The sequence below is a fragment of the Myotis lucifugus genome, unplaced genomic scaffold (genome assembly GCF_000147115.1).
Source record: "Myotis lucifugus unplaced genomic scaffold, Myoluc2.0 scaffold_61, whole genome shotgun sequence".
NCBI lineage: Eukaryota > Metazoa > Chordata > Mammalia > Chiroptera > Vespertilionidae > Myotis > Myotis lucifugus.
In genome coordinates, this window is record NW_005871109.1 from 4,458,904 (window position 1) to 4,574,404 (window position 115,501).

Here is a 115,501-nt window from a genome sequence, read left to right on the forward strand (position 1 = left end):
CGGGCTGTTTGCTCACAGGGCGCTCGACTCACGTGCGCTCGACTCACGGTGCACACGAAGTTGCACTCTGTCCTGCCGGGCAGCTCCCACAGACAAAATCTCAGGCATTCCTGGTGACTGAACATCTGGCACGCCTGCTCGGACTTCGCCCTCCACCAAGTGCACAGACTGCCCGTCTGCCGTCCCCCAGCGTCCCATGCGAGACTGGAACCGGTGGATGTGCTTGTGTGCCTGTTGGTACAGCGGTTCCACATCGCTGGCCCAGCTGGGCCTGGCCCGGGCCTCCCCCGAACCCGACTCCGCCCCCTGAATGCGTCCCTCCGGGTGCGAGGAGCCGAAATCTGCAGTTTGTTGGGTTGGGCTCTGTATTTGGTGTCTCTGCACATCCTACTCAGTCTCAATGCTCTTCTTTCTTTCCTTCCAGTTGTAGAGCTTCCACTGGGCCAGCTTTCCCATGGTTCCGAATGATAGCTGTTTGTCCTATAGTTGGTAGTTTCAATGTTGTTGTGGGAGGCAGCATGCACAGGTCTGTACCTTACGTGACCATCTTGGTTCTCCTGGGTCTGCTTCTTGAGTGTGTCTCCCATGGGTGCAAGGAGTTGAAGTCTGCAATTTGTTGGGTTATGCTGCAAAAGCGCAGGTGGGTCTTTTTGTGCCCCTGGCACAGCTTGGATGGGGATGTAAATTAAGTAGGGCGGGGTCTCAGGGAGTTGTCAGGGCGGAGCAAATAGCAATGGCGTCTCTGCGGCTCCTCGCCTCTCTGGGACTCCGGGACTTCCTGTCCCCTAGTGCTGGCGAGCAGCTGCGCGCCAGAGCCTCCCTTGCTTTCCGACCACTGCAAGGCCATGCTGCCTCTCCCTGCGGGTCTGGGGCCTCAGAGACCCGCCCCGAGCAAGCCCAGAGGATTTGAGAGTTCGTAACCCCTTCCGATTGAAAAAAACACACGCGCATCCAGTTGCAGCCCGCCTGGCGCGACTCTGTACCTCTGTTTTTGGCGCCTCTGTAGTTCCTACTCAGTCTCACTGCGCTTCTTTCTTTCCTTCCAGTTGTAGAACTTCCACTGGGCCAACTTCCCCATGGTTCTGAATGGTGGTTGTTTGTCTTAAAGTTGGTAGTTTCAATGATGTTGTGGGAGGCAGCACACACAGGTCTACACCCTACGCCGCCATCTTGGTTCTCCCTCCGCTTTTCATTTATCAAATCAACAGTTTTGCTACCTATTAAATTGCCAGTGATTGTTGTTTTGTGAACAATTTCACACCCTTAGCAATATTAGCACTCTTTATGTTTTATAATTGTGCTAATCATCGATTTCATCTGCAACAAAAGCATCTCTTTTTTGTTGCCTGGAGACAACGCTTGTCATGCTGACATATCAACATGAAAAGGTTGTCAGGTCGAAAACAAGTTTTCATTGACAACGGAGACATTTTTTCTGTCAACAACTTGGTCGAGAATGGAATTGTTCTAGGTGGAAAATGTTTGAGAAACCAGGTTTGACTATTTAATTAACAAGAAACTAAGTTTGTACTTAATAAATGTTTGCCGATCTTCCTTCAGTTTTCACTTTAATGGCCTCTATAGCAATTCTTAAGCACTTTGATACAGCCCCTTTGAGATTCTAATGAAAAATATGCTAAAAAGTGTAGTTTCATAGGGCTCCTGGGAGTCCTTGGCCTGTAGACTAAACTCATTCAGTTAATCTCATCCAGCTTCTATACTGAAAGCATTAATCAGGGCTTAATTAAAATTAGGATATATTATGGAAGTGTATGATTAGGTTAAAATGCTCCTTTCCAATCTCAGATAAATGGTTCTCTGTATAGATGATGACAAGCATTGCTATACTACAACTGGTAATGTTTTGTTAGTGGCTAATTGCACGATTCCCCTCATTTCAAGCTGATATAATTCCAGTATGAATGCAAGTTTTCCATTTTACCAACTCTACCCTTGGACCACTTGTTAACCCTCCCATTCATTCTACCTTTGAAAAATCACCCAGTACTGTTCTCCAAGTTTAATTGTGGTTAATGTGTATTGGTTTATTTTAGTGGCAAAATAAGGGAAATATACTCTTAATTTAATTTACAAATTGTAAATCTTGTGAAGCCCCTGAAGATTCCAGGTGTCCCTTTGAAACTGGCTACCTCCACAAAATTCTACCTTCATTTTGGCATCTAATTACATTTATTTAAATCTAAAGTAGAGCATCCAAAACAAGGAAAACCAAGTTTCTACAGTATTTAGGCAGTAGAGTTAAATAGTGCATAATACATAAATGAAGCCACTGTTTTTAACATTTTTCTCATACTCTTGAAACAAAGAACATTTTTGTTTTTGTGCTAAATCTCATGTCTCCAAATAAGCAATAAGACTAATACTGTTTTATAGAAAAACAGTAAGTGCTGTAATTGGGGGGTTTGTAGTACATTGAAAGACTTAATAGGCCAGGCCAGCAGCTCAGTGGTTGAACGTTGACCTATGAACCATGAACCAGGAGGTCACAGTTTGATTCACCGTCAGGGCACATGCCCAATCCCCAGTGTGGGGCTTGCAGGAGGCAGCCTCTATCATTGTTGATGTTTCTATCTCTACCTCTCCTTTTCTCTCTGAAATCAATAAAAATATGTTTGATAGGGTAATGAGAATTAAAAAACAAGACTATTTCCCCCCTAATTTGGTGACAGATACATAAACATGAATAAAACTATTAATTTGTATAAAACAATTCATATTACATTTTAGAGAACTGTAACCAAATTTGAGACTTGTTCTAAACAAAACTAAAAATTGAGATACTCATATATTATAAAATTTACCCTCTTATAAGTGGGCACTTAAGTAGTTTTTAGTATATTTACCAGGCCGTGGAACTAGCCTATCTAATAAAGATGGAATATGCAAATTGATAATCACTTCACGACAAAAATGGCAGCACCCACAGCAAATAAGGAGGGAATATGCAAATTAATGTGACAAAGATGGCAGTGCCCAGCCCTGGAGCTAAGGCGGGAGGTGGTGGCCAGAGAAAACGCCTGGGTCCTTCCTGGGTGCCAGAGGGAAACCGGTGCCAGCAGCCAGGGGAAGGAAGGCCTATTCTTGCACAAATCATCTATAGATGCTTATGGCGTACAAATGGCTAATAATCACTTCATTTCTTCCCCTGGCAACCATTAATCCACTTTTTGCTTCTATGGATTTGCCAATTCTAGACATTTTATATAATGGAATCTTTTGTCTGACTTCTTTCACTTTGTTTTCAAGGCTTATCCACGTTGTATGTAACAGTATTCCATTCCTTTTTATTGCTAAATATCTGATTTTAAAGATACACCACATTTTGTTTATTCAATTGACAGCTACTTGGGTTATATCCACATTTGGCTATAATCTAGTATTAATCATGTACAAGTTCTTATGTGGACATGGCTTCCATTTCTCTTGAATATGTATGTGTAGCTAGGAATGGAATCTTCTGAGGAACTGCCAAACTTCAAACTTTTCCACACCACAACACAACAGGTAACCGTTTTACATATTAGTGGTGTATGAGCTTTCTAGTTTCCCCACATCTTCACCAATACTTGTAAATTACCCACATTCTTGATTGTAGACAAGTTAGGTGTGAAATATTTGTATTCCAATTTGCATTTCTCTGATGACTAGTGATGTTAAGCACCTTTCTAATGTGGCTATCTTTGGAGAAATGTCTACTTGGATTATTTCCCATTTAAGTATTTTGCTATTGAGTTATGTGTTCCTATATACTTAGAATTTGCATCTGCTTTGCTTTGATATCCAAGAAACCATTGCATTGCCTAATTCAGTCACAGACTGTTGCCTACATTTTCCCCTTGAGTTTTATACTTTGAGATCTTATTAAATCTTTGAATCACTTTAATTTTTGTATATAGTGTGAGGTAACCATCCAACTTCAGGCTTTAGCATGTAAATACACAGCTGTCATAGAACCATTTGTTGAAAAGATTCTTATCTTTGTTGAAAATCAATAGACGACAAATTTTAAGTTTATATCTGGACTCAAATTTTATTCCATTGGTCAGCATATCTGTCCTTATGCCAGTACCACTGTCAGTTACTAAATCATGTTCCCATTTAAGATTGTTTTGGCAAAAGAAAAAAAAAAGGATTGTTTGGCTATTCTAAATCCCTTGTATTTCCATATACAAATTTTAGGATCCATTTGTCAATCTTGCAAAAAAGGTAGCTGGAATTTTATAGGAATTACACTGGATTTATAGATGAACTTTGGGAATATTTGAACGTGGGATTTCATTTTTAGGTCTTCTTTCAACGGTTTTGTTAAATATATCCATATGTACATTTTGTTAAATATATCCATATGTACATTTTCATGCTATTATATATGGAGTTTCCTTACTTTATTTCATTGCTATATAGTACAACTGATTAAGATTTTTTTATTTTTAGAGAGGGAAACATTCATGAGTGAAACCTGTATTGGCTGTCTCCTGCAGGCACCCCACTGGGACTCCAGCTCATAACCTGGGCATGTGCCCTGATTAGGAATTAAACGGGCAGCCTTTCCGTGCACAGGACAGCGCTCAACCGAGCCACACTGGCCAGGGCACAACTGATTTTGTGTATTGATCTTGTGTCCTACAACCTTGATGGTCAATTAGTTCTTTTTGCATGGATTTCTTAGGGTCTTCTGTAAGATTTGTTGTCTGTGAACTCACTTCTGCCTTTTCCATCTAGATATCTTATTTCCTCTTCTTGCCTAATTGCCCTGGCTAGAACCTCATGCAAATGTTGAATGAAAGTGGCAACAGGGGGGCATCCTCATCTGGTTCTTTTGTTAATCTTCACTGGGATTTCCCTCCCCTGCCCCCCCCCCCCCATTTGATTTCTAGAGTGGGAGGGGGAGAGACAGAAACATCGATTGGTTGTCTCCTGCACTTGCCCTAACTGGGGATCAAGCAGCAAATGAGGTATGTGTCCTTGACCACAATCAAACCTGAAACCCTTCAGTCCATGAGCTGCTGAAGCTCTAACCACAGAGCAAAACTGGCAAAGTCTGTTTCTTGATCTTAGGGGGAAGGTTTTTAAGTTTGTTTTTTTTATTTTTTATTATTGATTTCAAAGAAGGGAGAGGGAGAGATAGAAACATCAATGATGAGAGAGAATCTTTGATCGGCTGCCTCCTGCGTGCCCCACAATGGGGAGTGAGCCCACAACCTGGGCATGTGCCCTGACCTGGAATCCAACTTCAACCTCCTGGTTCATACATTGAAGCTCAACCACCAGCCACATTGGCCAGGTGGTTTTTCAATCTTTTTAGGTTTGGGGTTGATGCCATTTTTCAGGTTGAGGAAGTTCCCCTGTAATTTTGATTTGAGTTTATTAAAAGGATTTTAAAAGAAATATTAAAAGACTGATAGGAAACATTTCAATACAGAATTCAAATAGAATGTAACTGGTGACTTTAAATCTATACATGTAAGATCTAATATATAAAGGAATTAATGAAATCTGGAGCAGAATTCCCTCAGACAAAAAAATAAAATTACTTAAAAGATATCTATTCCTCCCATAGTGATAAAAATCTAGCTGGGACCTAGTTTCCCTTTGTAAGAAATACATGTACCAAAGCATTATTGCAAGGGCGACTAACTTCATCAAGGTTTTGCAAAAGCTAAAATTCAGATGGGATATTAATAGTCACAGGTAATCATCAACAAACATGTAGAACAGAGCTGACATTTTTATGACTGGTGTTTTAATCTAGTTTTAGGTCATTCATCTTACAAACTTTGGAATGCCTACTATGTGCTTAAGGCATTATGCCAGATCTTCCCAGATTCATATTAATACAATTCTCAATGACTTTTTCTTCATGCTTGCCTCAGGGACTATATCTGAGGGTGAATAGCAGCATATAACCAACTAAAGGCCCGGTGCACTCAGAGCGGGTGTGTGTCCCTTGGCCCGGATTTCGAGGGCACAGGACAGGCTGAGGTACCCCACCAATGCACGATCAGGCCAGGGAGGGACCACAGGAGGGCTCCAGGGCATGTCCGGCCCATCTCTCCCGATCAGCTGACCCCATCAGCAAGCTAACCTACCAGTTGGAGCATCTGCCCCCTTGTGATCAGTGCACATCATAGCAAGCAGTTGACCAGCCTTAGCATATCATTAGCATTTCATGCTTTGGTTGTTCTGCTGTTTTGTCTATTTGCATATTACCCTTTTATTATATAGGATAGGGCTGTTTGATCAATCCTGTTTTTTGTTGTTTTCGAGAGGAGAAACATCGACATGAGAGCAAAATATCAATTGGCTGCCTTCTGCATGTGCCTCAAACGGTGATCAAACCTGAAACCCAGGCATGTGCCCTGACCCAGAAATCCAACCAGCGACCTTTCTGTGCACAGGACAACCCCCAGTGAGCCACACTGGCCAAGGTGGATCAACCCTGCTCTATAGTCTCTTCTGGAGGTGAACATTCAGTCACCATTTGATAACCTGCAGAGAAACAAACTTCCTTTATTTAATACTGATAAATGAATAATTTAAAAAGATGGATAGCTTAAGTTTACAAAATCAAGACTATACACTAATGTCAACCTCTAAAAAAGACAAATACTGAAACTCATACAAAATCAGAATTCTATAAATTAAAAAATGTTATAGGTTAGTGAAATTGTGGCAAAGACTATGTTAAAATCTACATGCAACTAAATACATGTTTGTAAATACTCTAAAAGTCTTCAAAAGTTCTACAACCTTACCTAAAAACATGGATATATTAAGATTCATAATCTATAAGAAAGTATGTTTAAGGAAATACTGAAAAAAATTGAGGTATATATTAGATGCATTAGAAACTACCATTTAAACACTATTTAATATTAAATATAGTTTAATTTTAAGGTCTTTAATTTCAGTTAAAATCCATAAGTGGAAATTAGTTTGGATTGTCTGACAAAGAAAACAATAAAACTTGTTCTCAAAGACATACCAATACATTTCCTTGAAACAAAAGCTCAGCAAATGAGAATTTTCATACTATGCACTGGAATAACTAAAACTTTTATTAGATATGATTTTCCAATAACAATGTGAAAACTGGAACTATCAGTTCAAAGAGCAGTGAAGTCTGAAATTTTAAAAAGTAGACTAAATATTGGGTAGGGGATAAAAGATAAAGGAAGACGAAAATGTTTAATACTATTCAATATCTCCCCTCTGTACACAATGCTTCATATATACAACTACTCCATTTTATTGATTTTATCTAATAGTGAAATCCCCTTAAGTTGCCTAGGGTATACAGATGGTGTCCAACTTGGGGGAAAAAGAAACACACTTGATTAACAGTTTTCACTCACACACTTTAGACAGACAATTCTTTTTTTTTTTTTTTTTGCAAGATTTTCATAGTAAATTCATAAATATAGGAAATACTTTCACTCCTTTCAGTGTTAAAATAGAAAACCAAACAGTGCCAACATTAATGGCTTAATTATTGGCATACAAGAAAAACACAACACCAATGAGTTTTCTTCATTATGCATTTTAAATATCAATAAATTTTCTAATCTGTTATAGATAACAGCATTTAGTAGTTTGAATTCATTGAGATGTTGCTTTCAATTTGAAATATTGTTGTATACATGTATATAAAAAATAACCCAATGTATGACCCATCTGACTGATGTTTAAGATCAATAAAGGCTTATTTTTTAACATGCAGTTAGGAGAGAGGGAAGCAAGCCAACCTCTCTACATTGTCTGTTGCTGGCTTACTTTTGCAGTGGTATCAATAGTGGTTTTGGAGGGAACCGTGTGCCATTTGCCTATCTATTTAAGATCAGATACCACAAAAGGGGTAAGGGGGGAGGATATGTATTGAATGTCAAATTTTAAAAGTGTGCATTTTGCACTCTTTGTAGGTACAGGATAAAAACAGGCCAATGAGGAAAAAGTTCTTATAATGAGGAAAACACTGCAATCAAATCAAGACATAATAGCCGAATTAAGTTCTTTTAATAGATTGCATATATCGATGGTTAGCCATAACTCTTGATAACTCTTTAAGAGTAGAACTTTATATCCAATTTACATGCTTCAAATATCACCTTTCTTATTACAGTAAGGTCTTGTATCCAAATATCCACTTGTACACTGAGAGCTTTAAGAAAAGCAGGACACAGAGGGAATTGCCATTTTTTAGCAGCAATGAAGTATCATTAACCCCTTTTAACATACCGAATTCAAGTCACTATCAGAGGTGAGCGCACCACAAAGTCACCAGGTACAAAATTGCTAGTTCATTTTTAAATTAATAACTTGAAATTACCCATGCCCCCCACCCCATTATATCCCTTCTTTTTATAAACAGCAAACATTTTGCTATTTTATACATAGGCTAGCAGGCTTGTTTCAATATGAAAGTGCTAATTCATTTACAGATTTTTAAAAATCAGTTATGTAGTGCTACAATAAATGTCCAATCTACATAGGAACAATCTTTGATGAGTGAAAAGATGAAGATGGAATAAGGTTGTCAATTACCTTATTTACATATGGAGAATAGATACCCAAAGATGAGGAAGAGACAGAAATCGGAGAAATACTCATAGGCGTAGAAATTACATCTACCTTTGAGCTTACACTGTAAATGAGACAGTTTAAATAGTCCTGTAGCCCATGCCTATTTTTTCCTTAGAAAAAGAAAAGCTGCCTTCATGACATCCCCTCTTGTTTCATATTTCCACAGTGTCACTTGAATTTTCAGTCAGAATCTTACTTTCTTCAAAAAATAAAGGAAATAAACCCCTCCAAGTTGCCTCCCTCCCCCCACAAAATCCCTCTGGTTTCTTTTTCAGTGCCAAGTTCCATGATCAAGTCTGACCTCCTGTTTTTTTGTGTGTGTATTTTTGGGTGTTTTTTTTTTTTTTTTTGTCCATCTATTGATCAATTAGTTTAGAGTGGATAACATGAACCAGTTCTGAAACCGCTACTAGGAGGAACACAAGCTCATCACTACAATCACACAGCAGGAAAGACAGTGGTAACTCAGTTCATCCCTGGTGCCGGGCCTCCAAAGTTGAAAGAACTTGGCACAACTGGAGCACTGAATTTGTATCCTCCATGCTTCTCAATCATTTTGGATTCTAGAAAACAAGTAAGTGGTAGTTTAATAGAACTTACTTACTTTGGAGAACAAAGTTCCAAATCTAGAGTATCCACTAAAATGTTCTTAAAAAAATAGAATAAAAAAATAAAAATATTGATTTCAGAGAGGAAGGGAGAGATAGAAACATCAATGATGAGAGAGAATTATTGATCGACTGCCTCCTGCAAGCCCACACTGGGGATGGAATCCACAACCCAGGCATATGCCCGGCAGTGAATCGAACTGTGACCTGGTTCATAGGTCAATGCTCAACAGATGAGCCTTGATGGCTGGGCAAAAATGTCCTTTTTTGAAATGCATACTGGCTAGAATGTTTAAAGATAAAGAGATAAGGTAATGTCTGAGATTTTCTTAACCATAATTCTAAAGAGTTATTACCATAACTCTTAATTTTTTTTACACTTTTAATAAGATTTTCAACTACCAAGCCATCACCATGTGCTTGAGCAACCTTAAAACTTCTGCACAGCCAAACCGGTTTGGCTCAGTGGATAGAGCGTTGGCCTGCGGACTGAAAGGTCCCAGGTTCGATTCTGGTCAAGGGCATGTACCTTAGTTGCGGGCACATCCCCTGTAGGAGGTGTGCAGGAGGCAGCTGGTCGATGTTTCTCTCTCATCGATGTTTCTAACTCTCTATCCCTCTCCCTTCCTCTCTGTAAAAAAATCAATAAAAAATATATTTTTAAAAAAACAAAAACAAAAAACTTCTGCACAATGAAAGTAGTCTTCAGCTACACTTAGAATCAATAAAGTAGCCAAACACAAAATTCATTTCATTTCATTCCTTCAGGTTAGAGTGGATTCCTATCACCTACAACTGGAACATTTACATAGCTAAAAATAATTTAATATAAAATTTTAAACCTATATCAAATCATGAACTGCATTCAAGAGGGGTTGTGGTCACATTAACATACCATGGGCTGCCCTTCTTTGATCAGCCAGAGTTGCTATATCCTGTAACTGTTTTCTTTGTTCTTCATTAAGACCATGAGTCAGAGTCTGATACCACACAGGATTACGATTTTGTATAGCTATCAAAAAGAAACAAAACGGGGAAATGGAAATAGTGAGAGACCTGGTAGCTCCTTTCTAGTTTGTCCCCTGAAATCCTCCTCCAGTACTAAAATTCTGGTCTATTTTACATTCCCTCAACAGTAATTTTAAATTACTTGTGAAACAAATGATATAGGGAGAAAAAATTCTGGTTTAGCATTAATGCCTTAAAAAACCTAATCATTCTCATAATTCATATCTATAGCAAATAAGGACTCAGAACTTAAACCAGTTCTTATACAATAAGTAACAAACTAGGAAAAGTTTAGAGATAAAATGAACACAACCCACTTAAACAAATTAAGAGTTAAAACAATTTCATAATAATCGAGGTTCTTTGGTTAGAATTTTCAAATCCCTAAATTAAAAAACAAAAACAAGAAACATTAAGTAGATGCATATAAAGGGGTGAATGGTACAAAATAAATAACATTTCTGTGTGTTTCTGCAAAAAACATTTGTGTGTTTCTTGTATCAAAATTACTTTGTCATGGGCTTAGAAAACAAATGCCTTGGTTATGAGAAAACTTATTCTATATCAAAGTTCATAATGCATAGGAATGATAAATAACGCAATAGTTAACTCTGGGAGAAAAGGGTATTTCAAATATGCCAATTTTAATATCTAAGCTGAATGATGGAACACAGATGTTATATTTTGTTGAAGTGCAAGTACATGATGATAAAAAAGGGAATAAAAAGGGCACCAAATAATCTGTAGCCATCCATACTGTGACACAGGAAAATGGATTCCAATGCCATGTCCAATTCTCAGACAGCTAAGTGTGGATTTGGCTGGGAAGATACACAAACACAAGAGTGAATACTTCTGGGGTAAGCTGGGAGGCTAGAAATCAGAAGTGGGAAAGAGGAACTATCATCGTATAAACTTTTTGAATCGCACTATTTTCCTATAATATGCATGATTCAAAATTATAATCTAAATAAAAATAATAAGATAAAGAAAATCCTCTCAAACTATGGCAACAGTAGAAATAACTTTGGTTACTTTGCCTAACAATCCTAAAGCATATTCTATTGGGTATGATATACTCAAATCCCTTTAAGGGACAGATCTAAGAACAGATTGGTTCACGGAAATTGATCATATTAGAAGTATATAAATTACATATGACGTGACTTACTTTGAAATATAGCTTTAAATATTTGATACTCATCAACAGGGTTATCTTCATCATCAATGATTGTGGAATAGCCTTCCAGAGCAGTCTCCTCAGCATCATTTTCTTCCCATTCGTCGTCATCTCCATCTTCACCTGCTTGTTTAGCCAGAATCTCTAAGTATTCTTGACCATCTTCATCAATGTCATCTTCATCACTCCCCAGTTCCTCTGCCAAGCCAAAAAATAGGCCCTTTTGTTAATATTGCAATATTCTGTTATTCAACCAACTGACAGTGATAACAGTAAACTACAAATCCTAATTGAATAAATTCAGGGAAGAGTTCCAGGAATTGGTGTTTAGGTATGTGTTCAGCAATAAATAAGAAAAAAATTCTCGAAGGAATGCAAGAAACCCAACCATAATTCTTAATAATATTAGAGGTTTGAAAAATGACTGCATAATGAGATCAGCACTTGGTGTACCCTGAGCCATATGACAATATACCAAACCAAACACTAATAGTCATGTAGTTTATATTACATCCACAGAACTTGTTTGGCAAGACTTTTTAATGGCTGGCTATTAAAATGTTCACACATTTTAATAAAAGACAAAAATGGCAATTGTTACCTCATTTTGTAACCATTATAATAATTTCTCTTAACCAACATTCTATTAATTTGTACTCTTGTAGTCTATAGTGTCTTGTAGGTGAAATATACTAGGCAACATCCAATTAATTTTATTTTACAGTTAGGACGCTGAGATTTTAGCACTAATATAGCTGAGTTCCTGACTTCTTAGACCTTACCTTAATGGGAAGGTAAGACTGTCTTTCTATGAATAATGGAAATGAAAACATTTGGCTATGATTTCACATTTCTTTAGAACAGTGGTTCTCAACCTTCCTAATGCCGCGACCCTTTAATACAGTTCCTCGTGTTGTGGTGACCCCCAATTTCATTGTTACAAATTGAACATAATTAAAGCATAGTGATTAATCACAAAAACATTCCTAATGCCGCGACCCTTTAATACAGTTCCTCGTGTTGTGGTGACCCCCAATTTCATTGTTACAAATTGAACATAATTAAAGCATAGTGATTAATCACAAAAACAATATGTAATTATATATGTGTTTTCCAATGGTCTTAGGTGACCCCTGTGAAAGGGGTCGCGACCCACAGGTTGAGAACCGCTGCCTTAGAAGAAGGGCTAATAAATAAGTTAAGTCTAGTGATATTTCAAACTAGGTAAGTTTGGCTTTCTCCGTCCCAAATCCCTTACCCGTTTCATCATCATCATCAGCTTCATCATCATCATCACTGTCATTTTCATGTTCTGCATGGCAGGCATATGCTCTTTTTAATCCATTAAATAAAAGGATAAAAGCTGGCAAAATCTGTCCAGAAACCTGATTTAAAACTTGTGGTATCTGTTCCATATCAATAAGAGCACACAGGCCCAGAACACACATCTTTCTGTCATGTAGCCTAAAAAGTAAAATAAAGATATTTTCTTTTTTTCTTAATAAGCAAAGTTCCTTACAAAGTTAAATAAATAAATATCCAATATATGTCACTCACCCCAAGAAACAATCAACATCATTAAGCCACTGTGTGATAAAATGATTTGTAACTGGTTCAACGTTATTAGGGAAGCGAAGATTTTCTAAAGTGTTAAGAAGGAGGTGTGGATTATAATACAAAGCTGCAATGGCAACTTGCAGGCACATTGTTCGAAGTTCACTTGTCTTCACCTCTCTTGTCAGTCTCTCTAATGCTGCTTCCACGAATGAGGGAATGCACTATTAAGAAAAATATTCCAAAATTACAAATTAACAGCAATCTAATTATCCTACCCATATTAACTTACTTGTTCCCTCATTTCACCCCCTTCCCCCATTAAATGATATAATAGCTTTTTGTTGAGGCATTTCACTGGGAAATCTAATTTTAGAGAGAGATAAGTCTTCATCAAGATAGAGCCTCACCCTAACCGGTTTGGCTCAGTGGATAGAGTGTCAGCCTGAGGACTCAAGGGTCCCAGGTTCAATTCCAGTCAAGGGCAAGTACCTTGGTTGCAGGCACATCCCCAGTAGGGAGTGTGTAGGAGGCAGCTGATCGATGTTTCTCTCTCATCGATGTTTCTACCTCTCTATCCCTCTCCCTTTCTCTCTGTAAAAAATCAATAAAATATATTCTAAGAAATAAAAATAAAAATCATCATTCTCCCCTTAAAAAAAAAAAAAAGATAGAGCATTAACAGCAATAGCTATCATGGATTCGCAATACTCCAACTGGCTAACCTTACCATGGCAATAATTTCTGCAATATATACTCATCACACTGTATATCTTCAACTTATACAATGCTCTATTTCAACTAGAGGCCCGGTGCACAAAAATTTGTGCACTGGGGTGGGGGGGGGGCGGGTGTTGTCCCTCAGCCAACCTGTGCCCTCTCGCAGTCTGGGACCCCTCAGGGGATGATCACCTGCTGGCTTAGGCCCGCTCCCTGGGGGATTGGGCCTAAGCTGCCAGTCAGACATCCCTCTGGCAGCAGGCCTAAGCTGCAGTCGGATATCCTTAGTGCTGCTGAGGAGGCGGGAGAGGCTCCCACCACCACTGCTGTACTGGCAGCCGTCAGCCTGGCTTGTGGCTGAGCAGAGCTCCCCCTGTGGGAGTGCACTGACCACCAGGGGGCAACTCCTGCATTGAGTGTCTGCCCCCTGGTGGTCAGTGTGTGTCATAGTGACCAGTCATTCCCAGTCATTCTGCTGTTAGGGTCAATTTGCATATTACCCTTTTATTATATAGGATAGAGGCCTGGTGCATGGGTGGGGGCCAGCTGGTTTGCCCTGAATAGTGTCTCGGATCAGGGTGGGGGTCCCGCTGGGGTGCCTGGCCAGCCTGGGTGAGGGGCTGAGGGCTGTTTTTAGACTGGCCACACCCCCTTCAGGGAGGGGGTTCTTGCTGGGGTGCCTGGCCAGCCTGGGTGAGGGGCTGATGGCTGTTTGCAGGCTGGCCAAGCCCCTCAGTGGGGACCCTCACCCCATGAGAGTGTGGGTCCCTGCTGGGGTGCCTGGCCAGCCTGGGTGAGGGGCTGATGGCTGTTTGCAGGCTGGCCACAGCCCCCAGCCACCCAAGTTCCCAGCAAGGCTGGCTGGAAGCAAGTATCTGGGATTTATTTTTCTTCTATAATTGAAACGTTGTTGCCTTAAGCGGAGGCCACAGCTGGCCAGGGCAGGCAGGAAGCTTGGCTTCCTCCATTGCCCGGGCAACCAAGCCTCCTGCTTGCTCCAGCTCCGTGGCTGCCAGCCGCCATCTTGGTTGGGTTAATTTGTATATAGTTGCTCTGATTGGCTGGTGGGCGTGGCTTTGGATGTAGCGGAGGTGCGATCAATTTGCATGTTACTCTTTTACAGTGGGGCCTTGACTTACAATAGTCCCAACTAACGAGTTTTTCGAGAGATAAGCTGTCTCTCGGCCGATTTTTTGCTTTGAGTTGCGAGCTAAAATTCAGGTTACGAGCCAGCTTCAGATACCCCACCGCTAGTAGGCGCAGCGAACGTCACAGTGAATGCCACATCAGCCCAGCATCACGTGTCTCACTTGTTTACTTTTTGATTTGACATACGAGTAATTTGAGTTACGAGCTCCATCACGGAACCAATTAAACTCGTAAGTCAAGGCCCCACTGTATTAGATTAGATTATATCTCAATAAAGCTGGGAAAAAATTCCTATTGGAACTGACTGGAAATTTAATGACTAAATCTATTTTATTCAAAAGTGATAATAGCAAGCAATACTATCATAACTTACCTTGCATGATAACAAGTAGCCATAAAACTTGCCAGTCATATTGAACACATGTATATTACACATGACTATTATATATTTATTAAATTTTAAACCAATTTAGGTGTCATAATAAACAACAATGTACAGAATATATAACAAATGGCCAAAAAGAAAAAAGTGGAGGGAAAGATTTCCTCTCTGAAGCCTCACATACAAATCATTAATAGTTAGCCTTACTGACCTGGTCAATGCCACGCCCTTTGCATTGTAGAATGATGACCTCTAATAATTTTGCTGCATGACACTCTGCATCTTCTCCTGCAACCCCTGTAAGAACCTGATCAACACAATACAAATTGAAGCGAGTCGTCATGAAACCTTCCAATCTGAGAATTTCTGTCCTGTCTTTAGTCTCTGGAGTATTTAAGATACTCTAACTATGAATGATTACAATATTCAGACTATAATGTAAAGCACCTGGGAGGATGCAGTTGTTTGTCACATTCTAGCAATCTGGATCTTGGTCTACATAATCAAAGCATCTCCCCATAGTGACATTCCAGACAGTAGCACCTTGATAACCATTACTTTTCACAGAAACATGCCAAAGGACCCTACCTTTCTCAGGGATATCTGGCTCTTACGTAAAGAACTACAAAAAAACTAAGCTGATATTGTTTAAATCTTTTCTCTACACAAGTCTCAAAAAATAAAAAATACTGTGTGGGACAGGAGGAAGCAAAAGGCAGACAAGAAATGTCCTGGGACAAGTAATAAAAAAAACATGAAGTAGGTGTGCTAGTTAGTACTAAAGGGCTGAAAATGTTAATGACAATGTTCTGGAATATGATGGTGTAGATATCTATTCCCAGAGTATTAACATGATAATAGTACTGGCAATAAATATTAAATAACAAGTAGATGATTATTTTGTGACTAAGCTGTCAGAAAGGAAATGAGGACAAGCACATCTAAAAACTTCATGGAGCAAAATAATTTTTTAGATGCCTGATGTTAAACAGCCTGCTGCCTCTCAACAAGCACTTTTAGAAAATTAAATGCTATCAATCATAGTGACTTTGATATTGAAGAGCCTCCATTCAAGTACTTTATTCCCTCTAATTGAAGAAAAGCGTTTTTTTAAAAAAGCATTCACCATAAATTTATCTTGTACTTCCCAAGAAATGGCACAGTACTTTTGACTTTATAAGAAACCCTCCCGTTACAATCTTGCTATTTACTAAATAATTAGTGTATAGCCTCCATAAACCCACTGTCTCCAGGAATTTTCTTTATAAAATATCTGTAATGATTCCTGATCCTTTCAAACATATCTCAAGTTTTAGATACTTTCCTTCTTTGGATTCAAAGCCTAGCAAAGAACTAAGCTAAAGTTAAGCTCCAAGCACTCTGAAAATAAAAAACATTTATAACTTTAGTTAAATGTCAGTGGGCAGACACAAGACAAATAATTGTCAAAGCCATTACTGTGGCATCTAAGATATCAAGGTGTTATTTAGTTTACACTTTTAAAGGCCTCATTCTGTTAGACCCATATAATCTGTTTGGCATAATGTGGTTGATGTAACTTAACAATTTTATACTTTTCATAGCACCAGCTTCATGACATACGTTCTTCTATTAATTAAAAATGACCTACCTTTTTGCACATACTGTATATCATTTCAAGATACTTGGTATCAGATAGAAGTGTGTCCGTATCAACTGTCACATAATTATGAAGCAGAGGCATCATATCTGTATTAAAAAGCACCAGTTAATTACCCTTACTAATATAAATACTATGGGTTGGAAAAATCTCCTTAGAAAAAGAAAGCAAATCTGAGGTTGTTTTTTCTGTAACATTTGCTTTTAATTAAGGTATATTTATTTATAATTAGATGAAGGAATGAACCATTATTAAAGTGAATTCCTTTATAGTTAGTAGTTAAAACACAAAGATTATACAAAGACTATGGACAGGGAGCCAGAGGGTAAGAATATGTGTTAAAAGGAAAAACAAAACACTAAATAACTAAATCAAAATATACAATGGAAATCAATGCTATGGATCCTTGAGCATTAACTGGTACTAATAATTTATCCAAACAAATCATGCACTTAGAATATTCAAAAGTACGTGTTCAACTGATATACAGCAAAATGGAAAAAAATCTTCAGTATTTCTATGCTGATTTACCTGTAAAGTAATCAAAGCCATCTTGTTGAAAAACCTCAAATACCAGAGGTAGAAGCTGCCACATCTGTGGAGACACTTGTTGACATGTCAAACTATGTGCTAAAGAGAAGATCTCCTCATAGAATTCTAAAAGAGAACATGGAGACATTAGTATAATGCTTGCTGATGTGAAATAGCAGTAAATTCTTACCACAACTTAGAGGTATATACCTAAGACATGCTGTTGTAAAACAGTTCCAATGACCTGTAAGCAGATTCCCTCAAGCTGCTGAGTTATCTAAAAGAAAAGGGGAAAAAAATTACATGGAGGAATCACAGCACCTGAATGAATTACTAAGCAATGTATAGTGTAATTCAGTGTATTAAAATAAAGTCAGTATTGTTAAGAAATCATTTTAGTTCTCTGCACTGAAATGATTCACTCATAATATTACAATGTTGTGAACCATAACACAAGGAATAACATATGTAGTTTACCCAAAAATTAAAGGGCCACAAACGTTCTGTAGACAGACTTTAAATTTTTTTGTGTGTAAGTATTAACTCAACCCAGATATAACTGAAAAGTCCCTGTCAGTGACTTACAGAACAATTATTTGAAAGAAAACATTATTCTAACCACTTCCAATAATTCTTAAATCACCTCCATTTATATAATTATAGTAGATATAGAAAACGTGGCCCCCAATCATATAAGACAGAAAATACAAGTTCTTTTTATTGTTAGTGTGGTCTTCAATTGGATCCTAAGTACCTGAAATACATCAGAATGTTTATGAAGGCGCAAGGGGAAATAAGATAAAAATTTACTAATCAGATATAAAAAAAGAACATCCATCTCAAATACATATTATGTTTAATACATTTTCTTCAAATATAGTAAACAATTGACTTGCTAATCATAAGTTAGCTTAACTATATGGCTTCTGCCTACCTACTATTATCAAGAATAAAAAATAATTTATTAAAATCTCATATTGCAAAAGGCAATTTGTAGATAATCTGAAAGCACAATTTGTGGATATAAATATCTACATTGGAATTAAAAAAGCAAGTTCAGGACAGTGATTACTTCAAAGAGAAGGAAATAAAGAAATGAGATTAGGAAGTGGTAACCCAAGAACTTTAATGACATAAATCTGAAATTGTTTTTCTTACTGAAAATAAAATCTAAAGGATATACTGTAAAATGTTAAAATCTAATACATTTTGGTAGTGATTAAAGAGTTTTGGGTATAGTTTTTCTCTGTATATTTCTCTTTTCTGTATATATTTTGAATAATTCCATTTTAAAAATTCATTTACAGTTCACACCTTTTTTAAAAGATAATAAAAGAAAACTACAAAGATGATGATGATGGTTGCACAACAATGTGAATGTACTACTGAACTATACGTGTAAAAATAGTTAAGATGGTAATTTTATGTTATGTGTATTCTACCATAGTTAAAAAAAAATTTTTTTTATTGATAAGAAACACCAAGTAGCATATTATTTTCCTAGGAATCACCACACTTTTGGATCTGGAAAAGGTAACCTAAGAGGGAGCCAAAAATCCTCAGCCTTGGGGTAAAGATATGGTAATATAAATATTGTGTTCCTTCTAGTAGTAAGGAACCTAAAACAAGGTACTCTTATCCTTACAATAGGGAACTATTTAAAAGATGGCAGAATCAAGGTGCATGAGAAAATGACCAAAATTTTATGTAAAAGCCATCCAAAAAACAGAATAATTGATAAGGAAATGCTTGAAATAACCTAAAACCTTTACAACACTAGATCAATCCCTTACCTCTTTATGATCTTCAACTACACTAAGAAGTGTGTCGATAGTATTCAAGATTCCCATAGCAGTAACAGCTTTGTCATCACTTCCTTCTTCATCTGGCCCAGTCTGGATTACTTGATTAAATGTCATTGCCTAGATTAAAAAGAATGTAATTTAGGTTTGCCATTAAAACAGCATAAACATTCTTTGGTCTGAAAATTTTAATTTTAAAATGTTCTCACTGAAACAACATAAGCAATGTTTCCAAATTGATCAGTAATAATTAAGAGCTTGGACACTATAATCAAATGGTACTTTTCTGTGAATTTCTGGGGGACCTTAAACAACTTATTTGACCTCTGTTTCCTGACATCTCATTTGGGAACTTCATAGAGAAACTGTGAAAATAAATGAGGCAAGGGACAGAAACTGTTTAATATTATGAATATTTTTCTTTATTGATTAATTTATTACGTATCTGTCCTTATGCTCCCATTGCCCCCCACCCCTACTATGAATATTTTTATTAATATTACTGGCTAATAGCTGATAATGCCCAAATACAGGTATCAGGTATATTAATCATCAAGGTTTTGTTATTGCAATATTCAACTATTTGAAACAAATTTCTGAGTCATAACTAATAATCAGACCAACATATTATAAATGCAATATACATACATAATGAATGATATTACATTTATTCAAATGTCCTCATACATGGCAAAATCAGCTGTTAAGAATATAATTTTCCAACCCTGCCTGAAGTGGCTCAGTTGGTTAAGCATAGTCCATGAACCTGAAAGGTTGCCAGTTTGATTCCCAGTTAGGCCACATACCTAGGTTTCGGACTTGATCCCCAGTAGGGGTGTGCAGGAGGCAACCGATCAATATTTCCCTCTTATATCAATGTTTCTCTCTCTCTCCCTTCCTCTCTATCTAAAAACCAAAAAAGGAGAAAACTTTAAAAGTGTATAATTTTCCAGGAAACTATTTCTAAAATTTTGTTTTTACTGAATTTGTTGGGGTAACATTAGTTAATAAAATTATGTTTCAGGTGTACAGTTCTATAATACACATCTGTATATTGTAGTGTGTTCCCCATCCAACATCAGTCAAGTCTCTTTCCATCACAATTTATCCCCCTTTTACCCTTGCCTACCTTCCCCACCACCCTTTCCCTCTTATAATCACTACTAGAGGCCTGGTGCACAAAAATTTGTGCATTCAGGGGGCAGTCCCTCAGCCCGGCCTGTGCCCTCTTGCAGTCTGGGACCCCTCAGGGGATGACCACCTGCTGGCTTAGCCCGCTCCCCGGGGGATTGGGCCCAAGCTGGCAGTCAGACATCCCTCTGGCAGCAGGCCTAAGCTGCAGTTGGATATCCTTAGTGCTGCTGAGGAGGCGGGAGAGGCTACCACCACCACTGCTGTACTGGCAGCCGGCAGCCTGGCTTGTGGCTGAGCAGAGCTCCCTGTGTGGGAGCGCACTGACCACCAGGGGGCTGCTCCTGCATTAAGCATCTGCCCCCTGGTGGTCAGTGTGTGTCATAGTGACCAGTCATTCCCAGTCATTCTGCTGTTAGGGTCAATTTGCATATTACCCTTTTATTATATAGGAGGATAAGTGTTATCTGTGTTTAATGTGGTTTTTGCTAAATCCCTTTACCCTTTTTTTTTTTTTTTTTTTTTTTTTTTTTTATATATTTTATTGATTTTTTACAGAGAGGAAGGGAGAGGGATAGAGAGTTAGAAACATCGATGAGAGAGAAACATCGACCAGCTGCCTCCTGCACACCCCCTACTGGGGATGTGCATGCAACCTAGGTACATGCCCTTGACCGGAATCGAACCTGGGACCTTTCAGTCCGTAGGCCGATGTTATCTGTGTTTATGTGGTTTTTGCTAAATCCCTTTACCCTTTTTACCTAGACCTCCAACTCCCTCCCTGACAGGTGTGTCAGTCTGTTTTCTGTATCTATGACTCTGTTTCTATTTTGTGTAGTTTGTTCAGTAGATTCTACATTTCTACATAAGTCTTTCTCTGACTGGTTTATTTCACTTAGCATAATCTTCTCCCAGTCCATCCATTTCCTTCTTTTTTACGGCCGAGTAATATTCCACTGTGTAAATGTACCACAGCTTTTTATGCACTCATTTACTGATGGGCACTTGGGCTGCTTACAAATCTTAAGTCTACCAGACCTGAGGCCCTGAACCTAACTGTCCCCTATACCTGGGCTCCTGAGCATTAAAGAGAAAAAACCAACATGATATAGAAAAATGTTAGTTATATGCAAACAAGTGGTTAGAATAAGATGGAACTTGGAGACATTGTAGAAAATAGGTCTACCTTTCATCTAGCGCCAATATTCCACCTTTGTGTGCCAATCCACCCAGCAGGATGAGCCTTGTTTCACACAGAGGTACTTCTTGCAAAGTGAGCACCAGATGTTGCTCTTCACCTTCTTGCATGGATTGTCTTTGTAAGACACTCCAGGATTTTGCTGTTGTACCTGGAGTGCTTTTCCATGCACACAACACAGATATGATTAGACGATGTCCCAGGGGGAATCTCTGGAAAATGATTGCCTGGGGTCATCCGTTGAGGGCAGGGTTCCTTTTGTGGGTGGCGGTGGGCTGATGTCCTGTATCCACCAATAAGTTGCAGGCACAGTTTCTGAATATATCTGGTGAAATAAACTGGCTTTTTTGAAGCAGCTTGCTGCTTTGAAGCATACAAGATATAAGAATTATAACTGGTCCACATAAAAAATTATGAAAAGCCGCCAGGGCCAGCGGTAATGACGACGAGACCGGTGAAGGCAGGTCATCTGGTCATTTTTGTCACAGCCACCCATATATTTATTATAGTCCTTCACCAGCTGTAGCATCTGTATTTCTTGCACACTGCCATCTTTATTTCTTCTGTTTATTACTACATTTTGGGCTGGATCGTGGTAGCTCGAAATAAATGTGATGGGCTTTCTATCCTGCCAAACTAAACATGTTACATTTTCTTGACATAGATAGCGATTGTCACCCCTAGCAAGTTTTTTTTACACATATCAGCGACTTAGGAAACTGCTTCCTGTTTTGCTGCAGGGTTCCCACAATTCCTGTGTGTAATTCTGACAGTGCATATTTAGCAAGGGTTACAGAGTTGTAGAACCGGTCCATAAGCACATGAGATTTATTTTCCATTGCACATGAAGTCAGGAGACGAACAACTGTATTTCCTTCTGCGCCCAAGTCTTTTATAGGCATTGGTGCAGCACCAGTGTAGATTTATGCATTCAAAATGTAGCCAGTCTCACCTTCACAGAGAAGGAAAGACTTGATGCCCCACTTTGTGGGCTTATCCTTGATATACTGCTTGATGGCAAAGCGGTTTTTTGTCAGGATCATCCCCTCATCTAGGCTCAAATGTTGCTTTGGCAGATAGAAGTGGAGAAACTTGGGGAGTAGACTTTCCAAGAAAGGCCTAACTTTATATATTCTATCTGTCTTATTGATATCTGTGTCTTCCTCATCAATTATGTGTAAAAAACTCCAAAGGGCCAAGAATCTGTCTCGAGTCATAACATTTTGAAATCCGGGAGTAAACCCAACAAAGTCAGAGCCCTCATTTGTCCAATAATCCCGACAGCTGGGCTTTATACATAAGTATTCCATATAGGTCCTCAGTCCAAGAAAAGCCTTCATTTCTTCCACTGTGGCATCCTTGAAATTTTTGGCATTGTAGGAGTTGGGCTTTGCTATATGCAATTGGTGGGCCTGGAGGTTGGTTTTCTCTGTCAAATTTTGCCAGAAAGTATCATCCAAAAACAAGGATAAAAAGTCAATCGGTTCACTCTCCTCTGTGATAGATCCAGGAATGTTCACTGGGCCTTTTCCATCTTCAGTTAAATTCAGATCTGTATTTGGTGATACAAAATTCCTTGTCCAACCTTCATCACCACCTAGATCTCCCCTATCAGCTGTTTGAGGGACACGCCCCCCTTCTCTTACTATCGATCTAGCTCTAGATCTATAAGGTTCAAGATTCTCCTCATCACTCGAGCTCTCACTGTCTGTGTCACTTGAACTGGAAACGTATTCTTGATGAAATTCTGACTCCTCAGAGTCTGAATCAACCAAAGTATTGATCACCTGTTGAATTGTGATAAGCCTAGACCTAATTCGCTTTCCTGTTGAAGTGCTTGGTTCATCAGCCGCTCGTTTCATTGTGAATTTTCAGAATTTTTTCACGTCAAACCACACAAAGTCCATTCAAACACATGGGGGCATACATTTGCAAGGGCTAACCATGAGGTTTGACCACGATTGGTTGGTTATGTTTAGTTTGCAACGCATTTTTTTCATGTACTAGGCAAAGTACCGAAAATTAGGTACAGCGGTATAGCGGCAGATTCGGAAATTACTGAAAAATTGGTACAGCCGTCTGGTAGGGTTAACTATTGTAAATAAAGCTGCAATGAACATAGGGGTGCATACATTCTTTCAAATTAGTATTGAGTTTCTTTAGATAAATTCCCAGAAGTGGAATTGCTGGGTCATAGGCAGTTCCATTTTCAATTTTTCAACTCCATACTGCTTTCCACAGAGACTATACTGATCTGCATCCCCACCAACAGTGCACAAGGGTTCACTTTTCTCCATATCCCTGCTAACACTTGTTTATTGACTTGATGATAGCCATTCTGACAGGTGTGAGGTTATATCTCATGGTGGTTTTCATTTGCATTTCTCTGATGATTAGTGACCTTAAGCATCTATACTAATAAAAGGGCAATATGCTAATTAGACAGGACATATTCCAGACATCCATCCAGACAAAGCCACGGTGCGGGGGCTGAGGCAGAGGCACAGGCAGTTAGGGACGGGCCTAAACCGGTAGTCAGACATCCCCCGAGGAGTCCTGGATTGGAGAGGGTGCAGGCCAGGCTGAGGGACACCCCCTGCCCCCCATGCATGAATTTCACGAACTGGGCCTCTAGACTATCTACACTGATAAAAGAGAAACATGCAAACTGACCATCCCTCCGCTATGCGCACCAGCCAATCAGAGCGATATGCAAATCAACCCAACAAAGATGGCTATTAATTTGCATACATAGACGTGGAGCGAAGACTGAAGACAGTGTAGAAGCAGCCAAACGCTGTAGAAGGGAGCGAAGCGGCGGACAAGGGAACGGAGCCGAGGCAGCGGACAGGAGAGGGAGCAAGGCAGGAAAGTGGCGGAGAAAGGAGGGAGCGAGGTGGCAGAGAAGGGAGGGAGCCAAAGTGGTGGAGAAGGGAGCGAAGCCCATCTCAGCGGGCTTCATTCCCTTCTCTGCTTCGCTCTGACCTCAGGAAGCCCTATTCTTGTAGGAATAGCCCGAGGAAGACCTATTCTTGCAGGAATCTTCCTGCAACGGGCCTCTAGCATATGTGTGTGTGTGTGTGTGTGTGTGTGTGTATGTATGTGTGTATGTGTATATATATATATATATAAAAATAAAAGCCTAAGTGACCAAACGACCGGTTGCTATGATGTGCATTGACCACCAGAGGGCAGACTCTCAATGCAACCAGCCGGCTCATGGCTGGCAAGCACAGATGCGGTGGCGTGAGCCTCTCCTGCTTCCGTGATGCGGCAGCAGGCCCCGCAGGGCTGGGATGAGCGGGAAGGCACGGCGCCCAACTCAGGCTCCTCCCCAGGCGCTTCGTGCACTATTACATCTTGGGGGATGCTGAACTGTTGGGGATAGGGCCGAAACTGGCAGTCCGATATCTCCCGAGGGGCCCTGGATTGCAAGAGGGCGCAGGCCAGGCTGAGGGCCTCTAGTCTTTTCATATGTATACTGGCCATCTGTATGTCCTTTTTCAAGAAGTGTCTATTCAAGTCCAATGCCCGTTTTTTAATTGGGTTGTTTCTTTTGTGTTGAGTTGTATAAATTCTTTATAAATTTTGTATATTAACCCCTTATCAGATGTATCATTGACAAATACGTTAACCTTTTCATTTTTTTAAAAATATTTTATTGATTTTTTACAGAGAGGAAGTGAGAGGGATAGAGAGTTAGAAACATCGATGAGAGAGAAACATCGATCAGCCGCCTCTTGCACACCTCCTACTGGGGATGTGCCCGCAACCAAGGTACATGCCCTTGACCAGAATCGAACCTGGGACCCTTCAGTCCGCAGGCTGATGCTCTATCCACGGAGCCAAATCCTTTTCATTTTGTTAATGGTTTCCTTTGTTGTGCAAAAACCTTCTAGCCCAGAAAGCGTGGCTTGGTGATTGAGCATCACCTCATGAACCAGGAGGTCATGATTTGATTCCCAGTCAGGGCACATGCCCAGGTTACAAGCTTAATCCCCAGTGGGGGGCGTGCTGGAAGCAGCCAATCAATGATTCTCATCATTGATGTTTCTCCCCCCCGCCCCACATCCTCTCTGAAATCAATGAAAACATATTAAAAAAAACAATGAACCTTTTGGTTTGACGTAGTCCCATTTTAAAACTTTTCTCCTTGTTTCCTTTGCCCAAAGAAATATATCAGAAAACATATTGCTAAGAGAAATGTCAGAGACTTAACCACTTATGTTTTCTTCTAGTTTTATGGTTTTGAGTCTTACGTTTAAGTTTTTAATTCATTTTGAGTTTATACTTGGTGTGAGAAGGTAGTCAATTTTCATTTTTTTGTATGTATCTGTCCAATTTTGCAAGCACCATTTATTGAATAGGCTTATCTTTACCCTATTGTATGTTCTTGCCTCCTTTGTCATATACTAATTGACCATAAAGATGTGGGTTTATTTCTCGGCTCTCTAGTCTGTTCTATTGCGCTGTATGTGTTTTATGCCAGTACTATGCTATTTTGATTACTATGGCCTTATAGCATAGTTTGATATCAGGTAGCATGATTTCTCCAACGTTGTTCTTTCTCAAGATTGCTGTCACTATTCAGGGTCTTTTGTGGTTCCATATAAAATTTTGGAATATTTGTTCTAGTTCTATAAAATATGCCATTGGTATCTTGATAGGAACTGCATTGAATCTATAGAATGCTTTCAGTAATATGGACATTTTAATGTTAATCCTTCCTACCTATGAACACAGCATATGCTTCCATTTATTCGTATCTTCTACAATTTCTTTTTTTTAATAAGATATATTTTATTGATTTTTTACAGAGAGGAAGGGGAGAGGGAGAGTTAGAAACATCGATGAGAGAGAAACATTGATCAGCTTCCTCCTGCACACCCCCTACTGGGGATGTGCCCGAAACCAAGGTACATGCCCTTGACTGGAATCGAACCTGGGAACACCCTTCAGTCCGAAGCCAATGCTCTTTCCACTGAGCCAAACCGGTTACGGCATCTTCTACAGTTTCTTTCTTCAGTGTCTAATAATTTTCCAAGGACAGGTCCATTTATATCCTTGGTTAAATTAATTCCTAGGTTTGTTTTTTTTTTTTTTAATGCAATTGTAAAATGGGATTGTTTTCTTAACTTCCCTTTCTGATAGTTCATTATTAGTATACAAAAATGAAACTGATTTCCGGACATTTTGTATCCTGCTACTTTACTGAATTCATTTATCAGTTTCCGTTTTTTGGCTGAATATTTAGGCTTCTCAATATGCCGTAACATGTCATCTGTAAATAATGACAATTTTACTTCTTCCTTTCCAAGTTGGATGCCTTTTATTTCTTCTTCTTGTGTGATCACTGTGGCTAGGAATTCTAGTACTATGTTGAATAAGAGTGGTGACAGCAGACATCCCTGCCTTGTTCCTGGGAAAATGGTTTTAATTTTGTCCACTGAGTATGATGTTGGTTGTAGGTTTGTTATATATGGCCTTTATTATGTTGAGGTATGTTCTCTCTATTTCCACATTGCTGAATTTATTTTTGTTTTTTTAAGCATAAATGGGTGCTGGATTCATAAAACTTTTGCCTTTACTTAAATCAACTACAAATATCATGAGTTACATTCTTGAAACCTTAATACTTAGAAATATAAACTGCATTAAATAAACCTTTGTATAGGGAAAAGGGTTGGGTAATTGTTGGGCATATGTTCATACTTATTATTACTACCCCTAAATAATTTACTTACTTCTCAGAAGATTGGGGCTATACAGGCCATGTATAAATTGTTTAAACAAATTTCATTTTAAAAACTAGTATGTCTACTTCATCTTTAAGTTGGTCCAAAATATTCCAGTAAAACAGGCAATCATCATGCAGTGTGAGGTAGCAGTTAAATGTGAATCATGCCCAGCTGGCGTGGCTTAGTGGTTGAGCGTTGACCTATGAACCAGAAGGTCACATGCCTGGGTTTTGGGTTCGATCCCCAGTGTGGGGCATGGAGGATGTAGTCAACAGATGTTTCTATCTTCCTATCCCTCTCGTTTCTCTCCCTCTGAAATCAATAAAAAACATAAAAACAACAACAATAACAAAAAAGCCCTAGCCGATTTGGCTCAGTGGATAGAGCATCAGACTGTGGACTGAAGGGTCCCAGGTTCGATTTCGGTCAAGGGCACATGCCTGAGTTGTGGGACTGATTCCCAGTAGGGGGCAGGAAGCAGCCAATCAATGATTCTCTCTCATCATTGATATTTCTTAATCTCTCTCCCTCTGCTTTCATCTCTGAAATCAATAAAATATTTTTTTTTTTTGAAAAAGGGATGTGCATTGTAAAGACATACAGCAGATGTGAATTCTAGCCCCGCCCATTCTAGCTATGGGCAAGCCCTATCAAGGGCTTACAGTGTTATCTGGCATACAGTAAGCTCTGTGAAAATGCTTTCTATAAGATAAGTAATGCATGAATGATTGGTTCAAATAACATACCAAATGCTGTGTCATTTCTACTGCAATAGGAGTAACTTCTTCACTATACTCGCAGATCATTTTCTGAATTACATTTGTAAGATCATCATTTTCTGTTTCTCTTATAATATGAAGAAGAGCTTGCATTACAGGTCTGATGAATGGTGTGATGTATTCTTTAGCTGTAAAAGTTGGAAAAAGAAAAAAAAATTTAGGATAAAAACCTGATACAACATGCACCAAATGGTAAAAAAGACATACTTTCACATAAAAGAAAGATTAGCCCTAACCGGTTTGACTCAATGGATAGAGCGTCAGCCTGCAGACTCAAGGGTCCCAGGTTCGATTCCGGTCAAGGGCATGTACCTTGGTTGCGGGCACATCCCCAGTGGGGGGTGTGCAGGAGGCAGCTGATCGATGTTTCTCTCTCATCGATGTTTCTAACTCTCTATCCCTCTCCCTTTCTCTCTGTAAAAAATCAATAAAATATATTTAAAAAAAATAAAAGAAAGATTATGTGTCAAGTATCTATGTGCCTTGTGCAGTTATGGAGGGAGGGGGGGTGGGGGAGGGGGGAATGCTGCATTATTTGAGATATAAACCCTTTACCTTTTTCTTGATTGCTGATTAACACTTGAAGTGCAATGGCAGCTTCCACTTTCACAGGCATTTCCCTATCATCAATTAGACATGTTCGTGTCAGCTCTAAGGCTGTTTTCAGGTTCTGGTCACTTTTGAACTTAACTTCACAAAAATAGTGAAGGACCCAGCAAGCCTTTAAAAAAAAAATGCAGTGAGTTATTGTAGAAATCTTAAATTTCCAAAAGCTATACAGTATCTCTATTCCCAAAGTTCTGTATGGGAATTTGGAGGCTGGCCAGTGGTAAATTATGTCCAATGAGACAACACTAGACCAGTACTATGATCCCAACTTACTCTTTGGCTGCATGATGTTTGTGTGGATAGCAAGATCTGAATGCAAAACACAGACAGACACTGCTATCAGACACAGATGAAAACTATGCACACATTACATCAGCCATTTATATAAGCTCTTCCCCAAAGCGGCCAAAGGTGACCTCTGAAAATGGTTTGCTCATCACTTAAATCAGAAAACCCCACAATATCATGCAAATCAAGAGGCTCAAATCTGTGTTCACTTTAAGAACACTCATGAAACCGCCCAGGCCATCAAAGGTATGTATATTTGAAAGCCACCAAATATCTGAAGGATGTCATTTTAAAGAAACAGTGTGTACCATTCCATCATTACAATGGTAGAATTGGTAGGTGTACCCAGGCAAAACAGTGGGGCTGGACACAGGGTTGGTGGCCCAAAAAAAAGGCTGAATTTTTGTTGCACATGCTTACAAATGCAGAGAGCAATGCTGAATTTAAGGGTTTAGATGCGGATTCTCTGGTCATTGAGCACATCCAGGTGAACAAAGCTCCAAGATGCGGTGTAGAACTTACAGAGCTCATGGGTGGATTAACCCATACATGAGCTCTCCCTGCCACATAGAGTGATCCTCACAGAAAAAGAGCAGATTGTTCCCAAACCAGAAGAGGAGTTTGCACAGAAGAACAAATATCCCAGAAGAAACTGAAGAAACAAAAACTCATGGTCCAAGAGTAAATTCAGCATAAAATAAATAAAAAATAAAAGCAGAAAGAAAAAAAAATTTACATAATACAGAGGTAAAATATAAAATATGGCTTTTAAAATGAACATTAAAAAGTTTTCATTTAAAAGTCCACATAGGCAGTCATTCATTATAAGCATTATAAGACATAACTATACAAATTAATACAGCATTAAAACTTACTCTTGCTCTCATGTAGCCTAGTTCACTGCTGAAGAGAGGGAATACATGATTCTGCAACATGTATTCCATCTGATCTTTATATATTTTTTTCTGTAAATATAAACAAAAATTATTTTTAAAGAGTTCCAAATATAATAATCTCAAATGCCTAATAGATACACCCAGTGTTAAAAATGACTATTGATGTTAAAACATATATTTACTCTGGTTCTTTGAACCCAAAAACCCACATCCAATTTTCTTATTTTCAAACTTTACCATAAAAAACACACAGAATACGTTTTTTAACCTTTTTGTATTATTTGTTTAAAGAAAGCAATTGCAACAAGTCTTAGCAGCAATGGTGTTTGAGTAATGGTGTGTGGTTAATTTTATTCCTTACCTTATAAAACTTTTTTCTTATAAAACTAGTATAATTTTTTAAAATCCCTGGAAAGGTTCTAAATGAACATAAAATAAATTGAGAAACATCCTGCTTTCAAGGTAATAATCTGAATATCTAAAAAGATATTTGTATTTTCTAAAGAGTAAGATGTTTTAAAGAAGAGTTCATTGAATTGCATATTAAATTAATAAACTGATAAATACTAATAAACCTAAGAAGACTAATGAGACATGAGAACTAAATGCAATGTGGGATCCTGGAATGAATCATGGACTCAAAAGGACATTAGTGGGAAATCTTATAAAATGTGAAACGGGTCTGTAGATAAGTTTATAATATCAATATTAATTTCCTGGTTTTGAGAATTATGGCATAGCTATCTAAGATGTTAACATTAGGGGAAGCTGGGTGAAGAGTAATGAGAACTATTTTTACAATTTTTTTGTAAATCTAAAATTATCCTATCTATATATATAAAGAGCCAGGGTCCGTAACACAACAACCAAAGGCTCAACTGAACATTGGAAGTCAGTGCTGGGTTGCAGTGGCGACCCAGCACTGACTGCAGCTGGTGCCAGCACAGCGACCAGCACTGACTGCAAAGGGGGCTGCAGATCAGGCCTGCAGAGAGAGAGGCAGGGTCTCATCTGCAGCCTCAGTGGCAGCTGTTGATCAGCCATTGCCTCTCTCTTTCTCTCTGGGCTTCGCCAGCAGCCGAGCCTCTGTTACGCTGGCCTCTGCAGGGGGGCTGCTGATCAGTCCCACCACCTTGATCAGGCCCAGAGATAGGCCTGGAGACCCTGAATGGCATAGAAACCAACCAGTCAGAACCAAATCTGGGTGAAGTGTGAGGAGCCAATGGCTGCTTAAGAGGCGGAGCTTTTGAGGCTGACTGGCATAGAAACTGACCAATCAGAACCAAATCTGGGTGAAGTGTGAGAAGCCAATGGCTGCCTAGGAGGCAGATCTTTTGACGCTGACCGGCATAGAAACCGACCAATCAGAACCTAATGTGGGTGAACTACAAAGACAGAACCTAAGGTGGGGGTTGAGGAGGGGTTTTAAGGGCAACAGCTGTTTGGTATAAGGTGTAAGAAAGCGGTTCAAATTTTAATGACTGGTTTGGCAGTATAGTGTATATGGCTGGCTATCAGTCCAGATATAGGGATTATGTGTTTTTGTCTGCCAAGAGCATCTCCTCCTGCTAAAAAAGCTTCCGCCACCCCACCACCATTTAAGCAATCCTATCGTATATAATCTATCTATACTAAGAAAAGTGTAATATGCTAATTAGACCAGGTCGACCAGCCATCTTCCGGACGTCTGACTTCCTTCTAGACAAAGCCATGGTGGTGGGGGCCCAGGCAGAGGCAGTTAGGGGCAATCAGGCCAGCAGGGGAGGGCAGTTGGGGGTAAGATCAGGTCGGCAGGGGGTTAGGGGCAATTAGGCTGGCAGGGGAGCGCAGTTGGGGGTGAGATCAGGTCGGCAGGGTAGGGCCATTGGGGGCGAGATTAGGCCAGCAGGGGAGGGCACTTGGGGCTGAGATCAGGCTGGCAGGGGAGGTCAGTTAGGGGTGATCAGGCAGTCAGAGGCTGTTGGGGGTGAGATCAGGCCGGCAGGGGAGGGCCGGTAGGGGTGATCAGGCAGGCAGAGGCAGTTAGGGGTGATCAGGCAGGCAGGCAGAGAGGTTAGGGGCAATCAGGCAGGCAAGCAGAGGGGTTAGGGGCAATCAGAGACAGTTAGGGGTGATCAGGCAGGCAGACAGGTAAGCAGTTAGGAGCCAGTGGTCCCAGATTGCGAGAGGGTGCAGGATGGGCTGAGGGAACCCCCTCCCCCTCCATGCACTGGGCCACTAGTATATAATAAAAGCCTAATATGTAAATCAATTGAACAGCAGAACAAACGGTCACTATGATGTGCACTGACCACCAGGGGGTAGATGCTCAATGCAGGAGCTGCCCCCAGCCCACAAGCCCCAGGCCAGCCAAGGCGGGTGCCAGTGGGGGTTTCCCGATCACCCCGCCAGTCGCCCCAAAGATTGCCTCTGATCACCAACCAGGCTTAGGGACCCTACCCATGCACAAATCTCATGCACCAGGCCTCTGGTTTAATAATAAAGTAAAAACAAAAAATCTGATCCGAGAATTCAGCCTTTTATACAAATAATTACTTTATGAACTAAAAGAAGGATGTCTGGACAGGTATAGTAAAGCTGAAAGATATACAAATATACTCACAAATTAACGGTAACCAATTCAATATAGCACCATATGGAACAAGGCTACTAGGAGTTGGGTGTACTATGACCAAGTATTTACTTAAAATTTGAATAGGTGTCATTTATTAACTTTAAAATGAAAACAAATTTCAGATCATATTTATGAAGAAGTCAGACATAATGTGTACAATTAAGTTGAGGATTCTAAAGATAAATCTAATCCAGTCATTCATTCATTCCTAAAAAACTTGTCACAGAAGCATGATGTTCCTCGACTGCAAATGCATTCATGTATATGAATTTCCTTAAAGGTCAATTATTTGAGAAGAAAAAAGCCCACTACTTTACAATTATCTTGCAACAATAAAGAAACCAAAAAACCTCACATTAAAAGAAGTACTTTTAGCTCATGCAACAAAAGAAAATATAAACTGGACATCATTTGAAAATCATATTAAAATGTATACTTCAAAGGACACCATCAAGAAAGTGAAAAAGGTAACCCACAAAATGGCAGAAAATATTTACAAATCACATATATGAAAAAGGTAGAGAACTCTATAATTCAACAACAACCTAATTAAAATCAGACAAAAGATTTACATAGACATTTCTCCAAAGATATACAATGGCCAGTAAGCAAGATTTTCAATTATGCCCTAGCTGGTTTGGTTCAGTGGATAGAGCGTCAGCATGTGGACTGAAGGGTCCTGGGTTCTATTCTGGTCAAGGGCACATGCTCGGGTTGCAGGCTCGATCCCCAATGTGGAGTATGCAGGAAGCAGCCAATCAATGATTCTCTCTCATCATTGATATTTCTATCTCTCTCTCTCTCCCTTCCTCTCTGAAATCAATAAAAATATATTTAAAGATTCTCAATTACCATTCACTAGAGTCTCGATGCACGAAATTCGTGCAAGGGGCTCCAAGGGCCGAGCCCCAGCCCTCGCAGAATCAGCCCCAGCTTCATCCCAAGGACGGTCGGTCCAGTTAGCATATTACGCTTTTATTATTATAAATTAGCCATCAGGGTAATGTAAATTAAAAGCATAATAAGAAAACATCAGACACCAACTGGGATGGCTATAAAAAAAAAAGGACAGATAATAAGTATTGGTGAGGACTTAGCAACTGGGAACCTCATACACTGCTGGTGAAAATACAAAATGATATAGCCAGACACTTTGGAAAAGTGGTAATTTCTCAAAATATGACCTGCAATTTGACTTCTAGGTTTGTATTACCCAAATGAAATAAAAACATACGTCCACACACAAATGTATACACACACACACACACACACGAGTACACAAATGTTTATAGCTCCATTGTTCAGTCAAAAGTGGAAGCAATGTAAAGGTACATCAAACGATAAGCAAGTAAGTAAAATGGGGTATGTCAATACAACTCCTGGGATATTATTTGGCAATAAAAAGGAACAGAAGTACTGTGACCTGTCACAATATGAACTTTGAAAATATTCATGCTAAGTTTAAAAAGCCACTCATAAAGGACCAAATGTTGAATCACTCCATTTACATGAATGTCCAGAGTAGGCAAAATTCATAGAGAAGACATAAAATAGGTTAGCCGTATCTTAGGGTTGGGAGGTCTCAGAGAAAATGGAGAGTAACTGCTAATAAGATTCCTTTTTGGAATTCTGTGAATATAAGAAAAACCACTGAACTGTAAACTTTAAATGGGACAATTTTATGGTATGTGAATTGTATCTCAATAAAACTGTTATTAAACCGTGTGCACACCCACAAAAAGAAATACCTTTAGAAGTATTTCAGCTAAAGAGCCAATCATATGCAGGGCTCCATCTTTTTTTCGAGGATCAGCATTTGGTTCTGTAAGAATCTGGTAGCAAAATCCCATAGTCTTTTGCAGTACCTAGATTAAAAAGAGAAAATCTTAAAAAAACATTAATGACAAAAATGACTTACATAAAGCTAACATTAAAAGCAGGATATCTGGCCCGGCCAGCATGGCTCAGTGTTTGAGCATAAACCTATGAACCAGAATGTCACACAGTTTGATTTCCGGTCAGGGCACATGCTCGGGTTGCTGGCTGAATCCCAGTGTGGAGGGTGCAGGAGGCAGCCAACCAACGATTCTCATCATTGATGTTTCTATCTCTCTCATCCTTCCTCTCTAAAAACCAATTAAACATATTTAAAAAAACCAAACACATTAAAATAAAAAAAGCAGTGTATCTGAACAAATTTTAAATATTAAAATTCATAAAAGCAAAGTATTCCACACATTCAATAACCTACCTCTTTCCTCTTACTACATGCAGTAAACAAAAGTGTCTGGGCAGCAGTGGTAGGAGAAATGAAATCTTCAAACACATCTAGAGAATAAATTTAAATACAGAAAACAGTAATTTCAATTTCTTCAACAAACACTGCCACATAATTTATAAATGATGTTGGTAAAAACAAAACAAAACAAAAACAAAAACCCACAAGAGGAGGGTGGGGGACCTTAAAATTTTGCTATATTTTGACACAGTGAACTTGAAAATGAACCCAATTACCAATATAATTTTGTGAAAGCCTAATTCCATGTCATTTCTGTACAAGATAAATGATAATAATCCATCAATTTATACTAATGATTATTTTCTTTCATACAAAGCACTACTACTATGAGAATTCACAATAGGGTCACAAAAATACAAACTACTAATAGTACATAAGATTCTTTGATTGCAACTTCATAAGAGATCTGGAAGCAGAGAATTCTTCTAAGCCATGCCCAGATTCTTGATTCCCAGAAACAGATAATTAATGTGTTATTTTAAGCCAATAAAAAAAACACAACACAAAAAAATAAGATTTTGCTAGGAAGAAGGACTAATACTCAAATTAGTCAAATTACAATCTTTAGTTCCATCGAGACTTCCTGTGACCCTAGCTTCCAGTACACATCTTCTCAATTTGCACATATATGATTAACTGACATGGGATCCAAAAGTATAGTTTAGACCAGCGGTGGCAAACTTTTCAGACCTCATGGACCACCAGTGGTCTGCAGACCACTGGTTGGCGACCGCTGGTTTAGACACTAAGTGTTAAGGTATAATCTTGAATTTTTAATAGTTTTGGAATGTGCTAGAAGCACATCTAATAATTTAACACTACTGTATTTCTCTGCTAAAAATTATCAAATGCCATAATTAATGCATAGCCCCCCTCTCAAAGGTCTAAAGCAGTTATTTGTAACCGCGGTGCCGCAATAATTTTTAAAATATTAAATACCCGAATTCTTTTCCCTTATATTGTCAAATAAAAAAAATGATAGTAGCCAACACAACAATAGGCATCTGGTGTAAATGAATCAAAATTATACCTGTTTTTTGGGCAGATCGGTAAAAATATATATATTAAGGAGTGCCACAGAATTTTAGTAATTAGTTTATGTGTGCCATGAGATGAGAAAAGCTGAAAATCTCTGGTCTAACCAATGAATAGATTATACTGAAACACCAAAGATTTTTTAGTGCCAAAGGTAAGAGGCCTTGACACCACCTAGGTTTACTATATACAACCTTAACTGACATTTTAATTCTTAAAAAAGTAAAAATTCCTTACCAAACTTCATGCGTATATATTCATAAGGGTCTTCTTGCCAAAGTTCTTCATCAGCATCTGTATAGCACATCAATGGAAAAATAACATCTTGGATAATGCCCTGTAATTTAAAAGTTAAGAAAGTTCATATGTAATACTTCTTTGTAATACTTTAAGCAATAAAAAAAAAAAAGAAAGTAACAACCTTTAGTACTGAAATTTAAACCTTCAAATTTCTGTTAAGTGATAAAAAAAAGTAACCCTATAATCTATAACATGTGTTTTTAAAAGCTTAGTATCAAACTTTACATTCTCAGATCAACTATCAATGTACATATTTTTCCTTCTATGCAACAAGTAATTATGAAATAAAACATGAATATAGATAACAATTAAGTATTCTGAGACAATACAACATTAAATTTTAGTCCATGAAGTCCTACAGTTCTAAAGCAAAAAAAATCATTCATAAAAATACGTAAGCCAACAGAAAGAGAGATTAAAAAAACAATCCCATTTACCATCGCACCAAAAAAATTAAGATACCTAGGAATAAACTTAACTAAAGAGGTAAAAGACCTCCACTCAGAAAACTATAGGACGTTGAAAAAAGAGATAGAGGAAGACATAAACAGATGGAAGAACATACCATGTTCTTGGATTGGTAGAATCAACATCATTAAAATGTCCATACTACCCAAAGCAATCTATAAATTCAACGCACTTCCCATTAAAATACCAACGGCATATTTCACAGACCTAGAACGAACTCTCCAAAAATTCACCTGGAATAAAAAAAGGCCCCGAATAGGTGCAGCGATCTTGAGAAAGAACAAAGTAGGTGGGATCTCAATACCAGATATCAAGCTGTATTACAAAGCCACTGTTCTCAAAACTGCCTGGTACTGGCACAAGAACAGACATATAGATCAATGGAATAGAATAGAGCGCCCAGAAATCGACCCGAACCAATATGCTCAATTAATATTTGACAAAGGAGGCAAGAACATACAATGGAGTCAAGATAGTCTCTTCAATAAATGGTGTTGGGAAAATTGGACAGATACATGCAAAAAAATGAAACTAGACCACCAACTTACACCATACACAAAAATAAACTCAAAATGGATAAAGGACTTAAATGTACGACGGAAAACCATAAAAATACTAAAAGAATTCAAAGGCAACAAAATCTCAGACATATGCTGAAGCAATTTCTTCACTGATACAGCTCCTAGGGCATTGGAAACTAAAGAGAAAATAAAGCCGAAACCGGTTTGGCTCAGTGGATAGAGCGTCGGCCTGCGGACTGAAGGGTCCCAGGTTCGATTCCGGTCAAGGGCATGTACCTGGGTTGCGGGCACATCCCCAGTAGGAGGTGTGCAGGAGGCAGCTGATCGATGTTTCTCTCTCATCGATGTTTCTAACTCTCTATCTCTCTCCCTTCCTCTCTGTAAAAAATCAATAAAATATATTTAAAAAAAAAAAATAAAAAAAATAAAAAAAATAAAGAGAAAATAAAGAAAATAAAAAGTTTCTGCACAGCAAAAGAAACCATCAACAAAACAACAAGAAAGCCCACTGCATGGGAGAACATATTTACCAATGTTATCACCGATAAGGGTTTAATCTCTAACACTTATAGGGAACTCATACAACTTAACAAAAGGAAGATAAACAATCCAATCAAAAAATGGGCAAAGGACCTAAATAGACACTTTTCAAAAGAGGACATTCAGAAAGCCAAGAGACATATGAAAACATGCTCAAAGTCACTAATCATCCGAGAAATGCAAATCAAAACAACAATGAGGTACCATCTCACACCTGTCAGAATGGCTATCATCAACAAATCAACAAACGACAAGTGCTGGAGAGGATGTGGAGAAAAAGGAACACTTGTGCACTGCTGGTGGGAATGCAGACTGGTGCAGCCACTGTGGAAGACAGTATGGAGTTTCCTCAAAAAACTAAAAATGGAACTCTCATTTGACCCTGTGATCCCACTTCTAGGAATATATCCCAAGAAAACAGAAACACCGATCAGAAAGGATATATGCACCCATATGTTCATAGCAGCACAATTCACCATAGCTAAGATCTGGAAACAGCCTAAGTGCCCATCAGTAGATGAATGGATTAGAAAACAGTGGTACATCTACACGATGGAATACTATGCTGCTGTAAAAAAGGAATTCTTACCATTTGCAACAGCATGGATGGAACTGGAGAGCATTATGCTAAGTGAAATAAGCCAGTCAATGAAGGAAAAATACCACATAATCTCACTCATTTATGGATAATAAAGACCATTATAAACTTATGAACAAAAATAGATACAGAGGCAGAGCAGCCTCGAACAGACTGTCAAACTACAGTGGGAAGGCCGGGGAGAGTTGGGGGGCAAGAGGGCGGGGGGGCTAAGAGATCAACCGAAGGACTTGTATGCATGCATATAAGCATAACCAATGGACATAAGACACTGGGGGGTAGGGGAGGCCAGGGGATTGTCAAGGGCGGGAAAAAAAGGAGACATATGTAATACTCTTTGCAATACTTTAAGCAATAAAACAATTAAAAAAAATAAAAATAAAAAATACGTAAGCCAATTATCCTCACAATTAACCTGGCAAAATAGTCCTTTGCTTGTTCCAAATTACATATATAAAATATTAACTAATCATAATCCAACAGTAAGAACAGTTTTAGATGAACAGTTTTAAATATAATATTCATAATATTTATATGAATATTAACAAAATTCCTTTTATAAATTTATGCAAGGTGTTTTTTCTCGTTTTCCTAATCTACTTTAAAAACAATGACCAGAATTACAATAAGCAACACAAGTCAACAAAAAAATGCATGTTAAACCTTTATGGTAATTAATGTTATTTCCATTATATTTTCTAGAAAATATTTCAGATAGAAAATTATTACTTGTATATGAGGCTTCAGGTTCTTCCAGGTGAGAGCATGAGAAACTCCTTGATTAATATAATTTAACGTCTGTTGCAAAACTCGAGGAGCCATATATTGCTTCTCCTTGTACTGATATAATACCTTCAATAAAACCTTTTAACAAAAAACAAAATTTAAATAGAAAATTAACAACTTACAAGACAGCAAAAACACCTGACACTTACCTTAATATCCAGGTAACCATCACAAAATCATCCTAATATATAAAAACCCTGGGTCCCTCACAACCAGAGGCTAGAGACTCTAGACCAGCCGTGGGCAAACTATGGCCCGCTTGAAATGAATAAAACTAAAAAAAAAAAAAAAAAGACCGTACCCTTTTATGTAATGATGTTTACTTTGAATTTATATTAGTTCACACAAACACTCCATCCATGCTTTCGTTCCGGCCCTCCGGTCCAGTTTAAGAACACATTGTGGCCCTCGAGTCAAAAAGTTTGCCCACCCCTGCTCTAGACCAACCAGAAGTGCTACGAATCAGGCCCGGAGAGAGGCCTGAAGAAAGAAGCAGGGTCTGATCCATAGCCTCTGTGGTAGCTGTTAATCAGCACTTGCCTCGCTCTTCTCTCCAGCAGCCGAGCCTTTCTGATCAGGCCCCCTTGATAGGCCCAGAGATGCTGACTGGGATAGAAACTCACCAAACAGAACCAAATCCAGGTGAACTGTGAGGAGCCAATGGCTGCCTAAGAGGCGGAGCTTTTGGCGCTGACTGGCATAGAAACCAACCAATCAGAACCAAATAGGCCAGTAGAGGAGGGCACTTGGGGGGTGAGATCAGACCTGCAGGTGAGAGCAGTTGGGGGTCGAGATCAGGCCTGCGGGTGAGGGTGGTTGGGGTGTGAGATCAGGCCTGCAGGGGTGGGCGGTTGGAGGCGAGATCAGGCCGGCAGAGGAAGTCAATTGGGGGTGAGATTAGGCCAGCAGGGAAGGGCAGTGAGGGCAAGATCAGGCCGGCAGGAGAGCAGTTAGGTGTTAATCAGGCCGGCAGAGGAGCGGTTAGGGGGTGATCAGGCTGGCAGGCAGAAGCGGTTAGGGGCAATCAGGCAGGCGAGCGGTTAGGAGCCAGCAGTCCCTGATTGTGAGAGGGATGTTTGACTGCCAGTTTAGGCCCGATCCCTCTGTGAGATCGGGCCTAAATTGGCAGTCAGACATCCCCCCGAGGGGTCTCAGATTGGAGAGGGTGCAGGCTGGGTGAGGGACATCCTGCAGCCCCCCCACCCCCTGCATGAATTTTGTGCACCGGGCCTCTAGTAAGCATATAATTTAAAGAAGTAAGTAATTCTTATTTTATTTTTTTAACTGATCAAGCAACCTGGGTATGTGCCCTGACCAAGAATCAAACCTGCCACTTTTTGGTGTATGGGATAATGCTCCAAACAACTGAGCCACACCGGCCAAGGTGAATAAAACAATCTTTTAAATTATATATTGGAGAACCACATTTACAGGCATTTAAATAAACAAACTGAAGTAATACTATGTCAAAGGACTAGTTTCTGATTAAATATAAAAAGAAGAGAAAACCATATGCTACTTATTGAACATACCACAATATTCTGAAACATCCCTATATTGTTAAAATCACCCTCTAGAAAAATCTTAACCAAACTAATCACCTACCTATTTAATTTCTGGCAATAGTTTTTATTCTACTTCACATTTCAGAAAAGCAATTGTCAAAATCTGGGTCACAAACCTTTCAAAGGGTAAGAATGCAAGCTCTGATTGATTTGGCTCAGTAGTTGGAGCACTGGCCTGCAGACCCAAGGGTCTCAGGTTCAATCCTCCTCCCACTTTGGGGTCCGTGTGAGAGGCAACTAATTTTTGTGTCATTCTCAAGTCAATGTTTCTCCCTTCCCCCACCTCCTCCTCCTTCTCTTCCACTACATTTGAGAATCAATGGAAAACATATTCTTGAGTGAGGATTTTTTTAAAAAGCTAAATCATTATATGCCTTTTTTACTGTGGAAAAAAGGCATGGATGGTACAAAAGTATTGGCAGCAAAACTTTCTGTACCTAACATGAATAAAGGAAGTGGCACTGAAGTGCATTAGCAGTCATCATATTCTTTACAGCCAAGGGCATGTACCTTGGTTGCGGGCACATCCCCAGTGGGAGGTGTGCAGGAGGCAGCTGATCGATGTTTCTCTCTCATCGATGTTTCTATCTATCCCTCTCCCTTCCTCTCTGTAAAAAATCAATAAAATATATTTTTTTAAAAAAGCATGACTGAAATTAATCTAATAATGACATGTTTCTACTTAGAAAAATTATCTTAGACTTACTTGCTGGACACCAACAGCAAAAGCTTTCAGAAATACTTCAGCAAATTCATTATACTCCTTGGAAACATTGCCAGGGCTTCCATATCTAAAAGAACATTAAAATGTTGATTGTTTCTTTATAATGCTTTATATCAACACTTATAAAACCAAAAGCCTGAAAAAATAAATCATCATGTATCTGGGAGCTTACCTTTCAAAAAGCCGTGCTAAAATATGTAAAGCCCACTTCTTACATTTCCACCATGGTAACTCAGGTCTATCATCTTCTTCAACTTGAAGTGTTTCCTTATTTAAAGAGACATTTATTTAATGATGGCTATAGTAAGAGATGATACATTCTAAGAGAAATAATATGAGGTGAGAACAGAGTCTCAAAAACATGAATGCTCCTCTAATGTTGGCCTTTCATATTAAAAAGGTAGATTTGAAAAAGTACTAACCCTTATTTAAATATAAGAGGCACTTCCAGTGCTTCAACTACCTATTTATGAAGGATATGCTTTTTAAAATTCTGTTAGGTGCCCTCCCTCTTGAGATCATGCCCACCCCTTTCTCCTTCTTTCCCCCCACCCTCCCCACCGCTGCATCACCTTTGCCTTTCCCTCCCTTAAGTTCCAAGAGACCTTCTTTTGTTTCTGTAACTTGTTTCCTGAGCCTACCCAGCCCAGATGGCTCACTTCTACTACCTCCATACTTTCTCTCATAAGTTGGGGGGGGGGGGGATGATAATTTTTTAAAAGCTTAAATCCATTTTAGTCAAGACCCAAATAAAGTCAAGGTCATGACAAGTTGCTTAATCAAAACCTGCATAGTTCAAATCAAAAGGCACAAGAAACTCCATTTCAGACCTCTAATTTCAGAAATATTAGTATAAATACACAAAGATATATACATATATGTCTGTGTGATTGCAAAGACTTGTGTAAGAACATTCATAGCAGCTTTAACTAATACTAAAATTCTGAAACCACTAAGATGTCCATCAACTAGTATATCCAACTTGCATACAAATGATAGTACATCCATATAATGGAATACTACTCAGCAATAAAAAGGAACATGGGGGGGGCATTGGGGAAAAAGGAGACATATATAAAACTTTAGACAATAAATATATTTAAAAAAAAAGGGGGGGGGGGGACAAACTACCACAACACAACATAACACATCTGATAAATAAATTAAGCCAAAGAAGGTACATACAAAACAATTACTTTCAGCTTATAAGTTCTTGCCCATTCACAGATGTCTGCAAATTATTAGGCTAAAAATTTAGCTATGGACTTTAAAAAATATATATAATTTATATGTAATATTGTATTAGTTTAAGGTATATAACATAATGATTTGATATATAGGCTGTTCCAAAAAAAGTATACACCCTTTAACAGCTGATAACTCAATTTTCATTCCTTTTCAGGTATAACTGATTTGAAATAATGGGCAAAGCCAGACGAAGCTTTAAACAAAGAAAATTTATCCTAAAGTCCACTAGACTTTTAAGGGAATACATAAAAGATAATGTTAGGTACAAAACTGTAAACAGTTAAAAAATTAAGGGTGCACAAATGCCTAACTAAAGGATTCTTAAAGTCTGAGATTCCACTGCTTCACAGTATTAGCAGTGCCTGGACCAATGAATGGTCATCAGTTTGAAAAGAGGCACTAACCAAAAAAATTATTCATTTCTGTAGATTCTGTTTGAAGTTTGAAAATGAACTGTATGTCAATAAACACTGATTTTATAATCACTCAGTGTATATACATTTTTTTGGGACACCGTGTATGTATATATTGTGAAACGATTACCACAGTAATCATTAGGAAGGTGGTCAAAAGGCACAAATTTCCAGTTATAAGTTCTGGAAATGTAATGTATAGCATGATGATGATAGTTAACAATACTGTATTATATATTTGAAGGTTGCTAAGAGAAGAGATCTTAAAAGTTTACATAAGAAAAAAATGTATAACTATGTGAGGTGATACATGTTATAAGCTCTTAATTCAAGACTGAGAAGATAAGAAACAGAAGAATTAGGATGAAATTAACAGATATATAAACATTTAAACAATATATAAAATAACCCTTTACAAATTTTTACTTTGTATATTCACATATGTAAACAATTAAATTTTGTCTATCTCAAAAAATCTGCATAGTCAATTATGTAACCTTATAAAGACTGTTACAGGAAATGGCAGTTAAAATTCTCAAAAGATAACTAAATATTTATTTGTAGTAATATAAGAGAATATAGACTTACATTAGGTACATCTCTGTTCACAACAGTCTTTAAAATTTCTATCCAGTCTGTCAGGTTCTGTTGGTTTATCAGCTCCAGCGGTAGTGTATACTAAATTAAAATAAAAATTAATTATATTTAAAATCCTTACAAAAGAGAATTTCACTTCCTTTTATTCTTCACAAAACCTACAAAAAGTATTTCCTTCAATACGTATTTCTTGTTTTTTGTACATAGGCAAATTTGATTAGTTACCTACACTGGGGAATTGTGGCAATGACAGTGGCATCCTTGTCTTATTGGCAAATTACTGGGAATATATTCCATTTTCACCATAAGGTATGATATTTATTGTGGATTTCTAGTGAACATTTTTTTATCAAGTCAAGGAAATTTCGATTCCTTAGAATTTTACTTAAACCAGGAATGACATCCTCTTTCCATATAAGAATTAACCACAAAACTGATTTCTTACTGTTGATCCATTCTTGCATTCCTGGAATAAATCCTATCTCTTAATAGGCTTATAAAATCAATATCCTATTTAGGATTTTAGGACATTTTCACAAGTAAGAAGGGCCTAAACTTTTATACATGGTATGCTAATCTCAAAAAATTCATTGCAATGATAAACATTCTGTCCTATGCCCTAAAATAATTTACAAAAATAACTTATTTTTAATCTAAAAGATGGGGAATAGAAGCAATACTAACATTGTCTATTTAAATCACTTTAAAAAAATTGCATAAGGAGTCAAATGGAATGGTGGTATTAAAGTGCCCTTAGGTTTAGGATATTGTCTTTAAAGATCTAGCAAAGACGTGCAAAATCCAACCAAACAATGGAATGAGACAGTTATAATTTCAGTGAAGGTAAAGTCATAGGTATATTTAAATGCAATTTAAAAAGTAAGAAAGGCATGAATTGAACCAAAAGTCCTGGTAGATGAAATGAATCCTTTTATGGCTATATGGCATAAAAAGAACAAGAATTTTAATCCTGATAAAAAAAAACTCTGTTTCTTAACTAATTACCCGCCACTGAGAATAGAGACACAACCATTTCCTTAGCCTATAACATTGTCCCAAAAAGATTTATTAGGACAAAATACAAAAACAATGAGGCTCATTATGTGCTAGTCAAGCCCACAGTATTTGTATTTTTGTGTAACATAAGCTTAAGAATAGATTTTGTAGTTATTGGGACAATCTATGTATATGTGGATTATCAGAGTACTTGTTAGATGTAAATTATTTTCAAACTTGTAAAAGGTACAAGAAAAATTTACTAATTTTGTAAATAGTGTTGGATGGTTTAAGAGAACTTAAGATTGATCACTTATAATTTAAGATTTATTAGATTTGTTTGTATATTTGAGTAAGTATGCTAGGTTAGAACTTTTAACATATTTCTAATTTTGGCAACTTATATTTGACTAGCAAATCATTCTCTTAATCTAGACACACTGACTTTTTATACTTAAAAACTGCTTTATAAAAATTACCTGAACAAGAGCATAGAAGATCTTAAAAATTTGTTTCTGAATGAGAACAGACTGATCAGACTGATCAGAAAGAAGCTGAATAAAACGGTCCTTTAGCACTGGCAGGAAATGCTGCATTGCTGCTACCAATGGAGTCCGTTCCTCTGGTTTCTTGTACCTTTAGGTAAGAATACAAACTATTTCTATAAGAATTTATTTTACAATTTTATTTAGACAACATATCAATTTAAACTACTGGTCTGTTCACACAAATATAAGCAAATAGAAGAAAAACCTACTATGCAACCAAAAGCAACTTTAGAAAAACTTCAAATAATAATAGGATATCTAAAATTTACTCAGCATTATCATGAGGTCTAATCTTTAAGGCCCCATTAGTATCCTCTTTTCTATAGCTAAAGAAACTGAGGCATAGACAAGTTAGATATCTTTCCCAGTATACACATCTAGGTATGAACCTTAACAGTCAAGAACCAGGGTTTGTACTGTTAACCACTTCACTATGCTATTTCTAATTCTGAATACTGTATAACTGAGGAGGTACAATGGTTTGCTTTTAAACTTAATAGCTGATAGATATAAAAGCAATCATATTATTATCATCCTTAAGTAATTTATATACCAAGAGTATTAACACAGAGTGGCATCTATAACGTAAAAATACTCTAAAAGCAATATAAACCAAAAGTTTTTTTAAAATAACTCATCTGGCAACAAAAACCGACCTCAACAGGCTATTTATGATTTCATTTATTCCATTTGGAGAGACTATTCACATACTTCATTGCTAATACAGTAATAATACTATTGAGTGCTAGTACAGATTTCTAGGAACATTACATAACATTTATTATGTGAATCTTTCTAAAATCCAAAAAAATCCTGAATTCTGAATCACTTTTTGCTCCAAGATTATGTGTAAAGCATTGCTAACCTAACTAAGATATTTTCACATACAGATTCTTTAGCATTTTAACTGTATTATTAAAAAGTTTGATGCTTTATTTCAAAAAAGAAATTTTAAACATCGAATTTTTAAATTAGGTTATTTAAAAGGCTTTAAATAGGCTTTCTTTTACCAGAATCGTTTTATCTACTGGTAGACTTTTTGAAGAAGGGAAATGTATTTAAGAATTGCATATCTGAGCACCTTTTTAAAAGGTAAAGGTAGACACTCTTAAAAGGCTAGATTTTTTTAGCTATTTACTGGGGAAAATGAGAACTGAGGTCAATTGCCAAGAATAAAAAATACCAAGAGAAATGTTCACACAAATAATGACTGAGACTGTTAAACAATGAAACTGACCGATTATCTGCTGAGAACACAATTGAAAAGGTTATCCCTCCATTTCTGAGTCAATATAACTATTTATATAAAAGGAAGCCATTTGCACTTTCCATAAGACCCGAAAGTTCCTGAATATGTGAAAATGTGACACCAATAAAAGCTGACTACAAGGCTACAGTGTGTCCATCTGGTGAGCTATGTTGATAGAAAATACTTAAATACTAGCCCATAACTTTTGTTAAAAAAAATAAAATACAAAAACCTTCAATGGTTCATCAGTATCTAAAATATCACATACAAAATTCCCATCATGACATTCAAAACCCTCTTTAACACAGTTCCAATTTACAAGTCCAAAACTACCCCCAAATTCTCAACAGAAAGTATCCATACCATAGTAGTCTCCTAACTACCCACTAAAGACAGTATCTCATTTCCACCTCTGTACCTTTCTTTTTGTTCACACTATTCCATATAGTATGACATTCCTTCCTCTTCAAATGCTCCTTCTGTGCTCCTTCAACTGACAAGTTTTTCCTGAGGATCTATGCTCCTGAAGGCCACCACAACTTCCAATTTCTCCATGAATTTTCTTAGAACTGCTTCAGTCCACACAGATCCCTTGTGAACACCTTGTGCTCCACAACCAAACACTGGCTGAAAATGAACTGGAAATCCAATATTGCAGCAGCCTCCTGTCTCCCATTGTTAAAAATCCCTGTCAAATTCTCTCCTGCTAATATTATAGGATAGGAGAGACTTGAACTTCCTCAGACAACGACAGCTTATTATTGTAATTCTCTCTCATTTTAGTCACTCACTTACCAGAACTACAACTGGCACTCTGACAGAGGTTGGAGCAACAGCTGGAACATTCCTTAGCAGAAAGATGGGTAGCTGGTGGAAACACAAGAAAACACCAGTACCAATGCTGTAAATGGTATATTTCTCTCCTGCTCAGAACAAAAGCAGCAGTTCATGAGCTACTTTGAATTGGGACCCAAAAGGGTATCATAGGCTAAATAGAAGCCCCAGAATTAAAGGGCTCACAATGGCATCTGTGTAGCTTTTAGGACTGGAAATAAAGCCACCATCATGGTGTAAGTGTTCTTCAATCCTTCCTCATAATTTTCTAATGTCGAAACTTTAATGTGCCTATCAATTTCATTATTTTCACACCACTAGAGAAAACCCCTTTTACATTTGACTTACTACTTTTAGTGCTATATACCTCAACTTCCAAGGTTAGGCTTTTTCTTTCCTGATCCCTAAACCCAGATCTAAGATGATTCCTTGGTCTAAAACAATGTCTTACTGATACTGATAGGAACTATAATTTGCTCAAATATGCAAACACTGAAATAGGTGATTGTGATTCCCTCAAAACACAATAATTAAAACTAGTCATATGAAATTCCAACATATTCTTCTTAAAGAATTAGAGATAGGTTCTTGTAAGTTATCAAGATCCTAAATTAAGATAAAGATTCACAGAAAGCCAGAATAGAGCTCTAATGCTCAATGTACTCTGATTCACTTCACATTTTAAAAAAGCCTTTATTTGCCCATATTGAAGAGTTAGTTAACTCAGTTTTTGAATAGTTACAAGCCCGCCTGGCTTGGCTCAGTGGTTGAGCATCAACCTATGAACTAGGTAGTCCCAGTTCAATTCCTGGCCAGGGCACATGCCCAGGTTGCAGGTTCGATCCCCAGTCGGGGGCATGCAGGAGGCAGCCAATCAATGACTCTCCCTCATTATTTATGTTTATATCTCTCCCTCTCCCTTCTCTGAAATAAAAACATATTTTAAAAAATGAATAGGGAAACATATGATTAAGAAAAAAGGGCACAAGTAGTTTATTAGTTGAATGAACAGAGGATACTACAGAAATAAAATAAGAAAGCTATTTCAAAAAGAAAACACTGAATTCAAATAACATAATTCACTAATTTTAATGTATAAAATTTCCAAACTTGCCCACTTCTCAAAACTATATAGGAATTGAAAGAGACACTTACTCATAATTTTTCACAAGCTGATAAAGGCAAAGAAGAATTCCTAGCCAACAAGCACTGTTATCAGACTGAAGATAAAAGCCAATTTTGTCCACAATGGCAGTCCAGCGGCTTGGGTAATCATGTTTGATGATATGATGAATGCACGTAGTAAGCTGTACCCTAAAAGTCAAAAAATAAACAATAAGAAGGAAGAAATGCTACCTAGATAAAATTTTATTAACTAAAAAAACCCCACAACTTTTTATGTCTGTTTAGACAAAAATTAGTTACTGAGCAAAAACTTCAGTTCCTACTATTTCAAAGATCAAAAGACTATGATATAAATTACATGACAACATTCTATAGTTTTCTTTACCTCCTTTCATCTGATCACAATGTGTTTCACAAGTTTTACATGAAGTTTAAGTTACTGATTTTATAAATGTAAAATTTAATCGCAATACAAAAATAAAACAAATTCTCCTGTAATAGCATTTGTTAAAGTTTTCTGAAATGACTCCCTTACCTCCTTCCCCCTGCCAAAACCCCACAAATTATATACCTGCAAAAATGGATAAGCTTTAAAAAATACAAATGTATGTATATGTATATATATATGTATATATGTAAATACCTGATGAGCTCAGGAGAGTGGATAATGGCCTCTACAATATTTTCTCGAATACAATGTCGATCTTCTTCTGGAATAGTATAAGGGGATATATCCCGTGGTGCTGTCTCGCGATCTGGCCAATACTGCGTTATCATATTCTTCAAATAGATAACACCTAAAATATAGATTAATTTTTTAAAATGATTTGAGCCCTAGCCGGTTTGGCTCAGTGGCTAGAGCACTGCAGACCGAAGGGTCCCGTGTTCGATTCCGGTCAAGGGCATGTACCTGGTTGCAGGCTCCTCCCCAGCCCGGGACCTGGTCAGGGTTTGTGCAGGAGGCAACCAATAGATGTATTTCTCTCACATTGATGTTTCTCTGTCTTTTCCGCTCTCTTCCACTCTTTCTAAAAATTCAATGGAAATCCTTAAGTGAGGATTAACAACAACAACAAAATAATAAAAATTATTTGAGAAAGAAAAAGAGAGAAAAACAATGATTTCTTGTCCCACTTATCTGTGCATTCATTGGTTAATTCTTGTATGTTCCCTGGTCGGGGACTGAACCCACAATCTTGGTGTATCAGGACAATGTTCTAATCAACCGAGTTATCTAGCCAGGGGTAGAGATTAATTTGACAACGGAGTATTTACTATGAAAGCACTGAGAATATCCCTTATAAATGTCCACACTTCCATTTTTTTCTTTCAGACCAACCATTGTTGTAACACTATCCTTTCAAAAATAAAACACATTTATTTTAAAAGTTGATAACAAACACAAATTTAATAATTAGCTACAGTAGTCATCTATAATGTTTTTATTAAACAGAGACTTAAGATAACTTTGCAAGTAAACACAATATAAATTAAACTGTTAAGACCTTTTATATCACATTTATTCATAACAATTTTTATCCTAATTTCTGTAGGAAAGCTATTTAGAGTAATTTTAACAAATTAGTTTTCTAAATGAAGTCTCTAAAGATAAAACCACCTATACACACCAATAGCGCTTCTACAATTAGTATCACTGCTACAGAGTTAATGTTTGTGGCCCCCAAAATTCAGATTGAAATCCTAATCCCCAACGTGATGCCATTAAGGCCTTTGGTACATGACTGGGGACTCTGTCCTCATGAATGAGATTAATGCTCTTAATAATAGAGACCCTAGAGAACTTGCTCCCCCCTCCTACTATCTGAGGTTCTATGAACCAGAAAGTGGATCCTCAGCAGATACCAAATATGCTAGTGCCTTAATCTTGGGACTTCTCAGCCTGCAGAACTGTGAGAAAGAAATTTCCATTTATAAGCCACCCTGTGTATGGTATTCTGTTACAGCAGCCCAACTAAGACACACACAAAGGTTATTTTTATCATAGAAAAATTATAGTATGTAAAGAATCTTAGTCTACAAATCTAAGCACTTCAATCATACACCACAATCACACTGCTTCAAATTCATGTTATTTTTATGGGAGAATTTGCTGTGTTCAAAATTACATATTATGTATAATGTTCATTGCTAATTAACTTGAATAAACTAGACCGCTAACAATGCTTTTTATCCAGCACTCTTTTTATCCGCCCCCCCTCCGAAATGAAGGGAGTAGAGTGGATGAATAGGGAGAGGGAACCCTAAATCACAAATGTATAGGAAAAGGAAATTAAAATACACATTATAATATTTTTAAAAAAGTTTAAGACTACATATTAAAATACCCTTCAACAAAAGTTTTAAGGTAAAATACATCTACAGTAAACACTGACTCAGTATTTGGGACTGATATATTTCAGATCAATACTACTACTAGAATTTTGATTCTTTAGCTCCAAAACAGAACACAGACCAAAATAAGAGTTTGATACAATATTTCCTTCTACTGTTATGCACAAAGGAATGGGGTATAGATACTTATTTGTACAACGTGTTGATTTGGTATATTAAAAGTTGACTGGTCCAACAAGTGAGAACTGCACTGCAGAAAATCTCATGATTCAGTCCACTCCAGCGGTTCTCAACCTGTGGGTCGCGACCCCTTTGGCGGTCGAACGACCCTTTCATAGGGGTCGCCTAAGACCATCCTGCATACCAGATATTTACATAAAGATTCATAACAGTAGCAACATTACAGTTATGAAGTAGCAACGAAAATAATTTTATGGTTGGGTCACAACATGAGGAACTGTATTTAAAGGGCCAGAAGGTTGGGAACCACTGGTCTACTCCATCCAGAATGTAAGAACTCCACTACAACTATAAAGACAGAATCTCTCAAAGTCTAGTAGATGAAACTACAAAGTACTACACACTACAGAGTATCATTTAATTATTACAATGATGTAACTTTTAAAAGAATGACTATGAACAATCCAATAAAAAATGGGCAAAGGACCTAAATAGACACTTTTCGAAAGAGGATATACAGAAGGCCAAGACATATGAAAACGAGCTCAAAGTCACTCATCACCCAAGAGATGCAAATCAAAACAATAATGAGGTACCATCTCACACCTGTCAGAATGGCTATCATCAACAAATCAACAAACGACAAGTGCTGGAGAGGATGCAGAGAAAAAGGAACACTCGTGCACTGCTGGTGGGAATGCAGACTGGTGCAGCCACTGTGGAAGACAGTATGGAGTTTCCTCAAAAAGTTAAAAATGGAACTCCCATTTAACCCAGTGATCCTACTTCTAGGACTATATCCCAAGAAAAAAGAAACACCAATCAGAAAGGACATATGCACCCCTATGATCATAGCAGCATAATTTACAAAAGCTAAGATTTGGAAATAGCCTAATGGCCCATCAGCAGATGAATGGATTAAAAAACTGTGGAAGATCGACACAATGGAATACTACGCTGCTATAAAAAAGAAGGAACTTTTACCATTTGCAACAGCATGGATGGAACTGGAGAGCATTATGCTAAGTGAAATAAGCCAGTCTGAGAAAGATAAATATCACATGATCTTACTCATATGTGGGATATAATGATCAACACAAACTGATGAACAAAAATAGATCCAGAGACAAGGGGCAAGGGAGGGGGGGCGTTTAGAGATCAACCAAAGGACTTGTACACATGCATATTAGCATAACCAATGGACACAGACACTGGGGGCTTGCCCTCGGGGGTAGGAGTGGCTGGGTGGGGCCAATGGGGAAAAATGAGACATATGTAATACTTTAAACAAACAAAAACAACAACAAAGAATGATTATGTATTTTACCAATTCCATAGTTTCGTTGCTTCTGTTTTTGTAATACTAAACAAAAACCTTCCTAGTAACATTTAATTTTATTCTACAGATACCCTGGACTACCAGAAAGACAAGTGAATCCTAGAGCAAATTAAGCCTGAAACATCACTGGAGACAAAAATGACAAAACTGAAGCTGTTCTACTTTTGGCACATCATAAGAGGCATGGTTCATTGGAAAAGATAATAATGCTGGGAAAAATATGAGGCACCAAGAAAAAAGGAAGAATAAATATGAGATGGAGTGACTCCATAAAAGAAGCCATAGGCACACTTCTATATGAACTGTGCAAGGGCTGTTGAGGATGGGATATTGTGTACCTCCCTTGTTCATAGGGTGACCAGGAATCAGAGCCACATAACACACACTAACATAATGAAGTCTCTAAAATGTGTTAAGATCCCCCTAAATGCCAAACACTTCCAACATATTAATAAAAACTGAGATTTAAAGGCAAAGATTCTTATATAAAAAAATAACCAAATGGGGAAAATGTCAACTTTGTTAGCAAAACAAAGAAATGACAGTTAAAATAATCAAAGCAAATTTTTCTATTTAATTAGAAATTTATAAAAAGATTCACTGGCCCAGCTGGTGTTGCTCAATGATTGAGCATCAACCTATGAACCAGGTTTCTGGTTCGATTCCTGGTCAGGACACATGCCCAGGTTGCAGGCTGGATCCCCAGTGGAGAGGTGTGCAGGAGGCAGCCAATCAATGATTCTCTGCCATAATTGATATTTCTATCACTCTCTTCCTCTCTGAAATCAATAAAAAATATTAAACTAAAAAAAAAAGATTCACTGCTGATCAGGGCCCAGTTAATTACTACATTTTCTAGGTACAAAAAAGGTTCCACTGCCCTAGCTGGTTTGGCTCAGTGAATAGAGCGTCGGCCTGCAAACTGAAGGGCCCCAGGTTCGATTCCAGTCAAGGGCACATACCCAGGTTCCAGGCTCGATCTCCAGTAGGGGGCATGCAGGAAGCAGCCAAGCAATGATTCTCTCTCATCATTGATGTTTCTATTTCTCTCTCTCCCTCCCCCTTCCTCTCTGAAATCAATAAAAATATATTTTTAAAAAGGTTCCATTATTGTGTAACTTATATACCAACTTATTTTTTTTTTAACCATGAAGCAATTACATTATATTTATTTACTGAGTATCCTCAATGTGTCAGGCAATATTTTAGGCACTGGAAATTCATCTGTTAATGAACAGACCTGAGATCAAATCCTAACAATTGAGAAATAGTTTACTGCATATGGCACATTACAGTGAATATAACTTTTAAGACAAACATTATGTAAGAAAAGGCAAATGCTTACTATACACTTAAAGCAGGGGTGTGGGATGTCTGGCCATCGAGCCATAAAAGGCCTGCGAAATTACTTGGTCTGGCCCTGTCAAGGCATTAGGGGTGGGTTAATTAAATTTTTGACCAAATATAGCAGGCTAATTTTTAAGTTGGTAATTCTGTATAGCCTGTATGAATGATGTTATAAATATCTAAATGTCCCTTGGCAGAAAAAAGGTTCCACACCCCTGCACTAAAGAAAGAAAAAAAGCACCCTTTTTTTTAAAAAAAAAATCAAAATTGGTGTAATGAAAAAATGGTAAGAAATAACACCAGAATATAAATTATAAACTGTTTTTCTAGAATGACGAAATTATTAGTATTTTATATTTCCTATGAAATTTATATATCTGCAAGTAAATAAAACATGAACATATAAATCCATTATTTTGCAGACTAACAGATAATATCAGAAGTAGTGTGCCACATTTTCAGACTTTGATACTGAAGGAATTGCTTAATATCTCGCTAAAATCTGAACTAAGAAATAGTACTTTTTAAAAATGTAATGAACAGTAAAAGCAAGTAGCTGTAAGGTACAATCACATAAACAAAGAATCTTTTTGTGTTGTTGTTAATCCTCACCTGAGGATATTTTCTCCATTGGTGTTTTTAGAGAGACTGGGAGAAGGGAGACAGAGAGAAATATCAATATGAGAGAGACACATCAATTGGTTGGGGATGGAGCCTGCAACCAAGGTGCCCTTGACCAGAATCGAACCAGGGACCCTTTAGTCCACAGGCTGATGCTCTATCCACTGAGCCAAACCAGCTAGGGCAGCAAAGAGTCTTTTAATAAACCCCATCCATTTCTCTTTCCCACTTCTCTTTTAATGCAATGAAATACTACATTCCTTTAAATTAAACTCTGCCACCAAATATCAAAGCACCTGCAGTTTGCAGAAAACACATAAAGGTAAACCGATTTTCAGGGAAGAAAATCACTGATGGGCCATCCAGGATATTTCTGTTATTCAACCGTAAACCTTTTAAACAAGATATTTACATACACTCAAGAAAATAATTCAGGAAACTTGCCTGCTTGTCTCACAGGTAAATCCAGTTGTTCTGACATAGTAATCTGAAGCAGTGTCGAAACAAAATTCAGAGACTTGTGTGCCTATAAACAAAAACATACATTTTAAATTTCAGCAAATATTCTCAGTACTCTATCCCACGGTTTGGCTGTCACAAAAGGCTCTCTGTAAACTGGTTCCAGTCTTCTTTTCTGTCACTCACCTATAATAACTCAAAAAAAATTTAACATCCTAACTCCTAAAACATTTGGGGTGTTTGCATTTGCCTGCATTCTACTGCATTTCCCATTTACCCCAGTTAGCATTCTTAGCCTACACTGGTGTCAGTAGCTCAAAATCAATATCCTCTGTGACACCTATTTCCCCAATTCAGTAATAATTTCTCCATAGAAACGTTATGTTCAGCTTGTAAAAATCAATCAACTGTATCCTAATGATCACTTTTCTATATGCATGTTATATTTCAATAGAAAAATTAAAAAATAACATTTTGAACATTCAATAAAAGTAGAATACAAACTATGACAATAATTTAATAAATATTTTATAAGCATATGCATTGCAATATATATAGGAAACAAAATACATCGAAAATGTTAATTATCTCTGGGATAGTGGGATTATTGAGGAGCCATTCTTTTTTTAAAAAAACATGTTTTTATTGATTTCAGAAAGAGAAACTGGGGGTTAGAAACATCAATGATGAGAGAGAATCACTGATTGGCTGCTTTCTGCATGGCCCCCACTGGGGATCAAGCCCAAAAACTCAGGCATGTGCCCTGACCAGGAATTGAATCAGGACCTCCTGGTTCATGGGCTGACGCTCAATCACTGAGCCACAAACAGCCGAGCAAGGAGCTATTTTTGATATATTTTGTTTTCCAAATCTTATACTAGGAACCTGGGTCACTTTCATTAACAGTACAAAAAACTTACTTTACGATTCCTAAATCTGTCATATTTGCTCCCAATTTTTTAAAAAAGAACTTAACCTTCAAGTTAAATCCTTTCTTGTGTTTTCTGTTTCACTCCCTCTCCCACGATTTAACTACCACATAGAATTTCATCTCCTCCTTCCAACCCATGTTTTAGTATTCTTCTGCACACGTTTACATGAAGTGATTTTTAAAAAAATATATTTTATTGACTCTTTACAGAGCAGAAGGGAGAGGGATAGAGAGTCAGAAACATTGATGAGAGAGAAACATCAATCAGCTGCCTCCTGCACCCCCCACCCCCACCCCCGGGATGTGCCCGCAACTCAGGTACATGCCATTGACCGGAATTGAACCTGGGACCCTTCAGTCCGCAGGCCGACGCTCTATCCACTGAGCCAAACCAGTCAGGGCATGAACAGTGATTTTTATTTGTTTCCTCTTTCATCCTTATCTCCCACAAATATTCTTCAAAACAAAATGTTCTTTTGGATATAAAAAATTTCTTCCACATTAGAACATAGAATGATACTTTATTCAGTCACTCCAAAATTTATTTATTTTTTTAAAATATTTTTATTGATTTCAGAGATGAAGGGAGAGGGAGAGATAGAAATATTAATGATAAGAGAGCATCATTGATCGGCTGCATGCCCCACACTGGGGATTGAGTCGGCAATCTGGGCATGTGCTCTGACCAGGAATCAAACCGTGACCTTCTGGTTCACAGGTCGACACTCAACCACTGAGCCACGCTGGTCGGGCCAAAATTTATTTATGTAGGTGTTCTTGGTGCAAGACACCATTGCCAGGAGCTGTAAATATAGGTTTGAACAGAACCAATGAGGCTCCATGACCTCATGGAAATTTAAGAGTTTAATGAAGAAAAACAAGGTAAACAGGCAATTGCAGTAAAGTACAATGAAGAAGTTGAGGACATAATGGTATAATCAAAAGGAGAATCTCCTAATTCAGAGAAGTAATGCTTAAATTCAAGAACTGAACAGGAGTAATTAAGTGGATGAAGGTGAGGTATTTGCCCCTTTCAGTGCTCTAAATAGATCTGAACACAGTTAACGACTGTTAGTTTCTTGAAACCCTTTAATCTATGCAATTCCTACACAACTTTTCTTGGCCCTTTCTCAGACGCTTTTGCTAGTTTCTCATTCTATTTAATATAAATGCTAGAACTTGGTGCCAGGACTCAGTCATAGGAAGTCTTTTCCACTCCCAGGCGATTTCATCCAACCCATCTTTAAACAAAATGTCAAATATGTTATATCCAGTTCAAATCATTCTAACAGATCTATTTAATAATACCCTATCTTCATTCTCCCAAGTTGCTCACATTTATTATGTTCAAACTATCTTTTCCCCTAAAGCTGTGACTCTATTTCCTTACACTACCTCATCACTATCCTCAGTCATTCCTGTCTGAAACCTGAATGTCATCTTTAATACTTCCCTCTTCAATGCATCAGGCCCTATCAACCCAATACCCAAAATGCTTATATAATTAATATATCCATATTAATTATCCATTCCCATCAACACCAACCTAGTTCTGGCTTTACACCTCCCTTTCCTATTAATTAGAGTTTAAGCTTCAGTGACAGTAGGGACTATACTGTTTGTATGCCCAGTACCTCATGAGGGTTGGCATTTAAAATATTTTTTTAAATTATTGAATGAAACAACAAACAAAAAACGCCTTGGAAGCAGTTGTGATCATCCAGAGGCATTGTAGAGTGAAAAAGGGTATTTATATTTAAGGGGTAGACAGATTAGCCCCCAAAGGACACTACTATCCATATTATGACTATAGCACTTTTAAGGCCACTTATATTACAGAATATATCTTATCTGCTGCATCAAATTATGAACATCTGGAATGGACTGCTGGGATCAGATAGTCTTGCTATAAATACAGGATGGGGCAAAAGACTTACATTTGTGAGAACCTGGAAGTTTATTCCTGTATTATTATTTATTAATTATTGTATTATTTTTCATATAAACAATTATAAATCTACTTTTACCCCACCCTGTACAGGTGATGTCACTTTCTACATTTTTAACTCTTGAACAAGTTAATTCAGTAAATCTAAGTCCTTTTAAATTTTTTTACATTATTTTTATTGATTGCAGAGAGGAATGGAGAGGGGAAGAGAGATAGAAACAACAATGGTGAAAGAGAATTATTGATCAGCTGCCTTCTACACGCCACCAATGGGGACTGAGCTCGCAACCTAGGCATGTGCCCTGACCAGAATCGAACCATGACCTCCTGGTTCATAGGATGACGTCAACCACTGAGCCATGCCGGCTGTGCTAAGTCTTAAATATGGAAAACATTTAGCGAATATCAAAACATAACAAATGTTGTTTCTATATCCATATACAGTACAATCTCATCTTTTTAAGAGTGTGTGTACTAAAGCAAAAACTAAATATTGCCAAATTAATCTTTAGCTCTTTAAATCACCCATAAAATACAGCATATATATATGGTTTTGTATATACAACACTCTCTTGAGGTCCCGATTTTGCAGTTTTTCCTTCTGAGTTGAAAAAGACTGCTTTCTATGATTGGAACCCCAAATGAAGTTATTGGTTTATGCTTAGGAGTCATGCTAAAAGAACAAAACCACCACTGTTTTTGTTGGGTGGATAGCTACGCATAAGTGAGCATATTCCACTCACTATGTCTTCCTACAGCACAACAGGTACTCCGTAAGTGTTACATTAACAAAGGACCTCTACCAATTTCTAATTTCAAGTTTAAGTATAAAAAAATAAAACTGCAAGAGTAATTAAAGGGAACCACGGTATCTATCTTTTTTAAAATGTATTGATTTGAGAGAGAGAGAGAGAGAGAGAGAGAGAGAGAGAAACATCAACTTGTTCTACTTATTTATGCATTCATTGGTTGGTTCTTGTATGTGCCCTGATTGGAGATTAAACCCCACAACCTTGGTGTATCGGGAGGATGCTCTAACCAACTGAGCTACCCAGCCATGGTCATGGTATCTATTTTTTATCATCATCTTAGTGGGGAAAACCTAACCATGATGAAAGCTGAAAGCCATAGAAGAGTTTTAGTATCAAGTAAATGTATTGATTTGAGAGAGAGAGAGAGAGAGAGAGAGACAGACAGACAGACATCGATCCACTGCCTCCCATATGTGCCCCAACCAGGGACTGAACCCACAACCTTTTGGTGTAAGGGACAATGCCACCCACTGAGCCATATGCCCCTCCCCCATGAGTATAAACAATGTAAAAGGAAACGAAAACATCAGGAACACCAAAGCAAGAGTTAATCACTCCAAAAAGAAAAAAAAGATTAAGCAAATATATACAAGCAAATTACAAAAGATTTAGTATAAGTGGACAGGAAAGCCCTACCTCAAAACAATATATGCAATACACCAAAGTGCTGATGAGGATGTAAAAAAAATGGAACTCATAGTGTTGGTAGATATATAAAACTAGAAGCCCAGTGCACGAAATTCATGCAAAGGGCGGGGGGGGGGGGGTCCCTCAGCCTGGCCCGCACCTTCTCTAATCTGGGACCCCTTGGGGGATGTCCGACTGCCTCTAGCAATCTGGGACCGCTGGCTTCTAACCGCTTGCTTGCCTGCCTGCCTGATCACCCCTAACTCTTTTGCCTGCCTGCCTGATCGCCCCTAACTGCTCCCCTGCTGGCCTAACCGCCTCTGCCTCACCCCGCACCTGGGACCCAGGATTCCCTCCCTCTGGCCGGCTGCAGCCGCAGGGGACCATGGGCGGGAGGCTTCGTCCCAGCCACAGCTGCCCAGGACTGCAGGGCAGGTGGCTTGTCCTTCTCCTGGGCCACAGCCTGGCTGGTCCCCATTCCTCTCTCCCTAACGTTGTGTCTGAGCCATTACAGCGTGACGACCATTTGCATATTAGCTCTTTATTATATAGGACCAGGGGCCCGATGCACAAAGATTCGTGCAATAAAAAGCCTTCCTTCCCCTGGCTGCCAGCACCAGCTTCCCTCCAGCACCTGGGCTGCTTCACTCCAGCTGCCACTGTCACCCACCAGAACTCAGGCTGCTTTGCTCCAGCTGCTGCCAGGCACCTGGGACTGGGGCTGCTTCGCTCCGGCCGCTGCCGCCACCCACCGGGGGAGTGCTCTGAGTCGCACTGCGGCCGCTCGGAGCGCGCTCCCACCCCTGGTGTGTCTCTGCTGGGACTGGGGGCGGCATGCAGCTCCTCCTGAGCGGTCGTGATGCAGCCTCTCCCTGAGCCAGTCATGACGCCCAGCTAATTTGCATATTATATATAAATAAAAAATATATATATATGGTATAACCATACTGGAAAACTGGCAGTTTCTAACACGCATCTACTTTATAACCAAGCAATTTCAATTTTATGTATCCAAGAGAAATAAGTGCTTATGCCCACAATAATACCAGTCCATTGACAGGTGAATTTATAAACAAACTGTGGCACAATCCATACAAGGAAATACTATACAACTTAAAAAAATAAAACCAACCTACAGAATTAAGCAATACAGTTCTAAAACAAAAAACATATTATGAAGTCAATCTACCTGGGTACAATGGGAATCTCTTATATGTACATGAAGTTCAATGACAGGCAAATCTAATCTATAGCTAACAAAAGTCAGAATAATGGTAACCTAAAGGAGGAAAGGTATTGATTGAGAAGAGTCTAAAGGAAATAGAAATCTCTCTCTCACACACACACACACACACATCTTTTTCTTTTCATTTTCTTTTTTATTTTAATATTTTTATATATATATATGTTTATATATATCTTGATCTGGATGGTGGTTATCTAGGTAAAAATTGACAGAGCTGTATATATTTTTGAGCTTTGTACTACATGTAAATTATCCTTCAATTAAAAAAATTTCAACAGAACTGCATTTGCCTGAACATTCACAGCAATATTATTAATAGCCCAAAAATGGAAACAACCCACATGTTCATCAACTGATGAATAAGTAAGCAAGATATGGCATACATGTGTATAGAATGGAATATCATTTGGCAGTAAAAAGAATAAATGAGATACTGATACATGAAACATGTATGAACCTTAAAACCATTATGCTATATGAAGGAAGCCAGTCACAAAAGACGTATCATATGATTTCATTTATATGAAATATATAGAAAAGACAAATCTATATAGACAGAAAATAGCCAAGAACAGGAGGTATAGGGAAAAACAGTTTGAAGTTTGTGGTGATGACTGCATAACTCTGAATATATTAAAACCCACTAAACTGGATCCTTTATGTGGCTGAACTCAATAAAATTATTTTTTACAACTAAACTATGAAAATAATTTAATAATTTAATTACTTTATTTTTGTCACTTTGCCTTCAAAATACAGGATAAATCTAAAAGTGAAACTGACAAAAAGTATTTCTTTCAGACAACTGAGCTTAGATAGACTAAGGTTAAGAAAGAAAGGATTATTTCAGTCAGCGAGAATGGCACAATTTAACAAACTCAACCTGGGACATCTACTTACCTGTCCCATATTCATTTCCATGCTGTTGAAATGCCTAATGCAGGAAGTCTTGTAATTTTCCCAAAGAAGGTAACAAGTGTACTTAATGTAATACTGAATATCAGACACCAGATTTCTAAGAAAATTGAGACAGAAAATAGATAGCAACTGTCTGGGACTGGGATAGGGAATTAAGTAATTATTGGGGTAATGAAAATGTTCCAAAACTGGATTGTGGTTAATAGTTGTAAGTCTACTAAAATCACTAATTTTCAACATTTAAAACAGGTGAATTTTATGAAATGTAAATTATACCTCAATAAAACTTAAAAAATAAAAAGACTATTATAAAACACAAATCAAGTAAGTCATACATTAAATGTTTAAATTTAGAAAAATTATTTTTCTAGTCATTGGATGATCAACAACTTTCTGGCATTATTAGGTATAGCAAACTATCACATATTTAAAATAATTTCTATCACATATTAACTATTATTATATTTATTATCATATATTAAAAGATCTTTATTTTTATGGTAATTTAAAAAAATAAGTAAAATATCACTAGCATCAATATCACAAAAAACTCTTTAAAATTTGAATAATTATGGTATTATTCTCAACTGCTTGGCAAACTTTGATATAGTCCTCAGAAAATGCTACAATAAACATATTGTGTCAATGTATAAATGTAACTTCTGAGTGCTGCACTAATTACAGACTCCAGAACTATAGAAATAAATTGGCCATTAAACATCATTAAATAGAGCTAAAACTACCAACACTCAAGCTTAAAAGCTACTAATCATAACACAAAAACCTTTCTAGATAATTTCTTATCTTGTCATTATTTTTCATCAGCCCAGATAATTCAACATTCACCCTCAATTCATCTAATCAAAATTCTTCAAGGGTTCCAACTCCATCTCTTTTAACTCCACTCCATTTACTTGTACTTAAGTGCAAGACACCACAGAGATAAAAGATCACTATAAGGTAGGTTGGGAAATAAATTCCAATTGGACTACCAGGTAAAATTTTGAGTTAGACCCTAAAGGACTTAAACCCATAGAAACAGGCAAAAGGATTTTTAAAAGGAAAAGAAGTATGGGTTGTGTTAAAGTGCCAGAAACTATTTATTGTCTTCACTAGCTGAGCATAGAGTAGAGACCCCCCAAAGCTAGTGACCTTTGAAGCCCTAGCAAAGGTCGGGGCTGTGCACCACCCAGTTAATCTAGATAATGGTAGCTGAAGAATCATCCCCACCTTAGTTCACTTAATTCCTTAGATACTTATGTAAATCCTTGTTGATATTGTTGATTAGATATTCTGCCTATTTCTGGAAATTGTCTGCTGATGAGCTAATCTGTGTCCTTGAAACTTCCTTACCCTAGGGCTACCCCAGATCAAATAAAAGGTTGGAGCGGCCTGAGCATCAGTGGAAGTCCCTCTCCTTGTGTTGGACTTGCCCACCTGGTCCCCCAATATTTCCAAATTGTCTCTTGTCTCTTTTCTCTCTCATTTGTGTGCGGCTCCTCTTTTCAGATCCCAAACCCTAATCCACGCGGGACGTGGAAGGAAACACACACGACATTAAAGAGATTATTAGGAGAACGAAAGAGAATAGTGAAAGGCAAAAATGAATAGGCAAATTATACCCACATCAAGATCTAATAAGTGTGAACTTTTTTGGGAAAGTTTTTACATGATCAGATCTATGCTGTAGGAAGATAAGGTCTTGAAGCAGTATAAAGGATGTAATAGGATAGGTGACTATAAAACATTACAGGTAGGACACTATTATTGTTATAACAGGCCATCATAGGCCTGAAAAACTACTCCACTGGCAGCTATCCCTGCTCCCCCTCCCCAAATAAAGTCTAACTTTACAAAAGAAAAAAATATATGGAAAAACACATCTATCCACATAATCACTCCCTGACCCTACAACCCTTTTAACCTACAATCTTTTCCCTACTCCCTTGCTAACATTCTACTCAGTAACCCTGTAATCAGGGTTACTTGCTTTTTCCAAGTTTACAATACGTATTTTAAAAGCTTTCTCCCTCAAAAGTCATTTTACTTTAACCTCTCTCAGTTTGAAATGTCAACAACCCTTTCCTTCCCCTAATAGCCTTTTACTTATTACTAAAGTAATTCATGTTTACTGGCAGAAAATTTATGAAATTCGTTTAAGGAAATAGGAAACTAAATTGCCCACAACCAACCTTCTTATTTAAAACTAGAGGCCCGGTGTCCCTCAGCCCAACTTGTGCCCTCTCACAGTCTGGGACCCCTCGGGAGATAACGACCTGCTGGCTTAGGCCCGCTCCCGGGTGGCAGAGGGCAGGCCCAATCCCTAGGTGCAGCCCCTGGTCGGGCTCAGAGCAGGGCCGATTGGGGGGTTGGGGTGCCACCCCCTGTCACACTCAAGGCAGGGTCAATGGGGAGGTTGCCACGCCACCCCCTGTAACGCACAGAGCAGGGCCCATCAGGGGGGGTTGGGGCTCCGTACCCTGTCACCCACAGAGCAGGGCTGATCAGGGGGTTGGGGAACTCCCCCCTGTCACACATAGAGTAGGGCCGACAGGGGAGTTGGGGCTCCCCCCTGTCACACACAGAGCAGGGCCCATCAGGGGTTTGGGGCGCCGCTCCCTGTTACCCACAGAGCTGCAGGGCGATCAGGGGCTTTGGGCTCTGCCCCCTGTCACGCTGCCCCAGGGGCCAGGAGGCCTCGCGGCTCCGCTGATCCCAGTGCTGGGAGGCCTCGTGGCTCTGCTTGACACAAGGGTAGTGAGGCCTCGCTGCTCCGCTGATCCCGGTGCTGGGAGGCATATTACCCTTTTACTATATAGGATAGAGGCCTGGTGCATGGGTGGGGGCCGGCTGGTTTGCCCTGAAGGGTGTCCCGGATCAGGGTGGGGGTCCCGCTTGGGTGCCTGGCCAGCCTGGGTGAGGGGATAATGGTTGTTTGCAGCTGGTCACACCCCCTTCAGGGTGGGGGTCCCCACTGGGGTGCCTGGCCAGTCTGGGTGAGGGGCTGAGGGCCGTTTTCAGGCTGGCAGGCAACTGAAGCTCCAAACCTCTCCTTTTTTTCTTTTTTCTTTTATTCTGTGATTTATTTACCTTCTATGGCTGTCACTGGAACTGAGAGCCGGCTTTCTCTCTGAGGCTCGGCTCCAGCTCTGAGACCTCGGCTGCTGAAAGCAGGTATCTGGTTTGTTTGGGTTCTATAATCGAAACACTGTTTCAACTCCAGCTCTGAGATCCTGGCTGACTGAAAGCAGGTTTCTGGGGTTTTGTTTAGCTTCTATATTTGTAACATTGTTTCTTAGAGTGCAAGCTCAGAGGCCGGCAGCTGCAGGCGGGGAACGTTGGCTTCCTCCGTCACTGAAGCAAGCAAGCCTCCTGTTGGCTTCAAGCTGCCTGGCTGTCGGCCGCCATCTTGGCTGGCAGTTAATTTGCATATCTCACTGATTAGCCAATGGGAAGGGTAGCGGAGGTACGGCTAATTACCATGTTTCTCTATTATTATATAGGATTCCTTTTATTGGCTTTCTTCTACTTTTATGCACAAGTCTCCAGTCTCCTTTTTCCTATGTCTCTCAAAGTCCCCAAAATGGGCAGGGCCCAAAGTGTAGCCCTTCAGTCCACCCCACATCTCTGGATCATACTTCCTTTCTCTCAATTCACCTGCAGAAAAAAATTTACATTTCCACTGATGCTTTCTCGCCTAAACTTCAATTCCACATTTCTAACTACCTACCAGACATTTTCTCCTGGATGATTACCAGCACATCAAACTAGACTTAAAAATTATGTCATATTTTCTCCAATATCAGTTTCCCCTCTAGACCCACATTTTCCAATGCACACCTAATGTCGCTCTTTTTTTAAAAAAATATTTTAATTGAATTTTAGAGAGAGAGAGAGGAAGGGATAGAAACATCAATGTGATATTGAAACATGGGTCAGCTGACTCCTGCACACCCCTTACTGAGGATTGAGTCCCAAACCCAGGCATGTGCCCTGGCCAGAATTCAACTGGCAGCAGAACAACCTCTCTGTGCACGGGATAATGCCCAACCGACTGAGCCACACTGGCCAGGACTGTTGCTCTTTTAATGCTTACTCTTGAAGCGATTACTTTTAATTATTTCTCTCCATTGGAATGCAATCAAACAGGCCTTCAATTAGCTACTATACTTTAACACCCATGTATGAGAGCAAGAGAGGCTTTAATGGGTAAGAGAGAGAGACGCCCTGGTTTGGCTCAGTGGATAGAGCGTCGGCCTGCGGACTGAAGGGTCCCAGGTTCGATTCCGATCAAGGGCATGTACCTTGGTTGCGGGCACATCCCCAGTAGGGAGTGTGCAGGAGGCAGCTGATCAATGTTTCTCATTCATGGATGTTTCTAACTCTCTATCCCTCTCCCTTCCTCTCTGTAAAAAATCAATAAAATATATATTTTTTTAAAAAAAGAGAGAGAGGCTTTAAGGGCACTGTGACATCCGAATTTACATAAAATAAATACAACCAGATAATTTCAACAGTGCGGGGATTTCTAACCTTTCTGTTTTACTAAAGAATTTCACAAAGGCAAATACTTTATCTTGCCTAGATGAAATATGAGACACAGTGAGGTTAAATCATCATAGTGGTAAATCAAGTCTAAGGTTCTTTACTGTGTCCTCCTGTCTTTCATTAAATAGTGATACTCAAATGCTTTCCAACTAAAGAGTTTTTTAAAACTTTTACATTATATTAGTGACCGAAAGAAAATCCCATTTTAAATCAAACTTATCATTAATGTCCCACCGACAGGAACAAATAATAAGTAAAATGATATATACACCTAATATATCTGAAAAATAAAATTATTTTCTTATAAATATTAATATAGTGCTTTCTTCCTTCAGATCTTTAATGTGCTGTGTCACTGAATAACTTCCAGTCCAACAGCCAAAGTATCCAGGGACACTGTCTCTCCCAAATTCAAAACAGTATCCACTTAGCAACATTCTTCTTGTTGTTTAAATCTTCACCCAACAATATGTTTATTGATTTTAAGAGACAGAGAAAGAGAGAGACAGAGAGAGAGGGAGGTGAGAGAGAAACATCAATCAGTTGCTTCCCAACCAGGGATCAAACCCGCAACCTGGATATGTGTCCTGACCAGGAATCGAACCTGCCACCTTTTGGTGTACAGGAGGATGCTCCAATCCCCAATCCACTGAGTCACCTGGCCAGGTCTTAGCAATATTCTTAATTAAAGAATGTTACCTGCTCAGACTACATACTGTCTTCACTTTTTGCACTTTTGTGGAAAATTAAATTAAATTGGGACTGAGCGAGATGGGCCGGACCCGATCGTGCATCAGTGGGGTCCCTCGGCCTGGCCTGCACCTCTCACAATCCAGGACCCCTCAGGGATGTCGGAGAGCCAGTTTCAGCCCGACCCCACAGGCCAGGCCAAGGGACCCCACTGGTGCACAAATTCGTGCACTGGGCCTCTAGTTTATAAATAAAATATATCACTTACAGTAATAATAGTCACCATGTGTGAAGATCCCAGAAGAGACTCAGGGTAGTTTATAAATATAATAATAAACATAAAATACCAAGAAACTAATCAAAGCTAAGCTACTTACTTTTTCACATAAAGAATGTGAGAAAGAAGATTTCTGCCTACATAACCATTTTTTAGCACACTAAGCTTTAGAAATAGATGGTTTAAAAGGCTCCTGGGTAAGCCTTCTAATTCCACTTAGGGCATTTTTCTTGGCTGCAAGTATGAGGGAATATTGATGCTGAGATCATATCTGCCTTAACCAAAGTCAAATTTAATATCCTCCTCATCTAAAACTTACACATAGCACTATTATAACCCTGACCACATATGAGGGCTGTGTTGACTATGGAGCTCCAGAAAGGCAGGAATCATGAATTTCTTTATATCTACAACTTAGCTCAGTGCTTAGTACAGAGACATTGCTATTAAATGAACCAGACTGGAAATTGTCATTCAAAATAAATACTTCAAAAAATTGTTTCCTAACATTACATTTAAAACTTCAGTTCAGCCCAGCTGGTGTGGCTCAGTGTTGAGAGTTGCCTTATGAACCAGGAGGTCATGGTTCGATTCCTAGTCAGGGAATATGCCTGGGTTGTGGGCTCGATCACCAATGTCGGGTGTGTAGGAGGTAGCCACTCAATGATTTCTCATTGATGTTTCTTTTCTTTTTTTAAATACATATATTTTTTTATTTCAGAGAGGAAATGAGAGAGAGAGAGAAGCATCAATGATGAGAATCACTGATTGGCTGCCTCCTGCAGGCCCCTTACTGGGAATCAGCCCACAAACTGGGGATGTGCCCTTGACTGCAATAGAACCTGGGACCTTTCAGTCTGCAGGCCGACGCTCTACCACTGAGCCAAACTGGCTGGACTCTGCAGTGGTCGGCAAACTCATCAGTCAACAGAGCTAAATATCAACAGTACTTCTTCAAAATAGACTCACCCAGGCCGAAAACCGACTTCTGCGCATGGGCCACGAAGTTTCAATTGCACTGTACGTGCGCCCACACGTGGTATTTTGTGGAAGAGCCACACTCAAGGGGCAAAAGAGCCGCATGTGGCTCGTGAGCCGCAGTTTGCCAACCACGGGGCTAGAGCATCATTGATGTTTCTATCTCTCCCTCTCCCTTCCTCTCTGAAATCAATAAAAATATATTTTTTTAAAACTTCAGTTCAGCCCTAGCCCGTTTGGCTCAATGGATAGAGCGTCAGCCTGCGGACTGAAGGGTTCCAGGTTCGATTCCGGTCAAGGGCACATGCCTGGGTTGCGGGCTTAATCCCCAGTGGGGGGCATGCAGGAGGCAGCCAATCAATGATTCTCGCTCATCACTGATGTTTCTATCTCTCTCCCTCTTCCTTCTTCTCTGAAATCAATAAAAATATATTAAAAAAAAAAACTTCAGTTCAAATGTGAACTACATGACAACCATGACTTTATGTACATTATTGGATCACCAACACCAAAGACAGTATTTGCCACATGACAGGCATTCAAATATATTTTAAATAACAGAAACAATTATTTGTTGAGTATCTACTCTCATCTAATACTTTAGGATCTAAAAAAATTATTTTTTTACCTAAAGATTTAATTCCTACTGGAGATAAAAATTTTTATTTATATATTTTATTGATTTTTCACAGAGAGGAAGGTAGAGGGATAGAGTTAGAAACATCGATGAGAGAGAAACATCGATCAGCTGCCTCCTGCACACCCCCCACTGGGGATGTGCCCGCAACCAAGGTACATTCCCTTGACCGGAATCGAACCTGGGACCCTTGAATCTGCAGGCCGACGCTCTATCATTGAGCCAAACCGGTTAGGGCTGGAGATAAAGTTTTTAAAAACCAATGAACTTTATAGTAGAAGGGACAGCAATCGCCTAGTTTAAATAAAATTAAAATAGTTCAAATAAAATGAAAATATAAGGGAGAATATACAAAATTAGATGTTTAAACAAAGACAAATTTCTAGTTTACACTAGCACAAAAGATCAGGGTGGGGAAAGATGGCATTTAAAATGAGATTCATCAGACTTATGGATGGGAAACATTTTAGTTTTGGGTGATAAGAGCTTAACAGGAGGGATGAGCAGCATAAGTAAAGTCTTAGAAAGTCTTTCACTAAAGAACACTGGCAGGAAGAGAGCAAAGAGTGCTGTTTATTAAAATAATCTGTCAAAAACCTTCAGAGATGTTTCATCTGTCTCATAAGCGAAGAACCAAGTTTTTGTCAGGGCCTGTATAATATATAACGTGTGTGTATGTACATAAAGAGTCTCTGTATCACCCAGAGCAAATAGTCTCTGGAACATAATAAACAATGCTGAATGAATATCAAATGTCATATTTTAAATACAAGTTTTTAAAAGTTGCACTTCTAGGTATACAGAAGTCAATTAATCTCAAAGTGTCATGGTTTTTTTGTTTGTTTTTGAGCAAAAGCAAAATTTTATTACAGAAAAGCTCCCTGTTACAGGGAGGGGAACCAAGCAGGTTGCCCTCTAAGTTCAGAATTTAAATGAGAAGCGACAGGTCCCTGTAACACAAATCTACTTTAAAAATTCAAAGATGAGTGCTCTTAACATTTCTGACTATTATTCAAGTTCTTATTTGCTGAATGCAAGAGAAATATTTACTGTGAGACTATAATGTGCCAGAGCAGTGTGCTTATAATTGTGCCCATTTTCATGTTACAGTAATGCTATCTACTTAGTGATCTCAGTGTCCAAAGAACATGTACTTGTCTTCTTTTGAGATTAGTGCTGATGATTTTCCAATGAGATGTATTACTTAGTTAAGAGTAAAATAGGAAATAAAATGTATGGTATGTTGGATTGGTTAATCAACTGGCAGTTCAAATAATCTGGAGAACTTAGTAAATGCTGAACACTTTCTGCAATTTTTTACATGCCATCATCTCACTCAACCCACATAACACAATGATAATTATCATAGCAGCTCAAAAAAATTACATAACATACTGTAGAGTAAGTCAGTGGGGAATACTAAATATCTTACCCCAGCTAGTACAGAATTCTTCAGGTTTTATTCTTAAAGATAAGGTGGTTTTTAATTATATTTACAATATTTGTACAAATGGTTTCCTCCAATCTTTGAAGCCAAGTTTGTTATAATTATCATAGCAGCTCAAAAAAATTACATAACATACTGTAGAGTAAGTCAGTGGCATTAACAAAGAACTGCAGTAACCAAAGAAAAATTTCAGACCTCAGGAAACTAAAAAATTTTATGATATATGATAAATCAGTGCTATAGAGAAAATAAACAGGCGAAGGGAGATAGGGAGTATGGTAGTCTGGGAACTCCTTAGTGACATGGAGACAGCTGAACAGTGATAAAGTGAATTGAGAGAACAAGTCTAGGAGATAACTGAGTAATAGGGGTTCCAAGCAGATGGAATCATTAAGTGCAATCTTTCTGAGGCAGGAGCACTTTTTAAAAATAACTATTTGCACTATAATACTTTGATAACATTTATAATTTTTACAGTTAGTGATTACTTCACTTAGCTGAAGAGATTCATTCAAATGTCAATGATCTTTTTCTTTTAATTAAATGAACCAAAATATAGCTTTAGTTGAGACATCATGGAATGATTGGTTCATCCTATCTTAGCCCAGCAAGAAGAGCCTGCCAGAAATAAAATATGACTTCCTCATTTTTACTAGTCAAGCTTCTTCAAGATTTATCTGGAATCTATTTCCTAAATCAAAGTTCTGCCACAGAAAATTAATCAAAAAAGGATTCAAATGAAATCACTTCATTAAAGTGAAGACTGGAGATGAGAATAAATATTCTGAGAGGTTATCTTGGGAAAATTCTAAAAAATCTAGGTATAATAACTGAAAGAAATTTACAAAACATAAATAGCTAACTATCACAAAAACGCAGGCCAGATACCAATTTTCTTTGACAGGATAAACAGAATTGGCTATTCCACAGTATTCCAAAACCCTAACAGCAACTTGGCAATTCAATTAAAAAAAAATGTTTAGAATACTGTTTTGATTATTTATCTTCCAAAAACTAGCTGTGAAATACTTAACCCAGGTCTCTATTACAAGATGTTAGAACATAGAACTAGACATTCAATACCTGTTTGAGGGATAAATTTCAAATTTGCAGGAAGTAGTATTTATCCAATTTTCTACAAGGGAACCAACTTTTTATTCCAAATAATACTTTTTAAAATTAATTATTAGCCCTAGCCGGTTTGGCTCAGTGTATAGAGTGTCGGCCTGAGGACTCAAGGGTCCCAGGTTTGATTCTGGTCAAAGGCACATGCCCAGGTTTCGGGCTCAGTCCCCTGTAGGAGGCGTCCAGGAGGCAGCCAATCAATGATTCCCTCTCATCACTGATATTTCTATCTTCCTCTCCCTTCCCCTCTGAAATCAATAAAAATATATTTTAAAAAATAAAAATTAAATTAATAATTATATGCAAGTATGTTAATATGTTATTAGAGCAAGGTCATGGTAGATATAACTATGACAACTTTTAGAGTGTGTAGGCTTATAAATACATTGTCATAAACAAAATGTTCTTTTTAACCTCTCATAAAACAAATCCAAAATAAAGTGATCCAGCCCCTGCAGTATCGCTCAATGATTGCCTATGAACCAGGAGGTCATGTTTGATTCCTGGTCAGGGCACATGCCTAGGTTGCAGGCTCCATCCCCTGTAGGGAGCGTGCAGGAGGCAGCTGATCAATGATTTGTATCATTGATGTTTCTATCTCTCCCCATCTCCTTTCCTCTCTGAAATCAGTAAAAACATATTAATAAAGTGATCCATAACTCCATCTATAGTTTACTAATGGTCCAAATTGGGAATTTGTTTCAGCTCATTTTTTTGTACCCAAAAGAAATCTAAGCTCCTCCCAAGGTTACTTTAAGCCTAAGAATTAGGGTATCACTCTCAGTATGATCTAATGATGGTCTCACTTGTAAAATAGTTTTAGTTTGACCTCGCCTGGTGGCTCAGTTGGTTGGAGCATCCTTCTTTCTTCACTCTTTCTAATAATCAATAAAAAACATGTCCTTGGGTGAGGATTGAAAAATAAAAAAGATTTCATTAAAAAAACCCCAACAATTTTAGACTTAATTTGTCTAACTCTGTGGGTGGTATTCTTAAAAATAGAAGTCCCTTAAGGGCAGGAATCTCTAAAACAGCATTGTACACTTAAGATGTTCAATTAGAAATACTCCTGAAGCTTCTATTAAGTCAATGTTCATAATTTTTAAGAGTTCCATTCCAATCAGGGCACATACCTAGGTTAGGGGTTTGATCCATGTTTCTCTCTCTCTCTCTCTCTTAAAATCAATAAACATCTATCCTCTAGTGAGGATAAATACATACACACATATATAAAAAGTTGCAGAAATTTAGAAACAAAGAATGAAACTAAAGATAGAACCTAGTAAAATGTCCATCTAAGTCTGTTTTCCAAGGAGTGGTCCCCAAAAAGCATGGGGGGAGAGAACACCATCCTCTGGGAGTTGACAGGGAGTTTGGCAAGTTTCAAGCACTCTCACTTGTGGCCTAATTTTATGAATGGAAAAAACTCTGCATCAAAAGGTGCGACTTGCCCAAGGTCAGTCAAGAAGTTAGTGTTGCAGCTCTACCTAGAAGGGTGCACTTCACCTGACACTTTCCACTACACCGTCCTGCCCCCCCTGCCGCCAGAGGTAGAGCGAATCAGACTCCCGCACTATCCCCAATCTGCTAGGGGCGGGTGAAAGCTTTCGGTAGCAGGTCAACCTGGGCGAGAAAGTTGTGCGGGTCACCGATCAGCCCGGGGAAGTGACATGCTGACAGGCTCAGCTCCCAAAGGAACCGTTCTGCATTCCCAGGAGCCCCTCCGAACCCGGCGCCAGCGAGACTGCTCCCGGAAACGTCTGAAAAACCTCCCAGGGAGTTTCGCCCCCTCCTGGGCACGAGGAACAACCGGGGAAGGAGCCAGAGGACGGACGGCCACCCGACCCAGCCATGTGTCCAGCCCGTCACGCCCGCCTCGCCCCAGCCGGTTCCTCGTGCCTCGACCGCAGCCAGAGGCCCAGCTCGGGACCCGACGCAAAGGCTGTCTGGGCCGCCGCCACCACCGCAGCAGCCCGCGGCGTCCCGGCGTGGCACTCGCCGTCAGGTCCCCGCCCCACCTCTCCAGTTGAGCCCCTAAGCGACGCTGTCCGCGTCCCTAGCCAGGCCCGGAGGGATCGGCCTGCCACAGTCCGCCCGACCGCCCGCCGCCGCCAGCCCGGCGTCCTTACTTCATTAAGCTGGCGCTCCGCGGCCTCCCGCAGGGCAGGATCCATGGTGCCCCGCAGGGCCTCGATAATGGTGTTGGGGTCCATCGCAGCGCGGACTTGCTAAAACCCCAAGGCTCGGGTGCTTCTGAGCCAGGAACAGCACCGCTCACTGCGCACATGGACCCGCCGCGCTCCGCAGCGGCAACCGGCGCGAAAGGAAAGAGAAGCGCCAAAGCCCCGGATAGAACCTCTTCGCCTCGGCGTGGAGGCGGGAGATGCTCCGGAGATTTCCTGTCAGTCTGCCGCGGAGCACCTTGGGATGTGTAGTCCGCGTGTGCAGTCCGCAACCCACGTGGTCCTGAGCTGTCGCTCATACAAATCAAAAAGGAAAAATGTCCAGACTGCACAGAAAGAAATTTAAAACAATCAATTAAAAATATTTCACATTATAGTATACTTATGGTGACTATAAGATGTATCTGATACAGTAAGTGATGCAATCCATTGTTAGTAGCTGTGTAATTGAAGGAAACCTTTTCAACAGCATTTTGAGACAGTGTTTCTATATGCCATAAAAATGTTTATACCCAAGTAAAAAAAAAAAAGTTTGACCCCATTAATCCCATTTATGAGACTTTCCTAAGGAAATAACACAAAAGAGTAAATGAGCCTTACGTGTGAAAGGTATTTATCACATTGCATATTTATTATAATCATCAAATACTAAAATTATGGCTATTTATTGAGCATCCAAATTTTGTCAGGAACTTTATATAAACCACATCTAAATTCAGAACAAAAGCATAATTCCTATTAAAACCCACCTTCTTTAAAACAGTTAAACGGTTTCAGAAAGGTTAAATAACTTGACCAAGGTCACTTAGATATTAAGAGGTTCACCTAGGTCCTAGGATATCAAACCTAGGACATTTCTGTTTTCAAAGTTTTCATTCCATTGAATTACTCTGCCTATCCAGATAAATGTCAGCCTGGCCTGCGTGGCTCAGTGATTGAGTGTCGACCTATGAACCAGGAGGTCATGTCCAGGAGGTCATGGTTGGATTCCTGGTCAGGGCACATGCCCAGGTTGTGGGCTCTATCCCCAGTGTGGGGTGTTCAGGAGGCAGCTGATCAATGATTCTCTCTCATTGATGTTTCTATTTCTCTCTCTCCCTCTCCCTTCCTCCCTGAAATCAATAAAAAAGAATATAAAAAATAAAATACATTGAATTAAACAGAGAGAGAGAGAGAGAGAGAGAGAAACATCAGACAATACAGGAACCCTACTTTGCTATCGCTAACCATTTTGGCCTCCCTAAACTCTCTAAACTCTGTCTCCTTGACTCAGTGAGACCACAGTGCTTTTTATGGGAACCCTTTCTTGCCATATGGTCCAGATTGTACCTTCAGACACAAAACTGAGGAAACTATTTGGCTTACTTTACTTGTTTTCTTTCTCCCAGGGACCACAATTCTAATCTGCTTCTTATTTGAAGTCTGAAAACAGTTGTTTCACATATTAAATTCTACTTGTTTACAACATGGGTGTTCACTCTTACTATACCATGGGTGGAAGCAAAAGATACTCTGTGAAATTTTTAGCTATTATGCACAGGTGGATACTCTCTTTATCACCTAAAGTATTCAGGGTAGCCATGAGGATCAAAAAAGAAATCACATATCAGAATTATTCTTTTAACTCACAACAGAAAAGTTTCCTTTTATCTGCCCACTCATAATGTGGAGGAGATATGCTACTTACTTTGTCCTTTAATATGTCAGATATATTTAATAGTTTTTTTTTAATATGCAGAGTCAGTGCAACAGAATCTGAAAGGAATAAAAAGTCAGAATATATATGAGGTAGCTTTAGGCCACAATATCCCAAAAATTCTAACCTGAGATCTGTCTGATTACCCCATTTCCCAGGAAGGAGGTCTGTGGATATTTGGTAGTCTTCATTTTTCTAGGAAGGCAATCTAATTGCGAGCTGACTCAGAAACACATAGATCCCCAATACCATAATGGTTTAGTAGAAGGAGCATTAGCCTCAAATTCAAACAGATGTGGATTGAATCTTGACTCCATAACTTCCTAGACTTGACATGACTGAGGGCCTCCATTTTCTCTTCTATATAATAGGAACAACAGCAATCCTATGATGAGGTTGATGTAAAATCATGTAGAGTATATCAAGCAGGCCCTGCATACATAGTACCCAGAGTACAGTTAACTCAATAAATGGTCATTTGAACAGACACTTCACCAAAGAAGATGCACAGATGGCAAATAAACATATGAAAAAATGCTCCACATCATATTTCTTTAGGGAAGTGGTTCTCAACCTTCTGGCCCTTTAAATACAGTTCCTCATAATGTGACCCAACCATAAAATTATTTTCGTTGCTACTTCATAACTGTAATGTTGCTACTGTTATGAATCGTAATGTAAATATCTGATATGCAGGATGGTCTTAGGCGACCCCTGTGAAAGGGTCGTTCAACACCAAAGGGGTCGCGACCCACAGGTTGAGAACCGCTGCCTTAGGGGATTACAAATTTACACAAATCAATGAGATACCATTATGAATGGCTAAAACCCAAAACACTGACACCAAATGTTCACAAAAATGTGGAGCAACAGAAACTCTCACTCACTGCTGGTGACAATGCAAAATGGTACAGCTCTTCTGGAAGTCAATTTGGCAATTTCTTACAAAACTAAACAATTCTTTTTTTTTTAAAATATATTTTATTGATTTTTTACAGAGAAGAAGGGAGAGGGATAGAGAGTTAGAAACATCAACATCAATGAGAGAGAAACATTGATCAGCTGCCTCCTGCACACTCTCTACTGGGGATGTGCCCGCAACCAAGGTACATGCCCTTGACCTGAATCGAACCTGGGACCCTTGAGACCGCAGGCCGACGCTCTATCCACTGAGCCAAACCAGTTAGGACAAAACTAAACAATTCTTACCATATGATCCAGCAGTTGCACTCTTTGGTATTTAGTTACCCAAATGATTTAAAAACTAATGTCCATACTAAATCTATACATGGATGTTACTGTAGCTTTATTCATAATTGACAAAACTTGGAAGCAACCAATATGCTTTCAATAGGTAAATGTATAAACAAACCATGGTACATCCATACTATGGAATGTTACTCAGCAATAAAAATCAATGAGCCCTGGCTGGTGTTGCTAAGTGGTTAGAGTGTCAGCCCACACACGGAAAGGTCTCAGGTTCGATTCCTGGTCAAGGGCACATACCTGGATTGCAGATTTGATCTCCTGGCCCCCGTCAGAGCACGTGCAGGAGGCAACCAAGTAATGTGTCTCTCTCAGATCGATGTTTCTCTCTTGCTTGCTCACTCTCTCTCTTCCCCTCTCTCCTTTCCACTCTCTCTAGAAATCAATGAAAAATATCCTCAATTGAGGATTAACAACAACAACAAAAGAAATGAGCTATCAAACCACTAAAACCTTGGGAACCCGCCCTGACCGGTTTGGCTCAGTGGATAGAGCGTCGGCCTGCAGACTGAAGGGTCCCAGGTTCGATTCCGGTCAAGGGCATGTACCTTGGTTGCAGGCACATCCCCAGTAGGAGGTGTGCAGGAGGCAGCTGATCGATGTTTCTCTCTCATCGATGTTTCTAACTCTCTATCTCTCTCCCTTCCTCTCTGTAAAAAAATTAATAAAATACATATATATTTAAAAAACAAACAAACAAACAAACAAAAAAACACAAAACCTTGGGAACCTTAAGTGCATATTGCTAAGTGAAAAAAGCCATTATGAAAAGAGCACAGAAGATTTTTAGGTGATGAAACTATTCCACAGGATACTGTAATAAGGGCTATATGTCATTATACTTTTATCAAAATCCATAGAATGTACAACACAAAGAGTAATCTGTAATGTAGACTATGGACTTTAGTTAATAATATAGCATTATTGCCCTAGCTGGTTTGCCTCAGTGATAAAGCATCGGCCTGCAAACTGAAGGGTCCTGGGTTCAATTCCAGTCAAGGGCACATACATGTTTTTCACTCGCTCAGAAACAGACAATTCTGAAAATGGAACAGAACCAAAAGTTATAAAGTGGACCCTCATATAAATGGGAATTTCATATGTGACAAAGGTGACACTCAAAAGTAATGGGGGAAATGCAGGTATTTAGGGGATAGTTTTGGAAAAATTGGCTCTTTATAAGTAGAAAAATAAGACTGGATCCTTACTTCACACTATATACACAAGTGGATTCCAGATAGATTAAAGATATAATTTTGAAAAGAACAACTATAAAGCTAGTTGTGAAATAGAAGAGAAGAAGTGTAAGAGAGTTTTTGTTTGTTTGTATGTTTTTACTTAGAGGAAGGGAAAGGCTTTTAAAGCTGAAAACCAAAAATGTTTCTGTCCAATAAAAGATAACATAGATAAAGTTAATAGACAGACACAGACTCTGTAAATATGTTTACCACACCTAAAAACCACAGAGGATTATTATCAAGTATATATATGGAATTTCTGCAAATCAGTATAAATAAGATCCCAAATAAAAATATATTATTATAATGCATTCATAGAAGGGAAAGCTTGAATTACTAAATGGGACATAATGAAATGAATAATTTATGAAGCATAAAACAATAAAACACCATTTTGATTTCATTGGAGTAACAAAAAAAGATAAAGTTGCAAAATAAAAAGTATTTACAAGTATTTGGAAATATTAGCACCCTTGTGCATTGTTCACAAGAGTATAAACTGATTCAAGTATTTGGAAAATGATCTGAAGTACTTAGCAAAACCAAATAATGCTTACACACTGTAACACAGTACTCCCAGTTTTAGGTCTGTATTACAGAGTATAGTCTTCATAGCTTTTTTGTTGTTATTAATCTTCACCTGAGAATATTTTTCCATTGATTTTCAGAGAGAGAGTGGAAGGGAGGGGGAGAGACAGAGAGAGAAACATCGATGTGAGAGAGACACATCATTTGATTGCCTCCCACATGTGCCCCAACCAGGGTCAGGGATCAAGCCTGCAACTGAGGTAAATGCCCTTGACTGGTATTGATCCCAGGACCCTTCAGTCCATGGGCCGATGCTCTCTCCACTGAGCAAAACTGGCTAGGGCTCATAGCTTTTTGTTATTGTAGAGGAAAGTAGAAAGCATCCCAGATATCTATTTTTAGGGCAATCTTATATAATAAAAGCGTAGTATGCAAATTGTCCCCTTGACCAGAGTTGTCCAGGAGTTCGACTAGGGGGTGGGTGGCCTGGAGAAGGGAGGGAGGCCCCGGCCGGCAGCTGGCAGCTACTAGGGACCCTACCAGTGCACGAATTTTGTGCACTGGGCCTCTAGTGGAAATATAAAAGTAGCAAATTCCAACCTTGGAACACTGGGCTGCAATGAAAAGCAACAACCCTTATATACCTATAACAATATGAACAGATCTAGAAAACAATGTTGTGTGAAAATGGAAGCACCTTAATTAAATTTATAGCATAATGACATTGATGTAAATTACAAACCCATACACATGCCACTTCTGACCATAATGGAGTAACTACAAAAACCCCCCTCACTGTAAACAACTATAAAACTGGACAAAATATATGAAGTATCCATTTTCAGGTAAAGGAAAAGAAAATGATAGTGTAAGGCTGTAATCCCTGAGAGAAAAGGAACTAACAAAGTACAAAAGTAGGTGTACAGTTGTTCCTATGGAAAATAATACAATAATTAATAAATAATAATACAAGAAGAAACCCTATTTTGCGTACTCACAAAACAGATCTGGCTACTGTACTGAATGAATGCCCAACCTGTTAGTAGAAGAGATGGATGCTATGCCCTCTGTATTATTCCATCCATTGAGACCAACCAGATACTTAGTGGCAGATTGATTATATCAAAGCCCTTCCTCCCTGGAGGGCAGCAATTAGTTCTTACTAGTATTGACAACTACTCCAGAAATGGAGTACTGATACAAACATGAAACTGATATTTCCTGAGTAACAAAGTCCTTTGTCTCTGACCTAAGAGTCTCATACCTTCTGTCAGCATCCATGAATTATGGCTTGCAACTACAGTTCTTTACATATACCCATGCAACCTGTTTGTGACTGAGCCTCACCTCAGGCCTGAGGCACAGGCCTCTCACTTCCTACCTCAGGGTTTCTCTGATGCCATATGCAGAATGCCCCCAAAAATATGTTTAGCTCTTATGCATGTGCAACCTGAAAGTTTGTGGAAGTTAATAGTCTGTGAGGCAACCCTTGCCCATTGGGCAATGATTGCTGAGTCTTCTCTCCCTTCTCTTGGTCAGATGGCCCTGAAATACATTTCATAAATCTTCAGTTCTATAGGACAGTTTCCCGTAGTAGTAGACAACGAAAAGCCTTTCCTTGTGTTAGCACTTTCTCCTTCCTATTTTCACTTCTCACTTCTGCTCTCTGGAATTATACCTCCTGATAAACTATTGGCATTATAAATCAGGTTCTACTTTTGGGGAAACCCAGACTATGGCCAGGGAACTTTAGATGTGGAATCAAGACAACCTAAAGTTTTTAAGCCTGAGTGACTTTGGAGGGTGGTAAAGCCATGAGAAACAGAAACATCAGTGATGAGAGAGAATCATTGCTCGGCTGCCTCCTTCACGCAATACAGTGGGAGTTGTTTACTACTGAAAACATTTAATTTGAAGTATTTGAGTATATTCTTGTGATGCCCAGGGCATAGGACATGATGCTTACCTAGATATCAAGTGAAAGTTAAATCTTCCATTCAGCAAACATGTATTGAAATCCTTCTGTGTGCAAATCAGTTTTGGTTCGATGCCATGTTCTTTTTTTTTTTTTGGTACAAAAACAAGCAAGAATTTATTGAATGCAGCAAAAACATACTTAGGACAGTGAAACAAGGACCATTGCCCCCATGGTTGCAAGTCTCATGGGGTCCCTTCGAGGTTAGGGGCTAAGTGCCTGTGGGGAAAGGAGAAGGGTTAGGGAATGGCACAGGTGTGCTCCCTGGAGGGAGAGTGCCTCAATGCTATGTTCTTAAAGATAACGGGCACCGCGAAAGAATTAATACCTGAGAAATGGGAGAAGATAGGCAACATATCAATAGAAGTAGCAGTAAATAATTAAGCACCTATTCTGTTCATGGCCCCATGCTTAGCTCTACTATGAAGGAAACAGAGAAGACATAGAGTGTGGAATCTCAGAGGGAAGGCGGAGGAGGGTGGGTGGGTGGGAGGTAATTAACCAAAGACCTTGTACAGCATATAAGCATAACCCGTGGACGCAGACAGTGAGGTGGTGAGGGCCTGGGCGGGGGGTAAGGGTGGGCTGGAGGGGGTCGATGGGGGAAGGAAGGGGACATATGTAATACTTTCAACAATAAAGATTAAAAAAAACATGAAATAGTCATTGTATTTACTTTAAGATACTAATACTCCAATAGTGATGATCCTTTTACATTATACAGAGTTGTAAGTGAGACACATTCTTAAAAGAAATAGAAATATGAACTTTGAGGAGATAGGGAGTCATAAGTTGCAGCTGAAATATCAGGGTGGGTGGATGGAGCAGGTGACGTCTGAACTGAACTCTAGATAATTCCAAGACTATGAAGGCAGAACACTGCAAGTAGAGGAGATGCCAAAGGCACAGAAATGAGAGAGCGTGGTTTGAAGAATGCGGGAGTTAGGATCTTTGGTTGCAAAGATCACATTACTTTAAGTGATAAAGATTTCTTCCAGGACTATGTGGGAAAATGAAGACAAGAATCTCAATCATGTAGAGCTGAGGCCTCATGGGGGATTAAATTCATTTTGGGAACTGGGAGGCGATACTGTATATAAGGCAGCTTTTAAGGATTAGGTATTTTGTCTGGATCTCTTTATATGGTTTGTCACTAAATAGGGAAGCTCTTTCTGCATTTACTGCGCATGCTACTACCACTTCTCATTATGTGTCTGCATACTCAAGACTCCTGGCTTCTGTTGTGTCATAACTTCTAGTTACATTTCTCTGTGTGCTTCTGACTCTGCTACTAACAATTTTACTGTCTAGGTCTCAAATTCAATCTTTGCAAGAGAAAATTTGATTGACCTGGTTAATTATTATCATTCCTATTGAACAACTCTCTTGGGCAATTTGACAGACTCTGAATAGATTGGCCAATTAGATGTGTCACAGGTGACAGAGTCCTATGGTATAGGACAAGGTGACCTCAGAGTTGTGGGAGTGGAAAGCACTGCTCCAATCCTGGGAATAGCAAGTAAACAACTAGGCCTAATCTTCGGTATAGCAAAGAGAAATAAACCTGAGACAAGACACTGATGGCCATAAATGCCAGGATAAGTCATTTCGGTTTCTTTGACTAGGCTAGTAGTTCTCAGCCCTATCAGACCTCTTTTTGTAAAGCCCTCTCTACTATTCTTTTTTTTAAAAAGCCAAATATCTTTTTTAAAATATGTTTTTATTGATTTCAGAGAGGAAGGGAGAGGGAAAGAGAAATAGAAACATCAATGATGAGAGAGAATCATTGCTCAGCTGCCTCCTTCACGCAACCCCAGCATGTGCCCTGATCAGGAATCATACCGTGACCAGCTGGTTCACTGATCGACACTCAACCACTGAGCCACATGGGCAAGGCTCTTCTTCTTTTTAAAATTGTTCTTAAAGAGAGGAAGGAAGAGAGAGAGAGGGAGAAATGAGAGAAACATCAACGAGCAAGAGAAATATCATCAATTGCCTCCCATACACACCTTGACTGGGGATTGAACTCAAAACCTGGCTATGTGCCCTGACCAGGAATTGAACCCACCACCTTTGTGTGTGGGACAACACTCCAACTAACTGAACCATACCAGCCAGGGCCTCTCTGTCATTCTTTTTATTTCCTTTTCTTTTTGCCTCTCTACTGTTTTTTTTTTTTCTTAATTAATCCTCACCAAAGGATATTTTCCCATTGATTTTTAGAGACAGTGGAAGCGAGGGAGGGGGAGAGAGAGAAAGAGAGAGAGAGAGAGAGAGAAACATCAATGTGAGAGAGACAAATCAATTGATCACCTCCTGCATGTGGCCCTGGTTGGGGCTAGAGATGGAACCTGCAACCCAGATACATGCCCTTGAATGGGGATTGAACCCACGACCCTTAGGTGTGCAGGCCAATGCTTTAACCACTGAGAAACATCAGCCAGGGCCTCTCTACTATTCTTAAATGAGTTCCATACATACTATAGTCTAAATACATACACATATTTTTAAAAAAAATCAATATAGTGCTTTAAATGTAACCCAAGGAAAAAATAAAAGGAAATGATTTATAATAATATGTATTTAAGTATGCAATTACTCATGGACAACTACACTAGAAGGTATAAAGCAATTAGTCAGATGCTTGCAACTATACATAGCAAAATTATAATGTTACAGCCACAAATGCAGACTAATACAAGTGTGTTGTGTTGATGAGTCAGATGCCATAAATGACATTTCAATCAGTAATGTAATTCTTTGAAATGGTATCCTCAATCCCTAGCATGGTACATATTTAAATTTAGTGAGGGCTTTTTTAGATGAAAAAAAAATCTGAAAGCAAAAGAGACCCATTAAAGATTTTAAAAAGACAAGTGTCTGGATTAGAACAAATTTTAAGTCTCCTAAGAGATGATGAGTTTCAAGGTCTGGGTTGTTTTCATCTTTGGCTCATCTCCCACTCCTACCTCAGTGCTTATAAGTAGTAGACACTCAATATATAATTTTGAATTGAATTGATTTGAATCAAATAATTTCTCCAGCAAAGTGCCCACAGGGCCCTTTGGTATAACATTATCTTCAGGCAGAGCTCCAGAAAAGCAGTATTTAGTGGAAGAGACTTCTTTACCCCAGGGCCCAAAGTCAGCCCTATCTTTATTTCACATGTGCCGGACTCTGGAATTTGAAATAGAATGTTCTAGGTCCAGCTCTGTTGCAAAGAAAACTGCATTCTATTACATCATCTCAAGATTCGCTAACATGCCCACAGACCCACAATCACAGAAGTCTATAACAAAAATCCATTCTATGTAGCTGGTACACACCATGTTTCAAATTTCGGTTGGCTGTTTGAAGAATGTCTTCAGGACCTAGCATAATGCCTAGCAGATAATAGCCACTTAACACATATGTGTTGAATTGGATGAGTAGTAGCAGTTGAAAACAGTACCTAAGACAGAACAGTGAAAAAGCAAATCTCTAGTTTGTATTACACCAGAACCAGATCTGGGACTGTTTTCAATTTGAAGAATCATCAAGCAAGCTGACTCAAAAGCAATTACTCAGGTCACACATCCAAAACAACAAGCAAACAAACAACAATAAGCAAAGCAAAAGTAAAGAATATGTGTGCATGGTTACAAAGTAGTGCAAAAGAGCTTAAATTGAAAAGCAACCATTTCTTGATCTTCTCCTCACCACCCCCGCCCCCTTCACTCCCATTGCCCCAGAGAGGTCCAAGTTTCCAAATATAAAACCTTTTCCAAATGATCTTATGACATTTGCCCGGCTGGTGTGGCTCAGAGGTTGAGCATCAACCTTTGAGCCAGGAAGTCAGGGTTCGATTCCCAGTCAGGGCACCTACCCAGATTACGGGCTCAATCCCCAGTAAGGGTCATGCAGAAGGCGGCTGATCAATGACTCTCTCTTATCATTGATGTTTCTATCTCTCACTCCCTCTCCTTGCTTCTCTAAATCAATAAAAAAATATATATTGTTTTTAAAAGATCTTGTGACATTATATCTATTTTCAGCTTTCTCCATTTTCTCTAACTATGAAATTACTAATCTGGGTAAGCAGAATTACACATTAAGTTAATTTTCAAAGGGGGAGAGTTTATAAGGAAATACTTCTACTGTTTAAGCCTTGGTGGCCATGGCAGATGTGGGTATCATTACTTTGTACGGAGCTAATGTTCTCTTTAATAGCAACAATACCATAATGCTTATCTATAAGTAAACATTTACTGAGCCCTATGTGCAATCATTCTAAGCACTCACTTTACAAATATGACCTCAATTTGCCACAGTTTATTAAGTGTGGCCTATTATTATCATCCCCATTTTTCATATGAGAAAACTGAAACTGAGCTAGTTTAAGTAACTTATTCTGAGTCACAGGGAAGACAGTACACAGAGGCACTTGAACACAAACTGCTTGATGAAAATCTGAAAATGTCTCAGACACAACTCTGAATGCCACTTCTGTCAGACTCCTGACAGAGGTCTAGCCCTTTTCAATGTGTACAACCACAATCAGTTATAGCATAAAAAAAAAAAAGACTGTGGTTATCCAAGTGGGATAAAATATCAAAAGAATTTCTGGGGAGCCTGGCTAGCGTGGGTCAGTGGTTAAATGTCGACCTATGAACCAGGTGGTCATGGTTCGATTCCCAGTCAGGGCACATGCCTGGGCTGCAGGCTCCATTCCCAGTGTGGGTGTGCAGGAGACAGCTGATCAATGATTATCTCTAATCATTGATGTTTCTATCTCTCTCCCTTCCTCTCTAAAATTAATAAAAATATTTTTTTAAAAAAGAATATCTGGGGAAATGATGACAACTCTTAAAAAGAAAAGAAGCTTTCCTGTAGTACCACGGTTGGCAGCCACTTTTCCTCATGAGGTTCCACCATTTTGCCCCGTGAGAACCTCTCCTGATGGAGGACAAAGGCTGGCAATTAGAAACAAGTAAAGAGCAACTCCAAACAATAAACAACCTACAAGCACAGCAACAGAAGGATATTTTAGTAGCTTATATTCTGAGCATAATGCAGTTATTTAAAATCATGATCCTGAAGATCTCTGACACATGGGCAAATGCTTATATGACATTCCTGAAAACAGTGAAATAGAAAATTATAGCTCTGTAATATAAAAACTTTATATAAAAAGTTCTTGTGAACAAAACTGTAAGGAGAGAAACAAAAGAAATCGTGGTTTCTGGTTTAGGGTCTGTAATTACTAGTAGGTGATAGTCCTCTCCCTCCCTCTAAATTTCTTTTGACTAAAAAAGAAATTTGAACAAAACCAACAAAACATCACTATACAAAAATGGGTTCAGGTATCAATAGTGTAGGAGTGGGGAGAAACTGGAGAACACCTTTGAATCAAGTTAATCCAGAACCTCTAGAAAGTCCCCCTGCAATGCTCCCATCTTGTTAGAACTTTATCTTAGAACCAAGGTTTATTTTCTCTTGGAGTTCTAGAAGTTTTGCTCTTGCATCTATAATAATAAAAGCGTAATATGCTAACCAGACCGGAGGTCCTTCCCAAGGAAGCCTGTACTGCAGCCAGGGGATGGATGGAGGCAGCCGCTGAGGCTGTGAAGGCATATATATATTGAAATGGTATCTTTCAATGGGCTGGATATATCTGTGAAGGCATATATATATATATATATATATATATATATATATATATATAGTTTATTGATTTTTTTTACAGAGAGGAAGGGAGAGTGATAGAGAGAGACATCAATCAGCTGCCTCCTGCACACCCCTAATGGGGATGTGTCCCAAACCAAGGTACATGCCCAGAATCAAACCTGGGACCCTACAGTCTGCAGGCTGACGCTCTATCCACTGAGTCAAACCGATTAGGGCCGAAGGCCTACTCTTGCAGGAATTTCATGCATTGGGCCTCTAGTTAAAAAATAATTATGTATAAGTGTTTTGTTTGTTTGTTTTTGTTCATCCTCACCTGAGCATATTATTTTTACATTGCTTTTCCAGAGAGAATGGAAGGGAACAAGGAGGGGTGAGAGAGAGAGACATTTATTGAGAGAGACACATCCACTGATTGCCTCCCACACGTAAGGGACGGTGCTCTAACCACTATACCACCGGCCAGGGCTATGTGTGAGTGTTTTAATTATTATTTACTGCATTTTGGAACTGAGTCAGGCAAATAAAGTTCGGTCTATAGGGCAAGTCCCTTTGATCTTCAAAATCTACCCAGTCTTTGGGACACTGCATGTCTCCTTTCACAAGAGCAGCAGCTTCCACTGACACCTGCATGACAGTACCTGTTGCTTGCGGCCACTTCAAGATTTCAAATTGTAACCTCAGATTCCAGTCCCCGGTGGGGATCCTGCAAACCTGCGCCTAATCGGGGCTGAGCTGCCTAATGCCTGCGCGCTGCCGGGTCGGCGCGGCGCAGTGGCCGGATGCGCCTGGGCCCGGGAGCCGGGCGTCCGCCCTCCCCGTCCGCCTTCGCAGCGTCGCCGGCGCTGAGTCAGCCTTCCGGTCACTGGCAGCGGTGGTTCCCGCCGGCTCCCTAACAGGCTGTGTCCCTGCCCCGCGGTGACTCAGCGGCTTCCGCTCGCCACCGTGACGCGCCTCCATCTGCCCTTGGGTGCGGGTCTGGAAGGTCCTCGGAAGGGCTTGGAAGCTGCGTAAAGAGTCCCTGAACCACCCTTCACCTTACATTGGTTGAGGCCTCCGCTCGGGAAAATAGTCCTCACCGCAGTGCCGAGAGGGGATAGACAGTTGAGGCCTGGGGCGCCCGGGGTCTGGAGAGATGGATGTTGGAAACTCGGCACCTGCCACTTGCCGGGTCTGAGACTCCCAGCGAGTCTCTTACTCTGGCCCAATCTCACTCTGCCCATGGGTGAAATGGGGGTGATTCCATACCCACCTGGGTGGTGTTGGCACAGCCTAGGAAATGAAGGAACACAGCAAATCTCAGTTTTTATTACTTCGATTGAACAAATAAAAGGTGTAGTTGTTCCTGTCCATGCCACTGCAACCAGCTTGTACTCCTAACACCAGTGCAGGTCGCCGCAGTGAGCTCCTAACTGGTTTAGCCGCATTCCCATCCAACTCTCACACAATGACCTGGCACATTTTTACTGTACACTGTGTTCTTCAAGCCATCGTGCTGCTCAAAATGTAACACCTCCCTCTTGTCTTTTGGTTTGAGTTCTTTTGCTGGTATTTAAAGCACTTCAGCACAGTCAGCTCATCCACACCCCCATCCCTCCCATAAATATTTTATGCCTATTCTTCGTCTTAAGTTGTAGTACATAGATTTCTGCCCTCTGGGAGCTGGGGGCGGGGTGGGGAGATACCGAAGAGATTAACTCATAAGCACATAATTATAATACTGCGTAATACAGGCTCTGATCTAAGTATGAACAGGAGAGGGAACAACTAAGTGAATAGAGAGGGAAGAGGAAAGGAGGGTGGGTGGCTTGATAGATGAGTAGGAGTTTACCAGCACTCTCATAGATGGTGTACAGCTCAGTGTTCTGGTTAGTGGAGAGCCCCGAGGTCATGTGGGCTCTGGACTATTGCTGAAACTTCTTTCCCTTCCCCTTGATTTTTTTGGGGTCCAGAAGTACTATGGGAGATAAAATTCGGGTTTAAAAATGAACATGAGCCCTGGCAGGTTTGGCTCAGTGGATAGAGTGTCGCCTGCGGACTGAAGGGTTTCGGGTTGGATTCCATTCAAGGGCACATGCCCAGGTTGAGGCTGGATCCCCAGTGGGGGGGGGGGAAGAGGCAGCCAATCAATGGTTCTCTCTCATCATCATTGATGTTTCTATCTCTCTCCCTCTCCTTCCCTCTCTGAAATCAATAAAAACATATTTTTTAAAAAATGAACATGATGAAACACAGATTGTAGGAAGGAATAATGGATTCCTAAAAGGGAAAGTCCCTCACTGAGGAAGAAATCTCCATTGGCCACAGGGTCTGAGTGTTAGAGAAAATAATGTTTGTGAGGATTCGATAAAGCTGCACTGGAAAAGAGAAGGCTGTGCACTAAAATGGAAACACTGACTTACCAGGGGCCCAGGTACTCTTCTAGGCGGTATACTGAAGGAACGGAATTATTAAGAACCCAGCACACACTGCTTCAGGGTCCCTACTAAAAAGAATTGTGCATGAGAAACAGCCACGCCTACTGACTAGAGAGAGATGGGAGGTGGAGGTCTGCAAGTTGGCAGGGACAGATTCAAAGTATCAGTAGCAGGGAGCAGACGCTCCAAGAGGTCAAGGGCTTCTCAGTGACACTCTGTAGACGGCCCAGGTAGCATTGGCATGGGTATCTGGAGAGAAGACAAGGGATCAAAGAAGTGGCAAGAGCAGCAGTTCAAACAAGGAGTGTGATTACAGTTAATGTCTCTTTCTTTTTATGTTTTTGAATTAAATAGATTTTCCATCGTGATCATGTCTTACTTTTAATATCAGAAAAGGAAACACTTTTTAAAAGTCATTACCCAGGGTCAGTGCAGATGAAGTAAAATGGGCTTCTTATTCACAAGAAAGGAGTCAGATTACACTTTTCAACTCACCTGTGAAAAATATTCATACTGTTCACAAATATTGGTTATTGATATAAGCCAAAATTATGGTTTAAGTACTTTGGGAGGATGGGCAAGGAGAAATGGGTTGGGAAGGTGGTACATTTGTAAGAGTGCTACATCCTCATCGACCACAGCAGGAAGGCAATGGAGCATGTTTAACGCAGATACATGAGGACATAAAAACAAACACATCATTTTGAAATATGAAGGCAAATATCCGAAGCAACAGTGAAAAATGGAAAATATTTGTCTTAGGGCTATGCAGAGGAACAAGGCAGAAGACTACTGTTTTTCATTATACATTTTGTAGTGATATTGAAGTATTAAAAACATTTTTCAATATTTTAAAAAATATTTTCAATGAAATATTTTAAAACTTCATTTTTATACGGCAAAAAATAAAAGCATACTGGAGCATTATCTCAATCCCTTGAGATTTTGCTTCCTGACCATTGTTGACATTTTGGCTCAAATAAACTCACAAGAGTTAAAATAAATAAATAAAAAGCATACAAACCTGTTGCCTAGTAATTTCATTTCTATGTGTATAGTCTAAGGTGATAATTACAGATGTGGAAAAAGATTTATATACAATAGTAATTGCAGGGTTATTTATTTAGAAGCAAAAACAGGCAACGAAGTAAATGTCTAACAATGCAACAATTTTTAAAAATTGCATCCACATGATGCTTTTTAAAATCATATTTTTGAGAATTATTTCATTTCATATTACAATGCTAATTTTAAAATGAGTGAAAATAAAAGCAGTGCCAAAGTACATATATTCATAGTAAACAGACTGGAAAGAAGTACTTCAGAATGGCTGTGGTGTTTCCCTCTAGGAATTAGGATGATAGAGTTAAGAGTGCCAGTTGGGTTCTCTAGGAAGCAAATGCTGAATTGAAGTTAGGAATAAAAAAAAGTTAGTTGGGAAATTACACCTTTGAAAAGAAAGGGGAGGAAGCAGGATTGGGCAGGTGGAGTGGTCAAACATGATACAAACTTTCTGCCATCTCAACAGGGAGTTTTGGAGCAAAGATTGGCTATTGTATGGATGGAAATAGCCAGGCCTTTGTACCAATTTCCACAGTCATTGCCTTGGGCCCACTCTGAGAAGAGAGTGAGTTTGGCTGAAAAGCTGAGGATAGACAAGAGATTAACTGTGGAAGGTTGTCAGCTGGCCATACTCCCTGCAGCTGGGCAGTAAGTTCTTTCCAGAAGGGGAATCTGACCAGTGCATTTCTATCTACAACAAAAGGTGATTTTTTAAATATATATTTTGTATATTTTTGTAATCCCCTAATTTTACACCAAATATGCCATGCTTTATAATAAAAATTTTAAATAATAAGTACACTCCATCCCTAGCTGGTTTGGCTCAGTGGACAGAGCATCGGCCTGTGGACCAAAGGGTCCCAGGTTGATTCCAGTCAAGGGCATGTACCTTAGTTCAGTGGTTCTCAACCTTCCTAATGCTGCTACCCTTTAATACAGTTCCTCATGTTGTGGTGACCCCCAATTTCATTGTTACAAATTGAACATAATTAAAGCATAGTGATTAATCACAAAAACAATATGTAATTATATGTGTGTTTTCCGATGGTCTTGGGTGACCCCTGTGAAAGGGTCGTTCGACCCCCAAAGGGGTCGTGACCCACAGGTTGAGAACCACTGCCTTAGTTGCAGGCTCCTCCCCGGCCTGGGGCCCTGGTTGGGGCTCCTGCAGGAGGCAACCAATCGATTTGTTTCTCTCTGTCTTTCCCTCTCTGTTACACTCTCCCTAAAAATCAATGGAAAAACATCCTCGGGTAAGGATTAACAATAAACAAACAAACAAATCTACTTATGTAAAAACCATGGGTGGTGTTCATCAGGACCACAACCGCAGTGACCAAGCGGAAGGAAGTCAGTCCTGCAGGGGTTGTCTTGGCAATGGCTGCGCCCTCCCCCAAGCTGTTTCCCGAAGTTGTTTCCTGTAAGGGCGGGGTTTGAGGCAGGAACCCACCCTGGGAGCTTGGAGGCATATCTTTCTAAAGTGTGCCGCGCCAGCACAGCCAAGGGTGAACCTGAGTGGGGGCGACTGAAAGGCTTAGAAAAGACAGACAAGAGAATGAAAGCTGGGTCTTGGTGGGACGCTGCTTCTCTGAGAGACAGCGCCCACGCCCACAGCCATGCCTTTATTTTATAGTAGATGCTACAGGCAAAGTAAGGGTGTGACCAAGATGTTTACAACATTCTCCTGGGTTTCAATCCTACTCAACTACATGCACCTGAACTCTATCAAGCCCACATCACTCAGGCACGTGGGGCCATGTGTTTGGACCATAGGTTCAAGCTTACAACTACAGCTGTTGGCTATAATTGTGCTGGGTGGGCCCTGCCCTCCAAGCTGGGACTTGCACGTGGCAATGAGAGGACTGTGCCCTCTCATCAGTCCAAGGCTTGAACCTGTCCAAAACACTGTAGCGGCTCCCCACAATAAAGTTTTAATTCTGTTTCTTTGTTACTAAGTTGTGGCCCCACCCCATAACAAAGAAACAAATTCCAGAGGATGAGGCCCAGGAATCAGGATTTTAAAAAGATTCCCTGGTGATTCTAATGTGCAGCCAAGGTTGAGAACCACTGCTATAGATAATATTAAAAATATATCTAGACATGCAATTCTTTGTCCATAAAATGAGCATGTTCAAAAATTAAATGAAGAAAATTTGGATATACTCAATGGAGATTTTCACACATATTTGAGTGATGATTCCATTGATTCCACAGATGATGCTGAAAAGGAAAATTTTCCCATTGAATTTCTTAATAGTATTACTCCTTTGGGAATGCCGTGTCATAAATTAAAATTGAAAGTGGGTGCAATCATCATGCTATTGAGAAATCTCAATAGTAAATGGGGTCTTTGTAATGGTACCAGATTTATTATCAAAAGATTACGACCTAACATAATCTAACCTGAAGTATTAACAGGAGCTGCAGAGGGAGAGGCTGTTCTGATTCCAAGAATTAATTTGTCCCCATCTGACACTGGCCTCCCATTTAAATTGATTCGATGATGGTTTCCCATGATGCCAGCATTTATGATGACTGTTAATAAATCACAAGGACAAACTCTAGACAAAGTAGGCATATTCCTACCTGAACCCGTTTTTGCACATGGTCAGTTATATGTTGCTTTCTCTCGAGTTTGAAGAGCATGTGATGTTACAGTTAAAGTTTAAATACTTCATCACAAGGGAAATTAGTCAAGCACTCTGAAAGTGTTTTCACTCTTAATGTGGTGTACAGGGAGATATTAGAATAAGTTTAATCACTTTATCAGTCATTGTTTGCATCACTGTTGTTTTTATATCATGTTTTTGTTGTTTTCATATCATGTTTTTTGTCGTTTTTATATCATGCCTCTGCTGGTGTTATATCCTTTTGTTACTGTGTATTTATTAATCAATTTATATATTACTTTCATATATATTTTACTAATTTCCTTTTATCTCTCACACTTCTATTATAGAGAAAGGGCAAATAGCAATATTAAAATATCTCTGCTAATTAATTCCCTTTTATTAAAAAATATATTTTATTGATTTTTTACAGAGAGGAAGGGAGAGGGATAGAGAGTTAGAAACATCAATGAGAGAGAGAGAAACATCGATCAGCTGCCTCCTGCACACTCCCCACTGGGGATGTGCCCCCAACCAAGGTACATGCCCTTGACCGGAATCGAATCTGGGACCCTTGAGTCTGCAGGCCGATGCTCTATTCACTGACCCAAACCGGTTAGGGCAATTAATTCCCTTTTAATGTGCACGAATTTTGTGCACCAGGCTACTAGTAAATAATAAGTACACTCCAAATAAAAGTCCCAAAGGTATCTCCTAAAGCAGTGGTTCTCAACCTTCTGGCCCTTTAAATACAGTTCCTCATGTTGTGACCCAATTATAAAATTATTTTCGTTGCTACTTCATAACTGTAATATTACTACTGTTATGAATCATAATGTAAATATCTGATATGCAGGATGGTCTTAGGCGACCCCTGTGAAAGGGTCGTTCGACCACCAAAGGGGTCTCGACCCACAGGTTGAGAACCGCTGTCCTAAGGTAAAGTACATATGCTTTAGAGCATGAATTATTTGCGGAGGGGGAGATCTACTATTTTATCTGTTCAGAAGTCATTGCTGTCCTTTTTTGGCTTGCAGGCTATGTTCCAAATAGATGAGGTTGCCAGAGCTGAGTTCAAATACCTCATCTGTGTAATGAGGAAATCTCATCTCACTATAATTGTGAAAATTGTATTATTCCTCTTGATTCATTGATTCTTTCATTCACTTAACAAACATTGGTTTGCATCTGTGTGTTAAACCAGTGGTTGGCAAACTCATTAGTCAACAGAGCCAAATATCAACAGTACAACGATTGAAATTTCTTTTGAGAGCCAAATTTTTTAAACTTAAACTATATAGATAGGTACATTTTTATTAACTTAATTAGGGTACTCCTAAGCTGGCCTTTGCTAAAAACGTCCTCAATCTGATTGTGGTACGTTCGCTGAGGTCGACCCCTTCCAACTTTCCCATCCACACTCATCTTGTATACTTGTTTCGTCTATCTCCTTTCGTTTATCCTCTCTATATGTCCAAACCATCTCAACATACCTTTCTCAATCCTCAACACTACATCTTCTTTTACTCCACAACGTTCCCTAAAATTAACTTAATAAACTTTACTTAAAGTTTTAAGTCTTAGTTAAACTATAGGTACGTTGGATAAAACTTGATATTATACTTAATAACGATATTATTTATTGATAAAATTAAATTCCTTACAATTTACCTTACAATATCCATAAAATTAAATCATGACAATGACTGACAAACACTAATGTGAACAATGGCCTTGCATCTCCTTGGAAAGTTTGGGTAAGTCAGGTTTGTATGTTGTTGTTTTTAATTTTAGGCACGATTCCAGGTTCTCATCAATTAAGACGACTTCTCAATTTACTCTTGATAAGGTTCATGCTTGAAAATGATTGTTCGCATAAATATGTAGACCCGAATAAGGAAAAAACAGCAAACGCTAGTTTTTTCAGTTGATTATATGAGTCAGGAATACTATTCCAGGTGTTAAAAATCAACATATCTTCCTTCTCCAGCTCTTTCAAAGCAGACCACTTGTGCTGTGAACTAAGTTCACATTTGTTTTTCTCCAATATTTCTATATCAGCACAAAGACATTCAAATTTCGAGCTCCACAGTTCTTTGTTTTTTAAATCCAGCAATTGCATTTCAAAGTTGCCAATGTCAATATTAAAGGGAGAAAAATTTAATTCTGTTACAGTAGCATTGAGAGGTTTTTTAACAAAGGCTAACGTCGCTTTGCTGTTTCTGAATTCCTGAAACCTGTTGAGAAAAGCTTCCCTCATATTTAAAATACCGCACGTGGTATTTTGTGGAAGAGCCACACTCAAGGGGCCAAAGAGCCGCATGTGGCTCGCGAGCCGCGGTTTGCCGACCACTGTGTTAAACTATGGTGAAATGCACTTTGCTAGATGTAGAAAATAATGAGATGTTGATTACACATTTATAAAGTTCACAGTTTTGCAGATTAAATGTCATGCATGTAATTATATGTTAAAAATGTATATACCCTTAGAGTTTCAGTTTTGCAAGATGTTTAGAGTTTTGAAGATTGGTTGCACAACAATGAATGCATTTAACAGTACTGAACTATACACTTTAAAATGGTTAATATGGTAAATTTTGTTATGTGTATTTTACCAGAACTTTAAAAATCTTTAAATGTTCATACAGTATAACTTAGCAATTACAGTTGGGGGTATGTATCCCAAAGAACTCCCACTCCTGTGTACAAAGAAACAAGTGTGAGGATGTCCTCTGCAGCATTGTTTATAATAGCAAAAAGGTGGAAGCAACCTAAGTTTTTATCCAAAAGTGGATAAATAAAATGTAGTTTATGCATATATCACCCTGAATTGGTCTCAAACATTTTGGGAATAATAAAAACAAAATGCAAAATGATACATATACCATTTATACCGTGAATATAAATTTAAGAACACACAGAACATCACAATCTGTTGGTGATAGATACATATATGTATACAAATAAAATGATAAAGAATGGGATGGAAAGATACACACCAAACTCATGGTGGCAGTTGCCGCTGAACATTGAGAGGGGAAATGGAACTGAGTGGGAGAGCGTGTGGTTAAAGGAGACTCAATTTTACCTATAATTTTTCACTTCTTTTAAAAATATGGAAGCAAATATGAAACTTAATAATTGGTAGTCCTGGGAACATGTGTGATTATTATTTCATTTATTACATGATTTTGTATTTTAAATTTTGATTTTTTAAAAATAAAGATGAGTAAAGCAAATGAGACACACATAAAGATATAGGTAAAATTCTATGGGAGTTCAGAATGGAGAGACATTATCAAAGGCAGGGTGGGAGAGAGAGGGGGTCAGGAAAGGCATTTGAACTGAGCCTTCAAGGATGGAGAAGATGAAGATAGATGAGAAGGGAAATGTGGAGTGGTATTCCAGGCAGAGTGTGCAGCATGAAGAAGGCTTGGAGACAGGAAAGCAAGGGACTCTTGAGTTGTTCAATTTAGCTGGACCAGGAGATTCCTGATGACAAATAGCAGAAAGCAAGGTCTGAAAGGCGGTTACAATCTCATAAAAAAAAAAAACACACACCAAAGAATTTTAGTCTGTTCTGTAGATCGTTGCTTATCATGAAATGTTTTGGAGTTGGGATGAAAGGATCAGAACAGGAAGATTAATATGGTCATAAAAGCCCTGACTGGTTTGGCTCAGTGGATAGAGTGTCAGCCTGCGGACTGAAGGGTCCCAGATTCGATTCTGGTCAAGGGCATGTACCTTGGTTACGGGCACATCCCCAGTGGGGGGTGTGCAGGAGGCAGCTGATCATTTCTCTCTCATCGATGTTTCTAACTCTCTATCCCTGTCCCTTACTCTGTAAAAAAAAAAATCAATGAAATATATTTTTAAAAAATAAAGCTGATCATAGCATTAAAAAAATATGGACATAAAATATAAAATAGTTTGAAATGGAGAGGACTGGAGGCAGAGAGAACAGCTAGAAGGAAATGATTGTAGAAATCTACAGGAGGGATGAATACAGGTCCTCCCCCATTTGTGTACAAGTCCTGGGGCCCTTTTGACACAGAGACAATAACCTCTGAAATAATGTTTCTGCCTCAGGGCTGATGTTTTCCAATCGTTGGTCTCGCTGTACCAGGGACAAGTGGTCAGTGTGCATTTCGAAAGAGGACCCAAGTGATTTTCTGACCAATCATAACTTTCATCCATTTCGAAAGAGGACCCAAGTGATTTTCTGACCAATCATAACTTTCATCCTGTACAAACACTTGTCCAAAATGTTTCAAAGAAGAGAAGAGAAGAGAAGAGAAGAGAAGAGAAGAGAAGAGAAGAGAAGCCATATTCTTCAGCACACCCACCACCCAGGTCTGGCAGGAGGAAACTTCTCCAGCTTTAGCTCCTCCTCCTATATGGATTCTATACTCCAGCCTTGTGGATATGTTCTGTAATCCCATAGACATAGCCATGCATTTTTTTGCCCCTCACCCCACCCATTTTTTTCTGGGATGCTCTTCCTTCCAATCTCTGCTTATCAAAAATTCTGTTTATTCTAGGGCCCAGATTCCAATTGTTCTTTCTTTGTTTGTTTAAAATATATTTTTATTGATTTCAGAGAGGAAGGGAGAGATAGAAACATCAATGATGAGAGGGAATCATTTACGGGCTGCCTCCTGCACGCCCCCTCCTGGGGATTGAGCCTGCACCCCAAGCATGTGCTCTGACTGGGAATGGAACCATGACCTCCTGGTTCATAGGTCTACACTCAACCGCTGAGCCACGCCAGTTGGGCTTCACTTCTTTCATGAAGTCATTTTGGATCACCTGAGAAGAAATGGTCTCCTTCCTCTGCTATCAAGGTTTTTTACAAACACATGACAGTTTACACTGCCCCTCACTCTCTTTAACATTGTGTCTCTTCCTGTACTTAGATTTTTCACTCCCTGGAGGTGTTGACCACGATTTTTTGCTTTTTTAAAAAAATATATTTTTATTGATTTCAGAGAGGAAGGGAGAGGGAGAGAGAGACATGAACATCAATGATGAGAGAGAATCATGGGTTGGCTGCCTCTTGCACACCCCCTACTGGGGATCAAGCCCTTGACTGGAATCAAACCCTGGACCTTTCAGTCCACAGGCCAACACTCAATCCACTGAGTCAAACCGGCTAGGGCTATTTTTGTTGTTTTAATCCCTCTAGAACAGTGGTTCTCAACCTTCCTAATGCCGTGACCCTTTAATACAGTTCCTCATGTTGTGGTGACCCCCAACCATAAAATTATTTTCATTGCTACTTCATAACTGTAATTTTGCTACTGTTATGAATCGTAATGTAAATATCTGATATGCAGGATGTATTTTCATTGTTACAAATTGAACATAATTAAAGCATAGTGATTAATCACAAAAACAATATGTGATTATATATGTGTTTTCCGATGGTCTTAGGTGACCCCTGTGAAAGGGTCGTTCGACCCCCAAAGGGGTCGCGACCCACAGGTTGAGAACCGCTGCTCTAGAATATAGTAGCCCAAGGTCCTTGTAGGTCAAGGTGTTTGATAATTAACACTTGGAGTGGGGGAAACGAGTTAAGTCGGCTCGCGTGAATTGCGCGTACTCCGAGGGAGCCGTCTTTAACTCGGTTCATATAGATTTGCGGTGGAGTGCGGGAAACGTGTAAACTCGGGCCGATTGTAACTGCGTATTACCAAATATTTGTTTGTAATCCACCCTTTTGGTGGATGGAACAAAACCAAAAGACAGAGCCATCTTATATTTTGGCGGGAAATTCACCCCACACCGGAGTGTTAAAATAACTACTATTTTTTGAATGCCTTTTAGTGCCAGGTACCAAGTACATTATATCTATTTCTTATAATAACACTAGGACATAGGTAGTGTTATTCCCATTTTACAAAAGGAAAAGAAACAGATTCATTCAACTGTTACATAAGAACAGTAGCATAATGCAATAAAAACAACACAAGCTTTGTAGCCTATCAGAGCCCTGTTCAAATCTTAATCTTGCCCTAGCTGGTTTGGCTCCGTGGATAGAGCGTCGGCCTGTCGACTGAAGGGTCCCAGGTTTGATTCTGGCCAAGGGCACATGCCTGGATTGAGGGCTCTATCCCCAGTAGGAGCCATGCAGGAGGCAGCCAATCAATGATTCTCTCTCATCATTGATGTTTCTATCTCTCTTTCTCTCTCCCTTCCTCTCTTAAATCAATAAAGAAATATGTTTTTTAAAAAATCTTAAGTCTTCTCTTTTCTAGCTGTATGCATATACTGGACATGTTAATTTATATTCCTGAGCATGTTTTCTTCAACTGGCAAAAGCAAGTTGTGTATTTCCTTCCTGCAGGTTTACCCAGCTGGTAAAGTAGAAGAAAATATCAGTCAGTCTTTCTTTGCTAGCTGCATAGTTTCAAGTAACAGAAATCCAACTCATGCTGACTTACGCAATAAAAGTAAATATGTTGGTTAATAAACCACAGAGTCCATTGGTGGATTGCTGGCTTTAGGGATGGGTCAATCTTCTGACAAATTTGCCTCTCTGTTTCAGTTTTGCTTTCCTCTGAGTTGACTTCATCCCCAAGCAGGCTCTCCCTATGTGGTGACAAAAATGGCCCCCAGCAGCTCCAGGTTACAGTCTACCAAATTATTAACCCCAGCAGAGAGTGGGGGGGATCAGGACACTGGGCAGGGTATCAAGATTGGATCTAAGGCAGTAGGCTGAAATCCATGGATGGGGTCTGGAGTCCAAGGCGGGGCTGAGTCTCAAGAATGAGACTGAAGGTCAGCTATCTGATAAAATTGGAACATAATTTCAGACCAACATCCACCTTGATAGGAAATGCTAGAGTGAGGGACTAAAGTGCCATACATTCCTCCTGCCTCTGCACAGGATTACATCCAGTGACTAAGTCATGACTGAGTCTACAGGAACTACTGAATGGTCTCAGATAAGAGGAAGATGCGAGACAGAGGTTGGTCCCACAACAGGGTCTAACAAACTAAATATTTCAGCTGGACTATAATAAGAAGCAAAGAGAACTGGGAAAGAAATAGATGCAATTGTTAAAAGGATAACCAAAGGACACAAGACACTGGGGGGTAGGGGAGGCCGGGGGAACCTCAAGGGGGGAAAAAAGGGAGACATATGTACTACTCTTTGTAATACTCTAAGCCAGTGGTTCTCAACCTTGGCTGCACATTAGAATCACCTGGGCATCTTTTTAAAATCCTGATTTCTGGGCCTCATCCTCTGGAAATTCTGTTTCTTTGTTACTAATGTTGTGGCCCCACCCCAAAACAAGGAAACAGAATTTCCGGAGAAGGAGGCCCAGAAATCAGGATTTTAAAAAGATGCCCAGGTGATTCTAATGTGCAGCCAAGCTTGAGAACCACTACTCTAAGCAATAAAACAAAATTAAAAAAAAAAAAAAGAAATAGATGCAATTGTAACAGGATTTTTGAAAAATCCTAACCGAAGGATATGTTTACTGATTTTAGTGAGAGGGGAAGGAAAAGAGAAAGAGAGAATCGAACTGGCAACCTTTAGTTGCACAGGACTACACTCCAATCAACTGAGCCATAGCAGGGCCAGGCCTGTGACAGGATTTTAAATGAGATATCCCTGTTTTCTGTTTCAGAGATTAGCATAATTGGAGGCAAGCACCCCACATTCTAAGGAGATGTGTCAGTTCATTTATGAAAGACTTGTTCAAAAGTTGCCCCCAAATTGATTCTAAAACCTGTAGTCTGTCACCCACTTTTGGCCTAAGAAAAGAGAATCAAAGAGGAGGTTTGAAAAATGAGGATTTTTTTTTTAAGAGAATTATCAGAGTGCTGTAGTTTTCTCACTCTTTGGTCAAGATAAGGTAAAGGAGTGGGGACCTGCCAGGAGGAAAGACAAACTAACATCTTCAGGTGGGTGTGTGCTGAATGGAAGAAATGCTGTTAAGTGGCTGGGAACTAGAGCAGAGTATGGTGAGGGAGTTCTGGGACAACCTGACCTGAGTTCCCTGAGTAGTGGGGTAGAGAGACTGAAGTTTTATCTCACCTGAGAGCTAGGTGAGAGGCTGGCAGGGGACCAAACACAGGCAGTTAAGCAGTTAGGAAGGGAGAATGAACAGAGTGATTTTGAAAGACCATAGTAGGAATAAAAATTGTTCCTTTCTTTGGATAAATGGTAGAAGGCTGAGTTCTTCCTTGGACTGCCACAAATTAACTGTGCCTGTGTGGAAAACTGCTGGATCTCTCCAGGTCTCCACTTTTACTTCTATAAAAGGAAGAATTGAATGAATGAATGAATGAATGAATGAGTCCTATATAATAAAAGCCTAATATGCTAAGTGTCTAGTCTACTGGTCAGCTGTTCAACCAATCAAAGCATAATATGCTAATGATATGCTAAGGCCACTCAATCACTTGCTATGGCGTGCACTGACCACCAGGAGCAGACACTCCAGCCGGTAGGTTAGCTTGCTGCTGGGGTCTGGTCCATTGGGACTGAGCAAGATGGGCTGGACACACCCTGGAGTCCTTCCACGCTCCCTTCCCAGCTGGCCAACCTCCCACATCCTTCCCCGGCCCCAATCATGCACCAGTGGGGTCCCTCCACCTGGCCTGCACCCTCTTGCAATCTGGGACCCCTCAGGGGATGTCAGAGAGCCGGTTTCAGCCCAATCCCGAAGGCCAGGTCAAGGGACCCCACTGGTGCACAAATTCGTGCACCAGGCCTCTAGTGAATGAATGAAATGAAGAATTGGACTATACTGTTTTTAAGGTACCTTGAAGGGACTTCTATGACTTTCTAATTCTATGGGTGTATTCAGATAAGCTGTGACTCATGATGGGCTATTGTGATATATATATATATTATATATGTAACATATATATATAATATATATATAATATAATATATATAATATATATATGCACATTCCATTATACTAGGCCCTAGAAATTCAGGTCCTAAGAGTACAGCATTCTCCCCTTTCTCTACCCCCTCTTCTCTTAATAAGTATTGAAAAGATGAACTAATCAAAAAAATTTAAAGGAAAAAGTCATCCATAACACCACTAACCTGACACAACTTACATTTTGCCATATTTCTTCCCAGACCTTGACCACCCATCTGAGTATTTGCCCCAGCTGCAATCACTAGCACACACTTGTTATGTTCTCACAGCACGCCAGTTCAATAAACTGTGCATGACCAAGAGGATTGAAAGCTTGGGGTGCTTCCAATTATTGCACAATAATTGCAGTCAAAGAATCGCTGGCCTTGGATAATACAGCTTTTTGGGGCATAGAGCTTCTCTGCTGTGGCCTCTTTTTCTCCTTCTCCCCTCCCACTTTTACTTCCTGATCCTTCAGCAACAACAGGAACTCAAGAGGCTCAGCAGAGTTAAGCCACAGCAACCTCTGATCTATATGACACCCATTCTGAGGCTGCTTCCAGGTTAGAAGTGCCAGGTAATCCATTTGGCCGACATCACAGAAGCCACCAGAGAGTTATGTCAAACTCATAAAATCACAGAGAAAACCAATGTCAAGGGGATGTGGAGATGTGCTGGTGATTCTACTGTTGTTAAGATAGGAATGAGGAGATGTTCACAGTCAATCAGCAAGGTGATGACACTCCACCTGCCTTAGTACCAACCCTTGTGTCTCAATCCCTATGACCTCAATCCTACAGATAGGAGCACATCTGCATCCAGCCCCAGCAAATCAAGCATTTTGGAGAAGTCTTTGTACATCCTCATCTAGGCAGAGACGGAGATGGTTCAGACTGGGCCTTGAGATGCTGTCCCTTAGAACTTAGTTTGGTATTGTGGAAGCTTCGAGAGTAAGGTGAGAAGTAAAGGGCAATGGGGCTAGAGGAGCAGGTAGGTGAGGACTGGTGCATGGAGTCTCTGAAGCTTTCGGGGGAGGAGGAGCCTTACATAATTTGCAGCAGGGATGTGACAAGTTCAAGTCTGTGTTTTAGAAAGATCACTCCAGTAACAGTGTGGGGAATGATTTAAAAAGGGCAAGACTGGGCCGTGACTGGTTTGGCTCAGTGGATAGAGCGTTGGCCTGCGGACCAAAGGGTCCCGGGTTCGATTCCGGTCAAGGGCATGTACCTTGGTTGCGGGCACATCCCCAGTAGGGGGTGTGCAGGAGGCAGCTGATCGATGTTTCTCGCTCATCGATGTTTCTAACTCTCTGTCCCTCTCCCTTCCTCTCTGTAAAAAATCGATAAAATATATTTTTTTTAAAAAAGGGCAAAACTGGGAGCAGAGCCTTCAGGTTATTATAATAGTTTAGTTAAGACATTAAAATAATAGAAAAGCATAGAATTTCATCATGAAAAAAAGAGCAAAAGAGGACAACATGCACTAGAATATGGAGAAAAATGCCATCATCTCCTTAGCGAGCTCCATAGGTAAAATACCTTTCTTTCCTGTGGGGTTGCCTTTGGAGGGCATTGGACATTTTAAATATATAGTCTTATTGAGTTCAGAGAGGAAGGGTGAGGGAGAGAGAGGTAGATACATCAGTGATGAGAGAGAATCCCACACTAGGGGTCGAGCCTGCAACCCGGGCACGTGTCCTGACTGTGAATTGAACCGATAACTCCTGGTTCATATGTCGATGCTCAGCCACTGAGCCATATCGAGCTGAACATTTTTTTAAAAGTATGTGTTTATATATATTTTCTGATTACAAAAGCAAGCCATACTCATTGTAAAAATGTCTAACAATTCAGAAATAGCTAATTTAGGAAGTAAACATCTTGCACAATTCCACCTCCTACTCCCCAGGGTAACAGATGTTACTTAGTAAGATACCTTCCTCAACGTGGGAAATCTGCTCTTACCAAAGGACTTGAAATGCCTCACGGCCCAATTAAAAAAAAAATGCAATGCTCAGATTCCCTGAGGAGTAAAATGATGAAAGATTATTCAGAGGAGGACAGGTGAACAGAAATAACTGGGTGAAAAAGATTAAATGCTAAAGGAGCTGATTAATTCCCAATCATATTTTCTGCTCAGAGGTTTATTTGCCTGAAACTATCCAAAGTGCTTGAGTAAGCGGATGGCTGGTATTTTTGTGTGTTTTTTTCTTTTTTCAAACAGCAGAAATTTATTTCTTTCAGTTCTGGAGGTTAGGAAGTTGAAGATCAAGGTCCTGGAAGATTTGGTGTCTGGTGACAGTTTGTTCGTAGGTAGCCTTCTTTTTCTCCCTGCATCTTCACATGGTGGAAGGGCTATGACTGGTTTTTACTTAAGTGGAATACCTTCCTTCTGGTTTAACTGTTCCTATTTTGTTGTTTTCTTTCTTTTTTTTAAAGTATATTTTTATTGATTTCAGAGAGGAAAGGAGAGGGAGAGAGAGAGATAGAAACCTCAATGATGAGAGTTATTGATCAACTGCCTCCTGCACGCCCCACACTGGGAAACTGAGCCGGCAACCCAGGCATGCGCCCTGACCTGAAATTGAACTGTGACCTCCTGGTTCATAGGTTGATGCTCAACCACTATGACACACAGGCTGGTATTTTGCTGTTTTCTTTTGAAAATAGAAATTGTTGTCCTGAGGCTGGAAAAGGTTTTCCATTCATAGCAGGCCTCATGACATGGTGGAAAACAACAAGGAATAAGTTAGTAGTTTTTGTGCCCACATGTACATACCTGGTATAAGATTGTGATAATTATACCTGCCTGACTACCCAGGGAGATGATGGAGCAATTGAGTGATTTCTTTTCCGTTGCTTGCTTTTGAAATCATAGAAAAAATCTAGACTTAAGATATTTTAAAGGAAAGAACTGTCTTTTCTTGGCAATCCTTGGAGAGGTGCATGCTCAGAACTTATGGAGTGCCCCTGTTTGGCCAAATGCATGTCAAAACATTAAAAGCGAGTCTTCAAAGACAGAGGATGCCAAAACGGTGCCCAGAGAAATAGAGATGAGAGATTAGAGGACTACCAGGATCACGATCCCTAATGGTTTTCTAGATCCTGTTTCCTTTCGCTTTGTATCCTGGCTACCTGTGAGGTATTTAAATGAAATGAAGGTGGAGGCCCCAGGATGGGATTAGTGTCTTTCAAAGGAAAAGAAGAGATACCAGAACTCTCTTTCTCTGTTATAGGAGGACACAGCAAGAAGGTAGCTATCCCCAAGCCAGGAAGAGATTTCTCACCAGGAACTGAATCAGCAGGCATCTTGATCTTGAACTTGCCAGCCTCCCAAATTGTGAGAAACAAATATCTGTTACTGAAGCCACGTAGTCTGTGGGTATTTTGTTACAGCAACCAGAGTTAAGACAATGAGATAATTAAGAAAATTAATGATAACCTTTGCTGTGTACTTTCTGCAAGATATAAGGAAAACATCTCCCCAGTACTGAAACTTCCCACTCAAAGGTCACCGATTTCTAACTGCCAAACCCAGGGACTTTTACTCAGTTTTCATTTGTTTTTACCATGGTTACTGACCTTGCCTTCTTGAATCTCTGTGATCCCCCCTCCATGGGTTCTCCTTTTACTTCTCTGACAGTTCTTTTTCTGTATCCTTCTCCACTTGCCCTACACAGGTGACCTCTAAGATTCTGTTCTTGGCCATCTCCTCATCTTCATCTACTCTCCTTGCTGAATAAGTCTATCTGCTACCACAATTTTCTTTCTCACTCATAGGCTGATGACTTCCTTATTTATTATTCATAGCCATAAAGTTTGCTGAGCTTTAGGTCCTAATTTATACTCTCCTGATGTTTAACCCCCCTAGATAGTCTGCAAACACTGCAAAATGTCCCAAACTGAATTTTTCCTAATCTTCCCAAATTTTCTAACCTCAACCACCAATACCTCCCACATTGAGCCTTTCTTGCAAGCCACACTCTCTGTAGTCATTACCACTCTGTAGCCTTCCTTTCCTAATCGTCCCCTGCCTCCTAGGCTCCTTTCTTGGTATATTAGCCTTGCTCACATTTCTACATTAGCCTTGCTCCCATTCTTTTTTGTTTAAATCCTGCCTTATCCCAATATTCCTCCTCCTTCCAGCCTTGCCAAATATTTTTTCCCCAGGCAATGTTCAAGGTGCTGGGATACTATAATACCCAAGGCAAACATGGTGCTTAGGTCTTATCTAATGAGACAGACAATAATAAAATAAATAATATAATTTCAGATGATGTGATGTGAGAAAAATAAGACTAAGTGTCATGAAACAGAGGGATGGGAGGAGGGCAATATTAAATAGGATAGTCAGGAAGGACTGATCTTTGGCTGAAACCTGAATGAGGAGGAAGCAGCCACTCAAAGATTTGGGAAAAGAGTTTCTCAAACCAAGGGGCTCGCAGGTGCAAGGGCCCCAGGACTTATTTGGCAACGTTTAGTGCTTTAGACATTGATAATACAGTCCTCTCTTCATTGCCCCCTCTCCCCCCATGGTAGCAGATAGACTTATTCAGACTAAGAGAACCCAGCAGTAAGTACAGTGCAAGATTGAAAATTTTTGTTTAACTTCTGGAAGATAAAGGACCTGGTGTGGAAATAAGCAGAAGTCAAGAAGAAAATAAAAGTGAATTGGAACCTAAAAGTGTACCAGGCCTACTAAGAAGTTTTTCTATCATAAAAGTGAATTCTAGGAAAGTTGACTTAGTTTTGTTGACTCATAAAGTTATTAACTAGCAAGGATTCCACCCTGAGTCATATTTCTATGCTTAGTGCATCACTTTATTTATAACTAAATGCTTTCTGAAGTAAAATTGGAAACAACCACTTTGCTCTCTGAATTTATGCTTCTCAGCGGAGATCCTGTAGTAGACTTTCCTACATTTGTGGTAAACTACTTTTAACCATGCATCTAGGCAATAAAAATAGTTTTCATGTGATTATGTCTTTGGAAGTCTGGCACAAAATGTTATTTCACTTAGTGAGTGTGGTGTGACAGCTGTAAATTGCCACATACCAGCTTAATGCTTCAATATTGTATTTTCAGCGTGACTGAATCACTGACTTTTCTGGCTTTAACTACCTTTTCCACAGAAAAGCTGGCACTCAGGCAAATCTCCTGTGACATCGTCACAAAGAGATGCTGACAGGTCTCTGTCTCTCAGAGGTTCTAACTTGGCAGAGGTCCATCCAGACGTGCTGGGCATGAGCATGGGTATTTGTGGACCCCCATGGGAGGGGCCTCTCATTCTATCTTGCAAGCAGCAAAGAGGCATAGAGAGCCTCTTGGGATGGGAATTCTGCCTTGGCCAGCACGCTATGTATGGTAGGAAGGCATTGGGCCAGTTTAATAGGGCAGGGAGTTCTTATGCAAGGAAGCCAGATGTCCTGTAGCAGGCTGGAGAATCAAATTTCTCTCCTCATTATATGGCTGGGTCATTGAGGAAATGCTGAATAAATAATTGGCAGTGTTCAAGCATTCTCCATGATACTTGTGATATATAGATGAATGCCTAACTCAAGGAACTCCCCTAACTTGTGTGGGGAACTAACCTATAACTGCCAACCTTTTTTTTTTTTAACCCTCCTACCCCAACCCTGAGACTTTTTACAACTAATTCATCAGATTTTCAACTAGTTTTTATCAAGTATTTCTATGCCAGGCACTGTGGGCTGCTTAAGTAAGATATACAGAAATAAACAAGACAGAAAATTGTTTTAGGATTAATATTGTACACATAAAAATGTTATAATGGTTATCTTGGGGGAGTAGAATTCGATGCAGATATGAGAAAACTCAATTCATACCTTTTTTACCTTTACTATTTGAATATTTTGTAACAATTTGTTGGCAATATTGTTTTTTTGTAACTCTACAAGAATCTTCTGAGCAATTGTTTGCATCAGGCTGTCTTCTGAGCTTTGAGAAAACGGCAGTGAATGGAGCAGAAAAAGCCCCCTGTCCTCATGGAGCTTCCATTCTTATTGAGGAGGCAACACAAAATCCAAACAAATATTCCACATAATATAATAATGATTGATGACATATTCTACGGGGGGGTGGGGGGGGAGATAAAGGAAAGTGTTTATTTAAAAAGTTAGGATATTCTGATTTGTCCAGATAATCTTGAGTCTGTAGAGACCGGAGTTCTTCACTGGCCTGGGCAAAGAGCAGCACAGAGAGAAATGGGCCAGAGGGCCAAGCCTCAAAGCTTTGAACTATTTGGATTCCTGTCCAGCACGCTTTCCATCCAGCACAAATGAAAAGGCAGTCTGAGCCGCCTGTGTTCTTTTGGCACGAGAGTGATGTCAATCCAGAGACTGACCTGGCTCGTTGCCTTTGACCAGAGCCCAGGCCTTTCCCCTCTTAGTGTGGGTACAGAATTCACTGCTGTCAGTATTTGAAGGTGCTGACCCTGCCTACCCCACATCCATAGCCAGCTTCTTCTTTCCAGCTTCACCAGCTGGTTTCCAGGGACCTGATCACACTGGCTTCCGCCAGCCTTTGTCTGACAGTTGCCTGAACGCTGGGACTTAAAAATTAGTCCTGAAATGCCTGAGTCCAGTCATCACATTCCAATCTATATTTAGAACGACATCCTCCTTCTTTGGCTCCCTGAGAACCTGCTCTTTTCTTTCTCTTTCTTTCTTTCTTTCTTTCTTTCTTTCTTTCTTTCTTTCTTTCTTTCTTTCTTTCTTTCTTTCTTTCTCTCAATATATTTTTATTGATTTCAGAGAGGAAGGGAGAGGGAGAGAGAGATACAAACATCAATGATGAGAGAGAATCATTGATCAGCTGCCTCCTGCAGGCCCCCCGCTGGGGATCAAGCCGCAACCCGGGCTTGTGCCTTTGACGGGAATCAAACCCAGGACCCTTCAGTCCGAACAGGCTGTGCTCTATCCACTGAGCCAAACCGGCTAGGACTTCTTTTCTGTTTCTGAAGTGCTTCCATTCTCAGTTCAGGCAGAGGTCTCACCTGGGAATGCAAAACTTAGGATTTCCAGTTCCTGCTCACAAACAAGGAGAAGATACTGTTTTCACTGAATTCCTCTAGTCAAAGAAGAGGTAAAAGTTGATATGATATTAAATCTTAAAGACACAAGAAAAATTGTATACACACGAATATGACAAATATTAAAAAAATCTTTTTGGGCCTAGCCGGTATGGCTCAGTGGTTGAGCATGGACCTGTGAAACAAGAGGTCACAATTCAGTTCCTGGTCAGGGCACATGCCAGGTTTGGGGCTTGATCCCTAGCAGAGGGCATGCAGGAGGCAGCCAATCGATGTTGATGTTTCTCTCTCATCAATGTTTTTGTTTCTTCCTCTCCTTTCCTCTCTCTAAAATCAATAAAAACATATCTTTTTAAAAAATCTTTTTTATTGTTGTTGTTTTGTTAGTCCTCACCCAAGGATATTTTTTCATTGATTTTTAGAGAGAGTGGAAGGGAGAAAGGGAGAGAGGAAGAGAAAAGAGAGAGAGAGAGAGAGAGAGAGAGAAAGAGAGAGAGACATTGATGTGAGAGAGACATAACGATTGGTTACCTGCCAAACGCACCTGGAACTGGGCTGGGATTGAATCTGCAACCCAGATAACGTGCCTTTGCCTGGGAGTCAAACCCAAGATCCTTCAGTTCCCAGGCCGATGCTCTAACCATCGGCCAGGGCTGGTTTTTATTCCAATCATGAAGGTAACACAAGCTTATCGCAGGAACATTAGAAAGTGCAGCACGGATAATTTACACTTTAATATATTATTTTCCTTTTGATCTGTTCTCATGCTCACAAGTTTGTTGTTACTGGTTAAACGTATTACTCATGCATACAAGACAAAATTCAAAAAGTAAAATCTCACTGTTCCCCTGCCATCTAGTTCCTCTCCCTGAAGCAAATTGTTCATAGTATTCTCTTATGCTCCTTTTTATTTCTATAAAATCTATAGTAATGTCCTACTTTCTTTTCTGATTTTAGTAATTTGATTTTCCCCACTTTTTATCTTAGTCAATCTAACCAATATTTGCCAATTTTGTTGATTCTTATAATGAACTGGCTTCTGGTTTTGTTGATTTTCTCTATATTTTTCTATTCTCTGTTGGGTTTGTCTCCACTCTATTATTCTCTTTCTACTGCTAACTATGGGTTTAGTTTGCTCTTCTTTTTCTAGTTCCTTAAGGTGTGAAGTTAGGTTATTGATTTACTTTGTAATGACACATGTTCTAATCTTCCTCAAACACCTGTAAGATCTGCCCCCCACCCCCAAAGAACTTCATCTCTCACATGTTCTGATCTTTCTCAATCACCCAATCTCACTTTTGAAATCTAAGACCCCATTCCCTCCTTTTCTTCTTTGTCCAAAATAACATATACCCCATTTTACATCACTGTCTTGAAATTTTCATGCATATGTGAATTCCCATGCAGATGTATTAAAATGTTTATTTTCTCCTGTTAATCTGTCTCTGTTAATTTGATTATTGTCCACTTGGCACTTAGGTGCTTCCATATCTTGGCTAGAAGAATTTAGAAGGCCGAAACCGGTTTGGCTCAGTGGATAGAGTGTCGGCCTGCGGACTGAAAGGTCCCAGGTTCGATTCCGGTCAAGGGCATGTACCTGGGTTGCGGGCACATCCCCAGTGGGAGATGTGCAGGAGGCAGCTGGTCGATGTTTCTCTCTCATCGATGTTTCTAACTCTCTATCTCTCTCCCTTCCTCTCTGTAAAAAATCAATAAAATATATTTTAAAAAAAAAAGAATTTAGAAGGTGGAGGGAAAAGCATGATTTTTTTTTTAGACTCCACACTTAAAAAAAAAAAAAAGTTATTTCACTCTGACCAGGTAGCTCAGTTGGTTAGAGCATCATCCTAAAAGTCCAAGGTTTCAGGTTCGACCCCTGGTCAGGGCACATACAAGAATCAACCAATAGCCTGGCTGGAGTGGCTCAGTGGTTGAGCATTGACCTATGAATCAGGAGTTCACGGTTCAATTCCTGGTCAGGGCACATGCCCAGGTTGTGGGCCCCCTCCCCAGTAAGGGACGTGCAGGAGGCAGCTGATCAATGATTCTCTCTCATTATTGATGTTTCTATTACTCTCCCTCTCCCTCTCTGAAATCAATAAAAATATATTAAAAACAAAACAAAACAAAACATTCTCTCTAGGAGTGGAAGAAGAATCTGACTTTAAAAAAATTGGTAAAAACATTTTTTCTGTAACATTTGTTGAATAATCTTTTTCTTTTCTGATTTAAAATGCTACCTTTTTGCCCTGGCCAGTGTGGCTCAGTTGGTTGGAAGTTCTCCCGTGCTGTTTGGAGGTTGCTGGTTCAATTCCTGGTCAGGGCACATGCCTGGGGTTGTGGGCTTGATTTCCAGAAGGGGATGTGCAGGAGGCAGCCAATCCATGTTTAGGTGTCACATCAATGTTTCTTTCTCCCGCTCTCTCCCTCTCCTTTACTCTCCTAAAAATCAATTTTAAAAATCTTTTAAAAAATTGAATTGCCTTATGACCCAGCAATACTTCAGGGTCATACATCTGAAGAATCCCAAAACACTAATTGGAAAGAATATATGCACCCCTATGTTTATTTATAATAGCCAAGATAAGGAAGCAACCTAAGTGCCAAGTGGATAATAGACAAGTGGATAAAAAAAGTGGTGGTACATATATTCAATGGAATATTACTCAGCCATAAAAAAGAATGAAATCATATCTTTTGCAATGGTATGGATCAACCTAGAGCAAGCATGTCAAACTCAAAGGCCAACACAGGCCAAATAATCAAGGTTTAAGTTTATGTGGGCTGCAAAAAAACAAAAGCTTCAATTTTCATAGAAACATAGGTTTATTTTGAAAAGTATAGTATAAAAAAAAAGAAAAAGAGCAATGATAAAATTAATGTTTTCTTCCTGACACTTGGCATCTCTTCTTTGCTGCTATCTTTCCTACTTCGGGGGAAATCTTGCTCAAAGTGATTTCTTTCAAAACTAACCCAAGGTGAATGTCAGTAATTCTGGATCTGACAGGAGACTTATTTCCTTTCATAATCTATACTAATAAAAGTGTAATATGCTAATTAGCTGGACATCCTTCCAGACGTCCTTCAGGACAAAGCCACGGTGGCGGGGGCTGAGGCAGAGGCGGCTAGGGGCGATCAGGCGGGCAGGGAAGAGAAGTTAGGGGCAATCAGGCCAGCAGGGAGAGCAGTTAGGGGCGATCAGGCTGGCAGGAGAGAGCAGTTAGGGGCGATCAGGCAGGCAGGCAGGTGAGCAGTTAGGAGCCAGCAGTCCCGGTTTGTGAGAGGGATGTCATGCAGGGTCAGGCCTAAACCGGCAGTCGGACATCCCCCGAGGGGTCCCGGATTGGAGATGGTGCAGGCTGGGCTGAGGGACCTCCCCCCACAGCCCCCTGCACAAATTTCGTGCACCGGGCCTTTAGTTGTAAATAACTGCTCACACCATTATATTGGCAGGGCCGCAAAATATTCGTGTGGGCTGCATGTGGCTGGCGTTTGACATGCTTGACCTAGAGAGTATTATGGTAAGGGAAATAAGTCAGACAGAAAAAGGCAAATACCATATGATTTCACTTATATGTGAAATCTAAAGAACAATATAAATGAACAAACAAAATGGAAACAGACTAAGAGTACAGAGAACAGACTGATGGTTGCCAGAGAGGAACGGGTATGGGGGACTGGGTGTAAAAGTAAAGGAATTACGAAGTACAAATTAGGCCCTAGCCAGTTTGGCTCAGTAGATAGAATGTCGGCCCTTGGACTGAAGGATCCTGAGTATGATGCCGGTCAAGGGCACATACATTGGTTGCATTGGCCCTGGTCAGAGTGCATGCAGGAGGCAACCAATTAATGTGTCTCTCTCACATCGATGTTTCTCTCTGTCTCTCCTTCTCCCTTCCACTCTCTCTAAAAATCAATGGGAAAAATATCCTCGGATGAGGATTCACAATAATAAAAAAGGAAGTACAAATTAGTAGTTACAAAATAGTCACAGGGATATAAAGTACAGTATAGGGAATATAGCCAATAATATTGTAATAATTATGTATGGTGCCTGGTGAGTACTGGAAATATCAGGGGGAATACTTTGTAAAGTATGTAATTGTCTAACCACTATCTGTACATCTGAAACTAATACAAAATAATATTGAATGTAAACTGTCATTGAAAAGTAAAATAAACAAACAAATAAGTAAATTAGCTCCGAGAAGGCACTCAGAAAAAAAGTTCTTCAGTGGCTTTGGATGTTGGAGGGCTTAGTTCAAACTTCTAGCACTTTGTCATAAGGTCTTTGGTCTTATCTCTTTCATCTTATTTATTTACATTCTCCTTCTCCTTACTTGCAGCTTTTAAAAAAATAAGCAATAGCTTTCCATCCTTCCTTCCTTCCTTCCTTCCTTCCTTCCTTCCTTCCTTCCTTCCTTTTGTTGTTAATTCCCACTCAATTCTGCCCAGGCTGGGTAGCTCAGTTAGTTAGAACATAATCTCACCAAGGTTGCAGGTTTGATCCCTTGTCAGGGCTCATACAAGAATCAACCAATGAATGCATAAGTAAGTGGAATAACAAATTGATGTTTCTCTTTTTCTTCCTCTTTCTCTCTAAAATCAACTTTTAAAAAAGACCTTGAAAAAAAATTGCACTTATCCTGTAAATCAATTTAAAAATAATTCTTCACTGCAGCCCCATTCTAATTTAAATATGCCTCTTTCTGCTATTGCAATCCATGCACCTATTAGTGTTATCACACTGTATAAATGAGATTGTTCATCCGTTTTTGGCTATTTAGTTTTTTCTCCTGGGAATTGACAATTTATATTTTGTTCACTTTTCTGTCGAGTTGTGATTTTCTTATTAATTTATAGAAATTCCTATTTATGTGGCAAATATTTTTTCTCAGTCTGGTCTTAGTTTTAGTTTGTTGGGTTTTTTTGTGTGTGTTTTTCTCATACTTAATTTTTGTGTGTAGTAAAATATATCTAGAAGACTTCTACACTGGTATAAATTTACTTGCTTAAATATGTCTTCTAATATATATTTTTTTATAATTAGCTCTTGGACTTCTTGGATAAGCATTTTCGAGATTATTAGTTTCTTCATAAATATCATTTTCTATGGCTGAAAATTCATTCAATAAATTTATCAAATGTCCACTTAGCTGCTGGGGAATACAAGATGAAAAAAAGACAAGGCCGCTACCTTAATAAAGCCTACATTCTAGAGGTGCAGGCAAACAATAAACAAGCAAACAAATAATCCAAATAATTATTGCTTTTAAAAACAACTATGGGGAAAACCAAGATGGCGGCATAGGTAAACACCGGAGATTGCTGCCTCGCACAACCACTTCAAAAATACAGCTAAAAGACATAACGGACATCATCCAGAACCACAGGAAGGCTGGCTGAGTGGAATTTCTACAGCTAGAAGGAAAGAGAAAAGCATACCGAGACTCAGAGGAGGTGCAGTGCCGAAGTAAAATACAAAGATGCGGAGGTGCATGCGGAGAGGGCTGGCGGCTGAGGACACGATTGTCTTTTTCAATCGGGAGGGAGTCTCAGGCTCTGAGCTCCAGTTCCGGGAGAGTCTCTGGGGACCCAGACTCATACAGGAGAAACGGGACTGTCTGGCATCGGTCGGAACTCGAGGGCAGCTTTCTCTCGGAGGCACTCACAGAGATAGCCAGGACCTCTGAAGGCAGGACTGAGAGCAGCCATACTGCTCGCTCTGCCTGCCCAGTTGATCCCCTGGAACCCGCCCTGCCCAAGCCGTGCATGGAGGCTTTTGCATATGAAAGGCCTGACCCTTTGTAATCTGAAAATAACTTAACAAACTGCAGCTGCCCCAAGGCCCCAGGGCAACTTGCATTGCTTTACAGCTGGCTTCTGTTGGGTAGCCGCAGGCAGAGGCTAGATTAGCACCTCCTTAGATCCAAGAGCCAGTGTACCCAGTGGTCAGAGTGGGACTTTCCAATTACAACTCCTCAGATCTATAAGGGACACACTCAGGGGGCAGACTCAGTGAGCACCAAAGCCCCACTGAAGCAAGTCTTGCCCCAGAAGGGTGTCTTCAGCACAGCAGTTCTCCCACTGTAGACACAGCTGATTCTCACAGACAACTGGCCTGGAGGTCAAATCCTCCCAGTTTTACCTACAACAATCAAGGCTTAACTACAACAAGACTGTGCACAAAGCCCACAAAGGGGTGCACCAAGAGTGTCTACCTCAGGTAATTGGGACACTTAGCACAGAAAGCCACTCTATCGACACAGCGAAGCATAAAAAATGCTGAGACAAAGAAACAGGACACAAATGACAGAAATGGAGGAAAGCAAACTACTGGATATAGAGTTCAAAACCACACTTTTTAGGTTTTTCAAGAATTTTCTAGAAACCGCCAATAAATGTAGTGAGATCCTCAAGAAATCTAGTGAGACCCTCGATGTTGTGATAAAGGACCAACTAGAAATTAAGCATACACTGACTGAAATAAAGAATATTATACAGAATACCAACAGCAGACATGAGGATCGCAAGATTCAAGTCAAAGATTTGAAATAAGAAGGAGCAAAAAACACCCAACCAGAAAAGTAAAATGAAAAAAGAATCCAAAAATACGAAGATAGTGTAAGGAGCCTCTGGGACAACTTCAAGCGTACCAACATCCGAATTATAGGGGTGCCAGAAGAAGAGAGAGAGCAAGATATTGAAAACCTATTTGAAGAAATAATGACAGAAAACTTCCCCTACCTGGTGAAAGAAATAGACTTACAAGTCCAGGAAGCACATAGAACCCCAAACAAAAGGAATCCAAAGAGGACCACACCAAGACACATCATAATTAAAATGCCAAGGGCAAAAGACAAAGAGAGAATCCTAAAAGCAGCAAGAGAAAGAAAATCAGTTACCTACAAGGGAGTACCCATACGACTGTCAGCTGATTTCTCAACAGAAACTATGCAGGCCAGAAGGGAGTGGCAAGAAATATTCAAAGTGATGAATACCAAGAACCTACAACCAAGATTACTTTATCCAGCAAAGCTATCATTCAGACTTGAAGGTCAGATAAAGAGCTTCACTGATAAGAAAAAGCTAAAGGAGTTCATCACCACCAAACCAGTATTATATGAAATGCTGAAAGGTATCCTTTAAGAAGAGGAAGAAGAAGAAAAAGGTGAAGATACAAATTATGAACAACAAATACACATCTATCAACAAGTGAATCTAAAAATCAAGTGAATAAATAATCTGATGAACAGTATGAACTGGTGATTGCAATAGAATCAGGGACATAGAAAGGGAATGGACTGACTATTCTTGGGGGGTGGGGAAAGGGGTGTGGGGGATGCGGGAAGAGATTGGACAATAATCTTGCACCTATGGATGAGGACAGTGGGTGGGGAGTGAGGGCGGAGGGTGGGGTGGGAACTGGGTGGAGGGGAGTTATGGTGGGAAAAAAAGAGGAACCAATGTAATAATCTGAACAATAAAGATTTAATTTAAAAAAATAAAAAATAAATAAAAACAACTATGAAGGAAATAAAATGGGTATCTACCTCTTAGAGTGGTCACTGAAGGCCTTAATGTTAGTAGGCAGAGGACGTGACGTGCACATAAAACAGTTCCATTAAATCAGTGGTTCTCAACCTTGGCTGCACTTTAGAATCACCTGGGAATCTTGTTAAAATCCTGATTTCTGGGCCTCATCCTCCAGAAATTCTGTTTCTTTGTTACTAATGATGAGGCCCAGAAATCAGGGTTTTAACAAGATTCCCAGGTGATTCTATTATGCAGCCAAGGTTGAGAACCACTGCATTAAATGGATCTCCCGTAATTTATGTAACCATTTAAACTTATTTTTATTTCAGAAAGAGAGGAAGGAAGGGAGAGTTTGAAACATCAATTTGTTGTTCCACTCATCCATGAGTTGATTCTTGTATGTGCCCTGACCAGGCATGGAACCCGCACCATTGGCGGGTTCTGGACGATGCTCTAACCAGCTGAACACCCGGCCAGGGCCTGAACCATTTTTCTTTACTGTTGTGTTTTTAGATTGCTTCCACATTTACCATTACACTAATAAATAATTAGAAACAACTCTCTTTGTATATTTCCAAGGAATAGGTTCCTATAAATGTAATTACTGGATAGGAACAGTACTTTTATACACAC

The 115,501-nt window shown here is 39.4% G+C and overlaps 1 protein-coding gene and 1 non-coding gene across 3 annotated transcripts; both read right to left on the minus strand.

The window, feature by feature from the left end:
* Window positions 1-8,012: 8,012 nt before the first annotated feature.
* IPO7 (importin 7) lies at window positions 8,013-73,114 on the minus strand. 2 transcript variants are annotated; one of them, XM_006089638.3, is made up of 25 exons: window positions 72,885-73,114; window positions 54,557-54,638; window positions 48,917-49,070; window positions 48,304-48,462; window positions 44,997-45,153; window positions 43,513-43,602; window positions 41,436-41,530; window positions 41,246-41,330; window positions 38,918-39,052; window positions 35,999-36,098; window positions 34,679-34,755; window positions 34,176-34,292; window positions 29,793-29,882; window positions 28,576-28,741; window positions 27,988-28,148; window positions 19,166-19,294; window positions 17,583-17,649; window positions 17,373-17,498; window positions 16,833-16,930; window positions 15,414-15,509; window positions 12,955-13,175; window positions 12,656-12,861; window positions 11,389-11,595; window positions 10,105-10,221; window positions 8,013-9,164 (listed from the first exon to the last, which is right to left on the minus strand). In XM_006089638.3, the coding sequence occupies exons 1-25, from the start codon at window positions 72,966-72,968 to the stop codon at window positions 9,067-9,069; spliced, it is 3,117 nt and encodes a 1,038-aa protein (XP_006089700.1). In that variant the 5' UTR covers window positions 72,969-73,114; the 3' UTR covers window positions 8,013-9,066. The 2 variants fall into 2 exon arrangements, with proteins under 2 accessions (XP_006089700.1, XP_023610319.1); XM_023754551.1 differs by lacking the exon at window positions 54,557-54,638 and having other exon boundaries at window positions 72,885-73,111.
* Window positions 28,819-29,003, minus strand: LOC111826225. The gene has a single exon (XR_002829512.1). It is a non-coding gene; the product is annotated as a small nucleolar RNA SNORA23 (small nucleolar RNA).
* Window positions 73,115-115,501: the final 42,387 nt, after the last annotated feature.

Coding starts and splice junctions, on each gene's coding strand:
- IPO7 (XM_006089638.3), bottom strand. CDS start 72,968: ATGGACCCCAACACCATTATCGAGGCCCTGCGGGGCACCATGGATCCT. Junction 28,742..29,792: donor TAGGCTACATGAGAGCAAGA/GTAAGTTTTAAT, acceptor TTTTTTTTAAAG/GCTTGCTGGGTCCTTCACTA. Junction 17,499..17,582: donor TTTACAACAGCATGTCTTAG/GTATATACCTCT, acceptor GTTCTCTTTTAG/AATTCTATGAGGAGATCTTC.